The sequence below is a fragment of the Amphiura filiformis genome, chromosome 8 (assembly GCF_039555335.1).
Source record: "Amphiura filiformis chromosome 8, Afil_fr2py, whole genome shotgun sequence".
NCBI lineage: Eukaryota > Metazoa > Echinodermata > Ophiuroidea > Amphilepidida > Amphiuridae > Amphiura > Amphiura filiformis.
Genome location: NC_092635.1, coordinates 57829330 through 57935940, shown reverse-complemented (window position 1 = coordinate 57935940; position 106611 = coordinate 57829330). Strand labels below are relative to the sequence as shown.

At 35.1% G+C, this 106611-nt stretch overlaps 5 protein-coding genes across 7 annotated transcripts in view; 1 reads left to right on the top strand and 4 right to left on the bottom strand.

The window, feature by feature from the left end:
• Nucleotides 1–787: 787 nt before the first annotated feature.
• On the bottom strand, nt 788–26476 carry LOC140159623 (lysosomal alpha-mannosidase-like). The gene is made up of 24 exons (XM_072183118.1): nt 26464–26476; nt 25364–25522; nt 23561–23740; nt 22357–22550; nt 21521–21727; nt 21149–21220; nt 20468–20584; nt 16122–16322; nt 15785–15851; nt 14667–14706; nt 14398–14467; nt 13641–13775; nt 12904–13020; nt 11938–12067; nt 11184–11284; nt 10299–10490; nt 8932–9050; nt 7845–7946; nt 6982–7069; nt 6090–6185; nt 4493–4720; nt 2611–2763; nt 1782–1899; nt 788–990 (listed from the first exon to the last, which is right to left on the bottom strand). The coding sequence occupies exons 1-24, from the start codon at nt 26474–26476 to the stop codon at nt 896–898; spliced, it is 2994 nt and encodes a 997-aa protein (XP_072039219.1). The 3' UTR covers nt 788–895.
• A 2890-nt stretch (nt 26477–29366) lies between these two features.
• LOC140159278 (sugar transporter SWEET1-like) lies at nt 29367–42093 on the top strand. 2 transcript variants are annotated; one of them, XR_011859865.1, is made up of 8 exons: nt 29367–29718; nt 30736–30813; nt 32004–32127; nt 32479–32640; nt 34248–34367; nt 35895–35995; nt 37758–37809; nt 41901–42093. XR_011859865.1 is itself a non-coding variant. In XM_072182693.1 (7 exons), the coding sequence occupies exons 1-6, from the start codon at nt 29648–29650 to the stop codon at nt 35985–35987; spliced, it is 648 nt and encodes a 215-aa protein (XP_072038794.1). In that variant the 5' UTR covers nt 29367–29647; the 3' UTR covers nt 35988–35995; nt 37758–39449. The 2 variants fall into 2 exon arrangements, 1 of the variants encoding a protein (XP_072038794.1); XM_072182693.1 differs by lacking the exon at nt 41901–42093 and having other exon boundaries at nt 37758–39449.
• LOC140159279 (stAR-related lipid transfer protein 5-like) lies at nt 41589–43875 on the bottom strand. The gene is made up of 3 exons (XM_072182694.1): nt 43757–43875; nt 42964–43181; nt 41589–42007 (listed from the first exon to the last, which is right to left on the bottom strand). The coding sequence occupies exons 1-3, from the start codon at nt 43865–43867 to the stop codon at nt 41725–41727; spliced, it is 612 nt and encodes a 203-aa protein (XP_072038795.1). The 5' UTR covers nt 43868–43875; the 3' UTR covers nt 41589–41724.
• An 8781-nt stretch (nt 43876–52656) lies between these two features.
• On the bottom strand, nt 52657–77452 carry LOC140159277 (stAR-related lipid transfer protein 5-like). Its single transcript, XM_072182692.1, has 6 exons — nt 76823–77452; nt 72681–73233; nt 69084–69130; nt 65380–65503; nt 63184–63401; nt 52657–54606 (listed from the first exon to the last, which is right to left on the bottom strand). The coding sequence occupies exons 2-6, from the start codon at nt 72891–72893 to the stop codon at nt 54453–54455; spliced, it is 756 nt and encodes a 251-aa protein (XP_072038793.1). The 5' UTR covers nt 72894–73233; nt 76823–77452; the 3' UTR covers nt 52657–54452.
• Nucleotides 77453–85837: 8385 nt separating this feature from the next.
• LOC140159276 (uncharacterized) overlaps nt 85838–106611 on the bottom strand; it is a 31711-nt gene continuing 10937 nt past the window's right edge. Inside the window, exons 2-10 of one of the 2 annotated variants that reach the window (XM_072182690.1) lie at nt 95497–96064; nt 93870–94001; nt 93111–93295; nt 92598–92755; nt 91815–91889; nt 91019–91162; nt 90436–90511; nt 88651–89936; nt 85838–88460 (exon numbers count right to left, since the gene is read on the bottom strand). In XM_072182690.1, coding sequence (XP_072038791.1) covers nt 88342–88460; nt 88651–89936; nt 90436–90511; nt 91019–91162; nt 91815–91889; nt 92598–92755; nt 93111–93295; nt 93870–94001; nt 95497–95568 — 2247 coding nt within the window. In that variant the 5' untranslated portion in view covers nt 95569–96064 and the 3' untranslated portion in view covers nt 85838–88341. The remainder of the gene's footprint in view (nt 88461–88650; nt 89937–90435; nt 90512–91018; nt 91163–91814; nt 91890–92597; nt 92756–93110; nt 93296–93869; nt 94002–95496; nt 96065–106611) is intronic. The other variant, XM_072182691.1, reaches the window with a different exon arrangement.

The window sequence follows — 106611 nt, the reverse complement described above, 5'->3', positions numbered from 1 at the left end:
ACCTTTTACAACTGGAGTGAGCATTTTAAAAGGAAGTTACCATTTGTCTATTCTACTTGAAACTTATATCCCCAGTGTGGGAGACTTTAGCTAAATATTCCACAGTGGTAGTGTGGATTTCAACTGGAATAGCCCAATCGGGTCACCCACCATTAACTTAAATCGGTCGCAATGAAAACAAAAATCATAGTGTGTGAAAAATGGAAACAATAAAATAAAAATTCATTCTATTCTATTCTATTCCATTTAGAGAAATTAAAATGCATACCAAAACCTCTAGGTAAGTGTTTTAGTATCACAATATTTTACGGTACGGTTCATCACAAGGACGTCGGTAAGAGTTTATGCTCCTGTTCCGCCTATAAAATTCTTTAGCATCAACCATCGAGTATGCAATGCAATATGCAATATAATTATGTACACTACGAATAATAACACATAAATTGCATATGTACATTATTAAACGCGCATGCATTGAATATCCATTTCGTTTGAAGCGAATCAATTTATTTAATGCCTGATGTCCCCGTGGGCTGTAAGGTTCAGTTTTTTTTACTATTTCAAGTTCAATAATAATGAAGTTGCTTGTACCCAAAGTGCATTAATAACATGTTTCGGTAACATGAATAAAATAATATTATGTATTGTAGCCATCCTCAACATCCAATACATTATGGTATTCACGAATGCAGAAATACTATTCTGATGTACAAAAGAGGTACAATTTGAAGAAGTTTTTTAAAGAACAAGAAACTAAATTTTGATTCCAATATTTGGTTGATGACTGGAAGTAAGTATCAAGACAACTATTATATTTACGACTCAAGTATAATACAGCAAATTCACAAAAACATAGAAATTGTTATAAATTACTGACACCACTCTTTCATATTTCCTAATGTCGCTTTATGGTTGCAATGAAGGTCCTTATTTGAAAGGGTGACAAGATAACTTCAAGACTGTCTTTCTTCTTTTTGTCCAATTTAGTATCTGTTGATGAGATGAAAATAGAAAACATTGAAAAGTGAAAAGAAGAAACCAGTTGGTTAAAAAGTAAAATGTAATAGGCGTCGTCTAATTATTGCAATATTTTTGGCATGGTTCTAATTCAGTACAATTGCCAAAATGTAATTTTTTCCTTTGCTTATGATGATAATAGTATGATTATAATGTATTTATTTATTTATTTATTTATTATTTGTTTATTTATTTATTTATTTATTTATTTATTTATTTATTTATTTATTATATTAAATTCATTAAATAGAGTGTACATGATACAAAATATTGTAACATTTTACATCTGAAAGGGATTCAACATAATCCGATCGGATTACAACATACATTTTGTAATGTTTGTTTTTGGTAATCATATTTATGGAAAAGATAAACATTAAACAAATTGGTTGGATGTCATCAGGTCAGTAGACAGGGTTATTATTATTATTATTATTATTAGGGGGTAAGATTCTGGATTTAAAAAAGTGGAATTTGTTTGATGTTCGGAAAGCAATTGATTTGCATAATGTGTATATAGTGTGCAGTGTGTGTACATTGACATTCTCATAAAATCTAACAAAGTAGCAAACCCCTTGTAGCGCAGACTGTAAAAGCTAAAAAACTGAAAATGTACCAACTTAAAACATTTTACCTAATAAAGAAAGGGATCCAAGGCGATAGATTCTCAAACATTGTGATTTTTTAAGTCATATAGTTAGCAAATTTGGATATTTGGTGTTGAGGGTCCCCCTGGGTACGGGACTGCGTGTCACTATACCAACCATTAGCAATGTTATCAGAATGAGTCTTCCAATTTAGACGTTGAGATTTGGATAGTTCCTGATTAGCTGTGAGTGTCATTTCCTTTGCTGCTGTTATCTCGAAGCCAGTGAATATATTCTGGAAAAAAATATTACAAGAAAATATTGCCATTTAACAAGACACAAAGTAATTGGATTAACATGGGTCTGATAAATATCATGCCTTTAGGAGCTTTATCTCATTTCTTAGCCTACGCACCGTAATATGAAAAAGTGTTACAGCTTGCTGTGCTTTATTTATAACCACGATAACGGGAAGCACATACGTGATTGAATTAACCCCCCTGAGCACTACCTGCCGATCTAACATTGCCTCTGATTGGTCAATTACATGATATCTTCATTTTGATCTCCAATCAGAATGGAGTTGTGCAAATAATTCATCCCAAATATTTTGCATGTTGAAATTATTCTAACAATGTTGCTGATTGGTCCAATTGATAATGAAAACTTCTTTTTGACCAATAGGCTGGTAGTTCTCATAGGAAGCAGCAATGGATATTCCATTTGAAATCTGCCCTACCACTTTGGAAGATTTCCAAATGGAATTGAATACGATTATTTATTTTAAAACATTTGCCCCCCTATTATAGTTTTATATAGTACATGATGACCTTTATTTTTTTCATGTAAATTGCATGCACTTTCCTTTCCAACGCCACAGTGAAAATTAAACATGTACAAGTATACTCACCAAACACTATATTTCAAAATATGGTGGTGTTATAACTTGAGTATAAAAGGAAAATACCATTACATTTAGTTTCAACACATTCCTTTCCTTTCTCACCTTAAGCGATAAAGTGACATTTGACGATAATTCCGAATCCTCTCCTTTTTCATATTGATGTTCAAGACGCAATAAGATTGTATCAGTACCGTTCCATGCTTCCAAGGTCAGAAGATGGATGTTCCTGGGTAAGGGATGCGTCATTAGAGAAGCCTTGAAGTGAACAAATAGACCAAAACCAAAATAAAATCATACAAATCTACATATTCATATTTTATAGTAATACAAACAAATGACGCGTAAGGCCCAAAACAGTTGTTTATTTTATTTTTATTTCATTTTTCAAATTCATTTAAAATACATTAAAAAGCAAAGTAAAATATTCGAATGTAAGTTCATACGTGCTGGTGATAAACAATTTCTAAAAGTTTAAACGGACTTTCAGCAAAAAAATCCAACTAACCTCGAATTTTCGATGTGTGACACACATTTTCATCAGAGAAGTCGCCAATGGTCAACCAAAGGGCAAGTCCATCACAACATCCTAGGACTTCTTCTGATGAAGTTGTGTGTCACACATCGAAAATTCAAGGTTAGTTGGATTTTTGTGCTGAAAGTCAGTTTAAACTTTTAGAAAAGTAAAATATAATTACACAATACATTTGCCAAAGGAAACAAAGTAGATCCAATGGGCTAGCTTAGAAAATTTTGACAAACAATTCCTTCACCTGTGGGTAACATGGGTAAGGAGTATGTGTGTCTAGTGTCTTAAGTGCAATAATAGATCAAACCAAAATAAAATCATGAAAACTGATATATGTAATCTAATCTTTTTCCAATGCATTATCTCTTATCTTTGTTACTTAATGTCAATTATAGTTTTAATAGTACTATAGTAAAAAACAAACAAATAAAGAGTCGCAATTAATTTTGGGGAAAATTTATTTATAATTGCACATTATAGAAACCTGAAGATGTATGTTTGTGGGTAAGGAGTGTGTCATTTGAGAGTCCTTAAAGTGAACTGATAGATCAAGACCAAAATAACAATATGAAACTGACACTGTAATTTTTTTATCAGATGCATTGTCTCATATGTTAATATGGTTATATATAATACTCTAGTGAAAAACAAATAAACAAACGCAGCGTCGCAATTAAATATAGGGAACAGTTATATAAATTGCACATAGGAGCTAGAAGATGTATGTTCGTGTGTAAGGACTGTGTCATTGGAGAGCCATTAAAGGGGACAATATATCAACACCTTAATAAAACCACGAACAACGAGAAATATTTATCTACAAAATGCCATTGCCTTGAAAAATACATCTACGATTATATATGAGAATCAGAGTCCCATACGAGATTTTGATATACTTTATGACTAAGTGCAGAGCTAACTCAATAGCAAAATAAATCTCCCGAAGTACTATAGGTCTATACAGGTCTGAAAACCAACCAACAACAATGTTGATGTACCATTTCTGCTACATCATACGTTAAACGTTTTCAAAACATGTCAGCACAACAGCTTGATCAATTTAGGAAGTCATTCAAATAACAAGTACTTTGTCCATTGCACATCTTACGACTGCAGCTAACAAGTTCCAATTTTTTTTCAAAATTCAAAAATTTCAGAATTTTAAATTTTCATGACCATATGTGGAATCAGCATGAAAAATGCATAAAAATGAGTACAAACAAGCCACGTATTGGTTCAGTGGTTCTTAAGATGGCTCTTGCTATTTTGAGAAAATATCTCACAACTTAATCTTTTTATGTTGAAGCTTATGGCTATCACGCAGAGCATTAAGGCAGGTGTTACATCCGAACAGGTGTAGAAAGGTTAAAATCCGTAAATTACTTTATCGTCTCAACCTTTCGTTTTCTCTATGCAGTGTAAAATTTTCAATTACATTTACGTCCGAAGTTCACTCACGTTCAATATGTAATTACTCTTCCAAGCATCCATGTCCACCTCCTTAGCAATGGCAATATATGGAGCCATAAAAAGTCTTTCAGCGTAATCTCTATGGAGCCTTGCAGTAGATTTAACCGGAGATACAAAAATGTAATGTGAACCTCTGACTATAAGTCCATCTCCAAATTGTCCTGTTTCATTTAAGGCCTCATTTTTGACTCCTCCGTGAACTGATCGTCGATGAACCTAGACAGTAGCAATTACGCATATATTTTAAAATCACTGAATTAATCTTCAGAATACATTCCATTAGCACCCACCCAGCCCAATATCCCAGTGGAGTAGTCCCGTTCATTATGGACCGTCGGTACACGATGAAAATAAATTGGGGTCAACAATAGACAATTTTGTGTGCACTTCTTGTGCCCGGTGAAGAATTACATGTTGCCCCAACTTGCTTGTTTATGTCGCCACATAAATTAATTGCATATAAACACGGTAAAAGTGCGTTGATGATTTCCTTTTAATTTTGCTCTGCCAACCCACCTATCAACCCACTCTTTTAGATTCTTGAGCGTACTGGTAAAAGTTGATTAGGATCAACAATTCATAAAAATATTTCCGTCGGTACATTAACAAGTTTGTGCCCCCAATCCATCCCCACCCGTTCCTAAATCCTGGCATACCCACCCCGCGCAAGCATTAGAGAGATTGCGATGTTCCAAACGCAGCACGTGGAACGTACGTTTTCACGTACGTTTTTACGTACGTTAATACGGTGTTAAATATTGCTAGTCTCGGTTCCAAACTGGATTGTGCTCATTCGTCACGAAGGAGAACAAGTCAGCTGGAATGAAGACTATAATATTTGATCTAATCTAATCTAGGTCGATAGAGGGCATAGTGATTGAAAAAATAACAGTAAGCTGAGTCTCTGCCTAATTTGCTCCCCAAATATTATAGTTGCCCAAAAACATATATTTTGGTAGAATAAAGATCGCTACATCCATACATCATGACTTTGCTTTCAAAATGAGACTTTTTCGTCCTGAAAATTGGGCGCGTTGCATGGACTTAGACATGAGGTAAAATCAGCATATTTCAACGTAGCATCTGCGTTTTATTCTACGTTGGAATCCAAAATGGGAAATCGCAATGTCATTTTTTGTACGCAAAGTATCAAACACATTTCAATGGGCAATCTCTGCGTATCAATATTGCGTTTCAATTTAGTTCATTTTAACACATCGCTGTACCTTTATTATAATGATTTGTTACAAACAAAAAAGATCATAATAATAACAAGTTAGACTTTCCTTCGTATGTTCATTATCTTTGACTATCTTTAACATATTGTGAAATGGACAAATTTTTTGCATTTTTCAACGATGTATCTACGTCGATTTCGCACCTGGAATATTTTCAAAAATAGCTAAATACGTGACCTCGCTTCGATACAGGAGAGTGGTTTTGAATAGATCAACGTACGTCCGATGTCTACGTTTGGAAATCGCAATGTCTCTATTATCTTTTAAATAATGTCGCACCAAGTTAAGAACCACTCAAACAAGCGGGATCTAATATTGTGAGATATTTATGCAAAATAGAAGCTCACCATAAGTTCCACTGAGCCGTCTCTGATTGAAGATCCTCCTTGCGACCTGTCGGCCCGCCTGTCGGTTAGGACTGTAAATTGACGTTCCGTTGCATCCTTGATGAAATAAATAGCAGTTAAATAGCCATTAAGAATGATCATCAAATCATTTGTTTTCCACTCTCTTCAGAACTTCAATTAACTCTATTGGAACAATCGAGTTGACCTTTTCGGTAAATCCCATAAGCCTTTGCGAGTACACCTGAGAACTCGTCATTTTACGTCACGCCGACTTGCAATGCGCAGTAACGATGTTCTATAAACGATGTGCGCATCGCAGATCGGCGTGGCGTAAAATGACGAGTTCTCGGATGTACTCGCAAAGGCTTATGGGATTTACCGAAAAGGTCGATTATATAAAGCTGCATTTTTGTCCTCATGTCAAATAAATAATTCAATTAAGGGGTCACATGGCCACCTTAATACAGTTTTTAGGGGGGCCTGAGAGCACATCTGAATTCGCGATGTACGTAATTATTTAGTAGCTTAGTTAGTCATCGGTTTATTTATCCATTTATTCTTGATTGATTGATTGATTGCTCTTTTGATTGGTCGATTGATTGATTGATGCCTGAAAAAATGCCTGCATAAGGCGAGATCAACTTACAAAGAAAACTTACATTCCAGCAGTTGAAATCCATACACCTTTGTGGGTGGAAGACATTACCTAAATCTTCCACACAGGAGTGTGAATTTCAAATGGGTGACTGAACGGGTGACTCCATTTGAAATCTACTCCCATGTGTTAGAGATTAATGTCATGTCTTCCATAGGGAATGTATAAATTTCAACTGGTATAGCTCACTTCTGCAAAGTTCATATCTAGCTAAGAAGTTATATCAAACGTTTTTACCTTGATGAATATTCGACTGTTTACGGGGTAATAATTTCCAGAAACAGGTTGAACAGGAATATAATCCCATGTGTCCCGGTGATCACGGCTGTAGAGAAGATAATGGTAACAAGTTGAATATATTTTCATTTCAAAAGAGCGTGTGCCAATTTCAGCATGTAATATATCTATCATGGTTGAAAAACATTAAGGGGGTACTACACCCCTTGATAAATTTGTGTCTATTTTTGCATTTTTCTCAAAAACTAATAACACAGTGGTAACAAAAGTTATATATATTATAGGAGCAAGGAATCCCAATTACTATACTGGAATTTCAGTGACCCAAGACAAGCGGTTTGTTATTTATGATAAGAAATAAGGTACCGCTAAGATGTACCTCATTTCCTATCATATATACTGAACCGCTTGTCTTGAGTAACTGAAATTTCAGTGTAGTAATTGGATTCCTTGCCCCAATATTATACATAACTTTTGTTATCAGTGTGTTATTATTTTTTGAGCCAATGCAAAAATAGTCACAAATTTACCACAGGGGTGTAGTACCCCCTTAACCCCACTCCCACATAATAGAGAGATCGCGATTTCCAAACGTACGTATCGAACGTACGTGGAATCTGTTGAAAATCACTCTTGTCATGGGATTTTGAATAGATTCCACGTTCGTTCGTCGATGCTACGTTTGGAAAGCGCAATCTCTCTAATAGCCTATATCAGAAAGCTTTTTATTTAACCGTCTCCGTCGATCGTTACCCTGTATTAGGCAATGACGATGTGCGACGAAGACGTACTTTTCAGCGAATTCTGAGAAATCTCAAAAAGGTGAATAATTTGAAATCTGCTATCACTTTATGGGGTCTTACATTCTCTTAATTATTTGTCGTCCGTTTGAGTCTGTGTAGAAAGTCTTGTTCGTATCTAAATCCGTATCAAACCGCGTGATTATGTCCTTGTCTTTACCATCTCTGAAAGGAAACCAAAACAAACACTGATGAAAAGATGAATGACTTTACGTTACATTTTAATGTCGAGTGAAATGGATCAATCCATCTTTCACCGAGTGATTATATTTTACCATCACGCGAACTTTTAATATTTGTTTTATATCACTCATATATAAGTTATGTAACTTTTCAACCTCATTAATATTTTATAATCGTTTATCGGGCACAGCATTACGTTCGACGAATCTGATAGGTTTCTACAAGTGTTGTTAGAATAAAATAAAATACCACTAATTTAATGCACAGGCCAAGGAAGCCTGATTACCTTTGAGAAATAGCCGAGTAGGAGGAATTTCAATCAATTATTTGTGTAAACACTGTAACATCCGATGTATAAAAGAATATATGAATATTAACTTTACATCATCAAATTATAAAACGACTCGTAATACCCAATGGCACGTGCATTGTTTCTTAGATTCCCCTATTAAGTTGAGGGTAAATAAATTGGAAATGTGAAAGTATGCAATGGCAAAACTTGCGTGGTGTTGGCAAATGAGTTGAAGCTGTTCTTGAATAGTTTTTAAATTCTAGTATGAGTGATATGATAAAAGCAACTATTTAGAATAGTATTAAATTCATGTGAAGGTCGAAGCATAAACACTCTGTGTAAGATGTATTGTTCAATTCCACGAGCCGGAATGACGAGTGGAATTGAACAAATTATATTTCGATAATTTATAAACTAAAGGCGATAGTTGATGGTAAAATACTGTAATCAACCAATGAACTGTCTACAGTATGGATGGGTGACTTAAAACAAATACTGTCTCAAATAATATAATTCTTGTAATGGTAGAAATAACTATAATCACTTGGTGATGGATAGATTGTTTAATTTCACTCACCTACACGTAAAATGGTACAATCCATCTGACACATGTTAACAACCATTACACTCGACAGTTAATATTTTGTATTATTTTCCGGAATTGGGAATACGTACTTAAATGGAATAGGTCCAACAGTCCACTCAAACTCAACATACGGTGCATCCCAATACAGTCTTATCACTTGACTCAGCCATGGTGTGAATTGCTGACGTGCCTCTTGAGCAAATTCTGTCTATAATTTGATTGAAATTAGTAACGCTGTAACAATATTAAAAGCGTTTGAAACATAGTTTTATGTTAGAAAAAAAAATCGTTTTACTAGATAAAGATTGCGGACACAGCAGGAAGTGGATCTGCTGTGTCCAGTAGATCCACATTCTTTCGAAGAATCATGGATGGTTCCCAAGATTATCAACTTTCTATTACAATCCCATTTATATTTATATTCATATTTATATTTAAGTGCTGCAATATTATACCGGAAGTTGTGGCTAACGCTATAAGTGCACTGTGCCACAATTCAAAAAGTGGAGTAATGATAGATGAAAATATTTCCGATCACGTTGATGTCATTACTGGAGTTCTACATGGGGATGTTTTGGCGCCATTCCTGTTTATAGTGTCAGTAGAAGAATACCACATCAGATCTCGACGGGGAAGTTAAAACACATCCTCCCGCAGTGTTAAAGTACCTGGATTTTACTGATGACATTGTTCTTTTGGAATCCACTATATATTCCTTTGGCACGGCCGCAGCTGACCAGTGCGGTAATAGCAGCAGAACAAGATCTCGGCCTCATAATTAGCTTATATAAGGCAGAGTATAATGACTGATAAATGTCATCCCCATCCAAGACTTCAAGCCTATGGTGAACCAATCAACCACGTGAAAGATTTCAAATATGTTGGCTCTAAAATGGCATTTGCTGCAAGTGACCTTACTAGACGCTAGGCATTAACATGATGTGCCTTTTGGAAGCTGCAACATGTGCAATGTCTGTGGAGAAGCTCACAATTATCCATCTCGGCAAAGGTCAAACTATTCCACACTATACCTGAGTCGCCATTCATCTATATGGCTGTGAATCATGGGTGCTATACATGGAAAGCAATATCAATTCTACAGGATTATGCAAAATATAAGACGGACAAATCATGTCTCAAACACCATGGTACGATTATGTCATGCTTCAAGCAGAGCAGGAAGTCACACTTGCCAAAGATCGCTGTGCATGGAGAAATGTTGTGCTCGCAAAGGATGGTGATGATATATCGAGAAACAATGGACTATTACAATTGAAATCTATATCCCCAACGCAACGGAAGATATGACCTTCATCTCCAACACAGAGGGGGGAGGGGTTGAATATTCCAAATGGAATCACCGATTCAGGTATATCCCCATTTAGAATTCACACTCCCTGTACGTGCGTCCTCCTAAGGGGTGTATGGATTTCAACTGCAATTGCCCAATACTAACCTGGAAGATGTCAAGGTTGACTGTCTTATTCAGAAGTGGTATCGGTTCTGAAGAATGAGGACTGAAACTGTAAGCACTACCAGATGACGGGTACCAATAAAACGACTGTGTCACGTTGACGGTCATATTAGATGCTTGATCTCGAATGGATTTGAGTAATCCCGTGGTGCCATCAAATATCAAATCAGTATGCTGAAACAGAAAGTTACATGTTTATTCGATGTTCATTCGTTGTGTATTCTGTATAGCTACGAATAACCATACACGAATTTACTGAAAGTGTTGGTAGTTTGGCCCTCTAGCCATGCTAGCGGTGGTACTACCAGGGTGTCGTCACCAAAATGGATTCAAGCGGGGTGCATGATTGCCGCACACAATCCGTGGATTTCTAATCAGGATAATGAATATTATATGTATAATGTTTATGAATCGGACCCTCAACCTTGTGATGTGGTGACACCGCAATTCACCTTTTCGGTAAATCCCATAACCCTTTGCGAGTACACCTGAGAACTCGTCATACTGCGTCGCGCCGATGCGCACATCGTTTATCGAACATCGTTACTGCGCATTACAAGTCGGCGTGACGTCAAATGACGAGTTCTCAGGTGTACTCGCAAAGGGTTATGGGATTTACCGAAAAGGTGAATGTGTCACCAGGTGAGATAACCCATTTAACTCATGATTCAAACAGTATTCGATGGGATTTCAAATTCACATTAATTGTTGGATCCTATATCAGAAGAGATTGAAATACCAGCAAGAAAATCGCCATATAAGTCAATGTCATTAAACCGAGGAGACAGCAGCATATGTGATGAATCTGACTATCCTTCTTTTTAAGGTTTGAAGAAATTGTCCTTTCAGCTGCAAAGCCATTCTTACCTTGTTGAAGATTTTAATGTCAGAGTCTGGCAAAGTTTCTGGTCGCTTTATATGCTGCCGAACATCCATAAAAGAACTTTTGTCACTTTTTGCGCTCTTTTCTGAAGAAATCAAACAAGGATTAATCATCATAAAATGTGCTCGTCTTGATCAAGTTAATGACCTTGAAGTATTTAGCGGACTAGTTTGAAACACAAAAAGATTTTAGTGTGAGGGGCAAAGCCAAACTTTCGTCAACATTTTGTCCCAATTTTAGTCATTTTAAGGACATTTTACTCTTTGCCGCCGGGCTTTTTTTTGCCGTCCCCATCTTCCCTGAAAAATTTATGGGAGGGGGAAATGCTGCCCGCCTCCCCAATGGCTACGCCTCTGTTGGTGATACCTAATGATTTGCGTATGGTATTAGCTGTAGGAACTATTTAGTTACGCAAAGGAGCATTTTTTCAACTTCTGGGAAATAATCACATTCTTTCGTTTGGTAGAATTTGGTGCTTCTTATACATTAACAGAAATGGACAGGAAGTAGGAATGTCTAAGCACGTCAACAGATTAGAGTATAACTTAAGGAAAATGACGCGCATCTTGCTTTGGTGAGGTCGTTTTGAGCCTCTATTTTTTCTTTATTTTGAAATCAGATATCAGAAAACAATCACTAATAATTTGAGGCGCATTGCGTATCCTTAGTGCAAACTTAGTGGAGATAATTAATAGTGGTAGAGTCCAACATCATGGTCCATGTTATTTTTCATATTACCTGGTGGACTATAGTAGACGAATATAGTATTGAATCCAAGAGGTGGCGCCTCGGCAAGGAATGATGCGGTGTAATTTGCCTCTCCGCGATTTCCACGAACACGACGAGTTTCATTTGTAACATCCAAAATCTAAAATGGCATAGATATCCACGTACAAACAACTACATTCTTTAATGACATTGACAACAGAAACTGTAATGGGCTTTTCCATTTAAAATTCACACTACCCGTGTGGAAGATTGTGGAAATAAAGCCACAATGATCCAAATCCCAAAAAAGATGCAAATTCAAAGGTTGCAGTTTTGCTCCATTACATGCCCTATTTATACACAAAGCGGTCTCGAACAAGAGAACTAGCGCCGCGCTTTCCATTGACTAGGTTATTAAAATAGTGCCGTGTTTACATTGATTAGAACATTAGTTTCAGTTTCTGTTCAATGTTTGGCCTTTTAACTACTTATTTAATATCTGTACACCCCTTCCGGGTATGAGAGATTATCAACATACATTATACAGATAGATGGCGCTAACATGAAAGTGCAACTTCTGATTACGTTACTTGCTTGGGTTTTAGATCACCGCTTGTTTAATTCTCAAACAATTTCAACAAGTAAGGTTTTAAATCAGAGCTAAAAGGTTCAAGTATTGGCTGCTGGTTTTAGTTTTGACATATTTATCTTTGTTAAGGATATACAGGGATGAACATAACTGGTACCTTAATTCTGTATTTATGCTCATGCTATTAAATTATTGGATATATGACCAGGCCTTTTGCTTTCCGTTATTTTGGTTACTTATCACTTCAAAAATATCCTTTTTAGTTTGTTTATTGTGGTACACATTTTCACTTGTTAAAACATGATAAAGACTATATGAAAATGTCATACCGTTAAAACTCGATAGTTAGCATTATGTGCTAAAAGTAGGCTATATATTTTCCGTTAAACTCCAAAAGTTGAACTCACCCTGAAGTAGGATATATTACCATAATAAGTCTCAGCCAGGTAATTCTTGTGTAGCACCGGTACGCTGACAGGAAAAGATGCAGTTCTACTCAGTGGATTGTATACAATAACAGCAAACTGCTCAAATAAAGAATATGATTTTAACCGTTAACAAAAGAGATTCTCTTCAAATGTTTCTTCGTAGTTCGTTGCAAGGCAGTGGCGGCGCTACGCACCCCATTATTTCTATTTCCCCCAGTTTGCCCACCCCCACCACACTTTTGAGACAAAACACCAACAATTACGTCAATTTCCGCTTCTTGCGGCACTTTTGCGGATAATTGGTCGATTTTGCCCCCCTTCGAAATTCACTTGCCCCCCCAATCCCCATTCCGAAAAAATTCTTGGTGCCGCCACTGTTACAAGGGCAGATCTAGGCTTGTCAGTGGAGAGGTGAGAGTGTGGTTCGCAGAGGCTAGAATTCGCTGAAATTAGGATGATTTGATTTTAACTTGATTCCTAAGGTTTTGGAGGATTTTAGGAGAGGGTGAGCCCCGGATTTTCTCCTATATTAATCCGCCCATGGTTGCGGTATCAAAATACAAGTTTAGCTACATGCCTTTTATACATCGCCATCCCGGTACTATATTGGTCTATCAAGAATTTGTCTAAAATCTAAAATCGACATAAACTTTTTTGTTCTCAGCCCATCCCTTTAGTAACAAATAGGGTCGGTATCATTTTACATGAAAACATACCGATGACTTTGGAGACATAGAAGGGTTTTCCGATGCTGCACATAAACTGATGTTAAGATAGTTGCAGAAAGCAAATGCTGGAGGCTGCTTGCTATTCTGTGACATGAGTTTTTGAAGAGCGCTGCTTACTAAATTCTGAAAAAAGACACAATTTAATTCATTATGATGTTGTTATCAATGTTTGGATGAACATTGCAGGGTACCGATTGCAGAGTAACGAGCAAGTACTGATGATCAGTACTGAACCCTCAATTGATCTAAAAGATAGAGAGCAAAATGACAGTATAGTGTTATTAGTGAACTATAGAGGGCGATATACTATAAAGCGTTTAATTGACATTGCCGGATGGTCCCTGATCTCTTATTCAAGTGTAGCTTTGATTTTCACAAACGAATAACATTTCGTCAGTATGCAGAGTTCACGACGATAATGACAAAAACTGTTAACAAGTAGAGCAGGAATGCGGTCAAAACGAAGGACATTATGTGACTTTCATGCGTGAGTGTACCCCGAACAGATAACATACTAAACCTCGTAACATATATAAAAAACCACGTACTGACGAATAGCATTTAAATATAAACCGTAACCACACCACATTGCATTAAATAACGATTAGAGGGCGAAGCTACCAAAACGGTGCATTAAGACTAATCACATGCATAATCCACAACACGATGAATTACGAAATTATATGCATACGAAGTTCCATAATCTAGTCACGTGACATTATTGTGCACTGATAACATTTCCTACCTGACATTTGCTATTTCCTATGGCAATTCGCATAGTATAGTCATCAGCCACATGTTGCAGTTCAGTACCACTTGGAAAAACAAAAACACGAGTGACTGAATGTCAACTCTAAAAGAATAATACTCATTTATCATATTAATTGCTGCATTTAAGCAAATAAACAAGCTTAATGCACTTGGCACATTTTGTTGACAGACACACTTACTTCATTTGTCAATGTATTTGTTTGTCTTTAAAATATTTTTGATTAAGCTGTAAAAAACACTTACGAAATTCCATCGTGGTGTTGAATGACCCCGAGTGCTCGTTCTGTCGGAGACAAAACAATCATAACCATGATTACCTCAATACACACCATCAAACATTGATCGTAAAGCAACAGTTGAAGTTTATCTAGACCTATTTAAAGCCTTTGGTACAATAGATTACAATATTTTATTTTATAAGATGGAGCACTATGGATTAAAGAGTTACGTAAGTTATATTATGTGGTGTCCCACAAGGCTCAATTTTAGGCCCTCAAATGGGGATGGTCAATGCTGGACTTATTGACCTTTTGACCCTCCATAATTATTTGGTTTAATCCTTATTTGAAATATAAAATACATAGGGTATTTTATTATGGAAATAAAGGTGAATAAATGAGATGAATGAATTAAAGGGGCATTTCGTGATCCACAGCCTCATCCCCCCACTTTTCCCAAAAAAAGTTGAGATTTTTACACCACTGGATACCTCTGGCTACATAATGTTTATGTACCAAATATTTCTTGCAGATTAATTCGTTTAGCAAAAATATCGCCAAATTTGAATTTCGTTCTGGTGCACCAGAACGAAATTACAACACATTGTCTATGGAGCAGTGTAATACACATAATCATGCATAACTCGCAAACGCAAAATCGGAATCAACTGAAATTTTGGAAATAAGCTTTTTTCGTGGATATCTACTGAAAAATGTCATAAAAAGAGGATGCTAGGATCACGCAATCCTCCTTTAAGTTTGAACACGGAAATTTCAAATGCAAACTATATCAAAATCAATGGTACCCATCAGTTTTCATTGATAATGGATGAGTCTGTCACACCAAAATTCAACATTAGATCAAATATTATGTAGATTAATTGTAAAACAAGTCATAAAATTAAACAATACATTCTGAACACTTCAAGAGTATTGGAAGAGGCATGGTTTTCAATAAACATTCAAATTAATGTGTACCAATCTTTTTGATACAGCATGTACATTTTACAAATGCTTGCTGCGCTATTATCAATAATGACGCAGCTAAATACAATTCGATGTTAATTAGTAATTAATTAATGCAATTCTTAAATATACACATCGAAGTATTTTACAGATATATTCTATAATAGGTAAGCATACTTAATGTATCGGATTCAGCATCAGTTGAGAAGTTACCAGCACTCAACACCTCTAATTGCTTGCAAACCTACAAATAATTATAGTTCATGACAAATGTTGAAGACATACAGTTTTATAAAAAAAAATACAAGTTTCGTTTAAATAATCTTCAACATCACTCAAACTGCCAACTTAACGTTAGAAATATGAGAATATGAGAAAAATTTTTGCTGCAGTTCAAACATTAATAACAGTTTAACTTTCAACATGATTTTTTGAACCAACAAAGATGTGAGAACTTGGTCAAATGAAAAAAGTTTTGTTAAAATGAATATTTTTGAAGGTATTTCCATCTTACCTGCAAAATGTTATTACTTTTTCGAACAAATCCTTTTAATCCTGGTCGACTAGAGAAGTATCCAGACCAAAAATTGTTTCCTCCTTGTTGTATGGGCATAAAGTCATCTGACTTGGTATCCCATTCTAAGTTGGCTTCATTTACAGATTTCAGATAACATGATGGAGTGGAGTACAAGGCGTGTATTCCCGTCTTGTTTTCCTGTAAATAGAATGGAGACATTTGTGGACATCACATATAGAACAAGATATATTTTTTAGTTTGGTTTAAAGCATCATAAAACGTTTAAAAAACTTAAAAGGGAATTTCGTGATCCACAGCATCATCCTCCACTTTTTTCAAAAAAAGTTGAGATTTTTTTATCACTGGAAACCTCTGGCTACATAATGTTTATGTACAAAAAATCTTGTTTTGCAAAGATATCGTATACCAGAACGAAATTACATCATAGTATCTATGGAGCAGTCTAATACACATATCATGCATAACTCGCAAACGCAAAATCGGAATCAACTGAAATTTTGGGAATAAGCTTTTTTCGTGGATATCTACTAAAAATGAGGATGCTAGGATCACGAAATCCTCCTTTAAGGATTATAGTAGGGTCATATTTGGACCTCCAGTGACCATCATTTCTGAACAGCAATTTTTTAATGGATTCTTGTACTTTGGGGTATTTTAAACAAAATAAGCTCCTATGTCCCTCACCAAAGTGTGGGCATTAGCTGGGAGAGGCCAAAATCCAAAATGGCCGCCGGCGGCCATTTTGAAAAAGTGAATTTTCGGTATCTTCTGAACGCTTTGGTCGTTTGAAGTCATTAAGGTGTCATTTTTGACTAATTTTGTGGTGAGAAATCCATTAAAGGCATTATTTTACCCATTTTGGCCATCTTCGTCATCAAATCCAAGATGGCCGCCTTTGGCTGTACTAGAAATACATTAAATTATACAGTACATTGAGAAACAACTCATAAAAATGTATTACAAGTGCACTTAATTCATCGTTTGTATTATAAATTGAACACCGATGCAATGTTTGTGACATTTATTCACAAATGAAATCGTCTGTTACGAAAACAATCCAAAATGGCCGCCCATAGCAACCAAAATCCTCATAGCAACGCATCAAAATAACAAAAAAATCAACGTTTTTTGACATATATGTGCATTTATTATACCTATTCTCAGTAAATCAAGGTTGACTGATTGTAAGAAAGTGAAAGAATGGTCATAGGGGGTTGAGGTAAACAAAAAATTTCAAAATGGCTGCCCTTAGCAACCAAAAACATCACAGTAATGCAGTAAAACTACTATAAAATAAGTGATTTTTGACCTTAGCAAATCGAGGCCTATTAATTGTATGAAGATACCAGTTTGATCAAAGGAGGTCAAACAAGTCCAAAATGTTCAAAATGGCCGACCAAAGGAGACCATAGCAACCACATTTTACCTAGCAACGCAATAAAATGTCTATCATGCACTTTTTGACCTGGTTGAGTATTAAATGTGACTTTTTCTAAGTAAATCATATCCTATTGATGGAATGAAGATAACCATTTGGTCAAAGGTGGTCAAACTACTGAAAAAATATCCAAAATGTTTAAAATGGCCGACCAAAGGAGACCCATAGCAACCACATTTTACCTAGCAACGCAATAATGTCTATAAATCATGCACTTTTTGACCTGGTTGAGTATTCAATGTGTCTTTTTCTAAGTAAATCATATCCTATTGATAGAATGAAGATAACAATTTGGTCAAAGGTGGTCAAACTACTGAAAAGATATCCAAAATGGCTGACTAAAGACAGCCATAGCAACCAAATTCCACATAGCAATGCAGTAAAATTACTATAAATCATGTACTTTTTGACCTGGTTGAGTATCAAATGTGTCTTTCCTAATACATGAAAGCACATTGATGGAATGAAGATAGAATCTTCATAACGGGCTACAAGATTTACTTCTTAATTAGAATTTTTAAAATTTGGTAAAACTAATTTTGGGACAATTGTCTGGGCGTTCAAAAGATACAAAATTAGTTACAAATTTCAAAATTGCCGCCGGCAGCCATTTTGGTTGAGGTAGCAGACGATCTTATTTGTGGATAAATATTGCAAGAATTGAATAGCTTTTGAATTAATAGTGAAAACAGTGAATAAGATGCACTCAAAACATGGTTTTATCGGTTTCATTTAAATAAATGCATATTGCAAAATTCAGTGGATTTTTAGTAGTGCAGCCGATGGCGGCCATCTTGGATTTAATGATGAAGATGGCCAGAAAACCTAACGATAGTACCTGGAATGGATTTTTATCACTAAATTAGTCAGAAACAACCCCTTATGGTTCAAAACGGCTAATGACTTTTAAAATATAAAAAATATATACATTTTCTAAATTTTACGAGGTATAGCAGACAATCTCAATAATTAATTTTACAGCGTTGCTATTTGAATTTTGGTTGCTATGGTCACCTTTATTCAACCATTTTGAATATTTTGGATATGTTTGGCCTTCTTTGATCAAATTGCTATCTTCATTCCATCAATGTGCTTTCATGTATTAGGAAAGACACATTTGATACTCAACCAGGTCAAAAAGTACATGATTTACAGTAATTTTACTGCGTTGCTATGTGGAATTTGGTTGCTATGGCCGTCTTTAGTCAGCCATTTTGGATATTTTTTCAGTAGTTTGACCACCTTTGACCAAATTGTTATCTTCATTCCATCAATAGGATATGATTTACTTAGAAAAAGACACATTGAATACTCAACCAGGTCAAAAGTGCATTGATTTATAGACATTTTATTGCGTTGCTAGGTAAAATGTGGTTGCTATGGTCTCCTTTGGTCGGCCATTTTGAACATTTTGGACTTGTTTGACCTCCTTTGATCAAACTGGTATCTTCATACAATTAATAGGCCTCGATTTGCTAGGATAAGACTAATTATATACACATTAAGGTCAAAAATCACTTATTTTATAGTAGTTTTACTGCATTACTGTGATGTTTTTGGTTGCTAAGGGCAGCCATTTTGAAACTTTTTGTTTACCTCAACCCCCTATGACCATTCTTTCACTTTCTTACAATCAGTCAACCTTGATTTACTGAGAATAGGTACAATAAATGCACATATATGTCAAAAAAACGTTGACTTTTTTGTTATTTTGATGCGTTGCTATGAGGATTTTGGTTGCTATGGGCGGCCATTTTGGATTGTTTTCGTAACAGACGATCTCATTTGTGAATGAATGTCACAAACATTGAATCGGTGTTCAATTTATAATACAAACGATGAATTAAGTGCACTTGTAATACATTTTTATGAGTTGTTTCTCAATGTACTGTATAATTTAATGTATTTCTAGTACAGTCAAAGGCGGCCATCTTGGATTTGATGACGAAGATGGCCAAAAATGGGTAAAATAATGCCTTTAATGGATTTCTCACCACAAAATTAGTCAAAAATGACACCTTAATGACTTCAAACGACCAAAGCGTTCAGAAGGTACCGAAAATTCACTTTTTCAAAATGGCCGCCGGCGGCCATTTTGGATTTAACCTCTCCCAGCTAATGCCCACACTTTGGTGAGGGACATAGGAGCTTATTTTGTTTAAAAATACCCCAAAGTACAAGAATCCATCAAAAAATTGCTGTTTAGAAATGATGGTCACTGGAGGTCCAAATATGACCCTACTATTACTAACACATTTTAAAACAGATTATTCCAAAAATGCTTTTAAAATGCTTTTAAAATGCTGTCAAAATGTTAATATTCTTTCTTTTTTAAACATTTACATTTAAGTGTTTTCTGACAACCTTTGAAAACGTGTATACAGGACTAGTGAAATATATTTTAAATCATCAGTTTCATTTTTAAATGGTGTTGTTGTTATTTAAAGGAGTATTTCGTGATCCTAGCATCCTCTTTTTATGACATTTTTCAGTACATATCCACGAAAAAAGCATATTCCCAAAATTTCAGTTGATTCCGATATTGCGTTTGCGAGTTATGCATGATTATGTGTATTACACTGCTCCATAGACAATACGTTGTAATTTCGTTCTGGTGCATCAGAACGAAATTAAAATGTCACGATATCTTTGCTAAACGAATTAATCTGCAAGAAATATTTTGTACATAAACATTATGTAGCCAGAGGTTTCCAGTGATATAAAAATCTCAACTTTTTTGAGAAAAGTGGGGGATGAGGCTGTGGATCACGAAATGCCCCTTTAAAAAATAACAACAACACCATGTTCTTTTTTATTTTAATATGTCATTTTTACACATTCTCAATATTTTTGAAGTTTTATTGAACAAAATAAATCAACATACCTTGTCATTGACATATTTGATGAGTTTATCCAGGTTCTTGTACCATCCCATAGCATTCTCCCAGTTAAAATCACCACCCATTGTAAACATCACATGGTTTGTCCTATAAAATGCTGCCTGTTTTAATGATTGAGAACATAGCGATATAAAATTATGAAAATGTAAGGTTTTACAAAGAAAGAAATGCATACCATTATTTTGCTAATTCTCGTCTCACTATTAAAGACGGCGGGGTTGTCACCCCCTAAGGTTATTCATCCGACATACAAAAACGCGTGTGTACACACCCAAATGACTTAAGCTAATCGTAGATTCATCCTGTGCGCTCATTTTAATGAGGCAGACCATTATTCTATTAAGTGGAACAAGAGGATGAAGACCACCTTACTTGCTTACAATAAAAAACATGATTTTCGTTTTCTTGGATATGTACTTTAAACTTCGTAGTAGGTTAAAATAGACATTTCCTTTCAATAGCAGAAAATGTGGTGAAAATAGCTGGATCGCTGGATTTTTTGTAAAAAATCAATTTTTCCTATACTTTTGTATAGAATTTTGTATATACGTTTGCTTTGTGATTCTGCTGTAATACTGTTCTTTTAATACAGTATGTATTGTAATTGAAATTGACCATTATAATACTCAATACCTAATTATTACTATTTATAGTATCATATTTACCTGTAACGTTGCCCATAGATTGAAATTAAACACCCGGTTATCTACGTTAACATTCTCCAAGGTTGGGTCATCCTAAATGGTCAGTATAAAAATATTAAAAGCAAGGATTAAAAAAAATGATTCTCAGTATTGTATTCGAAAACATTATTTATTGCCTGACAGAGCCAGTCTCCTTTGCTATGGGCATGCAGTACCTAAGATGACACTACTAACACATTCTTTTTATCTGTATGTACCTGGTGTACATTTAAAAGAAGACACATGAAGTAGCAGAATCTTGACTACATAGCTAACTATGGTTATGCATTATAAATCACTGATTGAATGCACTGAAGAGAAAAAGCGGCGACTGAAATCAATCACTAAACATACCTGAATTGGTGGTCCCCAATTGTTGATATCGTTAGAAAGACCCGGAGGAGCTTGGTAACTTATTAAGAGAACACCGAAGAAGATGTCTGCAGCCTTTCCTAAATTGTCGGCGTCTCCGTGCCATATGCCTTCCATTGTCTTACTCAGGTATCGAGTTGATCTATCATTATAATCGATGCGGCCGAAGAAAAACCCATCCATACCCATCTGAATATCGGGATGGTACAGAAAATATTCTTAGATCAAGATCATGATATTTCGACAGAGTGATATATTTTGAAATAATTCGCCATTTTTAGTAATTCCCACAAGGCTTTGCTAATAAAAAAAAAAAAAAAAGAAAAAAAGAAGAGAAATCGCTGGTTCCTTGCGACGTTGGTCTCTCGTGTGCTCTCATCTCAGGAGGGACTTGATTGGTCTGAGCACCAAGGTAAAGCACCCAGATTGCAGGTACTAGCATCCCAAGACGGAACGTCATCGTCGATAGGCAGATACTGCAAACGTTGCACTAGCCAAGCGTTAGCAGTAACAATGTAATGTATCAATGATGACGTATGACGTAGTTTCGGTTACATTTGCAAAGGCTTTCGGGACATACCAAAAATAGATAATTGTTGCCACAGCCTATTGGAATTTCTTTAAAACAGAGGCTTTAAAGATGACCCACGTAAAGAGTAAGTGTTTACGTAAGAAAAGAAGAAAACACTAAAGCAGTATTTTCTTATCAAAGCATTTCAAGATATACTGTATGTTAATATTCAAGAATTAAAATCAAATCACGTGAATTGTTGAAATATATATTATTCTTTTTACAAGCAGATACAGTTGTCCAATACCTGAGCGTAGAGTGAAGCTTGTTCTCTTGAGTGACCAAACGTATCAACCTGCCAAGCTATTCGTGGTCGCCCACAGTCACCGAAATTGTCTTCTAGAAATTTGTGACCAATTGTCATTTGATCGATTATGGCGCTGTAATGAGTGGCGCCCTCGTCGTTTGAACACCATCCGCCATTGATAAATTCAAGACGTCCTGCGTGAAAATACACATGCAATATAAATTAAACCTCATTTTTAACGTTTTACTTGAAATGTTTACTCTGTAACGCCATCATATGCTAACTCAGAGCACAGGGAGTTTACATTGCATTAATGAATAAGTAACAATTCTACAAATTGGTTGTATTTACAAGATTTTAGGGATGAAATCAAAACTCGGCCGCCGGTTGACCGGCGGTTGAACCGCGTTCCATTGTTTAGAACAATATAAACCGGCTCCAACCAGATGTATTCGCCCGGTACCGGTTGTCGACAGCCGGTCGAGTTTTGATTTCATCTCTCACATAGACTTGTTAAAAACTGTTGACAACGTCAACATCAAAAATGTGGGTTTAACGATACCAAACAACCAACGTTTCGGGAGTAACTACTGTAGGCAATGTTGACGTATCCCATCATGTACCTGGCTATAATACACCAGGCACAAAAAGAAACTCGTCAGTTATAGTCATCCTTGCTGTTCAACAACCTGATAATTTTGGATTATTCTGAAATATACATCTTGTTTATTCGACTTCACTTTCTCATTTGACACCGTGTTCGTGAAAATCACACAAGGATTGACCAAGCTATCTGCCTCCAAACCCTCAAACACCAAAATCAAAAGTTCCAATTTCAACGATTTTCAATGGGAACGCATCGTTGTATTGTACACAAGCACCACGGGCTAATCAATAAAGCACAATGTAACAGGCACACTTGAATCGTTAAAATTGCAACTTTTGATGTTGGGGTTTGAGGGTTTGGAGCGCATATCGTGGTCTATTCTTGCTCAATTTAAACAAAGTCCAATTAACAAAATGTTTATTTCAGAATAATCCAATATTATCAGGTTGTTGAACAGCAAGGATGATTAACTGCCGAGTTTCTTTTTGTGCCTGGTGTATGATAATGTGTAATAAAAAATGTGAAAAAGAATTTTCAACATGACATCTCAAGTATTTTAATACAAGAACTTTTTTTTATAAATTAAAGTGTCAATACCTTCACTAACTAGTTTCCGCACTCTTGATTTCATATTTTCAGTCTGTTGATTCCACCATCGCCAGAAAAAAGCTATTTCCACGTAAATAAACCGCCTACTTGGATTCTTTTCAAGTTCTGGGATAACTGAATCAAGGATATACTGCACAGTGTGATGCGCGTCTGGGATGTTGTTTCGCCCTAAAAATGAATTCAATCAGAACAATAATTTTATTTCAAACCTTTTGTGTACGATTATAAACGTACAAGCCATCTGATGATGAAGTGTTAACTTATTATTTTACAATATTTTACATTCCTGGAAAGAGTCACTCCATGCTTTGAGCTCGCGGCCACATTTGGGGACGGTACACATACAGACATAGAGTCTGCTCCGATAGGGTCCCGGGATGTCGATTTTTATCTAAATTCGTCTCCACAAGTTAAAGGAGTATTTCGTGATCCTAGCAGCCTCTTTTTATGACATTTTTCAGTACATATCCACGAAAAAAGCATATTCCCAAAATTTCAGTTGATTCCGATATTGCGTTTGCGAGTTATGCATGATGTGTATTACACTGCTCCATAGACAATACGTTGTAATTTCGTTCTGGTATACCAGAACGAAATTCAAATTTCACGATATCTTTGCTAAACGAATTAATCTGCAAGAAATATTTTGTACATAAACATTATGTAGCCAGAGGTTTCCAGTGATATAAAAATCTCAAGTTTTTTTGAGAAAAGTGGGGGGATGAGGCTGTGGATCACGAAATGCCCTATTAATAGGCATGTTGCATAACAATAGATATATATATATATATATACAGCAGTTCAGAGGTTAATCCATCTCCTTTGTTATGCAATACGCACATGGTATTGTGGAAAGGAATTTCGGTACCAATCGACATCCAGTAGAGAAACCCTATTATATACGTATTAGCCCAACATAAACTTTTATTCAAGATTTAAGATTATGTTGGGCTTATTGGAGCACAAACACATCAGTCATGATGTAACTGTTATGAAACTCTCTAGTCCGAATATATAGAATAAAGGTTAGGGTTAGGGTTGTGGTAAGGGTTAGCGAGCCTTATTCTATATTCGGACTAGAGAACATTAATTATTATTCGAATACGAACTAATGAACCCTCGGAGAAAACCCGATATTCGGACTAGCGAGCCTTTTTAAGAATTCGGACTAGCGAATGGTAAATTACGTGTTCGGACTAGCGAACCTTCGGCCTAAGGAGCCTTCGGAATATGGAACCTTTGGACTAGAGAGTTGTCGCCCTCATGTTGGCCCTAAAAACGAATAAAAACAGCCGGTTCTCAACACGCGATATTCAAAATTCCCGCGCCGAAATTGCCTGTGGTAATGACCCGGGGTAATGACGATGCCCAGAAATTTGAATATCGCGTGGTGAGAGACTGCTGTTTTTATTCGTTTTAAGGTCAATATGAGTTTATTAAATATAAAGCCACGTGATTCGTACTTGATAATTGTTTTTCTAACATATAAAGCACAATGTTGTGATTGCCGGTGTGTTCTGGTTGGTCACGTTATTAACGAGCTTGGGTCATTTACCAAATCTTCCCCGTCGTTTTTCACAGGACCAATCAGATGCCTGATGAAGTCCATTTTCTTTATTTTCCACCCGACTTACCCGGTTGGAAAACCTAATAAAATAATTAAATGTCCATAGCTAACGTTAAATAGGGCGCATCCGCCAAATTGTATAATTTTTATTGTTACAGTCTGTAAAGTTGTAATTATTTCCAGTATTTGAGTGAACCCATATAATCAAAAGTAATAATAATTACCTCCATAATAGTACTGGTCCACTGTCTTCAGCCATCCTACATCATCATGAGTATGAGGCACAACATGGACATTTATCTTTCCTGGCACTGTTTGTGGACATGACTGTACCGCAATAGACGGCGGCGTGACAAAATGCGAACAAATGCAAATAAGGAGAACTTTAAAAAAAATGATAAGGTTAAACGAGCAAAGGGCAAAAGCAAATTATCATCATTAATTTGTTAAACAATATCAGCAGTTGGACAACACAGGGAGTTAAGCTATAATGGGCTATTCCAGAAAATATACACACCCCTGAGAGTTTGGATTTCTGGACTTTTGTTTAGTCATGAATGTTGGAAACATAGAGTTTTAAAATGGTCAACGACTAAGGGGTGGTGCAATAATTATGTGTACCCCCAGTCTGGTGAATTATAGGAGGGGCGGCAAAGATTTTTTGGCAGGCCAAACATGCCATCAGGGGGGGGGGGGCAAGCATTTTTTGGCAGGTCGAAAGGGGGAGTCAAGCGATTTTTGGCAGGTCAAAAGGGGGGTGGGCAAGCGATGTTTGGCACAGATATTTTGGGCACCATTTCTTTATTACGCCCTAAAAAGGTGTAGGAAAACGTTAGGAACACATTCTAATATGCAACATTTCCTGTTCGCTGCGCTCGCATTATATGATAAGACTATTTTATTTAAGGTTTTAAATTCGGGTTCCCCAAAATCTTGCATGTGTGTAGGGGGGGGGCAAAGAATTTTTGGCACGTCAAAAAGGGGGGGGGGAAGTTTTTTACACATCAAAAAAGGGGGGCCAAAGGGGGTGGTGGAAGCGATTTTTGGCAGACCATTTTGAAAATTCACAACCCCGGTGGTACACATAATTATTGCACAGCCCCTAATCAGTTTTGTACACAGGGAGTGTGAATTTCAAATGAGTTAATATGAATGGGCATTTAAAATTTACACCCCCTGTGTGGGAGATTAAGGTTCCGTCTATTATAGTCCCATAGGAAAAAAATGGTAAAGGCAAATATTCAAATTTAATTACCACGTATAAAAAACTGTGACATGATAGTTATAGAAAATAATTAAACCAAAATACTGAGATAAAACTTACCTGGTATCCGCATTCTTCACAAGAGACATCCACCACATATATCAGAATAATCACGAAAAATACAAAAGCTTGAAGCATATACATTTTAATTAATTTGTTAAGTATATTGATGATTGCTCTGGGCACTGATAATTTGCGAACCTATAATATTGACATTAAATAATACACTTTGAACTTGCTACAGGTACAAGTCCAACCGATATAGGCAAGCTGAATGCGGCAAAGACATACAAAGGTTGTTCTTAAAATCACTGCGGCGTTGGAAGTGATCAACGTGGAAACAAAATAGTTTAGTTACAGAAGGTGCTATCGTGCACCGTAGACTTCTATATAATCAGAAAAATGGGTAGAAAACAATAAGCTATGTTAAAAAGTTCCAAATATGTCCCAAAAAATCAACAGGGGTCAAATTTCGTACTACAGGGTTCAAATTTTAAAATTGCTCCGATTGTGTCAACCTCACCAAAAGTAGGGCCTTTTCATCAGGTCATAAACGACTAGAGTTTGACCTGCGGCATATCGTTCTTGACTTCTAAAAAGTCGGGGGTGGTCATGGTTATTTGGGGCTACATGGGTCAAACACTAAAGTGCTCCGATAATTGTTCGTTATGTAAAGTGAAGTCAATAAGGAATAGTTTTGCAGTGACAAAATCTGAGCAATTTTGAAATCTGAACTATTCCAAATACTGTCAAACGCGCTAGACAAAGACGAACTACACATTATGAAAATACTCATAAAGGATGTCGAACTTTAGGTCAAGATAGGAAGCAATACTGGACCTGCCATCAACACGAATGTCGGAGTGCCACAAGGTGATTGCCTTAGCCCAGTTTTATTCACCCTTTATATCTTGCCGCAGCACTTGATGACAACAGTAAACCAGCTACGGGAGAAGAATTACTTCCTTTAAAACACCTGAAAGATCATATTAACTAGGCCTTATATATACAGTAAATCGTGACATCTACCTCAACACAAATCTGCAGTATGCAGACGATATCAGCTGGATCACAAATGCTGAACACATAATAGAAAACGTAAAAGAAACCACCCCCAACAGTTGAAGAACTATAACCTGAATGTAAATGAAACAAAAACGGAAGAACATAAGGTCAAACGGAATGGTGTTGACAGTTGGAAATCCTGCAAATATCTCGGATCACTTCTCTGGACACAGAATCCGATATCACAAGAAGGAAGCGTTTTGCCATAGCAGCTTAACATAAACTAAATCAAGTTTTCAAAAACAGGAATGTAACGCTCAAAAGCAAACTGAGAATTTTCAACACATAGGCCTACGTTGAAAGTATCTTCTTGTACAACTTCAGCGAACTCTGAACAATAAAAAAGTCAACCGAGGAAGAAATTGACACTTTCCAAAGATCTCTCCGGAGAAGGCTATTAAACATCAAATGGCCAAAGAAAATCTCAAATCAAGAACTTTACGAGAAAACCAAGGAAACAAAATGGAGTAATAAAATCAAGAAAAGGCGGCTCCTTTGGTTAGTACACCTCCTGAGACTACCTGATGATACCCCAGCAAAGCAAGCTCTACAAGAATACGAACGACACGTAAAACGATCAAGAGGGAAACCAAAAACTACGTGGCTATCAGGAATTCAAAAAGAGCTGAAAGAAATCAAAGAAGGCTTAACCACAAAGAAAGCGACTGAACTTTCGAGAGAGAGACCGGGGAGAGAGACCGACCTGGAGGCCCCAGTAGGCTAACTTTATTGATGGCGCTATGTCAAACTGCTGCTTTGCCGTAGTTGTTCGGCTCAAAAATAAAAGGGGATATATCTGACAATAAAAGCTAACATTTTATGGCAAAGAAAAGCTAATCTATTTTGTTTGAAAATGTTATAATGGCTTTAATTAGGTATCAGCACCCGAAAGGTTTCTGATGACCACCGAATGGTCATCGCTGGCCATCGGGAAACTCGTTTCTTCAATTGCTATGATGATGAGCCACTTGGGGCTTTAAAAAAAAAAAATTTCAACATAGCATAGTGCTGCACTTACGTCCACGGCGAATTCACCGTGACCTTTCCAGCCATAAACCCTCTTATTGAAGATTAAACCGATACCGTATATGCAGTACTTAACCATTATATAGTAATCTATTGTCCAATGCAAATTTATTACCACCTGATAATATTGATCCAATGAGCGCGACCAAATTGTCCGCTACGGACGACTAATCCAATCGATAATGACTCTATTGACATGTAGGCCTACGAGCGTAGGCTCCACTGACCGAGTTTTGGGATATTTTTCACTGGTTTGCAGCTGTTTGCTATCATTTACTCATCAAGGCGGACGACCGTTGTTATAAGGACTATCCCAATTATTTAAAGATTGACATGTAGAGAATAAGCCATAATTGATTGACAGAAAGTACTAAATTTGTACCTATGACGGTTTTATGACACCAATCTTCAAAATACGATCCAAAAATGGCTGCCCGGTGAAAAATGTGCACTGGAATATAACACGGCGAGTTTGGATAGATGGTAGGATTTCTTTTTAATAAAAATATATGTTCCCCCGTTATTAAAGCTTGTACCGGGTTGAAGATTCAGATATTTGGAAGAGAATAAGTAATTGAAACATAGAGAAAGTACTAAAATCATAGCTTTTATACTTTTTGATATATGCTACTAACTAGTTCAACCCGTATAGCTACAACACAGCGCTACCAGTAGGGTTCAATTGCCTATTGTGAGTGCCCCTGTGTTGTGTGCATACATGTAGGCCTATATACAATAACTGCATGATGGCTTATCGTATTATTGCACAGTCCCTTCCAAAACTTGTTGTGAGAGGATTTACCTTTTAACAGAAATTCTTGTCGAAGCAATTTCCTGTTGATAGAGCAAGGGCAAAGGTCAGATATTATGACATGTGTACATAAAATAAAATTGTATCAGCTGTGATCAATTGGTGAATGGTGATGTGTTACTATCATGACTGCGCAATTTCTCAATGATATATCAATTCGACGAGAACCTTTGCCTATAGTAGTAATATGTCTGCTGAGTCAGTGTGCTGTGTGTACTAGTTAGTTTTTAATAAGCTTAAACTTTACTAAGTTTGACGCCGTACAGCACACTGCACTCGGCACTGCACTGAGTCTGATGAGTGAATAGTATTTTTTATCAAAGTAACACAACTTCCAAGACGATGGGTGATCTTGTACAGCTGGTGTCACCAGTAGCTTTGACATTGACTCTGTGCATGTTTCTGGCTGGAATGTAAATATTTTGATTTCTTTACTTTGTCGTCATCCTATTCCAATCCGGCATTCGGGTTTTTTATTTTAATTTTGGCATTTAATTCTGTCGATCGGACATCCGGGCATGAACCGGCTGACAATAGCATGATAGCACTGGAGTGAAAACAACATTCGCATTCACTGAACTCTGGAGTGTATCACAAGCTATCACACTATTGTGCCAGGTTCGACTCTCTGCAAATAAAAATATATGCGATATTTGTTTTCACTCCAATGCATGAATGGATGTGACGTGGCCCCGACCGAGAGAATAGAGCTGCCTTAGGGAAGGGTTCTAAGGGTTAGGGTTATAACACTGTACTTCCACAAGGCAGCTAAACATGTAAGAATAAAAACCCCTAAATGTAAAGAAATGCCTCCAATCCAATGAAACTGAAAGTTATGTTTTGTTTTTTTGTTTGTTTATGTTTGCATTGTGGCCAAGATGATTAATATGCATATTTTCATGTTTTCAAACGATAGGCATAAACAATTTTTTAGTCATAATGTATGTATGTAAGTATATCATGAATGACCCTTGGTGACAAAGATGTTGCTCAATTTGTATTTTAAGTTAGAGGCAACGCCCCAACGGCCCTGCAAAATAAGCGTAAGCAAGTTTGTAAATTCAGAACAGAGTGCATTGTGGGTAAAAATCTGGTAGGATATCACAGCCGGACTCGCATAGAATTTCAGTGACAATGGTGACATAGTTTGCACTTTTAAATGAACCTTTTTAATTTTTTCCCCAATTTTTATATTGGGGCTGATTGATCCCTAAGAACTTAGTCTTAATTTGAACAGGGAAGTAACTGTTTTGTAAATGAAAAATAACATCACAGGAATTTCCAATCAGTCAATTCCCACAGTTGACTATGTGCGACTGTGGATTGGGAAACGTCACAATCGGCAATGCCCGCTCCCAAGATTATTTCATCATACATTTCACTTTGCAACATACAGTGTTTAAAAATATGTGATTATTTGCTTTATCCAGGCCATCATGCATACAGATTGCAAAGCTGAGGAGCGTAGGAAATGTACCATTTCTTCCATTCATCATGACTGAGGTCAAGTAAGTATCTATAGAGTCTGTGAAAAAGTTTATATTATTATGCCAAGCTACACATGTAGTGGCTACGGCAATTTGACTGCAGCAAGAGCTTCATAGGCCTAAACTTTTAAACATCCATTTTCTAAAATGTGGGTGCATTTTATAAGAACACTGCTTGGAAAAATAAATTGCTGAGTGCTGACTTCTGCTAGCAGATTAATAATCATGATTGGTTGCTCTTGAAATGCGCTTGATTCTTAAGGTGGTACTACACCCCTTGATAAATTTGTGACTATATTTGCATTTTTCTCAAAAAATAATAACATTTTATGAATAAAAAAATTAGTGACAAAATTTATCAGGGGGTGTATATAGTACTACCTTAATTGTTCATAAAAGAGGGTATGCAAAATAAAAGACTGCTGTGATTGCCCATGCATGCAGCCCAATTGTTAGCATGTGTTGGTGGCTAAACTACGACCTCGCTACTCACTAGTAAGGTCTGTTTACAGGACATTTAACAACTACAATGCAAATTGACTGACCTAGCAACGACCTTGAAAATCTTTATTCATAGATCTGTAAATTAAAAAAGTTCAATGAAATAAGAAAGCCAATAAATCAAGTGGACAATTTTGAACAAGAAATTTGAAGAAAGATTTTTGAAATATTGCAACAAATAGTGAACAGGTCCTGAATGGAAATATACACTTTGCTATTGCAAGGACTTACTTGGCTGTACTTAGGGGGCAGTAAGGAGTAAAAAGACTACTCTATAAACTCTCTGCAAGTTTGCAATTTAAACTATAGTCCGTATACCTTCCTCGAATCAGTTTTAAAGTAAAATCTAAGTTTGAGATTTTCTCAAAAACTGTTAATTTTTCCAGGAATGTGTTATGCTAGTTGAATTCCTTGTACCATTTGTATTCTGAATATACTTTTATATACTTCTCATCATTACATTTAGAGATACAATAAAAAGAAATATCTAAATTACTGACTTGAGGAAGGTATGTGACTATAACTGGAACGGTACAGATATTCTGTTTTGTAAGTTTGGGAAATTGGGATGCAGAATACATCATGGTCAAATTTCAACAATGTTGTAACAAGGTTTGTTAAGCTGTAGATCTTGTCTTTTCGCAGAAATTTGACATTTTAATATTGAAATGTATGTCTGATATTATGAATGTAATTATTCATTGTTACAGCTCTCTACTATGGTTCTCATATGGTTTATTGACATCTAATTGGACCCTTATAATATGTAATGCTGTTGGGTTCAGCCTCCAAGCTTTATACATCGTTATTTACATCACATTTGCCAAACCAAAGGTAGGTACATAAAGTGTTATAAACATGGCAGGTCCTAGATGGGGTCAAAAGCATGTTAAATTGAAGAGGATCTGTATTTTATTTTCAGACCTGAGGACCTGAATGGCCCTAAAATCTAAAATAAACATTGGCTTATGCTGAGAAAGCACTTTGCTTAGATGCTAATTTTTGACTAACTAGGAGACTCCCGACGGACACAAATTTTTAATATGGAATATGTGGTGTATGACAGTATGAGTATGACAGTATACTCAGGAGAGGGACACATTTACATGTAATTCTTGTCATCTTATCATATTATTTTTACTTTCCATAACAAAGACTTCATATACATTGTTGTCTAATTTGCAGACAAAGACTTTGCAGCAAACTTGGGCAGCATTCATCTTTCTTCTAGGAGCCTATGTATATCTCACAAGATTTGTGGATTCTAGCGAGACTATGATAAGTCATCTTGGATTACTAGGATCATCACTTACTTTAATGATGTATGGATCACCACTATTAGAAGTGGTAAGAGTTCATAAGCCCATGAAAACTACCTGCCGATTGGCTAAAAAGAAGTTTCTATTATCAATTGGACCAATCAGCAACATTGTTAGAATAATTTCACTACGCAAAAAAATTGGGGTGAATTATTCGCAAAGTTCCATTCGGATTGGTGATTAAAGTGAAGATATCATGTAATTAACCAATCAGAGGCAATGCTAGATCGGCAGGTAGTGCTCAGGGGGTTAACCTGGAAATGCCTCACACAATGGGCTATTCCGGTTGAAATCCATGCACCCCTATGGAAGTCATGACCTTAATCTTCCACACAGGGGTGTAGATTTCAAATGGAGTCACCCCACATTTGAAATTCACACTCACCTGTGTGGAAGATTAAGGAATGTCTTCCATTGGGGGTTTATGGATTTCAACTAGAATAGCACAATTAATTGAGTTATTTGAGTGTACATAGCAACCATGGCATAAGAGCTGTGCACTGTCACTGCATAATATTTATGTTATGACCCACACAAGTCAATTAAATACAAAGGGACAGTTTAGATTTAACTGATGTTTGTCAGTATGTAGGAATCACAAAGATATGAAAAAGAATATAAGAAACCACATTCGAAGAAAATAAAATATGAGGAGTGTGTGAAAAAAAGCCAATTCTGTGTAAAATTATTTGCAATGCCCATTTTATCTCATTCAGTACCATTTGTTGAGAGCAGCAAATGAAATTTTGTGAACAACAGATTTCTCATTATCATGATCATGTCACATATATACTTTATAACTTAACATAGACTATTAAGGCCAAACTTCCCTTCATATCATAGTCTAAACTAGTGCAAAAATTTCAGAATTCTACAGGCACAGCTATTCATTGATAAAAACGGGCCTTGCCGTCTTCAGCGGTCAACCACTCTCTAGATGATGATTGATGATGCTAGACGAGTGGTCAAATCACTCTCCAGTACTAGTATAGTGGTCAAATCACTCTCTAGGTCTGAAAGATCATCATACCAATATGCACTGTTGACCATGTTGACACCACACTCTTTCGTTTCAGTGATATAAAAGGCTAATTTATTATGTTAAATCAAATACTTTCAAAGTGCTGAAAATTGAATGTAAATTGGATTCACATTTGGGTTATTCACAGCAAGCGATATTTAGCGTCTATGGCGAGTGGAAAATTGCTCACTAGAAATTGAGTTTGTTGAGCGGTGGCGAGCGAGAGTGATCGCTCTCCTCAAATGGCAAGGCCTGACAAAACATATGAAAATGGATATATATTAAAGGGACCACTTATTCAAGAGACCTGGGGATTCAACATCAGTAAGTGACAGAGTATAGGTACTGAGCAAGTTAGGAATGGCAGTAACTCAATTTTCAAAATTTCCAACTTTGGCCTGAGTGGAACAGATCGGGTCACATATATATAATAGAACCTGTGTCCAGAGTTCCTTGTGGGACTCTTCAAGTGTAAGCATGGACCATGGCAAACTGCATTACATTGTCAAAACATTTTTTAGTATGGTGGCAGTTCTATAGTCAAGGTTATAGATACCTGATGCAGTACATAAGAATGATTAAACTAATGTGAGTTTGTAATGTTTTTGTTTTAGATGGAGGTTGTGAGAACTGGTGATACCAGTTGTATTTCCTTAATTATGACCACTGCTCAGATGATGTCAGCATCAGCATGGTTCTTACTTGGCGTACTCCTCAATGATGGCTTTATATTTGTGAGTATCATTTGGTTGATGATGTTTTATATTTTTCACCCTTCCCAGCCCCTTTAAGTCTTCCTTTGATTTTCTAAATATATCTGATGATATCTGTATAGTATAGGTATCTGTGTGGCAAAATTGCAGAATCTAGTCCACCTTACCCATATCAAAAAATTCAGGTTAGGGTTAAGTGTACATTATATTTTGCAAATATGCCATATATTTATGTGTTTTTTGTCTCTGTCTCTGCCCTGTCTTTGTCTCAGCTCTGTCTCATACTGCCTGAGGGAGAGTATGATGAAATAGTTAGGTTATGTTACTCACCTGTTGTAGATGAGGTCCTGAGTTCAATTAGAGAATAAGCGATAGGAATTTTTATTTTGCCTATCCTCTACCGTGTGATAGGCGACAGGCAGGTCCAATATTTTGAGTAGTGGATGCCGGCGCAGCCGGTATCCACTACGATAAAAATATTGGACCTGCCTGTCGTCTATCATAGGTAGAGGATAGGCAAAATAAAAATTCCTATCGTTTATTCTCATTCTTAGTCAGTTAAATATTATTTTAATAACTGTAAACAATTTTTTAAAGCAAAAACTAAGTTACCGTCATAAAAACTCCCCTCGTTATAAAATGAACGAAACTTGTTTACAACTTCACGTATTCTGTTGCGGCGTATTGCTAGCGGCGTCGCGTATTCCGCACTAGTCTACGCATTACAGCGCAATACATAAGCTTACATACGCGCACCTCTACAAGCGTGTAAGGCAATATCAAGACGCATGATGGCGTGGGGTCGTCTACGGCCTGATAAGCGGCACCGAAATCTTGCGATTGTCCAATCAAAAATGTGTCTACGAACTAGACCACTCCCACTGACTAAGAATCCCTAGTAGTAGTGGCTTCTCATTAGTTACATCTAGTGGGTGAATGATCCATGAGACTATTGTACAGTGGATCATTGTTTCTCGCTTCCATTTTGACTTACTTACTTTCTTTCTTTCTTTCTTTCTTTCTTTCTTTCTTTCTCTGTTTCTTTCTTCAATATTTCTTCCCTGTCTTCCTTTCTTTCTTCCTTTTGCCTTATCTTTCTTTTCTTTCTTTCTTTCTTTCTTTTTTTTTTTTTTCTTTTCTTTTCTTTTCTTTTCTTTTCTTTTCTTTTCTTTTCTTTTCTTTTCTTTTCTTTTCTTTTCTTTTCTTTTCTTTTCTTTTCTTTTCTTTTCTTTCTTTTCTTTTCTTTTCTTTCTTTCTTTCTTTCTTTCTTTCTTTTCTTTTCCTTCCTTTCTTTCTTTCTTTCTTTCTTTCTTTCTTTCTTTCTTTCTTTCTTTCTTTCTTTCTTTCTTTCTTTCTTTCTTTCTTTCTTTCTTTCTTTCTTTCTTTCTTTCCAAAGTTTCTTTCTTTCTTTCTTTCTTTCCAAAGTTTCTTTCTTTCTTTCTTTCCAAAGTTTCTTTCCTTCTTTCTGTCTAAGTTTCTTTCCATTCCACTTTGTATGTCTTTGAAATCTACAGTGATTAATATCTGGTTACATTCCCTCTATTACAGGGGCCTAACATACCAGGAATTATAAGTGGCCTTGCAAGATTCCTGTGCCTGTACATATATCGTGGTGCTAAATCAGATATCAAAGTTGATTAACACAAAAGGTAAGATTTTTTTTATAGATGTCCAGCTGCCATATTTTAAGATCATACAAGGCAAGACTTGTTTAAAAGCATGTACATGTATTCGTCACTTTGGCTAAATAAATATCATGAATAGGGTATCTAAAACTTGAAATTTAAAAAAGGGTATACCTTGCACAGTGTTTTAGGGTCCTTTGAGTAAAATATAGCATGACATAAAGGATAAAAGTTATGACCCTTTGAATTTGTGTTTTCTCAGTTAAAGCCATATTATAACATTTGCTGAGAAGAACGCCCTCAAAAAATTTTTAAATTCTGTTTTTTACACGATTGTAATGTACTTTAGTCAATAAAGATTAGCTGGTGTAGTTTTGTCAAAATCCGAGATTTTGAATAAAACGATGCAACCGGCGTTTTATTATTACGATGGAAATATTAGTCGAACACGTATGCACAGTATGTACACGGCGTGCGTGATACGCATACACACAGAGGATTGTACCGTATTACAACCGCGGGAGTAACATGCATGGGCGCTAGTAGTAAATTCCAATTTTCTATGCTTAACCTCACTTGTTCGGCTCAAAATTAGAAGGGGACATATCTGACAGTAAAAGCTAACATTTTATGGAAAATAAATGTTATAATAATGGCTTTAAGTAGGGTGGTCACATGAAAATGTCAAACCCACCCCTGGAATTACTTTTTCTGTCAGGATTGTTCCTGCAGCAAAATGATTTTAAAAACCTCTTGTATCAACTCAATCGGACAATCCGTTGCGAAGATACAGCCTTTTAAAGATTCACAAAATTGGCCATTTTTAGGAAAATCCTGATTTTGTCATAAATTTGCATATTCACGGAGGCGATAATTGTGGGAATAAAGCCAAAGAAGGCACGAGATGTATTGTTTTTGTTTATTTAATGTTCATTTATGCAAATATTAAAAATCCAGGGTCATAATTGCTATATTTGCTTCTTTACAACATTTTTAAAATGGCTGAAATCACAAAATAACTCTTGCCAGGACTTTTAAGGTAAATATATGTGATTTTCACCGTTGAGGGCGCTATTATTTCCAATTTTGACCTTCAAAGGCCTGTATTTCCTAAACTACACAACCAAATTGTCTGATTTTTGCACAGGATTTTGCTCTGAGGGTCTAGATTGTAGAACTGAATTTAGCATAATTGTACATCTTTTTAAAATAGTTTTATTTGATGACAAAAAATTATTTTGTGCGTAACTTTTTTATGTGTGACCATACAAAAATGCTATATTCACCTTCATTACGAGCAGAATATTTTCTATCTAATTAGGTAGTCAGGTTTGCACAGAAGTTACTAGGAGACAAATTATATGGAATTCAAAATGCCCAAAAGTTTTCCAACTGCTGCAGAATCTGTTACATTTTCACCATACATTTGTGTATGTAGGCAGGGATACACACAATAGCTAGCATTGTGGTCACCCTACTTTAAGTAAATTAATGATTTACTTGCTTAAGAAATTGAATTATTTACTTGCTTCTAATGGGGATAAAAATAATGCCAATACTTATTGATGAAATTTATAACCAATTCTAACAACAAAAATGCTTAGAGTGCTTTATGAGACTTCATGGCCATGCATATGTACATGATACCCCTCTGGTGTTCACACCAGGCTCTACAAAGGAGCCCTATGTGTTTATTAAATATTTGTTTCTTGTGATAGGTTACATGTACTCTACCTATCCTTGTATTGCTGTTCAGATTAATTGTGATGGTTTTATTTTCTTTCAGAAACCAAGTGACCTAGAAGGTGAATACACAACAATTCAAGTGACAGTAGAAGGTATTCAGATATATTTTTATATATTGCAATCTACTTGTATATAATATTTTATACAACGTGTCTTAATGCACACATATTAAATTTATTGTAAATGTAATTTTAATTCTATGGGTTGTTAAGTATATAGAAGATTTCTATTTTTATTCAAATATTGCAGTGTATGTACTTTTTATAGAATAAAGGTATTGATTTAATACCCAGCCATATAACATGATGGATACCAGTATTTTAAGTGGAACATTATGAAAATAATGGTATCTACCGTGTTACATGTATATCAGGCGACAGATACATGGCTGAGTTCACTTCTGTGACCATTTTTATCAAGTTCACTCTCAAGCATTAAGTTGGCAAATCCAACCAGTGAGCTAGAATATTTATTATTTCATTTAAACAATGCACAATTTAGTTTTTAACCTTGTTTATTTAAAAAGTCAATATATCAAACTTCAAAGGCATACATGTACTAGTATTTACAGATTTTGGGAAGGTGTTCAACAGAATTGGTTGGAAACTGGACAATTTTAATACTGAAATGGGTCAAAATTAGGTCAATTGGGACCTAAAACAAATGAAAAATGCACATGAACAAATTGGTACAAAATTTTTCTTTAATGTTGTTTTTAGTGCCTCAAAGCATATCCCTGCTCAAAGTAAGATGTGTCAGCTGACGACCAAATGTGCCAAATATATTTTCTGCTTTTGCCAATATAAGTTGTAAAGTGAATGAAAGTGATGATGCTAATGTATATATTACAGACCTAATTATGCCTGCAAGTAATACCATTTACTGAAGATTTGTTGGTGATCTAATGAAGGTGACAACATTTTTTTTTCTGTTCTTGTAAAAATTTGAGTGTTCCTTTTTTAAAAGTGATAAAAACTATGAACTTTATATCACATACCACTTGAAGTGCCTTATGCCAGGCTCCTGGCAGTGCAAGTAGCAAATATGGCAAAAACCACTTTGTATCTAGCAAAAGGTTGATGTTACCTACATTGATCAGTATAATAAAAAGGGCAGTTACCGGTAACAGTAGGCATGTCACAGTGGCTGGTCATGAAACTCTATTGATTTGTACATGGCTTGCAGTTCTAGTCAATTTTCTTGGTATAGAAAATACCAAATGCCTTTTCTTTTTTAATTTCATAGTGGAAGTTGATTGCCTTGATAAGAAATTGAACTTTTCACCAAATGTTATACATGTATATGTTTTATGCGTTCACCCATTGAGTGAAACATTAAGCTTCCCCTGCTTGTCAGAGGGCACGAGATGTAATAGCCAAAAACAACCAATGAGATGACGCGATCTATCTAATCGTGAGTGACATCATGCAGACAAGACCGAATCTGGATGTGTATACATACACTGAATGAACAATTGTCATTTTAGAATAGTTTGAATAATGTCAGGTATGAGATGGTGCTTTTAATCTCAGAGGTCTATAAGTTTATAAAGATTTTATATCAGTACAGAAGTGTTTTACATTATTGGACTGGAAATAAGGTTAAATTATGAATAGTATAAGGGTAAAAAAAATTCATGAGAGTATAATATATGAAATATTGCATGATATTCATGCACATACATTATATAGCACGATATAGGTAAATAAAATGCCAAGTGCAATTCAAGTGAAATTTATTTTAACATGTGTGACTTATGTAGTGTGTCCATGACATGTAGTCTGCTGTAATCTAGATTTGAAACATTGGGTCTCGTAGTCAGTCCAAATTTTTAGGGTTAGCATTAGGGTTAGGGCAATTATCATTCATGGCAGGTAGTGATAAATTTGAATTTGAGAGTTCAATCTGATACTGGACTTACTTTTTATTAGTCCGACGAGTACATGTAGGACCTGGTTTTTTTTCTTAGTATACCAACCGATACTCTGACTCTGACCGGGCAGCGCGGTCACTGGACTTTTGCGATTCGCCTTTCTTGCGCCATGTGAGATAGTGATCATAGTCTGAACTAAGTATAGTCTGGTAACTTAGATAAAAAGGTCCTACTCGTCGGACTACTTTTTATGGGTGCCAAACTGCCAATCCTATCCTGGACGTATCATCAGGGCACCTGATTTTCTGGTGGCTGCCGGGGAAAGTTTGTTGACATGTGATTGTGAATTAAAGCAGATGTTCCATCACAGTTGAGTGTTAAACCTCTGAGGTATATTCTTCGTCATAACTATAGGCGGGGGAGGGGGGCCTACAGTTCAACGATTAAGATCTGTAGTCTGTCATTATCCTGATTATTGCTATTTACCTATTTCTCTGCACCTTTGTGCTACATTGTGTTATGCTATGCTCTCATCGCAATAATCACACTTTCACATTAATTGCAATCAAATGCAGGGGCAGGAAAAAAAGCAGGGGCAGCGGATGAAGAAGGGGCGGCAATTAGAATTATTAAAGACAAATTTTGGGGCAGAAGGGGCGACAAGAAGAATTTTAAATGAAAAAAGGATGCAAAAAATGTAAATGGTATAGAATATTTTTATTTTAGTCTTAGCAGTAAAACTTGCAGTGAATAAATAAAGAAATAAATAAAGAAGCAAACTAACTATCTTTAACTGCAGGGGTAAATTAAATTGTTCTTTTCTTAATGCCGGGCCACTTTAAGTACGAAAAAAGTAATGACAAAGTAATATTAAATAATGATAGTGATGACAATAACAATTAATAATAGTAAAAAATAATATTAATAAAAACGATAATAATAATATTATAATAATGATGATAATAACCAAAAAACAAAAAACGTTTTCGACATCATTCGCAAAAGGTTGCCAGAAAACATTTTAATGTCGGGTTGTTTAAAGGGCATATAAATAGTATAAAACGTTTTCATAACATTCAAAAACATTTTTGATAACTTACTGCAAATATTCTAACATAATGTTATTTAGGTGTTGACAAAATATTTGGCAAGTAATGTTTGCAAAAATATTTTACAATAAAATTTTGAAAACATTTAAAAATATTTTTTGTAGTGTTTTCATACAAAATGTTTTAAAACGTTCATGACCTTTATATAGCCCGACATTATGTTATTAAAATGTTTTTACCAAAACAAAACCCAAAATATAACCTGTTTAAAAAGTTTTAAAAACGTTTTGTGTTTGCTAGGAATAGTCTATATTGAAGTGAAAATCGGAAGCACCTATATAATATCCCTAGTATAGCGTAACTGTAAACGTTCAAAACTTGTGGACGTAAGTCACATTTTGTCAATAGAAATTCATATTTGTAAAAGTTAGCCATGCTGTGTTCATACTTCCAATTTCATAAAAATACCAGACAGTTAATAAATACAAAGATAGTGCCTAAAGGCTCAAATAGGATGAAATGTATTTGAAACGGAATGAGCAAATTAAGGATTCTTCAGAAATTGTACCGGTGGGAAGAGCTCACATATAGATGGTAATGACATGACACAACAACTTCTACTATAACTGATTCCACAGGATTTATGAACTTTAGTGAGCAATCCATTTTTTTTAATCGGACTAAGACTTGAATTTGAATCAAATCTGATGTATTCAAATAGTATTTGTTATCATATTGCTCACTAACATTTTAATAGAGTGCTACGGCAAGTTCTTGACAATACTTTTTATGTTTTTTGATTTTTCGTCGTAATTTGTTCATACTGACGAACCCACAATAACTTTAAACGGTCCATTTGTATTATACCGACTGTAGGGGGCGACATTACTGAATATGTAGAGTCGCCGGAAATAAAGACAATACTATAGCTTTAGAGAAGAATGGGCCGCTCTTGCTCTAATCGACGGGACTTGGTGTGTTCCCTTGATATAGCACCGCAATGCGCTGAACGAAGCATTGGCGCATAAGCGGCCAATCAGATTACCGGTCTGTTGTTACGGTTTTGGGATGATTGAATCAACCAATCAGAACCCCACTTTCGTGTTCACGCTGTGTAGGCATACCGCAGACAAGGGAGGTCCGTTCTTCTCCGAAGCTAATGAAAGTATGTATTCGGTAACGATTTTTATGTTTGTCCTTTTTTGTTGTAATTGCATTTCTTCGTCATTCTCGTTCTTTAATTGCTTTTTCATTTCATCAGCCATTTCAAATCCATGCCGACATGCTGTCATGCGCATTATTCGGTGAGGGATGAATATCTTAACATCACTCTGATAGAAGAATACGACGTCGGTTTTGCTGCTATCTCTGTGAACAGAACAAATGTTGAAAAATAATATGTTGTTAATGAGTCTTAATTAAAGCGATGTTGTAACATTTGCTGAGTAGGAGCCACTCGATGTTGTTGTGTTTTTTTCTAAAAATTCTGACTTTTCAACATGTGCCATCGGTTTATTGATATCATACGTTCGAAATTATGTTACGCGGGAACGCGGTTACGTTCGTTCATACATGCATATATACCACTATTTTTTAATACTTTTTTCGGGGAATTAGTCGCGTTTGCATGAAGTGCGTGACGCAGTGTAAAATTGGCAATTGCAACGTCCGTCCGTGCGTTACACATGGAAGTTTATAAAAGATGCAAATCGCAATCTCTTTCTGTAACTTATACGGCTGATCACAGACGCATATCAATTGATAATCTGAGCGTGTCACGTTCTGGAAGAATGAAGTCAAATTTTTACACCTCACCGTTGCTTCATTATGGCGATTTCTTACAAACAAAATGGCTCGTAGACTTTCCTTCGTATGTTTAATATGCTTGACTCTCTTTAATATAATATAGTCCGATGAGTAGGACCTTTTTTCTAAGTTACCAGACTATACTCAGCTCAGACTATGATCACTATCTCACATGGCGCAAGAAAGGCGAATCGCGAAAGTCCAGTGACCGCGTGTTCGGGAGGGGCGGTTAGTGGGTTTTTGTGGTTAATCTTTCTTGAGCGATCACAGTCAAAGTATAGTTGGTAACTAAGAAAAAAAAACAGGTCCTACTCGTCAGACTAATATAATATTGTAAAAACGGACCAATTTTGTGCATTTGTTACGTTGTCCACGCGTTTATTTCGTACGTGCAGAATAAGACCTGAAACAATTATCAGTGGTTCAAATGGGGTAGGGCAATATAATGGGCTAAAATGCTGATATATAAATACAATTCTTTCTAAAACAAATGGTATCAAATTGAATATGCTTCTTACTCTAAGTTTCGTTTGCAGTACACTCCCGATGTGTATATAACTCCCCGTACAAATCCCTTCAACTTTTGGCATCCTGGGTGGTTTGCTTGACTATAGGCCATACTGTAAAAGTCATCCGAGTGCTTGTTGAGGTACTCTACTCGACAGAAATCACGCGGTGAAGCTAATTTGGCAACAAATCCACTGGGTATGTAAGTTGCATGCAAAACTGTTGTATGCTGTAAAGATGGTAGAATATAAAAAACAAAGTAATAATGGATTCAAGTTTATATGTTTAGACATAATAATGTTTAGACATTAGAAGCATGAATCCTGAAATTACATCAATATTCCATGAAGTTAATATATAGAAGTCAGCTATTCCCATCCCTTCGGCTTTCGCCTTTTAATCAGGGTAATTGTTTTGAACGTGTACGTCACCTTCGTCAGGCACCACTTATAACAATGTTCCACTGCCACAGATACATCAGAATCCCTACGCTTCAACAAAGGCACTACCGAAACACTTATATTGCAATCACCCCTTAACAGCTCCCCATTACACGTGGGTGGAGTGTGGCAAGTGAGGTAAAGCGCCTCGCCCAAGTGCACAGGAAGTTTGTGCTGCAGGGATTCGAACTCACATCTTGAGCTACCCCGCGATTATAAGTCTTTACTGCTGCGCCACCATGCCCTCATTATTATTAATATTCTTTTCAATATTTATAAGAAACATTTCGACTTATAAATAAATAAAATAAATAATAAAATAAATAAAATTAATCAAAACTTATCAAAGCGTAGCAATAATTACCTCATCTAGTTCTTCGATGATGTAATCTTGCACATCGGGATCCCATTCAGTTCTTCCATTGAAGGGCAGGATAACAGAAATCACTTTATCGAGAGGTGCGTCCACGGTCATATCTACTCGATAGCTGTACAGGATGAATAAATTAGTCAAGAGAGATAGCCAAATCTTGTCATATAACGGCAAATCACACCAATTACAGAATCCGGATTAGAATTAAGTCCACATTCGTTAGTTTATAGCATTGTCCTGCACTAGACACACGCTGCAACTCTGCATCGCACCTTTGATTACCAAAGAATTGGCATAAAAACCTGGATCGTAATTCTATGGAGATTTTTCATTATGCCAAGTTCATGTACGTACGTTTCATTCGTACCTGTACGACTATTGTCTTTGAAAAGATCAGTATTTTATTCAATCTGTGATTGCACACATACACAGACATGAGAGTTGATGAGTGCAGCCTACTTATAGTGTAGGGCAATATATTCAAATTGTTTTCCCCTATCGTGATTGTAACTAATCCTGTTACATGACATCTACGGTGGATTATCTCAAAAAGTGTTTCAAAACATAAAGGATGTCCTATTTTCCAGAAAATGCTTCATTACTAGTATTCCAGCTTAAATAATTTTACTAAGACCTAAAAGGGGTCAAAGGGTGACGTACTAGGGGGTCCATTGTTTTACATTTACTGTGTTAAACCATCTCGATGGTTCAACGCCTCAATAGACTGGTCAAATTAAGATATTACCTACCACTTATTGCAACAGAAACAATTTCACATGCGCGAATCTCTTAAATCTGACACAAAAACATGTCCCCGAAAATCCAAGCAGTGGAACAGTGCCTAATTTGCATCAATCCAAAATGGCCGCTTATGCAAGTGTGAAATTTTAAAGTTGGTCAAATTTTGTTTTAAAAACCATACTATTGTATTCCTCACGTCATAAGAATACAGAAAAGGTAGTTTGACCGATCTCCGATGTACAGTTCATGAGATATAGGGGAAAAGTCAAATCTCCAAATGCAGATTCTACAGGGAACAAAGATGTAAAACTTCTCAGATTTTGATCAAAATGGTCGCAGATTGTTCCGCTTCCAAAAACATTAAAAAAAAGAATAGTTTGCCATATCTGAAGTGGTTTGTTATCTTGGTAACATGGCAAAAGATCACAATCTATTGAGCCCCGTTGACATTTACATATTTTGTAACATTAAGGGGGTACTACACAATTTGTGTCTATTTTTGCATTTTCTCAAAAACTAATAACACAGTGGTAACAAAAGTTATGTATATTATAGGGGCAAGGAATCAATTACTACACTGGAATTTCAGTGACCCAAGACAAGCGGTTCGTTATTTATGATAAGAAATAAGGTACCGCTAGGATGTACCTCATTTCCGATCATATATACTGAACCGCTTGTCTTGAGTCACTGAAATGTCAGTGTAGTAATTAGATTCCTTGCCCCAATAATATACATTTACTTTTGTTACCAGTGTATTTTTATTTTTTGAGAAAAATGCAAAAATAGACACAAATTTATCGAGGGGTGTAGTACCCCCTTAAAAAGGGAGCATTTTAAAATTGGAAACAGCAGTGGGCCACAAAATTGACCTTTTGCTTATAATTCGAGAACTGCGTCAGATACAGAAACTATAATTATGTAAAGCTTAACTGTACTTTTGTCTAAGAGCAATGCATTGGTATGGGTTTTAACAAGATACAGGGTGAGTCAAAAAAAGTGCAATAGAGAAAAGAATCCATTTTTATATAAGAACCGAGTTGAACCTTTTAGGTTTTAAAACATTTTATATATGATATATCCATCAGTAACCTTGTGTGAAAAAAGCGCAAATTGAAGTGGTGTGAATAAGAAAATATCCAGTAAGTGGACATATTGGGATTAAAAAACTGGAGTTGGAGTCGATGGAGGTACAAAGGACTTAAACATGTTAAAGTAATGTAAGAAAGTTTGTTTGAACAGAAAAAAGAAATTAAAATAACGCAAAAATCAACCTTATTTAAGTTAAAGTCCGTTTCAGAGCTGGTGCCTTTACCGTGCATTGTGTGCTCTCATTCAAAGACATGGTACCTCGTGGACAAATAACGAAATTGGATATCGCAGCAAAAGGACTCATAAAAAGTAAACGGTAGTCGCGATTAACTTCATATTTTCACAGAAGGTGACTATTGAGTGTGTCATTTATAGAAGTGTTCAATAATGGGAAAGTTCGACTTAGTTCTTGCATAAATATCGATTATTTGCTCTATTGCACTTTTTTTGACTCACCCTGTATGATAAACTTTGAAATTTCACCCCCTGCATGATCGACCATTTTTGACCTTAATTTTTAGGGACTTTTGAAGTGTTATTTAATATGCTTTTCTGAAATGAATGGTGATTAAATGGATGCTGTTGTCATTGTGGTGGTATTACGGTATTATTATTAATTTGACTAGCCTACAATGTCAAGGGCTCTGGTATGAGCGTTTGGACAGTATTTGTTGTGGCACATGATAGCACATCAGACATATCGAATTGCATTCTGAATACGAGGAATGTCCTTCTGATATCCAATAATTTAGATTTTTTACAAAAATGTTAAATATCCAAAATATTAATTTTTAATATCAAAAGGACATTTTTCATATTCAGAATGCAATTCGATATGTCTCAGATGCTCTCGTGTCCCATAAAATACAGTCCCAACGCTCATACCAGAGCCCTTAATATTATTTATCTACACTTACATTTCCCCGCTGTATTCTGGTGACTTCTTATGATACACTCTAACCCCCTGTATCAGAATAAAACAGTTGTATCACACTATGATGATTATTAATCATTGTGAATACCGCGTACTGACGAATCGCAAATAACTATAAACCGTCTCTATTATGTCCAGTGGTGTTAAACGATTCGCTCAGCGCGGGTAGCGATCAATTTAAGAACAACTCGATAACGTCTCCCTCTATAATCACTATCAAACAAAGGGATATGAAGGAGGACTGTTTTGGCCGTCTGTCATTCGTCACTATATGGTGATCATGATATATGTGACCGTACAGCACGAATGAGCCGTAAATTCCCTAAACTGTATTCTGAGTTACAGTGTAAATGTGCATGAAGGTCGTATTCATCGGTATCTCTAGCTGGCACGACATCTATCTCATTTTGATAGTCAAAAACCAATCAATAATCCTATTGTTGAAGAGGATAATAAGCTTCTACCTTAGATGACTATAGAATATTTAATAGCTCTGGTCTTTCTTTGCTTTGGCTAAATCCTGTTCCAGTGGTGGGTTACTAGGCATTGTATTTTGTATAGGTATGTATAACCAACAATTAACAATAAGAGAACTTTCTTGAACCTCGTTGACTTGAGGATGATTTGAAATGACCGCCAATTATGACTGTTTGATATTTATTGCCAGCAATGTGGAAAAAGAGACACATGTAGAAACGAAAAATCTAATCTGGATATTGTTTGAAGTCAAATAATTTACCATTTTAAAACTTATGATGTATATTTTCAGAACACGAAATAAAACAAAATTGACCGGGGGAGGAATTCGGTCACATACAATGAGGTAGAAAGGATAGAGTGCCCTGCTTGCCGAATCTGTGAAGCAGGTTTGGGTCCCGGTTTGGGTGCTGTATAGATCACAAAGTTGAACAAATCATGTATTAAAACGCATTAAATTTCCCAGTATACCATTGTCTTTATCAAAAATTGCTGAATTATAAAGGCAAACACGCCTGAATCTGGTATTTCATCAGTGTTGCCACGCTAAACAACTCTACCACTTTACGAAATTTCGCCTTCAGTCGCCGTTCCTGTAGCGCTGCATGGCAACCGGCGAATGAACTAGATTTAGGAGCGTGCTTGCCTTTATTATTCAGCAATTTTTCGATAAAAAAATGGTACACAGTAAAGTTGAATATGCTAAAACAAGTAATTTATTTAATTTTTTTAATCCATACATGCTAGAGTAAATTCAGTTTCCATTTTAGTTGTATTTGATGCTGATTTTGTTAGGTCCCTTCATTTCATAATGGCTTAAGTGTGTGATTGTCAATGAAACGGCAACGTACCAGCTCGAGCTCAGCGATCTATGTTTTTCTACGTCATTGGTCACATATAGCATTAACCATAGAACAGCGAAGGGGTGGGGGGTCACCCGTCATAAAAATGCGAGTCTTTACGCCCAAATGACTGCAGCTAATCGTAGATCCATGCTTTCAGGCATGCGAATTTCAGTGCTTTTTTTGTAGTTAACATTTCCGCAACTTTATTTCATTTCAGCCTGTTTTGGGTACTTTTGCCCGATTTCATGCGCATTTTTTTAGGAAAGTACAGTCTCATGCCTGTCCTTTGCGCTCATTTTAGTGATAATTTTCCCCCCAGCAGTATTTTTTGAAACGCATGGCGATCTTTATCTTAAAAGAGCGCTTTATACAGAACTCCCAATCTGATGAATTGTCAGTACTTTAAAGTGGTTAAGTACAGCTCTAAACTAAACCAGAACGACAAAATAAATTAAGAAAAGAATGTGACAAAAATGTCACGGTTGACAAAACAAATTGAAATGAAATAAACTCTCAGATATGCACTTTATTTCTGTAAATGATGGTTTCTGCTGTAGTGCCAACATGTCGCAGAAATCCCGAAGAAACTTTTCTTTATTGTTATGGAGAAATGTCATAATTATGGTAAAGTCTTCTCTTTGGTCAGAATACTTGAAGAAATAATATGCCCGTATTTTTTTTTTATCTATAGACGAATCCAACGAGCCAAGTCATGGTCAGGATTTGGTCGGCCATCTTTGGGTCCCCGCAACACCAAAAAGCCGCTTAAAATCGATGTTAGATTCTTTTGTGTTGTAAACTGTCATCATTCTTTTGTCTACGTGTAACACGGGTGATAGAATGCAGTTTAAAATACCCTCAAGGCCGCATTATTTCACAATTTAGGTGAGATTGAGCCGACGGGGACCCAACTTTGACAGCCATTGAGGTATAGGAATGCGTGAAATAGGATTCGTCTATATGATTTGAAATTGGACTATTTACCTTTTTGGTGTCATATTTGTGCCAGTCATTGTCTTGATACAGTTGATATGCACGGCTATCTGCAGCAACTGCATCTGCCTTAAATTTGGCTTGTTGGTCGGGTGTGCTGCTCTGCCGTTGAAACTTGTCCAGTGGAGTTGCGGCAATACACACGGCGAGTGCGACTAAGGCGCAGATCGTCAGCGTCAAACATCTAAGAAACATGGTTGGTTAATGCTGAAATCTCTCACCAAATCATGTGTGGTCAGAATCATGTCCGTGGTGGTAAAAGGACGTCTGGCCAGGTGATATTGCACTAGCCCAAATCCTGTTTGACGGAACAGCCTATTGTTCCGTGTTGTCAGTACTGTGGACTTTGATTCATTGATCTCATGCCCTCTCCTGATGAAATGGTGAGGTAGTCTGCGCCCTTCGGTCCGCAAGTAAAATCGCGGTATTTGCTTTGGTAATCACCAGTGGATACTTTGTTTTAGTTTAGGAGCAGTTGGATTTAAGAACTACTTAACACAAGTAAAAGGCATAGGAAACCATGCAAGAACTTGTGTTTCTATGTTTGATTAGTAGATAAGACGTTTTGATTTGCGAAGATTGAGGTCCTTGACTGATAAATCAAGATAGATAGCATTGTCTATTGTTTGCATTATATTGGAAGTCTTTACATTTGTTTTTGTGTCCAAGGACTATAACCATTGCAAAATTTAAGATCAATTTGAATAGCTATTCCTGGTATATATTGACATGGCAAATATGTTGCATTTTTGATTAGGTTATCTCTTATTGTTTAAAAAAATATTTTGTTGTTACTCTGTATAAGTGCTATGCTACTTTCAAAGAGGTGTTGCAAGCGTATACACGCACACATCCCGGGTGGGTGCGTGTATACGCTGGCCACCCCTACATTATTGATACCCCACTCATGTGCGCACCACCACCATCATCACCACCACCAATACCAATATATTAAATTTGTTTCTTCATTTTCATAAACGTTTTTTTTTCTCAAAACTTCAAAAGGCAAGAAATAATACGAAAGGTATCAATTTATTTATCCTTTGCGAACAGGCTTTTTCTTCTTCAACATTTTTACTTAAAAAATGAAAAAGTGGCAATATATGATTACTCATTTTAATAGTCAATAGTCAAACACCTTTTAAACCTATCAATAATCCTATTGTTGAAGAGCTTCTACCTTAGATGTCTATAGAATTCTTAATAGCTCTGGTCTTTGTTTGCTGTGGCTAAATCCTGTTCAAGTGGTGGGTTACAAAGCATTGTATTTTGTCTAGGTATGTATAACCAACAATTAACAATGAGAACAATGAACCTCGTTGACTTGGGGATGATTTGAAATGACCGCCAAATATGGCTGTTTGATATTTATTACCAGCAATGTGGAAAAAGAGATATACATGTAGAAACGAAAAAAGCTACCATTTTGTTGAAGGAGCAAAGTTCAACAAAACATAACCCAGCTTCGGGTTATTGTTTGAAGTCAAATGATATACCATTTTAAAGCTTATGATATTTTCTAAACACGAAATAAAACAAAATTGACCGGTGGAGAAATTTACGGCTCATTCGTCGTGTTCGGCCACATAAATTTATGTTAAAAAATCGATACATCTTCCATATTTTTCACAAAGCTTATCGTGTGAATAAAATGAAACTTGATCATCTAATATATCTTTAAGGGATCGGATAGCAACGTTTGCACAGTATTTTTGTGGGACATGAGAGCACATCAGACACGTCAAATTGCATTCTGAATACGAGGAATGTCCCTCTAATATCAAATAATTTTGATATTTTTTTGAAATTTGCAATATAATGCAAATTTTATGGCAAATTATTAAAAATTGATATTTTTAACACTTCTCAAAGTAAACTTTATAAATCTTATGATATATATTTGAAGATAAACATATTTTCCCAAAAACAACAAAACATTTGAGGTCTTTTTTGGGGGAAATATAAATCTTCAATATGAAGGGCACAATTTTCAAATGATGGACGGCTTTTCCTCCCAGCTACATATACTTTAAGTTCATATTATTAGATTTATAAAGTTTACTTCGAGGACTATAATATCAAAAATATCAGTTTTTAATAATTCGCCATAAAATTTATATTATATGCCAAATTTCAATAATCTAAATTATTTGATATCAGAAGGATATTCCTCGTATTCAAAATTCAGAATGCAATTTGTTGTGTCTGGTGTGCTCTCAGGTTCCACAAAAATACTGTGCACACGTTATCCGATTCCTTAACCCTAGAACTACCCTCATTTATTTACGCCCAAACGACCTAAGCTAATCGTAGATACATCCTTTGCGCTCATTTTGGTGATAATATTTTCACCCAGCACCTTACCCGGGGATCGAACCGGCAATCAAAGATGACCATTAGAGGGGGGGTGAGGCCCCAATGATTTTCATGTTGCTCTTGTGAAATTATTTCAAAAGCTACTGACTTTTTTTACTTGTTCGTTAGGTGAAAATAGTCATTTCCGAAAATCAATTTTGCCTATACTTTTGTACATAGCCAGAATTTCCCAAATTTGCATGGGCGCCCTAACATTATTATGACGTTTATAATTGGAAATTAAAGGAAGTGTCCGGCAATCACAAAATTATGTCTTATATGTTAGAAAAATAATTATCAAGCACGGTTATTTAAAACAAACTCATATTAACCATAAAAACGAATAAAAACAGCAATCTCTCAACACGCGATATTCAAAATTCCCGCGCCTAAATGTTCTAGAGCAATGACGTCGTCATCGACATGGTTATCTGTGCTCATTTGTTGTCAAGCTTCATTGAATTATTGGGACGTGTCATTGCTCTCGACAATTTCGGCGCGGAAATTTTGAATATCGTGTGTTGAGAGATGGCTGTTTTATTCGTTTTTATGGTTAATATGAATTTGTTTTTAATAAAACCATGTGATTCGTGCTTGATAATTATTTTTCTAACATATAAGACATAATGTTGTGATTGCCGGACACTTCCTTTAAGGGGGGTCGGTTAATCTTTGTCATACTTAGTCTTACACGAGCTCTATCAAGATACTTGTTTACATCATTTAGAAAACAACTGATTATAACTAAGTGGCATATACAATATATCTTCCAATTTAATTGTTTCTTTGTTATTACATTCTTTAAAACTTTGCCAGCTTAAACATTGTTAAAATGACCTATATAATTATAAATCTGAGGGAAATTGGCAGGAAAAACATGTAACAGAAACTCCAGGCCTCCCATTTTATCGAAGAAATAATGTGGGACATATTCCTACGGAAGCGTCTAAGTGCCACGACTTGGCAAGATAATACGCTGTCGATGTGATGTAATTTAACCATAGCAATATGGTAGAACAATTTTTGAATATATTGCGCTGCACTACAAGCAGGTTGCACTCATCCACTGTGTATGTCTACAATCATAGAATGAATACAATATCTTTTCAAATATACTTATCTTACAGGTGCGAGTGATTAGCATGATGTGGTTCAATGCAGAGATATCGCGTGAACGTACTAGTGAAGTGCGATATATTCAAAAATTGTTTTACCCTATTGCTATGGTAGTTATTCCGATTATTACATCTCTTCGACGGCGAATTATCTTGCCATGATCTTTTTAGCCACATCATCTTTAATGCCTTGTCTGTATTGAATACATTCACCCCCTCTATTCCTCAGTGCCTAATCTTGTTAATGGGAAACAGAAACTGTGAAATATGTGAAATCAGTAAAGAATAGGCCTAAATTTTTATTTGTTTTGCACAAATGTTAGTTTTCACTGATCACAGTGTGCACCCTTTTAATTTTGAGCCAACAATTTCGAGACGCGTCAGCCATCACTCGATCGGTGAGCTTGGAATAAAACCGGACATCTCCGGGCTTATTGTAAAAAACTGTAATTAAAGTACTTCAGGCTTGGTCTTTCACATGATATTTTGTATATTAGCCAAATTAGTGTTGCACAAAACAATGACATAAAACATAAGCGTATTATATGCTCGCAAACATTTACATAGGCAACTACAGCTTGTAAACAATGCTGTTTCAACAATAAAAATAAACAATATTTCAGTATATACGACTCAGTAATAATTATTCGCCGCAATAGCCACATACATGTACAGACGAATAGTAGACCCCTATTCTGTAAATCCCACTGGCCTTTGCTGGTAGACCTGAGATATCGACCTTCGTTTAGCGTACATCATTACTGCGCATTATAAAGCCATGAAATGTGCAGTAACGATGTGCGCATCGGCGTCACGACTGGTTTCATACTTTCCTGCCGCTTGCCGCTTTGAAGATGATTTTACATACTGCGCAGTTACACTAGAAACGCTAGCGGTGACCAGCGGCAAGCCGATATATCGATTACTTCACCGCTTTGCCGCGGCGGCAGCACCACTGGGAGTTGAATTCAAATCAACTCGGACACGTCGGAGCGGTGCCGCTCTGATGTATGGAGAACAAAATACGATTTTGGAGCGGTGCTGAGCGGCAAGGGTGGCTTTCAGAGTCATGCCGCTGCCGCTCAGCGGTGTGCCGCTCCGCTTGCAGACAAGTGCAAGCAGAGAATGTTTAAGCGGCATGATGAAGCGTCACGCCGCTCAGTGGCAAGCGGCACACACCGACATCGCCTGGTTAATAATTACATTATACAGCAGAGACACTAAAATTAATACCCGGGATCGATACACGTGATTTGATATTCAGACGATAAATCTTTGGATGCCGGGGTAGAAAATGATGAATATCTCCCGTAATGTTTTTATTCTAAAGAAGCCATATTTCGATGCTTGCACTTGAATATATGTGTTGAAAGGATATGATAGTCGTTAGTTTGCGTATTGAGAAAGAACCGTGCGTATTGAGCTCAAAAGCTGACAAAAATTCTGATTTTATATGTGCCGAACTATAGCGCAGCGTAGGCCACTCGTGGAGGCAGTATAAAAGCAGATGACATGGCGTATACCATGCTCACTCACACACACAGAGGTCAGTCACCAGGCTATTGTCAATAGCCTTGGTCGGATGTCCCTCGGCCCATTATGCGTCTCAAAACTATGAAACAGGTCGGAACAAAATGGCCATGCGTGGCTGTGGATTCAACCTACCATGTCGATTTCTGCCATGAAGATATCGGGGCGATGACACTGTGCGCCGCTTAGCGGCAAGCGGCTGGAAGTGAACCAGCATTAGGTCTACCCTCAAAGGCTTATGGGATTTACCGAAAAAGGTCAATTAACTTTTGGTATTGTATTGACTACAGAGAGCGGCGTTTTCTGATATAAGCTAATTGAAATTGTATGCACCTTATTGGGTTTTTTGCCATCGTCGCTAGCAAGGCGAATCACTTGTCCTCGATGGGTGTAGGTCCCGGGTGTAGGTGGTAGTGTGTGTATTATGTCAGTATTTCGGAAATGGTGACGATTGTTAAGATTACAGTAAACATCCGATAATTACTTTAGACCTCCGTTGTAATCGGAAAATGTCGATAAAAACCTTTATTTACAAAGTTAAAAACATTACTTTCCTCTATTCCCGTTTTACTCAACATTGAGCATTTTTACCATTTTGTATTAGTTCATTCTTGTTTTTTGTCCTTTTCTATAGCCTCCTTAATTTCATCAGCCATTTCAAATCCTCGTCGGCAGGTTGTCCAATGAACCAAATACGCGGGAACATATACTTTGGCGTCACTCTGGTAGATAAAGATGACGTGAGTTTTCTTTGGGTCGCTGATAAAAAAGAAAAAGAAAAAAGAAAGAAATACTTTCATGATTTCCAGAATAAGTAACAGTCATATTAAGGGGTACTACACCCCTGTGGTAAATTTATGACTATTTTTGCAATTTTCTCAAAAAATAATGAGACACTGGTAACATTATTATTGGGGCAAGGATTTCAATTACTACACTGAAATTTCAGTGCCTCAAGACAAGCGGTTCAGTATATATGATAAGAAATGAGGTACATCCTAGTGGTACCTTATTTCTTATCATAAATAACGAACCGCTTGTCTTGGGTCACTGAAATTCCAGTGTAGTAATTGATTCCTTGCCCTATAATATACATAACTTTTGTTACCACTGTGTTATTAGTTTTGAGAAAAATGCAAAAATAAACACACATTATCGAGGGTGTAGTACCCCTTAACTTAAACAAGAAACCCGTGTATAGGCATGCTTTTGCTGTTTGTATTAGATTGAAGGATTCTGTTTCACGATGCCTTCGTATGAAAGCTGCATTTATACTCGATCGCTTTTGCAGAAAAGCGATTCTCACGCATGCTTAGTGTTTACTTCCGTTTTCAGAGCGTCAAGCCGATCAATCGATACCAATCGCCAATCGTTGCTGAGGCAAAAACGACGGTCGCTTTTGCAAGTTGAAGAAATCTCAACTTCCGAGCGATATCGCTTGACACGTGACGCTGTCGTGAATGCATTAACCAAACATTTCCAACTAACTGGATCTTTTATTTTGCTAATTTACCTTTCTCGATTATTAACTTTCGGTGATGAATTAATTCAATAATATTGATAGTAATCATGTTCGAGTATAATAGGCATTGGTTTGATTCAAGCGTTTGATTTAATAGATTTCGTTTCAAATGAATTTTTCTTTGGTTTTGGTAATTTCTAATTGGTAATGCAATTGAATGCGCTTTGCAGGTGATATTACCTAAGACTTGATCACTCATTTTGTGTCTCCTGTTCAGAATAACAAAACATTATTTTGGACAATTTTTTTTTTATCTTTTATTTTATTTGCTTCGTTGATTTCATCACATTATATATTTACATAACTCATTTGTTCTCACTTAACTAATTTCTGACTTTGCTAATTTCTACAATTTTTACTACATAAGCTTTCTGATTCTTAATTCAGAATGTAATAGACTGATCAAATCGGGATATTTCCCGTAACGATATTTACTAATTGACAGTTTACTAACACTTATTATTTTATTGATTGTAGTATTACATTTTCCTGCATGGTAGTAACCAAAGATAACATCTGCTTGTGTGGTTTTAATTTTAACATTGTAGTGTTGCAAAATTATTTTGTCCACTTCGCTCCATATCTTTTTATTTTTTTGCAACCAAAAAAAAGTGTTCAATATAATCTACTTCGTTACAAATTTCACATACATTACTTTGTTCTTTTCCTATTTTGTTAAGAAAGACTTTTGTTGCATAAATATTACTGGTTATTTTCCAATTCAATGTCATTAGCCTAGGTTCTTTTGTTGCCAGAATATTTTTCCAAATTTTGCTCAATTGAATTTCATATTTTTGAATTTATTTTCCCAAAAGGTTTGACATATTGGTTTAGTCGAAATCTTTGATAACATAGCTTTCCTATATAATTGTGTGGTGCAATTCATTAATGCAACAAAAGTTTTCCATCATAAAAGTATATGTCCTTGTTAATAGCATTCTGCTGTTTATTTTTGCATGTCTTTAAAATTGCTTGTTTTAGAGCTAAATATTGTATACAAACACTGGCTGGCTGTGGAAACCTACTTTTGATTTCGTCTAGTGAATGAAAGACACCGTTTTGATCATACAAGTCTGAAATACATATTATACCTCTTTTAGCCCATTCCTTGTAATAAAATGTCTTACCTCTGCTAATTATACAAATATTGTTCCAAATAACTTCATCTCCCCAGTTTTGCACTTGGTTTTTTTGTCTTGAGTACTTTTTGTTGACAACCATACCTTGATTAGATTTCGGTAAAACATGGGCATCTCATTTATTATATATCTTACAACTGCATTGATATTTTCAAAATTACAGTTGCACTTAAAAATATGTACGCCTAACTGGGTTTTATTAATAATATATAAAGGAATATTTTTCCACGTGCTGATTTCTGACGATGCCAACTTTTTTATCCATAACAACTTCAATGAGTCCAGAAATATTTTAAAATTAAACATTTTAGGCCACCGTTGTCGTACTCGTTTACTAGTGTTGTTCTTTTAACCTTTTCCGAACCTCCCCATACAAACTTAAAAACATACTATTTACTTTATTTACAAAACATTGTGGTAAGTCTATTATTGAACCTATATATGAAAATTTTGATGCCATCAAATTTTTTACTATGAGTATTTTACCAACCATTGATAGGTTTCTCATTGTCCAAGCTCTTATGGACTTTTCTACTGAGACCATTTTCGGTTCCCAATTTGCAGACAACTCTTCAATATTAATTGATGGGTTAACTACTACTCCTAATAATTTGACACTGTTATTTGGTTCGAATTTCCAATTGATGTCACCGACCTTCTTTTTCAAACTTTTGCTTGCGCCAATCCAAACTGCGTCACTTTTGGTTTTATTAAGATGTAGACCTGAAATTTCTGTAAAACGGTCAAGGATTTCTATAACTCTATGTATTGACTTTTCATCCCTCACAAAGATTGTAGTGTCGTCGGCAAATTGAGTTATTTTAACTTCACCTTCCCCATAGTCTTTAAGGGGTAATTCAATACCCCGTATATCATTTGTTTGTCTTATCTTACTAGACATAATTTCTGACGCTATAAGAAATAATAAAGGAGATAAATTACAACCTTGTCTTAAACCTTCTTCTTGAAAGAAGAAATTTGACAAATGACCATTGTGTAATATACAACTTACAGTGTTCTTAAACATAGTGGTTATCCATTTTTCAATTGCATACCAAAATTTAATTTCTCAAGTGCAAATAAAATCAAATCTCTGTTTATCGTATCGAATGCTTTTCGAAAATCAATGCAAATCATAGCCCTTTTACATTTTCCTTTTCTGTATATCTCAAAACATCTTCAACAAGGCGTATGTTTAAAGCTGCACCACGTTTTCTTAAAAAGCCATTTTGGTCTGTGTTAATTACGTTGGGTAAAACCTGATTTATTCTTGAGGCGAGCACTTTTGCTGCAATCTTGTAATCTATATTCAGTAATGTTATCGGTCTCCAATTATCCAATTTGTTTCTATTAAGTCCCTTCCCTTTGTGAATTAATATAATAATACCTCTTTTATGAGATGCTGCGAGTTCGCCAGCTTCATGTGCTTCATTAAACGAATTTACAATCAATTGTCCTACCACTCTCCAGTGACATTTAAAAATTCTGAAGTTAATCCATCAATCCCTGGGCTCTTACAATTGGCCATTGTTTTAAGAGCCTTTTCACATTCATCATTAGTAAGTAAACTCTCACATGACTCTTTATCTTCCTCAGATAACTGTTCAGAGTTCATATTTTCAACGAAATTATCAAACATAAGTTTTGTCGTTTGACCCCTTTTTTTGAACAATTCTTTGTAATAATCAACTTGCACTTTAATAATGTCTTCCTGATTACTTACATCATTTCCACCTGTATCAGTCAGATAAGTGATAGTTTTATTACTTACATTTCTTTTTTCAAGATTCATAAAATATTTTGTACATCTTTCCCCTTCTTCTGTCCATTTTGCTTTGCTTCTTATGATAAGTCCCTTCATGTGATGGTGATACAGTAATTCATATTCTAGTTTTACCTTGTCATATTCATGTACAAAACAATCATTATTTGGATCATCAGTTATCTTTTCAAATAACAGTTTCATTTTCTTCTCCAAATTTCTCATTTTAACTTCTTTATCTTTTTACTACCTTTTGCAAAGTTAATAGAAAAAGTTCTTATTCTATTTTGCAAAGATCCCCAATTGTCTGGCATTCAATATATTTTGACATTCCTGTGTAGTACCATTAACAAGTTTTTCTATACCCTCATTATATTCTTGGTCTTGCAGTAGGCTATTATTTAGCTTCCAGTAACCAAGCCCTCTTTCTTGTTTTTGTAAAAGTAATTCCATTTCTACCGCCATATGGTCCGACCCAAAGCCCGGTATAATATCAATTTTTTTCTGCATAGCTTTCAAAAGTACACGGTATCAACCAATAATCTAAAGTTGATTTAACCTTTGATGATTTTCTGCTCCATGTAAACCTTTTTTATTTCCGTTTTTTCTTCTCCATATATCGATGAGATTTAAAGTTTCAAAAATCTCTTTAATTTTGTTTACACACTCGGATTTATAATATGAGTTGCTTCCAGTACCTAACATATCAAGATCTGGGTCAAATACAGTATTAAAATCCCGCCTAATACATTGTGCTCGTTTAGGCCCACTCCATGCTTCAAAATACTTTGCTTAAGAAACTCAAAGAACCTCTTTCTGTCTTGCAGCTCATTTGGAGCATATATATTCCATATATTAAGATTAACATTATCCATTTCAACTTTAACTCCGAGAAGTCTTCCCTCATTATCGGCAAAAAACTGATTTGCCTCAATATTACTTTGTGGATTTATGAGAGTAAGTACACCTTTACTTCTATTAGTTCCATAGTTACCAAATATTTGACCTTCCCACTCTTTTGACCATTCAGAAATGTCATTTGTATTACAGTATACTTCTTGTAATATGGCAATATCATATTTATTACGCTTTAACCAGTCAAAGACAATAGCACGCTTTTTCTTGTTCCGAAGTCCCGATACATTAAAGCTAATTAAGAAAAGACGCTCCATGATCATTGGTGGTTATTCGTCTCGCACATAATGTCTTCATTTGAAGATATGACACATATACATAATACAATTCTTTTTTTTATTTATTTTTTATTTTACATCAGTCTAACTGTTTTATGGAGGGTCCTCATATGGTGTTTCATCCGAGGATGCCGACTTCATGGATTCATACTCTGACATACTGGCATACGGCGATGCATGTTCTTTTACATTTGGTGACGCTTGGCGTCCTTTCTTCTTTTCTTTTTGATCTCTTGGTGAAGTTGATATTTTCTCTTCTTCTTCTTGTCTTTCTTCTTTTGGCTGCTTCTGCTTTCCGCGTGACTAGTATCTTGGGCGAGATTGGAGCCGGCTCCTTGCAAATGCGACCTAATGTCCGTTTGTTTTGTCAGCGTTTTGCTTTGTTTCTCAGTTTCAGGTACCGGGTCTCTCTGATCAGTTTTTTCTTCATTGCGATTTTGTCTAGGTTCAGATTGACTTTTCTGCGGTGATGCGGCTGATATTAACAAATCTTCTACTTTTTTAAGGATCTCTGGTGATGTGGGGCCTGATGCTGGTTGAATGCATTTGTCCAACAGTTCATGCAGGATTACAATCGATGGGTTTGGCGGCGGAGATTGAGGTGCCATATGTTGTGTCTTCTGATCATGTGTTTGGTGAACTGCAACTGGATGGATTAAAAGTGCAGCTTGATCTACAACAGGACGGGCAGATGCAAGAGGTACTAGAGGCGCAGGAGCTTGGTCACAGTTGCTCTTGGTGTGCCCTCGCTCATTACATCTGAAACATGTCGGGCCAAGGTCCGCTGTTGGGCAGTTGTGCTTAGTATGTCCATTGTTATTACAAAGAAAGCATTTTAGTTGCGGTTTGTCTGGGCATTCTCTTGCTGGGTGGTTCAAATAACAGTGATGGCAATTTATAGGTGGCTGTCCGTTGTAGTAGACAACTACCTGCGCATCAATTAGTTTGTTCTGGTTTCTTGGGTCGGGGATTTGTATGTCCGAGTAACGTAACTTATGTTCATATATCTCCGACACCATACATACTCTATGACCTGTATATAGGTGTTTAAAGCGCTTTGTAATGTCGTTTTCTTCTCTTCTACTCCGATCCTCTTCCTTATGTCTAGATACCATGGTTTCACGCTTGGCCCATGTATCGACCCACTGCTCAACGTATTCGTCCGATATGGACTGTGGTAGTTCATGAATACTCAGTCTTATTCCTCTCTTTTTTCGCATTCCGTGTATCAAACTGTAATCTTCTAGGGACAGGTTTTGTCTTTTAACGTGATCACATCATTTGCCAATACACGAACCTTTGCCTGCAGAGTTGATACTGTGACAATCCATATACTGTAATCAGAATGGTATTGGGCTGATAATATATCGTTCGGTGTAATGGCGTCTTTATCATTTGTAACTGTATTCTCGTATATCGCCTGTGCCATCTCTATATTTGTTAGTCTGATATTGCGCGGTACTTTTACTCTGATCCACAGATCCGGATCTTTCAATCGCTTTACTGCTAGTTCCTCCTCATTTGTAATCGTGTTTTCTGCATTATCCAAGCTTACCGTTTCGTCCTTGTCCGCCATGACTACACACCGCGGTAGGTTTGAATGGTGATCAGTGAAGTGTGGATGTGCATATAGCATACAGTGAACACGACACGTACAGCTATGCACAAGCTACGCTGTTATAGCAAGTGCTCGATGATTGTTTTAAAGTTGTTTAAGTTGTAATTTCTCTTCAATTTTGCGACAGTTTTTATCAGAATTTACCTCAAGTGGATCCTGGTGCTACAAGTAAAGGACAGATATATTGTAGTCCTTATATCTCAGCCAAATTTCTTGAAGAAAATTAGGTTTTACTCGCACACGATGTGAACCACGTCCGACGTTGATGACTGCATCAACAGAATATATATTTTGGACAATTGGATGTCGAGTTACTAATCTAGTCAACGATTTGACCCACTCCAAACAATAGCTCGGAGTTTCATTCGCGGATGAAAATTTTCACATAACCTCAAAAACCTTGTGCTAGTACATTGCCTCATTTCAAATATATAGTTTTAGTTTTGGTTTTGGTTTTGGTCACGTGGTTTCCTATTGTCCTGCCTAACCACTTGAATCATAAGATATCGAACTCATTGTTTCTACCTTTTGTTTAAAACCGAACATTTGTGTCAGTAAGTTTCGGTTTTGGTTTCAGTTTCTTATAAGTGGTGTGGATCGTAAAATTATTTGATTTGAAGTTACCTACTCTAAGTATACAAAAGAAATGTTTAAATTTCGCAGTGCAATATTCACGAGGAGAGAAATCGAGCATGGTAATCTACATTGAAAGACGTGGTTTACAAAACCGAATAAGTCTAGGCTAATTCACCCGTGAAAAAATATAGTCCATCGAAATATTTGCATTCGACATTACAAAAGGGGTCACTATTGTAATTGTATAGGTGCTATAAACAAAATCGATTCATGTCCTTAATCCCATGTACCAGAATCGATGGAAGGCCATTATATGACCTCTAATAACCTAATGACTTTGACTGAAGCAATTTTTACTGCAAAAGTAGAAGATAGAGGGAAAAGAGATTGTGTGGGGTGGTGTGTGTGTGTGTGGTGGTGGTGGGGGTGGTGGTTGGAGGGCAAGGGGGATATGGGCCGGGAGAGAGAGAAACAGATGAGAGAGAGCATTGGAAGTAAAAGAGAAGGGGAGGAGAGCTCGAGATGAAGATATCGAATGTAGGGGAGGAGGAGGGGAAAGGGGTAATTTAGGGAAGAGGTGGTTATATAGGGAGGGGAGGCCCTCTTAAAGAGGTATGGGTTGTGCTTCCCGGGGATAATAAACTAACTCATAATCAAATCATCTCCATGCATCGTTTATGTTTCATACAAACAAACAAATCCCCCACCCCGCCCCATCCTTCAATATACTCGCATGTATATGATTTCTAGGCCTAGAACTCTTGAGTGTAATATGCCACCTACCTTCGACAGAGAGCATCAACTGTCGTCCGCGGGATAGATTTCCGATATCAATCATGATAATAATTACCGTATGTTAGCACAATAGGCTATTGTATACTTCTGGTTATATACCCTATACTGTGTCCTTCCAGCATAATAGTGTTATGATTGCAAACCAGATCAGCTCTACTTTTTAATCCCTTGATTTTTGGTTTCTGAACAATAGAGAAACCAAAACTATATATTTGAAATGAGGGACTGAACAAAAACAAGATAACGGGATTAGGTTTGTTTGTTTGCTTTGTAACTTGTGTTGAAAATATACATGAATTAAAAATTGAATATACAAGCATATTTTCCATCTTTACTGTTATACATGTATCAGAGGATGATTTAAGTACTACCCACCACACCACTGGGTTTATTGTGCAGCAGGCGAGCAGTGTGAGTAACATGACACCACTGCTTTGCTATGCTGCATAGAAGTGCATGGTTAAATTTGAATTTGTACAGTTATATTTACATAAAAACGCTGTGAAGATGAAGGTGTGAATTATCCTTTAAACACACATCACTTTTGTTCTGAAATCGACCAAGTAATAATGACACACGCACAATTCTAAAACAACATCTTTTGCACAGAGTTCAATGGGATTTGAAAAGTAAAGTGGCAGTTGAAACTCTAGTGATAACACTTTCGCAGTGCATGATGGGGCTTCCTTAAATCATCCTCTGCTGTTATATAATCAGTATGATATTCTTACTCTTTGTAAGGCTCAATGAACATTCCGGATGTAAACATCTGACCTCTGACGAATCCATTCAGCGGTTGACATCCTGGATGTTCAATGTTATCATAGGCCATGCTAATTAGGCCGTTGTCGTGTCTGTCAATCAGTTCAATTCGACAAAAATCACGTGGTGACATTATTTTGGCAGCAAGACCGCTGACTTCGTATGTTGCGTGTAAAATGGTAATACCCTGTGAACATGAAAAAAAAACCAAAATAAAGTGACACATACTGCAGTTACTGTCCGTTTTCCTATTCAAAGTGCTCTCACCATTGACGCGTGACCTCTACAAATAGTGTATGTCAGAAGTATAGGCAATTGCCTAGTTAACGTCACTGTGTGAAAAATAACCGGCCAATATTTAAAGTATTCTCTGAAATTCTGGAAAATATAGTTTTGTAACATGTCCTAAATTTTTAGCTAATTTAGGTGTTTGGAAATATTCGCACTTTTGTGTTTTAGGAAGGATATGTAAACGACAGATAACACCAAAAATATGAAGAAATTATTTCCAAACCGCGTGAAGTCTGCAACCATTATGCTTCTCATTATCAAGAATGCTGGTTAACAATAAGCAGACTATTGTCTCATTTCGTAAACAAAAGCCCACACAGTATTGTTACCTTGCGTTTGCTTTATAATCGTTCACCCAACTGAAACTATAATACCAGCTCATTGCTCATTGCACAGGTAAAACAGAAACATGAGTAGTGTGGATTTAACCAGAGAAGATCTGATTTAATCAGTTGAGCTGTTTTCAATTAGTGTTATCTTGGTTTAATAGCTTTTAATGGGGTTTAAGTCCTGCAAAGGTCGTGGTGAATTCTACTGTAGACATGACTGCATCATGAAAACATCGAACATCAATTATGTCAAGAGAGAAGACGAGTCATACTATGCGGCAATCGACTTATTCAATCTAAACGGTTTTTGTTCACGGGGTGAACTTTAATGTCACATCGCATATGCACAGTTTATTCCTTACATAACATGAGTCTTGAATAGCTAATATTGTAGCTCACCAAATGAACAGAAAATTTGAAGAAAAAAAATTTCTCATTCAAAAGATGACTTCTCTGTGCGACTAATTTTTGTATAAATATAACAATAGTAGAAAACAGTTATACATGTATTTTAATCACGGGTTCAATTATTTTCCAGGGTGACTCCCGTTTTAATGTTTGGTGACTAGGCAACAGAATTGCCAAAAAACACTTCCACACAATTTCCACGTTTAGTATTTGTTGGCAATATCAACATGTTTATAGAGAGAAAAACCGTATGTTTGTTAAAAATAACACATTATTTGACCACGCATAAACTAAAACCTTTCCAACCGAACAAAGATGGTTTTGTTGAAATATTCCAAAAAGCAGCACTATCCGTGCTTTAATTTCCGAGAAAATTTAAAATAAACAACAATGCCTCATATTTCCAGCCTCTTATTTCCCTTAACAATTTAAACGACTCATTTTCAGCCATTGACTGTAGACCATTGTTTTTATGCTAATGCTGTTACGTAATCAAGTGTGTGATATAAGTTTTACATGTGTCGTGACAAAGACAAAACTACAGTGTTTATGTGATCATAGAGAAATGTCATGAAAAGAATCCATGGGGTCACAAGTCAACTTTCATTACTTACTGACCACACCCTAGTATAACTACAAAGTGGAGGAAGAATGGAAGGAACGGAATAATGAGGGACTGTGCAATAATTATGAGCCATGGGGAGAGGGAAAATGGGGGCAAGAAATTTTGGCGAGCCAAAAGGGTGGGGGGGCAAGCAATTTTGGCAAGCCGAGAGGGGGGGGCAAGCAATTTTGGCACACATTCTTGGGCGCCTTTTTAAAACTTCTGAAAAAGGCTTAGGAAAACCGTACCGAAACGCTTAAATACGCAAATTTTCCTGCTCGCTACGCTCGCAACATGTATATAGACCATTAAAGGTTTGCAAATTGGGATCCCAAAAGTTTGCCATGTGCAAGGGAGGGGGGGGGGAGATTTTTTGGCGGGCCGAGAGGGGGGCAAGCGATTTTTGGCGGGCCGTTCAGGGGCTGATAATTATTGCACAGCCCCTGACTGAAAGAAGAAAACAAAAAATTGTGAAGGAGGGAAAGGGATATAGATTGAATGAAAAACGTGAAAAGAGACACAAGAAAACCTACCTCACCAAGCTCCTCAATGATGTGATTCTTTACATCGGGATCCCAATCAACTCGTTTATTTAATGCAACAAGAACATCGTCAACTCTGTCTACAGGGTAGTCTACGATTAAATCAACACGATAGCTATGGATAAAAAAGAACAAACCATGTTAAGGGGCCATAGACGTAGATCCCGGGGGATGGGGGTATAAATCCCTCCAATATTTGGCTAGGGGATGGTCCATACATTCCATACAATCACCCCCACCCCCCCATGTTGACACCTGTATGTGGGTTTCTGACCAAAATAGGCTCATATTTGGCAATTTTAGCTCCAAAAGTGCACATTTTTGCGCGCTTCGCGCACGAATTTATCACGCTTTTACACCAGTTTAATCAGTTTAGTTTCAACATGGCAAAATTTTTCGCGCGCATTGGTAGCATCAACTTATTCTGTTGCCAAAAGGTGTTGGATTCACTATACTTCAAGAATTTTTCTAACCACCCCCCCCCCCCTCCATGTCAAAAAGAAATCTACGCCACGGTTACGGGAGCTTATTCAATACCCGGAGAAGGTATTTTTTCCCATCCATTTTAAATCGACAATAGTTTATTTTCATGTGAAAATGTATACATTCCACTGGGAAATATATTTCGTGCACATATTTTTTTTTCTATAACGGGGCCAATACGCTGGCGAAGTTACGTAATAATCGGATTAACTACCATAGCAATAGGTGAAAACAATTTTAGAATATACCGCGCTGCACTGATACGTTCACGCGGTACCTCTTCATTGAACCATATCATGCTGATTACTTGCACCTGTAAGATTAGTATCTTTGAAAAGACCAGTATTGTATTCAATCTAGGCCTATGATTGCAGACATACACAGGTGATGAGTATAACCTGCTTGTAGTGCAGCGCGATATGTTCAGAATTGTTTTCACCTATTGCTATGGTAATTAAGGGGTATAATCCACGCGTCTAGTACGCACTCGTTTCTAACTGAAATTTCTGTGAAATCTTGTCCGCGCAGTTCTTGCCGCCACGCGCGCGTCAAACTAAAAACTGCGTGGAGTGTGCGCCTGACGCTGGTAAGAAGTTCAGCTACGCGAGAGTACCGTGTTTTCATCGCCATTTACCAATGATTTTTGTAAAAGAAAGAAAGATAAACAAAGAATAAAAGAAGGAAAGAAAGAAATAAAGAAATAAATAAAGAAAGAAAAAGTTCAGGAGTGAAAGAAAGAAAGAAAAAAAGACAGAAAGAAAACTAATAAAAGGAAGAAAGAAAGAAAAGAGAAGGAATAAAAGGAAGATAAAAAAAGAAAGAAAGTGAAATAACAGAAAATTTAAGAATAAAGGAAACAGAAAAAATGAATGTAAGTAATCAAATAAATAACAACGACAGAAAGAAGTGAGAAAGAATAATAAGAAGAAAGGAAACGAAAACAAAACAAAGACAGAAGAAGGAAAGGTAAGAAAGAAGGAAGACAGAATTAAATAATGAGGGAAAAGAAAGATAAAATAATAACCAAGATAACAAAATATATAGACCTAGGCCTAATTAGACTAGGGCGAGCCCATTTCAGAAATCCAAAAAATTGATTATTTCATGGCAAAGAAAACTATGTTGCAATTAAATGGTATTAGCGTTACACGTATCTCATTTGGTTACCTATAAAGTGAAACTTCGTAATGTAATGTAACACAATTTAACTCAATTTTGGTAAAGGTTGGGCAAAAGGAAATCAATAATACGTAAAAATAATATAGGCTATAGGTATATATATTATATAAATAAAAATAGGTCTATATTTTGTTTCTTAGGCATACTGTCCATTTAAACACAGTAGGCCTACGAAAAAATATATAAAAAGGGGTGATATCAAACGGCCTTTTTTATTTGTCTTATTAACTAGTATTATGTTATTTATTATAAAGTAGTTTCCTATTTTACTGATAATTAATATCATGAAATTATTTCAATAGTATTTTAAGGTAAAATTCTGTAATTTGAAATATATATCACATGAAGTCAATTTTATTTTTTAATAAAATGTCTATTTTCACATCTGACTTACTTAGCGTGCAACTGACTTTATAACTTAATGATAAAACGAGAATGAGATCGAACCAAGTTGTCCCAGCAAACACACAAAACGTTAAAACGTTTTAAATATTTGGGTTTTGATTTAAGTAAATTAAATGTCGGGTTATATAAAGGTTATGAAAACGTTTTAATACGTTTTGTATGAAAACACACTACAATAATATTTCTAAAATGTTTTCAAAGTGTTATTGTAAAAAATATGTTTTGCAAATAGTTTTTGCCAAATATTTTGTCAACACTGAAATAACATTATGTTAGAATATTTGCAGTATAACTTTTTTGTGTGTTTTGAAAACGTTTTATACCCTTTATAACCCTTTAAATAACCCGACATTTAAACGTTTGCAACCTTTTAACCTTTTCTATAACCTTTGCGAATGATGTCGAAAATGTTTTGTGTTTGCTGGGGACATGCCTAAAATGAGATGATATTTGAGTAATATTAATATCATTCTAAACATGATAAATAACGGGATCCGCTAATATTTAAGTTAATAATTAAAGACCTATTCAGTGATAGCCTGCAAAAAAATAACATTGTTTATAAATTGCATAGGAGTGAAGGATAAGTCATTAAAGTTGTCATATAGGTAGGCCTACAAGTATTTTTGCTATATGCAAAACAGCGAGAAAAAAACGGCAGTATTGACAAAGTTCAAATTCAATTCAATTTCAAATGTAAAATATCTCATGTTGTTTGTTAGCTTAACCACTTTTGGTTTTCGATTTTTGAAGAACTTTATATTGGGTGAAACTATATAACCTAATGGATACTTTGGAATCAAGAGGGTTAATAAAACCGAAGAAAATCACCCCTGTCATGTTGCAGATGTTTGCGATATCACCTGCATACGCGGACAATTTAGCGCGTATGAGCTGCGACAAGTTTTTGCGAGTGACGCGCTATGATATCGCACTGGTATTTTGAACCAAAAAATATGCCATTTCTGCTCAAATTGTGAAAAAAAGTAACTCGGTGACCCCCATTTTTTATTAGCTTTAATGAAACATCCTATCAGTGCGCATATTATATCAAAAAATCAGCAAAATTGTTGGGGTAGATTTTTTGTTATAATCGAAAATATGTCTGAAATTTTCATTTTCCCATAGACGCCTGTACTAATTTTTCCCCAAAACAGCCTTTTTAAAATGGTTATTTCTCGAAAACGAGCTCGGTGACCCCTCTTTTTATTTTAGATATTGGAAGTATATCGATGAAAGTTAATTGGTACGAAGTTTAAGAAAAATTGTTGGACGGGATCTTGTATGGACTATACCCCTTAATCCGATTAATTACGTAACTTCGCCAGCGTATAGAGCCAAAAATGCACCTCGGCTCTATAGAAATATCTTGTAACAACATCCATGCAGTGTTGCCATCACATTGTCGATTGTCTGTTTTGCTTTATACGATATTGGCTGTTGCCGCATTAAACTGACGTCGCCACCATCGTCTGGGCGGCGACGGCACTACGGGGTTGCGCCATCTCGTGAGGACTCAGCAATTGAAAATTTTCTCGACCAAATTTATTGGGCTGGCGCTTTATTCCATCGGGTGCATTATACGTTTCTTATTTTGGTATAATATCACGCCAAGTCTACATACTTACACTTCACCGCTATGATCTGGTGATTTTTTGTGAGAAACTTTGACATCCTGAAAACAACAACAACAAAAAACATATATTAATTGATGAGTGTCAATTTTGTTTTTAATTGAAGCCCATACTCACCAACGTCATACCCCTCAATAATTTTTGTGCGGGGCTGGAATACCTTTCAGCCCCCCCTAATAATCCTAGGTGAAGTTAAAAATTGTGATAAAATACAGGGAAATGGGTGTTTGTGACCTATATTTTGCAAAATTTTCTGACTCCGATGGGGAAACCCCCTCGGCCACCTCCAGAGTGGCCCATCAAAATATTTCAAGTTTCAGCCCCCCTCCCCCCCCCATGTTAAAATCTTCCTAAGCCAATGAATGTTTTAAGTGACTAACATTGTTTGTATAGTTAGGCCTATATGAAATAAAAAATGTTATATAATTTGTCATAAATTTCGCGTATGTGATTGTCGTATATGTGATTGTTTGTAATTTTATAGGAGAAGCGTTTTGCGTTTGCTTTTACTTATTGACTTGCTTTTAACATTTTCTTATTTATTTACTTAAACGTTTATTTAATTGCTTAATTAAAAGATGTGTGAAATATCTTAATAATCCCAAAATATCGCCCTGAGGCCACGAAAACAACCTGTATTACGGGCTTTTCGACTTTTTAAGTTAAGGGATCTGGAATGAGCGTTTTGAGCGTTTCGACAGTGGGACATGAGAGCACATCAGAAATATCGAATTGCATTCTGAATACGAAGAATGTCTTTCTGATATCAAATAATTTTCATTTTTTGAAATTCACGATATAATACAAATTGTATGACAAATTATTAAAATTTGATATTTTGTACATTTTTGATATATAACATATTAACAGTCCTCGAAGTAAATTTTATAAATCTAATGACATATTCTTAAAGTGTATGTAGCTGGGAAGAAAAGCCGACGATTAATTGAAAATTTTGACCTTTCATATTGAAGATATGGATTTTGTTCCCCAAAAGACCTAAGAAAAAAATCCATATCTTCAATACGAAAGGTCAAAATTTTCAATTGATCGTCGGCTTTTCATCCCACCTACATACACGTTAAGTATAAATCATCAGATTTATAAAGTTTACTTCGAGTACTGTTAAATATCAAAAATATCAAATTTTAATCATTTGCCATAAAATTTGTATTACATTGCGAATTTCAAAAAAATCAAAATTATTTGATATCCGAAGGACATTCTTCGTATTCAGAATGCAATTCGATATGTCTGATGTGCTTTAATGTCCCACAATAAATACTGTCCAAACGTTCATACCCCACCCCTTAAGTAGAGTCTTTTTTTCAGTCAAAATCAATTTTGGCCCAAAAGAGCTGTTTTTACATGATTTTAGCAAAAAGTAAAAAAAAAATTATCCAAAACGAAAAATCTGGGTCGGTCGGGCAAAGTAATACCCTAAACAGGGTCTAAGCGTAAAGTTTGGTACATGATTATCATATTTTTGTTTTATATGATAGTTTCAGATCCCAGATAAATGACAGGATTCAAAATGCTCCGATTTCATTCAATCTGGTGTCAATTATTCTTCTTCTCATCAAGGGGAATAAGGGCATGGTTTGTACTTGCAACCTCTAATCATTATACTGAAAACATGGGTCGAAGGTTCATATTTGTCTTTAGCTTAGTAAATAAAGACCAAGTAAAATAAAAAACACGTTTCACGTTCGTGTTTTTGAAAAAAAAGGAGGAAGAGGAGGCTTTTTATTTTTTATCGCAATATCGGTGTAACCATAACCATAATTAGAGCTGTTTAGCGTATACAATAATGCCTGGAAAAAGGAGGAGGAGGAGGAGGCCTCTTTTTATTTGTTGTTCTGAGAGATAGGCCCCTGGCCCCTCTACTATCACAAAACCTTACATAAAAGAGTTTATTGTATATTAGCAAGGCTATAGAAAGCATCCTAGACATATTTTTTGAAAATTTATAACTGAATTTCAAAAAATAAAAATAAAATTGAAGAAACCTCAAAGAAGCGGGAGGGGCCCAGCAAACACAAAACGTTTTCGACATCATTCGCAAAAGGTTATAAAAGGTTGCAGAAAACGTTTAAATGTCGGGTTATATAAAGGGTATATTAAGAGTATAAAACGTTTTCATAAGCTTAAAAAACATTTTTTGATAATCTACTGCTCAGCAAAGAAAAATGTTTTACAGAAAACGTTTAAATGTCGGGTTATATAAAGGGTATAAAAACGTTTTAATAACATTCCAAAAACATTCTTGAAAACTTGATACAAAACATTCTAAACAGAATGTAATTTTGGGGTTGAACAAATATTTTGCGAAAAATGTTTGCCCAAAATATTTTCAATAACGTTTTAAAAACGTTTTCATGACCTTTATATAACCTGACATTTAAATGTTATTAAAAGGTTTTGAAAAAAAAAAAACATTTTAAGAACATTTCTGTGTTTGCTGGGTTCAAATATTTTAACATAATGTTATTTAAGTATTGACACAATATTTGGCAAAAATGTTTGCAAAAATAGTTTACAATAACATTTTTTGAAAACATTTAAAAATATTGTTGTAGTGTGTTTTCATACAAAACGTTTTTAAACGTTATCATGACCTTTATATAACCCGACATTTTAATGTTATTAAAACGTTTTTACCTAAACCAAAAGCCAAAATATAACTTATTTAAAACGTTTTTAAAACGTTTTTGTGTTTGCTGGGGGACGTGAAACATGTTTATTTTTTATTTGGCCTAATACCGGAATTATACAATAAACGTTTGTTTGAAATTCCTCTATGTTGAGAGGAACACCAGTGTTCATGAAATTCAGTCGTTTTTGACATTTGACTTACGTTTATCATATTTTTGACATTTGACCTACATGACTTTATAACCCTTTATATCAGTACGACAATGTGATAATTGATTAATTTTTATTCCTACTGATATTGCAACATATATATTGCAAGCATTTGAAAGTTTTGTCCCAAATACCGTACAAGTCCACATTAATATTCTATTTGCAATTGCCTCTATTACTTTTGACTTCCATCCTCTTATAAATATCACGTGTTTTTTTTTTTTTAAGGACAGTTTTTGTTTGGATTAACATTGAGTTATGGTGGCTATAATGATATAGTCCAAAATCAGACCCAGCTAAATTAGCTGATATATTACGAGATTTTAGTCTTGGAGAATTCCGATTTTAGAATTAGAAACATTTTTTTGGACAAACCCTTATTAATTACAAGTGAATCCATGGTGTTTGTTGTTTGCTGTGGTGTATATTTTAATGACCTAAATGGATATCAAATGAAGCGGAATCAGAAAGTACAAAATATACCAAAATTCAGACACACACTAAAATTCCATCTAAACGTTTCGAGGTAGGAATAATTGTTTGTGTTTGGATCAAAAGTTTTAAACTTTAATCATACTCTAAAACACCCTTTCAGTTTCTGCAAAAATGCAACGGGGTCATCAACAACATCCCTTCCCAAAAATGAAATAACCATCACTTTATCAACAAATTGGGCGCCAATTTCGAATAACTTTAGATATCAGGCCTATATAATAAAGAAAATACCTTTGATGTCTGGTAGAGCTTCCAATCATCATCAGAGAGAAGCTTTTGAGCACGACCACTGACTTCAGATGCAAACGACCGAAATTTGACTTGCTGTGCAGGCGAGCTGTTTTGTCGTTGAAATTTAGATTGTGAAGTAGGCCTATTCGTGTCGGCACAAAAAGCTACTGCGGCTACGGCACCCGCTGTCTGGGCTAAACGTCTTAAAAACATGGTTCCAAATAAATTCACAGTAGCACTTTAAACCAGGTACATGCAAATGATGAGAATTGGAGTATTATCACATGGTACGTATATATGCAGCTTTTAATAAAGCAAATTTAATGTGTACCGTTCACTCGAGAACTTGGACTTTGGATCCAAACATCCGGGCCAAACATCTTAAAATATCCCATTTTTGTTGAAACAAAGATAAAATAGCTTAAAATAATCTCCATGCTCATTGGATGTCATTGTAATCAGCTGAGATGTAAAGTAAATTTCACGTTATTCTGGTTGTTCAGCTTCAGCTCCAAATACCGTCCGCCGAAAAGTTACCATTGTCGGGTAGAATCTGCTGAATCAATGTTAAATGTGAGCTGTTATGTAAAAACACCAATATCATAAAGCAAATTCGATCCAATATTCTGTCTGGAGTTAGGTTTCAAAGTCCATCCCTAGCTTTATTTGGCAAGACAAACTTTGAAAGAGCGTAAGGATAAGGTCCACATATGAAAATCCTTTAATTCCACAAAGTTTTACGCATTACATAAAAAGCAACCACACAACTACAATCCTACAGTTTTTATAAACCTGTGCGTATGTATACATTTCTCATTTGAGCCACAAATTTTAAAGTTTGTTGCCCTTCACATAAGAAAAGTTTGTTCACCGAACAATATTATTACATGTACATGTACGAACCTTAAAAATACTATTAAATAAAGCAATGAAAATTCTACGGGGCAACTTGAACTTAACTTCACGTGACTGGATATATACTATAGACAATCGAAACCATGGAAACACAGACAAGACCGGGTCGGAGTCAGCATTATTTAAAACCAGAAGTTCAGTTAAAGTTTGATTTCATAATATTGAATTAGATCAGTTTCAAAGCTTGAATGTTTAGTTACTATAATTTACTATAATGTTAATGTTTTATGATATGATGTAAGCTTACTTTTGAACTAATAATATTTTGATTGCGCTAAAATCTGAAAATAATTCAACTTTTATAACAAAACTGAAGTGACTTGATCAAAACATCAGGGTATCACATGTAGCTAAATGCCTACAGGTGGCGCTACATGGATGCAATTATACAGGTAGAGTTAAATGATTTGTTGAATTGGATTAGTTAGTGACATTATTGGTATCCTTTTAAAACAAAATTGAAAAATTATAAACATCATCAAAATTCAATTCAAGTACGGGTTTAGGGCACATTTTTGGTTCTACAAAAAGGTTCTTGTATTTTCACGAACCACCTTCTGAATTTTAAGGTTCTCCCCACTCAAAGGTTCTTAAAAATTAGAACCTTAGGAGAACCAAATAAGGTTCTAAATGACTTTCAGAGATCTTTCAATCTGCGAGTGGTTGACCGAAAGTATAGCGACCGCACATTTTGTTTATCTTCAATACGAAAGGTCAAAATTTTCAAATGATGGTCGGCTTTTCCTCCCAATTTTATACACTTTAAGTACATATCATTTATAGATTTATAAAGTTTACGTCGAGGACTATTAAATGTCAAAAATATCAGTTTATAATAATATGCCATAAAATTTGTATTATATCGTGAATTAAAAATTCTAATTTTACGAGAATTTATGTGTTAATATCACAAAACCACACAGTACAAGATGTTGACAATTTGATTAAATTAAAACACAATTTAACACAAGTTCATAGTTTTATACATGTACTTTATTTCAGTATCATTTATCCAACTCGCACAGCTATCAGATTTCAACTGCTTTTGTGAAATACAAAGCATGTACATACAGTATAACAAACTAAATAAGGGTTTAAAAGACAAAGTATAAAGTATTAACAACGACACACAGTTTTAAACATTGTTTTCTTAAATAAACATATTCGGGATCGATAAAATTTTCAATCACTATTATTACCCATTCGGATTTTCCGTAATAAAATAATTATGTTTTGCATCCATGATTATTTTCCGAAATGGAAAAATGGTTAGTGTGATATCAAAAGGCTGTATAAAATTATTTTTTTGTTTCTCGTCTCTCCCGCCACAATTCTGGGAATAGTGAGATTTTTTTTAAAAGTCTTTTTGTGGTATTCTAGGGGGTTTATCCCTCAGCATCTCACATTTGGAAAAAAGAAAAGGAAAAGGCCTCATCGTTTTCCTCGAGTAGTCTACTGTACTAAAGACCAAAACCTACTAACAATGCTATTTTTACCTCTCTCATCAATTCATAAAAACCCTCTAAAAGACGGGAACCAAAAGATCATCTTTCTATGGCCTAATTTTTAACCAGAACCAGCCGTATTTCAATAAACAAAATGCGCATTTATATTTTCATTAAGGGGTACTACACCCCTGGCCAATTTTGTGCCTATTTTTGGATTTTTCTCAAAAATTATAGCGCATTGGTGACAAGTAAGATATGTATATTATAGGGACAAGGACTACAACTACTGCACTGAAAATTCAGCAACTCAAGGCAAGTAGTTATTGATTTATTGATCAAATATTGGGTTTCCCTCATTTTTGACTCTAACTCCACAACTGTTGTCTGTGTTGAAATAAAATTTCCAGTGCAGTAGTTGTAGTCCTTGCCCCTATAATATATACATATCTTACTTGTCACCAATGCGCTACAATTTTTTAGAAAAATGCAAAAATAGGCACAAATTTGGGGAGGGGTGTAGTACCCCCTTAATTACATTAAGTTCTGAGTAATTTGTGAAAAACAAAAATGCATGCAAACATAAAGTAAAAATGTAGAAAAATTAGAGTACGCATAAACTGTATACGCATAAATTTACTTGAAAACCCCATGCATTATTTTGATTAGTGATACGAGATCACATATTATTATTAGGCCTATATAGCCTCACTAGTTAAACCAATAAATCTACCATAAAGACAAAACTAGGCATTAACATTCAAGTAAGACTGTCAAATTCGGCAGAGACAGAGATGGAAAGACAGACAGAGATGGAAAGATTAGTTCGCGTCTAAAATTCTGACAACTAGAGACAGAAACCGCCTGGCGTACTGCGCAGGTCGGCAACCAATCACGGCGCGCCTTTGCCCTGGCATCAGACGCGATGCAGTCGTTTTATCTACCGTATGTCTTTCATTAGATATCAAAACATCTTACAGAACGATTTATTTACAATTTTTAATAAATTAAGCATGCAGTCTACACAGTTTGATGCATGCATGGGTTATTATGATTATAAATTTTAAGAATGTTAAGGGCTGGGGTATGAACGTTTGGACAGTATTTATTTTGGGACATCAGAGCACATCAGACATATCGAATTGCATTCTAAATACGAAGAATGTCATTCTGATATCAAATAATTTTGATTTTTGAAATTCGCAATTTAATACACATTTTATGGCAAATCATTAAAATTGATATTTTTGATATTTAACAGTACTTGAAGTAAACTTTATAAATCTGATGATTTATACTTAAAGTGTATGTAGGTGGGATGAAAAGCCGACGATAAATTGAAAATTTTGACCTTTCGTATTGAAGATATGGATTTTTTTCCCAAAACACCAAAAAAAATTAGGTCTTTTTGGGAAAAAATCCATATCTTCAATATGAAAGGTCAAAATTTTCAATTGACTGTCGGCTTTTTTCTCCCTGCTACATACACTTTAAGAATATATCATTAGATTTATATAATTTACTTCGAGGACTGTTATATATCAAACATTTGAAAAATATCAAATTTTTATAATTTGTCATAAAATTTGTATTATATTGTGATTTTCAAAAATGAAAATTATTTGATATCAGAAAGACATGCTTCGTATTCAGAATGCAATTCGATAGGTCGAGGTGCTCTCATGTCCCACAAAAAATACTGTCGAAACGCAATAAACGCTCATTTTAGATCCCTTAATCATTTAGTGGGACAATTAAAATACAACGACATAATAGTCTTACCTTCTTGAATAAAACACAATCTACTTCTGGATTTTGTACATGTAGTACACGATATAGACGTCAACAGTGTACTTTGATTAAAATCAGTATCAATAATAATACCAACACTCACATGGAAAGTAGCAATAGTTTAGGTCTAGTCAAGCAAAAGTTCGATTTCACCATTATTAGATCAGATACAATATGACTTTTTCACAAAATTTTATCCGCTTTGGTTTTAAAAATAAAACATTTTTTACACCCGAAAATTTAAGTATTTTGGCAAAGTGACGTTGTCTTTTACGTATGTAATTATATCGGCATTTTCACTTTCCTTGTCAATAATTGCCATAATTATGAAAATTAAAAGTGGTGAACATTTCTCGAAGTTGCTGTTATGAATGCTTAATGAACCTGCCAGAAGAGTGAATAAATACAATTGATTTGAGGTCAAAAGCAAAACTTTATTTACTGGAAGTCAAAACTGCAACAACTTCAAGGAAACTTTCAACACTAAATATCAGGTTGCTTTTTCGCAGTGGTTGTACAATAGTAAACGTATTACCCGACGTATTACAAATTACTGGTTCCACCCCATTTTTAGGTAAAACAGTTTCAAAATTGCGGTGGGGTTAGGTATATACTTGAATTGATTTATGTATGTAACCCCTGAAATATTGCCCTCTATAGTTCAGTTGTTATTTTTTGGAAACTTGATCTTGAACTTTTGAACTGCTTAGAACTTTGCTACGTGGCTAGGATACTTTTCCTCCACTGTCCACTTTGGCACTACCTGGCAGCCAGGCAGCATCACATAAGATCATATCAGGAAATTTGGATTTATAAGTTTTAACCATGAGATGCAAGCAAGCACTGAAATGACAAAAAAGTACCAACCCATATATATTGTTTTGATAACTCATGATGGAATGTGTCATCATGCTGAAAATTATCTTCTTGTCTCATCTGTGACATGACTTCAGAATGAAACTGGCTCTTTATAGGTGAGTTTAGTAGAATTATATGATTTTCTCTATTTTTCTAAGTAATTGTATTTAGGAAATTGGGACGTACTCCCATGTAGGTGCGTCGAATGAATTTTGTTATGATTTGATATGCTTTATGTAAGTGAAGCCGATAAACATATGATTACACATACGATGTAAGAACATGTTAGATTTTTTGATGTATGGTACGTAACATGCAAAGATTATTGTAGTATTTGAGCCTCAAGATATGGCTTGACGAAGTTACTCTTGGTGTAGGTATAATCTTCCACCCAAATGGAAGATAGATTATAATTATTCTTCTCATGTCATCTCGAATTTGACTTGAGTATCCCTATGCAATGGCTCAATATTACGGAAATTGATGATACTGTGATTATGTGGATCCTACTGAATTCTACATATACACTTGATGTAGGGCATAGTTCCCTGACTAGACTTGTTCTAGATTTTGTGTTGAAATGCAAAAGAGTTATTATTTTTCACACTTTGTTCAGATCTCATTGTTTAGCATTTTTGTTTTAAATTATCTAATTAATGTATCTAATTAATGATGAGATTTAATTTGGATTATATCGAAAGTCTGCTTTTTATAAAAGATCATTGTTATATTGGTATGCATAGTATTTTTCACTATTCTTGTACAAATAAGTGAGTGCAAGGTTTTCTGCTGATGAGTACAATTTTGTGTGGGAATAGGTGCTCTCACCTGTTTTGGCCATCTGGTTATAGTGATCTTTGAACTTGGCCATGGTCATTTTGATTAACTTACAGGGTGACTCTAAATCCTCAGCATAAGTAGATGTTATATGTTTGCATAGTAAATAAATATGTCAACTTGTTTTCAAGTTTACCTTGGTTCACCCTAGGCTTCATAAATTTAGAACAGGAATGCAATTGTTTCTTATGTTTTTGTGATTGACCTTAAAAGTTTTGTTTCAAAATACTTTAGCAGTTAAAAGTTTGTGTTTACATGAAAAATAGTAAATATTGTTATGAAATTAAATTGGTTACATAAATAATCTTTGTTAAAATAACTTAGTGATTGGTGATTTAAGATAATATTGGTTTTATGATATTTTCATTTAATGAATTAATTGTGGTAAATTAAGAACTTGAGATAATTAATGTCAGTAAGGATAATTATAATGAGATATGGTTCGAATATGAGTAAATAATAATAGGTTTAACTTTTCCAGTGAACCTGGTAGATCTATGTTACTAGATCTTTTCAATGATTAGTTTATGTGCATGTTAGAATAGATAACTTTTCTGTTTTGCAGTCTATTATTTTGATTTTGTGATTGTTGTAATGTGAAGAAGTTATTTAATTGCGCAAGTGGCGAAATGGCCAATCTGGCATGTTTTACTTTTGGAAATTACTTTGTGAGATATATTGGGCTGCAGAATGGAACTGTTACTTGAATAGTGTAAAACTGATAATGTATTTTGTATTATTATGTAGTTGTGCTTCTTTTCTCTTTATAGATACCGGCAACACCCAAGACAACATGACTCTTTAATTTACCCCTCTGCTTATTATTCTGTAATGCTGTGAATCGTGGAGCTACTATAGTTGGATCTTCTTCCCCAAGCGCAGTTCTTGGTATGCAGCTATGAAGCTGTCTCTAACAGTTGATCCATGGATGTGGTTACATTATGATGCAGTGATACATTGGATAACATTACTAGTTTCTGGATATTCGCTAAATCGGAATTCCGTAGCACGCGGTTACTTAAACAACAAGGCTCACATATTGTTTGACTGTTTACTCGCGAATCGCATCTTAGTAAAGCTAACGGACTTCTCCAGGCAGGGTTATTGGTATTCCGTTAATCGGACAGTCCTGAATGTTAAAGAGCGTTTCTACAAGTCAATATTCAAGTAATAAATGTGTCATGACGATTTTTATGTCCAGATTACATACCGTTTGATTCAACTACCTTATTTTACTTCCATTAATCCATAATTATGTGTTCTTTCCCTTTTTCTAGGTTTCAAATAAATAAGTAGCAAATATAACCTATTGTCAAGTTGTGCTGTTCTATTATTAAGTTTTATGTACCTTTGTCACGGGTAAACCTGGGCTACAAATTGGGGGCTCGTCCGGGATTTTTATTTGTTTGTTGTTGTTTGGGTAAAAAAAAATTTTGTCCTGTGACTTTGTTGTTTTTTTTGGTTTTAAGTGCTAAGTATTAGTTTGCCGTTTTATTTGAAACAGCTTGACACCTGGTTAGTTTTGCAGATTATTGTAATGTACTATTTGACATACATTGAAATGTTAATGTGATTGATGTAAAATGTTAAGTAGACACTGTAATGCCATGTATAACTGATGCCGTGTAACATCTGGGGAGCCAGTTTCATCATGTGGGAAGTATTGGATTAAAATTACTTCAAACCTCTGCTGAGAATTCTAGAAAGGGGAGCCCAATCAGATTTTCCCCTGTCTTATTAAAAAAATTGTTTTCCTTTCCTTTTGACCCTATTTCTTTTGGATATTATTTTGTAATTGATATTTAAAATGTGTTTAGCGCCGGGGTCGTCGCATTCTAGAAAGGGGAGAATGTAACCCCCTGAAATATTGCCCTCTATAGTTCAGTTGTTATTTTTTGGAAACTTGATCTTGAACTTTTGAACTGCTTAGAACTTTGCTACGTGGCTAGGATACTTTTCCTCCACTGTCCACTTTGGCACTACCTGGCAGCCAGGCAGCATCACATAAGATCATATCAGGAAATTTGGATTTATAAGTTTTAACCATGAGATGCAAGCAAGCACTGAAATGACAAAAAAGTACCAACCCATATATATTGTTTTGATAACTCATGATGGAATGTGTCATCATGCTGAAAATTATCTTCTTGTCTCATCTGTGACATGACTTCAGAATGAAACTGGCTCTTTATAGGTGAGTTTAGTAGAATTATATGATTTTCTCTATTTTCTAAGTAATTGTATTTAGGAAATTGGGACGTACTCCCATGTAGGTGCGTCGAATGAATTTTGTTATGATTTGATATGCTTTATGTAAGTGAAGCCGATAAACATATGATTACACATACGATGTAAGAACATGTTAGATTTTTTGATGTATGGTACGTAACATGCAAAGATTATTGTAGTATTTGAGCCTCAAGATATGGCTTGACGAAGTTACTCTTGGTGTAGGTATAATCTTCCACCCAAATGGAAGATAGATTATAATTATTCTTCTCTTGTCATCTCGAATTTGACTTGAGTATCCCCTATGCAATGGCTCAATATTACGGAAATTGATGATACTGTGATTATGTGGATCCTACTGAATTCTACATATACACTTGATGTAGGGCATAGTTCCCTGACTAGACTTGTTCTAGATTTTGTGTTGAAATGCAAAAGAGTTATTATTTTTCACACTTTGTTCAGATCTCATTGTTTAGCATTTTTGTTTTAAATTATCTAATTAATGTATCTAATTAATGATGAGATTTAATTTGGATTATATCGAAAGTCTGCTTTTTATAAAAGATCATTGTTATATTGGTATGCATAGTATTTTTCACTATTCTTGTACAAATAAGTGAGTGCAAGGTTTTCTGCTGATGAGTACAATTTTGTGTGGGAATAGGTGCTCTCACCTGTTTTGGCCATCTGGTTATAGTGATCTTTGAACTTGGCCATGGTCATTTTGATTAACTTACAGGGTGACTCTAAATCCTCAGCATAAGTAGATGTTATATGTTTGCATAGTAAATAAATATGTCAACTTGTTTTCAAGTTTACCTTGGTTCACCCTAGGCTTCATAAATTTAGAACAGGAATGCAATTGTTTCTTATGTTTTTTGTGATTGACCTTAAAAGTTTTGTTTCAAAATACTTTAGCAGTTAAAAAGTTTGTGTTTACATGAAAAATAGTAAATATTGTTATGAAATTAAATTGGTTACATAAATAATCTTTGTTAAAATAACTTAGTGATTGGTGATTTAAGATAATATTGGTTTTATGATATTTTCATTTAATGAATTAATTGTGGTAAATTAAGAACTTGAGATAATTAATGTCAGTAAGGATAATTATAATGAGATATGGTTCGAATATGAGTAAATAATAATAGGTTTAACTTTTCCAGTGAACCTGGTAGATCTATGTTACTAGATCTTTTCAATGATTAGTTTATGTGCATGTTAGAATAGATAACTTTTCTGTTTTGCAGTCTATTATTTTGATTTTGTGATTGTTGTAATGTGAAGAAGTTATTTAATTGCGCAAGTGGCGAAATGGCCAATCTGGCATGTTTTACTTTTGGAAATTACTTTGTGAGATATATTGGGCTGCAGAATGGAACTGTTACTTGAATAGTGTAAAACTGATAATGTATTTTGTATTATTATGTAGTTGTGCTTTTTTCTCTTTATAGATACCGGCAACACCCAAGACAACATGACTCTTTAATTTACCCCTCTGCTTATTATTCTGTAATGCTGTGAATCGTGGAGCTACTATAGTTGGATCTTCTTCCCCAAGCGCAGTTCTTGGTATGCAGCTATGAAGCTGTCTCTAACAGTTGATCCATGGATGTGGTTACATTATGATGCAGTGATACATTGGATAACATTACTAGTTTCTGGATATTCGCTAAATCGGAATTCCGTAGCACGCGGTTACTTAAACAACAAGGCTCACATATTGTTTGACTGTTTACTCGCGAATCGCATCTTAGTAAAGCTAACGGACTTCTCCAGGCAGGGTTATTGGTATTCCGTTAATCGGACAGTCCTGAATGTTAAAGAGCGTTTCTACAAGTCAATATTCAAGTAATAAATGTGTCATGACGATTTTTATGTCCAGATTACATACCGTTTGATTCAACTACCTTATTTTACTTCCATTAATCCATAATTATGTGTTCTTTCCCTTTTTCTAGGTTTCAAATAAATAAGTAGCAAATATAACCTATTGTCAAGTTGTGCTGTTCTATTATTAAGTTTTATGTACCTTTGTCACGGGTAAACCTGGGCTACATGTATCTTTTTTTTTTTGGTTTTAGAGTGTCCCTGGACCGAGAGCTAAATGCTAGGATCATTCATTGTTGACTTAAAAAAAAACCTGTTTGTGTTTATGTAGGCAAATTCAATGCATTTTGAAATCATTAATAAAATATGACATGAACACAAATGATCACTTTGCATATTAAAAAGACACACAATTTTTAAGTCAACCATGAATTTAGCTCTAGGAACACTCCAAACAGAAATAAATAATTACATTTTTTTTTTATTAATTTCTTAAATTTTTCGAAAAATGGGGGGGGGGACTTTACTCGAAGGTGGGACTATACTCATGTCAGTACGGTACATGCAATACTACATTTAAATAAAAATCAAAGGTATGTAATGAAATAATATACTTTTATGATCTTTTACAGCCAGACATTAAAAAAAATGTTATTTAAGGATTTCAATTTATTTTTTTGAAAAGAAGTTAAAAGTATTACCCCCACCCCAAATAAATAAATAAATAAATAACATGTGAATACGATATGTATTACTGACATAGGAAAACAGAATACGGTTTTGTCGTATATCAGCTTTCTTTGGTCATTTCCATAATTGTATACAATACAACATCAAAATGAGAAGCATTATCACGCATATAATGTGGCATGCAGTAATCCTATATCATGATATAATAATAGTAAGTATCAATGCCAGTAATTGCAAGAGTATTTTGAATACACATATCGGTAAATTATGATAGTGAAATTTTCAGGTATTAATACATGTACGTGTTTCATAATCATAATAAAAAAGGATAAACATTGTCCTGAGTAAAGTTTTTTTTATGACGTTGTAGAAAACGTCATAAAAGTTTCGCGCTTTCCCGCGTTCACCCTTAATTATACATTAATAGTAGTATACTAAAGAAGCAGTATTTATATGAAAAACAACTTTCATTCACACAAAATTGCTCTGTTGTCCTATATACAACGATTTTGGCTGATTCCAATCACGTGAAAGTTGGTACATGTTTAAACATACATATTATGCCACAAAATTAGGTTTGAAAACATATTAACCAAATTGATTTGAAAAGAACGTACAATACATTTTGGTTTAACATATTAACATCTTCTTAACATGACCTTTTTCCAACTCAACATTTAAAATGTTATTAAAACAATTGATTTTTTTTTTGAAAAAGAAGTTTTAAAAATGATTTTAAAACATACCAACCAGAATACTTGTGTATATCAGCCTTCTTTGGTCCATTTCCATATTATTTACATTAGAACATCAAAATGAAATAAAAAGCAAAAACAAAACAAATACAAAAAGCAACAAAAAAACACCCAAAACAACAACAACAACACATTTTGTTTGGCAGTACTAAGTATCAGTAACTAGTAACTATACCTGCAAGATTATATTTTGCATACAGTAATTATAGCGAACTATTCAGGTATTAATCTGTGTTTATCTATTGTATTTAATAAAGCAGGAGGCATAATTTCAAAATGGTAGAGACGAATCCATTTTCACGCATTCCTACACCTCAATGGCAGCCATAGCTGGGACCCCCTTAGGTCTATCCCACCTAAAATGTGACATGATGTGCCCTTGGCGGGGATATTAAACTGCATTCCATCACCCGTGTTACACGTAGACAAAAGAAAGATGAAAGTGTACTACACAATACAATTCAACATCGATTTTTAAGCGGATTTAATCCACCCATTTGTGCAGTAACAACACCAGTTTGGTGCAGACGGGTCCCAGTAATGGCTGACTGAATTCTGACTTGGCTCGATGGATTCGTCTATAAATGCAGAAATTTCGCAACCGAAATTGTTTTACAACATCAGTCTGACATAACACTTCAAAACTCTGAGCTGGTTATAATCTGTCTACATTGTTCTGAGTAAAGTTAACACATAGTTTCTACAGGGTGTTCCAAAAAAAAGAGGCCCCTCATTGCGCCCTCTTTTTCTCCTATTTCTGGAAAGTTGATCAAATATATTTTGGTATGTAAAGAAACCTTGAGTCGTTAGCTTTAATAAACCAAAACAATTATATCAATCGGCTCACAATTTTTGAAGATATGCTCTTTTAAAGAAATGTACCCGTTTTTCACTCTGTCCACGGAGAAGGTTTGGCTACTTCAAAGATTAAACAGGAGTATACCATGCATGAATATCAAACATTCCTCAATGGTAACTTTATAAAATAACTTTATTTATGGAATGGGCTTTACCAGTGGGTTTATGGGCGATGGATTTTGTTAATAGTGTCATTAATTTGTGGGTAAAATGGATGCCGAATGGGAATTCTTTTGCTTTACTTGCAATTACTTATTTTTATTATGTGTCTTACTTTCTTACTTTTTTTTTTTGGTTTTTTTTTTAATTTACAATATAACCCAGCAAACACAAAACGTTTTCGACATCATTCGCAAAAGGTTATAAAAGGTTGTCAGAAAACGTTTAAATGTCGGGTTATATAAAGGGTACATTAATGGTATAAAACGTTTTCATAACATTAGTTGGTAATTTACTGCACAGCAAACACAAATGTTTTACAGAAAACATTTAAATGTCGGGTTATATAAAGGGTATAAAAACGTTTTAATAACATTCCAAAAACATTTGTGAAAACTTGGTACAAATCATTCTAAACAGAATGTTATTTTGGGGTTGAAAAAATATTTTGCAAAGAATGTTTGCCCAGAATATTTACAATAACGTTTTAAAATGTTTTCACGACCTTTATATAACCCGACATTTAAATGTTATTAAAACGTTTTGTAAAAACATTTTAAGAACATTTCTGTGTTTGCTGGGTGCAGATATTTTAACATAATGTTATTTAAGTGTTGACAAAATATTTGGCCAAAAATGTTTGCAAAAATAGTTTACAATGACATTTCGAAAACATTTAAAAAATATTGTTGTAGTGTGTTTTCATACAAAACGTTTTAAAACCATGACTAGACCATATCATACATGTTTCATGACAATCAATTTTCAAAATCATTCTTCAACGAAATTTCTATCTCAAGTTATGTTAACTTTATTGTTTGTTTTTTAAAGATAAACACAAACTTTGATATTCTTTACCATTATGAAATACCAGGGTGCAAAAGTGAGTTAACAACATTAATGGCGATTACACATAGACATACGTCGTATTTACATATTGTTAACACTCATGACATTGAAACAAGGTTTCAAAATTTAAAAAAAAACAAAAAAAACAACAACAACTTTATAACAAGTTGTGTTATTCTCCGTCTTACAATATTTGTTTCATTATGGTTATGTAGATTTCATCACATAACTATTTACATAAGGTGCTGGCAAGCTTCTGAAACAACTTCTTCATGTTCTTTATGTTCTTTAAGTTCAATGTTTTGATTAAAACCTACTGTACCATATGGTTACATTAGTCCTATCATATCCTATCCTATCCTATCATCAAGTACTTAAAATATATAATTATGCTCTCTGTTATACTCTTAGCTTGTGTATCTTGATATCATACACTTAAAAAGAATGTCCCACAAGGAACTTTTTTACCCTTGGAGGTTCTTAGGATAAACCAGAAAAGGAGCTTAGGACACTCTGAGGAACTTTTTTTATTTTCTGATAGTTGTTTAGAACTTTTTTTGGTTCTTCAAAGGGCAAAGGGTTCTAAGTTTTTAAGAACCTTACGGTGTTAATAAGGAGGTTCCCATTAGAACCTTCATGAAATCTATGACCCCTTTGTAGAACCAATAAAGGTTCTACATGAGTTTCAAAGAACTGTAACAGTTCTTCAGAACGCATATAAGATCCTTTTATAGTTCTTCTAACATTTATTTCTAAGTGTTATATTGGCCCTGTTGCTGATATCCTGTACCAGCCCTGCTAATGTAGCATATCAGCCCTGATGTCATGCATCAGCCTGCTAATATATACATGTATTATATCCCTGTACCAGCCCTGCTGATGTCACGTATCAGCCTGCTAATATTATATCCCTGTACCAGCCCTGCTGATGTCACGTATCAGCCCTGCTGATATCCAGTGTCAGCCCTGCTGAGTTTATCATACCAGTCCTGCTGATTCCTACTACCAGTCCGGCTGGAATGATCTAAACCAGCAACGTAATGCTGACACTTTAAAATAAGTGTTACTTTATTTAACTCTTAACTAGAGATTATTTAGTTACATGTTCATGGTAAAAGAGAAAGAAGGTAACCTATGTAGCCTCACCTGTAGTTTGAGGAAGTTTAGGCCCGCGATATTATGTCCTGAGTTGGTTATTTCATTTTTTCCTCCTAGAGGAGGTCACCTTCTTTCCGAATCACACCATTTACTTGATTTAAAACATAATGCATACAATGCATACATGGTCATAGTAAGATAATACATCTCATATGCTCTTATCTTAGACACAAATGACCAGCAATCGGTGTCTAAATGTTTAAAATGATCGATTTCAGTTCAAACTGGCAGCTAAACAGCTGCTTTAATAATAAAGTACTATATTTACAATGAATACAACTGTTTGAAAATGCATCTTGGTTATTGACTTTGAATATTTTAAACAAAAACGAGCCACATGTCATCCTCTAATGATGACACTACTGAAACGAATGGCAGATTTCCTCAAACATCAGTGTTTCAACATTAATGGCACTAAAGTGGAAAACTAAGGGCTAATTTGTAAAATATAATAACTTATATACAATAATCCATAATTACAATTCAACATCTACATTAACAATAAATAACCTATTGAATACTCAACATGAACTGAATCAGTTTTGTTCATGTATTCAGTTTTATACTGGCTTATGATCATTTTATAAGCAGATCAATTGGCATTTCATTATAAACTACCAGACTCTTTGTAGCTCATACTAACATTCATTTTGCAATGATTGTGTGGCCATGGAGGGTGCGACCTATTACCACGAAACCATGGCATAGAACATTTTGCCTATTGCTTGGCATAAAGATTACGTCCCATAATTACTTCTTTGATGCTGTTGGCAAACCAGAAATGCAAACTATCACCCTAAGATCTCAATGTTGCTAATTTGTCGGTAGTTTTGTAACCCCGCTATGTTTGCGCCGTCATAGAATGACCTTGTAATGTGCTGGGTACATCTCATATTCCGCAACTTGAGGTCAGATTTTGAGATCTATTTGTTGAATGGGCATTATTGAACTTTGGGAATGCGACCATTCTGGCTCGAATTGCATTATGTCCATCAAGGCACATTACAACAGTTGTTCTAGTTACATCGCATGGATCCTTGCGAGGGGTCCGACTGCACACATCTCAATGAATGTAATGCCTCACAAGTGGCTCCCATTTATCTAGTCATAATCATACCTCTGTTTTTTGCATATCCGCGGGGATTATTACTTACAGAGGATTTATAGTTTGCCAATCTCTCGACTATTTTAAATAAAAAAAGATCAAAATCACAAATGACACATTCTTCCGCGTGCTTGTTGGCAGTGGGTAAATCTTTCTTAAGTTACTCCCTACAAACCATTTCACAATTTTGCCTCGGCTTCAGGTGTTGGAAAACTCGCAGCAGCATCAGTGCACTCTACGCAGTTTTGAGTATGAGATACGTCAGCAGGTCTTGAACGACTTTCACTTGTGTCCCGACCTGTGTCAAGAAAGAATATTTCAATATTTCATTTAACAATACATTCAACAGCAATTACACACATTTCAACACATACAGTCCATGATATGGGTTGGTACCCTGGGTTTCACGTAATTACATAGGATGAGAGTTGAAAAAAGACAGAGTAGCAGACAGAGAGAAAAAGAAAGAAACATTCACGTGAACTCACCTGGTATTCCTTGTTGAATTCGGTTATTGCTATCCCCCACTGCCAATTGGATGTTTGTACCATTAGGTGCATGAATAACTGGCCCATGGTAAATGTTTGTAACTGTTCCTGCTGGTGAAGACTGAACTATACTAGGCATACTGGTATTCTGGAGTCTACGTAATTGGCTTATGGAGGAGGAAGATGGAATGGATGGCGTTAGCATGCTAGAGAAGTCACTAATAATTGTAGGAGCTGGTTCGGGACTCCGATTTGTAGAGGGATCAGATAAAGATGGCGAACCATATTGGTTGGCAAATCCTGGGGCATCAGCTCTACCACCATACTGTTCGATCAAGGGATGATATGTTATGAGAGCTGGGACACCAACACTATCCTGTTCTGGTTGTGCAACAGGACCTTTTGGTGATTCTTGACTCTTGGCTAAAAGTGAGTCAGTTTCATTTGGTTCATCTTCAGGACTTTGTTCATGAACAGTCAGAGGGTTGTCGTAACTTTGTTGTCTTGTAATCTCACGTCTTTTTCTCTGTGGAGTTTTACTTGGATGTGAAGTCAGTGATTGCAAGTTTCTCTGTGACTGCGATTGAATGCTGGGGTTGTTCATCGAAGTTGTACTTTGAGCTTGAGAATCAAGTGCAAACTCATCCTTTGTGCTTCCAGAGCTAAATGCACCCCCTGCAGAGCAAAGTGGCCCTATGGAGGTCAATGATGATCTTCTGCTGCGAGATTTCCTTACTGTTGGAACCGCCAGCGATGTAGAACCCTTTGATAATTTTGGATTATACTTGTGGAGCAAATATTTTGCTTCTTCTGGTACACCCGTTGATCCTCGATCACTCTCATCTCCGCTACTGGCATCGCTGATCCGTTGCAGATCCCTTTGGATAGATTTATCTTGAATCCTGTCAAGAGGATTCACGGTAAGGCCAATGAAAGGCAAAGATAGTGATCTACCACGTGTAACTGTCTTGGGTCTTCCACAAAAACCTTCCGCAACCTTTGGAAGCAGCTCAGGTGGACTAGTGGGTGACATCGAAGACGTCTTTAATGGCACAACATCACTTTTAACTTGGCATGTTTGGGTTTCCTCCCTTGAAGGATTCGTTTGAAATTGTTTAATAAACGATTTCATTACAATAGGGCCATTTAGGTTGGCCGCAATGACAGGGTCAGCTTGATCACTGGTTCGGGCGTCAGATAGCGAGGGCGTGTCTGATGACAAGGATGTTTCTTCATTGTCAGGTGACGAAGGTGTTTCTTCATTTTGTTCATGGGTATCCGTCGACCTTTAAAAATACAAAACAATGGCGTGATCACTTAATGGTATTATTTGCATGAAGCACATAGTCTAAATCCACGTATTGTGGAGGATAAAAGAACAAAAATTTAATTGGAAATAGAAATGGACATTCAATATATAGAGTAAAACTGATGTGTCGTATGAACAAGTACATTAGAGAAACACGTTTCAGCTACTTGTATATTAGTTTTCTGTGGCTGTTGACACCATGGAATGTGAATTCTGCCATTCCTAGGAGATGATTGTCCAGCCAAACTTTCTCCACCGTGTCGTCTGACGATCGCCTTCTAAACTTTGAATTTTTATACGCTCCCCCTTCTTGGGATTGAGCATTCTATTCAAAAGGTAGTCTAACTAGTAATATATGTTGTTAGTTTTCTGTTACATATCTGAATCATATTATTTTTCATACAAACTAAGATTAATATAAACCGGCCATTTGTATAATTTGTCATGTGTTTATTTTCCTATAGACTACTGCTTACCTGTTATCACTCTCGACACTTGCTGAGCGAGACGTTTCTGTCGAACCTACAGTAGACAATATACCAGAATGGATTTCTGTTAGTAAAAAGTAAACTCTTGACTTAGTATCTAATATTGTGAGGTACTCTAACTTAACAGATATGGTAGATGTGTGGCACGTGACATTACCAGAAGGGGGATGGGCTTGAACTTCCTCAAGCCCATTAGAGCCGAGGCCCCTCCAGCGAACCGTCAGTTTATATGTGTATGGAGATGGTTAGATTTCGCCCCTTTTGACACTACCTCTGCTCCTGCCCGTACAAAAGTCTAGTTTCGCCACTGATATTAAGGTTTAAATCTGGTTTTAATCTAAATATATTTTTTACTTTTAAAACAAGTTTTGCCTCTAATGGTTTATTGCTTAGTATCATCCGTAACATCGGTAATAATAGCAGATTTCTCCTTTTCACTGATATTGTTCTTTACACTGTCCTGCACGTTAAAATGAAATTTTTATTTTCCGTTTCTTTTGGGGCTTATTTTTAATAACAGTAACTTTCTTTAAGCTACAAATATATATTTTAGTTCATAGAGTTAACTTACCGGCATATTTCACCCTGTCATTGTAAACATAGTGGACACAACAGCATGTAATCATTGCAAAAACTACAATGCCACCTCCGACAAGTGCTAGCCGAAAGATGAGGTCGCTTGTCGAAATTTCACTGCTTACGTGTGTACGGAAAACTGCAAGAAATTGAATTTCAAATAAGAGAAAAAATGATTCAATGTATTTTGGGTGCAGTATGCAAGGGTGATCTGAAACCTAAGACAACGTTCCCACAATGATGGTTCCAACCAATTCTTCTTTGAGTGCATGCGTGTTAAATCTGTATCCAGGTACGGTATTGACCTATTTACATCTTTATTGTATTAAGGGGCTACTACACCCCTCGTTAAATTTGTGTCTATTTTTGCATTTTTCTCAACAACTAATAACACAGTGGTAAAAAAAGTTATGTATATTATAGGGACAAGGAATCCAATTACTACACTGGAATTTCAGTGACCCAAGACAAGCGGTTCGTTATTTATGATAAGAAATGAGGTACCGCTAGGATGTACCTCATTTCTTATCATATATACTGAACCGCTTGTCTTGAGTCACTGAAATTTCAGTGTAGTAATTGCTTTCCTTGCCCCAATAATATACATAACTTTTGTTACCAATGTGTTATTATTTTTTGAGAAAAATGCAAAAATAGTCACAAATTTACCACAGGGGTGTAGTACCCCCTTAAGGTAGATGCAAAACATGTAAACTATTATAGTAATTACATAGATAGCATAAAGTTAATTATTAGTAATATTTTGCTTGTAAAACGTAAAATCAAATTACCTGGATCTTGTCGAGATATTGCTGTCCATATTTCTGGTTTTGAATGAACAGCTTTAGTTGTAGATATTTCGTGGCCTGTATTAAAAATAATAAATGTCAGGAATGTACTTTAAAAACAAAATTATACGTTTGACATTACATACACAATGTAACATTAGATTATTAACATGATTAAGTTTGCCAAAAAAGGAAAAGAAAATTCGATTATGTCCTGATGGTACAGTTCTTTTAGAGACACACTTAAATTCACATCGCCGTAATGATAGAAAACATCAACATGTCATGATTAAATACAAAAGAAACGAAATTGCATTGTTGCATGTGTCGGTATTTTCTGAGAAGTATTGCGTACATTCATTTATACATTCCGTATTTCAGTATCGTATTCAATTTCAATGGATCCCACAGAGCATGAAATACATGGCTAAAAGTTAACAATATCCGTTTAGACGGTGTTATTGAATACATTTCTTATTTCGACATTTAACATTTTTCACCAATCCTCTGACAAAACTTTGGTGTCTATCTTTCACGCAATTGCAGTTGTTTTCCGATCCAATTTGTTGACCGTGGCAAATCGTCAAGGCTGCAAAAAATGTAATATTTCCCGGCAACATCATCAAAATTTCTCTCCAAGTTTATAAATTTCCCTCCAGTATTGAAAATGTTCCCATTATTTCTTATGTATTTCTTTGTTTAGAAGACCAAAATTTCCCTCCAAATAGCAAAATTTCCTGAATCGTAAGACAAAATTCCTTTACCCGCAAACTTTATGTAACTTACTTGTTGTCATGGCTGCCTTTGACGTTCTCATCTGTGTTGTCGTTTCACCAATGGCTGTGGGGCTGGATGCAGGTGTAGTTGACATAAGACACTCTTTCTTATGTCTATCGCTTGCACGGCAAGGCCAACATTGGTCTTCATCATAAGATGAAATAAATCTATAATGAAGGTTTGAATATATGAATCAAAATGAATACTAAAGTACGCTAAGGAACATAAAATATGCATTCTTTGGTATAAGATGTCATAATAATATAGGATGTTGGTTTTTGCCTTGCTTTTTTAAGGTCTTCGACAGGACAATCGCCTCCAATTGTGTTACTGGAGTTTGACTAGAGTAAATGATTAGAACCAATTGAGATTTGTTGCATTTTTTTTACCATTTGTTCATCCGTGTCTCCGTCTTTAATCAGCTCCTTCACGAAGAGCCATGCAAGGGTCTAGAACAACATGTAAAGTGCCTATGTTGATGGCCATATGAAGATAGCCATTCAATTTAGAAATTATGCTTACCCTGGTTTACATTTTCCGCATTCTCTGTCTGTAGTAGTACTGCATTCAACATCGGTTTCTCTTTCAAAGAAGTCACATATAATATGACACGGCTTGCAACGAGCTTGGTCATATGCAAAAGAGAATGTCCCAGCAGCACACGGTCTGCACTTAACTTCTACGCCATTTGCCTGTGCAGCACAAGCCTGAAACATACAAATACATTCAGAAAGAATATATAATCAGTCAGACAAAGTTAAAGTTAAAGTTAGATAGAAAAAGTGGGGTATCTCTATCGACTAGTGATATTTGATCCATAGATTTACTTCACGATTTAAATCAAATGATTTTGTAAGTCACTTATTTAAATCAACTTTGTCTATTTTTACCATTTTTGATCAATGGTCAATTTGATCATTTAATTAATTTCTTTCTTAAGTTGACTGTTTTATACTTCATTTCTAATGCATCTACATCTTTTGGATACAGTTAAAATACTTCTATGATGTCATTTTTATCTATTGCTATAAAATCATCAATAAGGTACAGAATTCAACAAGTTTTCCCCATGATTTATCAAATATCAAATTTTTTCTTTTACATTTTCACAAGTAAAAGCACGTTTTGATTTGTTTTTGTAAAAGCATTCCACAGGTCTGTTTTGACTTTATGATGGGGTATAAACAGTTATTAGAATCACGAAAAAAATCATTTCAAAAAAATTAGATTTAAATCAAATAAATCATTAAAAAATCGTCAACACTGGATAACATAACTTACATCAACATGATCAGGTTCTTCTCCAGAAGGGCAATATAAGCACTGTTCGCATTTCTCGCTTTTTTGGGAATGGTAGTATAATTTATTGCAGACATCTCTATCACATCGAGGAGGCTGTGGAGGCGTACATGTCTGCAAGAGAACAAACCAAATATTTCATTATTAACAAAGTGTATGAGAGTTTTGGAATTAAATCAAATACTGGAACTTACTTTCTGTTACTTTTACAACTTTCCCAGCAAACACAAAACGTTTTCGACATCATTCGCCAAAGGTTATGAAAGGTTGTCAGAAAACGTTTCGGGTTATATAAAGGGCATATTAAGAGAATAAAACGTTTTCATAACCTTAAAAAACATTTTTTGATAATCTACTGCTCAGCAAACAAATATGTTTTGCAGAAAACGTTTAAATGTCGGGGTATATAAAGGGTATAAGAACGTTTTTTAAAACGTTCTTATTAAAATAACATTCCAAAAACATTCCTGAAATCTTAATACAAAACATTCTAAACAGAATGTTATTTTGGGATTGAAAAATATTTTCCCAAAAATGTTTGCACAAAATATTTTCAATAACGTTTTAAAAATGTTTTCATGACATTTAAATAACACGACATTTAAATGTTATTTAAAGGTTTTGAAAAAAACATTTTAAGAACATTTCTGTGTTTGCTGGGTTCAAATATTTTAACATAATGTTATTTTAGCATTGACACAATATTTGGCAAAAATGTTTGCAAAAATAGTTTACAATAACATTTTTTGAAATCATTTAAAAATATTGTTGTAGTGTGTTTTCACACAAAACGTTTTAAAATGTTATCATGACCTTTATATAACCCGACATTTTAATGTTATTAAAACGTTTTTACCTAAACCAAAAGCCAAAATATAACTTATTTAAAATGTTTTTAAAACGTTTTTGTGTTTGCTGGGTTGCTATACGTTACGTCTGGAACCACCAGACTTCTTCAGGCAACTGACCCGCTGGACTGGTCACGTGATAGATGGCTATAGGTATCGTCTTGATGGCACATTCCCATTCATAAGATAAGTTAAAGGGGAGTCACCCTTTCTTGTTTAGTGATGGTTGCTCAATACGCTCCCAAATGGCTTCTTTTATGCCTCCTATGCCATTGTCCATCGATACCTAGCCGTCTATCACGTGATCAGTCCAGCGGGTCAGTTGCCTGATGAAGTCTGGTGATTCCAGACGCACCGTAGCAATGTTGCAAAAAGTAAGTTCCAGTTCCAAAACTCTCTTAAAAACTATTAAAGAACACTTACTCATTTAACAAAGTGTATGCTTTTGGATGACTAAGAACACTCACTCATTTAACAAAGTGTATGCTTTTGATGGAAATCACATCGAGGCGTACTCAAATAAGGTCATTGACTTGTAATATGTATGTACATTACACTAAAAGGGGTAACTGTGGAATGTATGTAAGAGTAACTTTGGCAGTTTTTTAAACTTTTTACAATTAAGTTCAATTCTATCAATCAAAAATTTATTATCTTTCAAAAATCTCATGTAAAACCGCAATGGATATTGCGTGATCTAATATTGCGTGATCTATACGCCGAACAAAGTATCGTAATGTTCAATACAGAAATAAATTTACCCCTCTAATGCTTCTGGCTTCTGATGACGTCACAAACAGTATCCATAAAGTCAGTACTATCTTCAGACACATCTTGATTGTTTACTTCTTGGCTTTCTTTTCGTGCTCGCTATGATTCCTTTTGCTGCTCTGATGAACTGATGAAATTTATGTCAGACAAATGTTAAAGGTGTGCTGGTACTCATCTTCATCTTCGATGAATCTGTCACAATACGCCGTATGCCATGCAAGATCGTAAATTCGGTGTCCAAAATGACTAAATTTAGATGATTGCCTGAAGTTGACTGAGTCTGAATCAATTATATTATTTCAATTAGTTACTAGGATGTTTTCACGTGTTTTGCTTCGTTGCCATAAATACTATATGCAATGAATACAGTTCGAGTTTAAGTTCGAGTTTGTTGTGTGATATCAGAATCGCTGAAGAAGAACAACAAGTACACTCGTTCAATACGCAGATTTCGTTGGAATAGCAGGTCAATCGATCACTGGTAGATAAAATGTATCAACGGATGACTCATACAAAATCATGTTCAGGTCATTTACGCCAGTTCTGACGTATATTGATCTGTAAACAAAATACATCATAGATATTAATAAAGACAATCATATTGGGCACATTTACGTATGTCAAAGCTATCAAATACGTGAATTAATAAAAAAAAATCTGGGGTTTAAAAATCATTTACTGATTCTTTCTTTGCAGTTGATATAAATCATATTAATATTGCTATTATATAGGCCCTATCCAATATTTTTCCTTCCAGCAGCTGTAACAGCAACCCGAAACAAAGCTTTATTTCGGTTACTAAATATCCCTAATAGCTCACTTAATTTTTTAATCCTCATCGCGTCCCATGAGGCAAATATAGGTGATGAGTGTGACCAACTTTACCTATACGCAAATTATTCCACCTTGTTTTGTGAGACTACATCTAGGGACAACCCTGAAGTCATTACTGCCAGCCTGAACGTAAACCTGGAGAAAATGAGGATCTGGACAAACAGATGGAATGTGACCTTCGAGCCATCGAAATGTAAGGCAATGACAATTGACAAATTCAACCAAGCTAGATCTTCTGGCGGAGGGTTGCAACCCCCTATTTTGTCTGCATTAAAATGTGATACTGTATACTATTATATTTGCTATCAATGAATAGCTATTGGTCTCCTTCAGAGGTTGGTTCAATGTAATCCCACTATCCCAGCATGCAGTATGGCATTATGTGCAATGTAATAAAGGAGCCATTTTAACACCAATTCACATTCAAATTTATATACAAAATAAGAACCAGTGGTTTTGATGGAATATTCATTGAGACTTTTATGTTTTGAATTGATAATTGGTTGTGGTTTGTGGTTACATTGGCACCAAGAAAGTTAAAAAGTATCCTGTTTTATAAACAATGTTAGACATTTTAAATGTTTGGGAAATGAAGATGAAACCAGCAAAGTTTTGTTGTCTGGGTCTCCTCTAACAATGATACCAGAATAAGTACAAACATTCCCCACATATGGCGCTATGAAGTCATAATGTGAGCAAACTCTCACAATTATGGGAAAATTGCAAACTCTTGTACAAACCCCGAGGTACAAAAGTAACCGAAATCGATTTTCTCAAAAAATTAACACGAACATGTGATTTTCACCGGATCCTCTACTAAATATGAAAGCAAATGTCTATTTAAACCTGATTATCAGCTATTATCAAGTTTAAAACCCATTCCTTAATTAATTCAGCAGAGCAAAATTGATGGATTTTATTGCAGAAACCTTCACCAAACCCTTCCCACGGTCGATTACCCCCATGCAGGTAAGGTTGCGGGTTAACATTTTTATTACTACAATGAGCTAGAAGCATCATGGATCTTCGATTAGCTCAAGCCATTTGGGTGTAAACGCACGCGTTTAGTATGCTGGATGAAGACCCTAATAGGGTGGTGTGGTACAATCAATTCCCTTCGTATACTAGTATTAAAATTGGCCTATGGCACAAGACATTGGGTTTTTTTGTTTCCTCATAGGCCTAATAAGGTTTTTTTTTTGTTAATTAATGTTCATGCACAATAATAATTACATTTTCACGATATAGTTATCAGGTATATACAAGTTTGGAGCAGACCAGGATGTGCACTCAATGCTAAATGGATCACAAAGAAAAAAGACTACATGTGATCAGACTAAACGGCCCATTCAGTGATTTGCTCATCCGGACGATTGTAAAAATTATCAAAATTCAGATTTTGGAACTTTTGTCATTGTCACAGATGTGCTAACATAGCCCTGCTAGTGGTTCAGCAGAAAGCCGTATATTAAAGACAAAATAAGGTATTTACATGAATCTGTATTTTATATTTAGCTACATGTATTTGAATGGGGCTTCAGATTCGTCAATACTGACGGTTTTTTTCCCGGTTTTTTTTTGCCAGACTTATCCTTCACTTTTAAGCAATTTATAAACAATTTTTTGTTTTTTACACTTTCGCTGGGATCACTGAATGGGGACTTTAAGCGATGGACACACGGTCCCTGCTACCTGTATAAACATTTATATAATATGTAAAATGTTATCATCTTCAAAGTGCATTAAAAACATCTTTTATAAAAAATAACCCAAAATTATTATTACATACGTACATTTATTTAGTTTATAATGATTTTCAAATTCTTTTTTGAAAATAGTGATCGAAGGGTTATTTTCTTTCATTTTCATTTTATACACAGGTAGGCCTATATAAAATTTGCATAGAATTAGAATTAAATCCAACACAATGCAATTAGGTCCTACGGCGAAAAGCAAATTTTCTTTTTTCCAAGAAAAATTAATGTTAACTTTGTTCTCGATCCACTTTTTCACTTCATCCCACAATTACCACATGACAGTTGCAGAATATATGAATCAAACTTTCGCTTTCATCCAGGCAAAAAGTACATAGACTGGAATCTTACCATGTGTCTTTGGGAGCATATACTGATTTACCCAGCAAACACAAAAATGTTCTTAAAACGTTTATTCAAATCGTTTTAATAATATTTAAATGTCGGGTTATATAAAGGTCATGAAAACGGTTTTAAAACGTTATTGTAAAACATTTTGGGCAAACATTTTTGAAAAATACTTTGTCAACACTTAAATAATATTTTGTTTAGAATGTTTTGCAGCAAGTTTTGGAAAATGTTTTTGAATGTTTTTTTTATACGCTTTATATAACCCGACATTTAAACGTTTTCTGTAAAATGTTTTGTGTTTGCTAGGAAAGCATTCAAATACATTTGCCTACCAAGTAATATCTACAATACAAAATCCGCTCCATGTATAGTATTCGAGAAAGCCAATTTCTAAGTTTTCAAGTTTGCTTTTTCAAAATGACTGCTGCCAATGTGACTGGAAAAAGCTTAGACATGAATAAAAAATTACGAAAATGTCCGAAATGAGCTCTCACATTGAGGATTACCAATTTTGAACTAATTTTCTGCTGGATTTTTTCGCCGTTGGACAATTTAAAATCCGAATGCGGAACGTTATTTTACAGGAGAAATAATTATCATACAGCATTCTTTCATTGCTTTTTTACTTGCACGTTTGTAATTATTCAAGCTTCACAACCAAATAAAAGATTTCCACGAGTTACCAACCTTTTTCATTATACACATTATACAACTTGTTCAGTTAATTATCATATAAAATATTTACGCTTCCTCTCTTCCGGGTGAAACACCTTTTTCTTTTACAAATATTATTGAATACCACAGTCCACAAGTAAAACCATACAGGTAAACCACATGTACTAATACTATAGATTGATCTTAGAATAATACTTGTTTGTATATGCTTGGATCTGTAATTTATTTGCTCAAACTCCACAATCGCGCCTGGATTAACGTAGCTTACATCAGAAGCACTCTATATGGTTGTAGACGAGGTTTTACGGTATATGAGAGAAAACTGAGATACAATTAAATTTCTGATTAACACCGCACCGCCTTCAAAATCAAAGACAGTGAAGTTTGTTTTGTGGGACTCGGTTATCATAGGAATGTTTGTCAAGTTTGAATTTGCATCAATTTTATCAATATTCTCAAGTGGGAATTTAACAATTAGGCTAACGATTTTTGTGTTTTATTTTTATAGTTATTATTATTTGTGTTTGGTCTGCATTAAGGTGGTACTACACCCCCTGATAAATTTTGTGACTAATTTTGCATTTTTCTCAAAAAATAACTACACACTGGTAACAAAAGTTATGTATATTAAAGGGGCAAGAAATTCAATTAATTCACTGACATTTCAGTGATTCGAGACAAGTGGTTCATATATATGTTAAGAAATGAGGTACATTCTAGCGGTACCTCTTTTCTTATCATAAATAACATACCGCTTGTCTTGAGTCACTGACATTCCGGTGTAGTAACTGGATTCCTTACCCCTATAATATACATAACTTTTGTTGCAGTGTGTTATTATTTTTTGAGAAAAATGCAAAAATAGCACACATTTATCAAGGGGTGTAGTACCACCTTAAAGCAATATTTTAATAAAAAGTGGGTAATGGTGAATCCAACGGACGAGGACACAAAACACATCAAGGATCAATAAATGATACAAGAGGATACCTTGAATATGAATAACAGGAAAGAAAACGAGCAAGGTACACCAACTTGATATGGGGGAACAAGTAAAATACAGACTAAACAATATGCAGGAAGGGTGGGGGTGCAAAAACAGCAAACGTAGGCATTAGAAGTAAAGTAGGTAATGAGTATACGCATCCTGTACACTGCAAATAAACAAAATGGGGAACGATTGCTCGCTACAAGAGGAAACTGAATATATTTAATAAGAAAGAATGAACAGTTTACCAACCCAATGTGTTACAATTAAACATGACAACGAATAAACACAAATCCCGACCGGCACACAACTCAACTTGAAAAAAAGCAAGGGAATGTGCCGGCAATAAATACTAGTAATAGTTGAACTATGACAATCCCTATTCAATCCTGTGTAAGGCAGGAAACTAATTGGCCCGTTACTCAGAATAGCAATTTGGCAAAAATATCAAGGTATCATTTACAAATTTATCCATATATTGATGCTATTTATATAATTTTGATATCATTTTAAAGCTTATTGTCTAGTTAATTAATTATTATTATTATTATTATTATCTACACACCTGCTGAATCTATTTAGTGACTTATTGTCTGGTGTTTACCACCCCCCCCCCCAAAAAAGAAAAGAAAAGCACATTCGAAAACAGGTAACATTTTACAAAACAAAACAAAAATGCCGACCTGATTTTGTGACCTCTTCACTCTGGGAGGGAAAAGTTCTAAAATATGTCCTTTGTATAGAACCCTCAGCGGTTCTGTAGCGAACAAAACAAGTTATATAAATGTCAAAAAAGGGTTCTCCAAAGGGTTAAGTAACGCTTTTTAGAACCTAAATGGTTCTTTCAATTGTGGTTTCATATACTGATAGTTCAAAAAAGTTCTGTAATGCCTTTTAGAACTTTTATTTCCGTGAGTGTTCGGTAAGAATTAAAATCCATCATCTTTAAAAAAAATACAACCAAAATCTTTTGCTTAGGCCTATTTCAACATCAGCCGTACCAATTAGGCAAAAACATTGTTGTTTTGCCATCAGCGACCGGCCGAATTTTGAACATTGCAAATGTTTTTTACTCTACAAAATGGATACCGAACCGATTTTTTGATTTTCAGGAAGGTTTATTTTTGCACTTGTCATATTGAAAAATCTATAATGCTTTTAAGGTGGTCAAACACGCCTTGATGAATTTGTGACTATTTTTGCATTTTTCTCACCATCATTGTACACCTATTAAACTACAAATATAACCAGATTAGTCAAATTTTAGTTTCATTAAGGTGATACTACACCCCTTGATAAATATGTGACTATTTTTCTCAAAACCTAATAACACACTGGTAACAAAAGTTATGTTTAGTATAGGGGCAAGGAATCCAGTTACCACACTGGAATTTCAGTGACTCAAGACAAGCGGTACGATATTTATGATAAGAAAAGAGGTACCCCAAGAATGTACCTCATTTCTAAACAGGTATAATGAACCACTTGACTTGTCTTGAATCACTGAAATTTCAGTGAAGTAATTGGATTCTTTGCCCCTCTAATATACATAACTTTTGTTTCCAGTGTGTAGTTATTTTGTGAGAAAAATGCAAAATTAGTAACAACATTTATCAGGGGGTGTAGTATCACCGTAAAGGCAAATTAATGTTTACATTGACAATTAATACTGCCTCATTTGGTCTTTTAACCTCTTCATTTGATCTAAATTCGTATCAAACCTCCCTCAATGGTTTTGCCAATAGTATTATATGCCTTTGTATTCAAAACAATATAGGTGCGGGGTCATACTTTCACTTCTAGGAACCCCTTTTCAGCCTAGATTCAATGCAATGCGAATTCACTTTCACATTTTTGCAAATACAATGAACCTATATATGAAGAGCTTTGTTGCAAAACCCCTTACATCCACTTTTGACTTTTTGAGAAAAACAGCTTTTTTTAATTGTGCAAGTATTACTGGTTCGATTTGATTCAATTTGGGTTTGGATAAAGTGTTGATGAATAGAAACTAAAAGAATAGGTTTGGTACAATTTTGAAGCCTTCCTATTTATTTTATTATATCTTTTATATCGTGCCTTTTGTGGATGTAAGGGCTTTTGCCACAAAACAAATTTACCCCTTTTCTAGAAACCACCTTTGCAATTATATTTGAGCCCATTTGTTTGCACTACTTTATGTAACTTGACTAATGCTTTCAAAATCAAAAAGAAAAATCGAGATATCTCATTTACTTTTTTAATTATGAATTTTTAATTAAATTTGGGAAAATGGCATTTTTTGAGTATTTCCGAAGCTACACCTTTTGTTAATTAAAATGATTTTTTCAAAAATAGTGACCCAAAAACAGTTCCCTTTGGTTTTAATAGGTAAAGATCATTCCATGCTACTAGCATACATCAAAAAATTAAAACAAAACAATTCTATATTCATTTTATGTTCAGATTTCCGGAAATTCCCTAAGATTTCCCAAACGGGAAATATACCATATCTCCGGAAGGGAAAGTGGTATGAAGGTCAAACAACCACCAAAATGTGTATTTTTACCCACACTATAATGTCATGTCAATAAATCAATTTCAGCCAAAAGTGGATGTAAGGGGTTTTGAAACAAAGCTCTTCATATAAACAAATTCTGCATGCGAGACTTTTCAAGTCAAAAACGACCCTTGTATTACCGGGAATCTCAAGTTAAAACAGAAAGAGATATTTGGTAATTCGTCTTTATTATTGCTTATTGAATAAAAAATATAGTACACTATTCAACAACTGAATATATTCGTATCGTATAAAGCAAATAATTACCTGCCTATGTTTGTGCAATTGTTTAAATATTATTACTCAGAATATTATTTTCCATTTTACGAGGCGAAAAGTCAAAATTTGACATCGTGCTATTGTTTTTATAATACATTGCCTGCTCAGACTTTTAAAATTGTATTTTATTGTATATTGTATTCTATTCTATCGCATTCTTGCGTTCTATTCTATTCCATTTCATTCCATTCTTAGACTATTCTATTCTTTTCTATTCTACTCTATTCTATTCTATTCTATTCTACTCTATTCTACTCTATTCTATTCTATTCTATTCTTCTATTCTTTTCTATTCTACTCTATTCTATTCTATTCTACTCTATTCTACTCTATGCTATGCTATTCTATTCTATTCTATTCTTTTCTATTCTACTATTCTATTCTATTCTATTCTTTTCTATTCTACTCTATTCTACTCTATTCTATTCTATTCTATTCTATTCTATTCTTCTATTCTATTCTATTCCAAAATTTCCATTCCATTCTATTTTATTATTTTCCATTTTACTCTATTCTACTCTACTCTATTCTATTCAAATCTATTCTATTTTATTTTATTTTATTTTATTCTATTCTATTACATCACTTATACAAAAGCAAAAGTTACCTGTGATTGTGAACCGTATTCAGACAATGCTCCAAAATATTTGAAGTTTGTTGCGTCATTAAAGTGCTGTGTCCAATGCACTTGAAATGAAATCAGTTTACAATATAGAATAATAATTCTTGTCCGTCATACGACAATTAATTCCACATATCAAGCAGAGACAATGTTAACCAACTTGTACCTTATTTGAGGCACATTTGTCTGGTTGCTGGTACGATTTCTTTTATTTGCATAACAACAGACCTGCATTTTCAACCAGGATGTTACCGTAACCTTCCATGCCTATAGTCTGGCCCTTGAATGACACCCACCATAGACCCTAGAAAAAAAGGTCTATGCACCCACCCACACAAAATATTTAATTTGTGGTTGCTTAAATTATTGACTTATACAATATATCCTTGTTATTTCATAAATTGATCTGGTTTATTTTATGAGAAGCCACAAGTAAACAAAATATTGCTTCAAAAGTTGGTCTTAGGTATACAAAACAATAATTATGGTGTATTTACTTTGTGGTTTAGAAATTTTGCTAAACTAACATTTGTGGGCAAACTTTTTCCAACAATCATAATTTTCAGGGGACAAACGAAAAGTGTGCTAGGGGTTTTACTGTAAAATATTAAATATTATATTAATGTTCATGCTTAAGGTAGTAACTATTTTAAACTGTTGCGATTTGGATGTTCACAGCATCTTGTGAATGGTAGTGAGCTGTGGCAAAAATTGCATTAATCATTAAGTGTGTAGAAGAATTCAAATATGCTTTTGTAGGTCCCGTGGTTCTTGAGTTATGTTGTAAAGAGGGTTGAAACAACATGATCTTTGTAAAGTGTACAAAGTTTATTAACAACAATAAATCAAGTAAGTTTTTAAAGTATATGATTATTTTGTAGACTGTACTTCTGCAAAATATAAGGTGTTATTTTTCAACAATATAATGATTTAGACAATGAAAATCGATCTTTTTGGCTGCCTCGAACAACAATACCTAGTCAACCCTTAAGCTGTAAATTCGGTGATCATTCAAACTTTGTACCAATCTTTGAAAAATGTTCCTGTGACGTAGGGCCTACATTCTTCATACTGAATAAGAGAATTATTAAGCGACAGCCACATTTTATGAAGACTGTTAAGGGATCTGGAATGAGCGTTTTGAGCGTTTCGACAGTATTTTTGTGGGACATGAGAGCACATCAGACATATCGAATTGCATTCTGAATACGAAGAATGTCTTTCTGATATCAAATAATTTTCATTTTTGAAATTCACGATATAATACAAATTTTATGACAAAACTTGATATTTTTCACATTTTTGATATATAACAGTCCTCGAAGTAAATTTTATAAATCTAATGATATATTCTTAAAGTGTGTGTACCTGAGAGGAAAAGCCGACGGTCAATTGAAAAGTACTCGAGTAATTCGAGTACTGTTAAATATTAAAAATAACATTTTTAATCATTTGCCATAAAATGTGTATTACATTGCGAATTTCAAAAAATCAAAATTATTTGATATCAGAGGACATTGTTCGTATTCAGAATGCAATTCGATATGTCTGATGTGCTCTAATGTCCCACAATAAATACTGTCCAAACGTTCATACACCATCCCTTAAACTTTGTACAAATTCTACGGTGACAAATAAATTACGAAATGTTCTGAGCATTTAACATAATGTGTGTAAGATTTTAAACTTCCAATAAGGAACAGCACAAACTTGCACAAAAGTAACGTGAAATTATATGCGTTCAACTTCATATTTTCATGGTTTATGCATGGTATGAGCTAATTCTATATTTTTGGTACGGTTTGTATTGGCAGGTACCTGGTACTGATGTGATCAATCATTATATTGATTGAAAGCCTTCCCAGAATTCAATTCATTGTATACATTTTTACGAATTAACATCGAAGACCTTTCTAATGTTGCTTTCTTTATTTGTTTTACTATTTTTTGTATTTATGCTGCAAAAAGGTATTTAATATAATCATATAGACATAGACTTACCCTTTAAAGTATAAGCTTCTCTAACAAGTCTAACAAATTTCCAAATTTTTTCATGTTCTCGGGGATCCGGGCAGAATCACTGAAATTCCCTTTAAGTTTTTCGTATATTATTTTCGTATAATTACTTGGTAATTAACGCTTTAACGGAAATGCATCTTGGGATATGTTTTTTCTTTCTCTGGTATATAAGAAATAATTATTGTGTGCTTGGTTGGATTGACGCACGTAGCTACAACTTACAAGGTCCACTGCTTAAACAAATAATAGAAATAAGTACTATAAGAATTGAGCTAACTTTTCACAACAAATTGTATTGGTAAACATAATTTATCCGGGTACGTATGTGTCTATGTATTTAATGTGTTTCGATGAAATTTTAAAATTGGAATTACTACATTCTAGTACTAGTAGGCTACCTATTTATACCTAGAAGCACATTTTAACCATGGTATAAAACAAAATACTAAAACATTCGGAAAATTTGACCAAATATCAATGCACTCATTGATAGCGAGAACCAATCAGAGCAAATGTTAGAAAAATGCAAACCATGCATTAACTGTGCATAATAAAATGCACGGGCGATACTAATGAGCGAGCGCTCCGCGTACTAACCGCACTCGCGCAGTGCCGTCGGACGCGTTCATTTTTCTTGCAGGTTGATGCATTTACATTTGCTTCAATTTCCCAACATTTGTAGTGACAATTTTGTTATAATAATAGCAAAAATCATGGACTTCGTGTATGAAATAGGTTAAATGCGTGTCACTAATTGTGTTGCTCGAGAAATTGTACAAAATGATACACGGTTACTGATATGTTGATGCGTCTAATGCACGAGCCCCGCAGGGCAGAGTAACCAACACACCCATACGCCAGTTTATGAGAAATGCATGTACCTGGCAGATGAGCAGGTTTGGGATCATATAGGTGTAGACAAAATATCGGGTCTAAACAATAGACAAATGATTAATTGCAAACTTCGCAATTGTATTAGTTATAACTAATGGGTTGGGGATTGTACAAAAAAGTCCAACTTCCCTGGATGGAGGGTGGCGACTG

Excerpts from the sequence above, each read along its gene's own strand:
- LOC140159279 (XM_072182694.1), bottom strand. The coding sequence starts at position 43,867 with ATGACCGTGGACGCACCTCTCGATAAAGTGATTTCTGTTATCCTGCCC. Across the intron at positions 43,182-43,756 it reads TCATCGAAGAACTAGATGAG|CATACAACAGTTTTGCATGC; the intron begins GTAATTATTGCT and ends CCATCTTTACAG. Across the intron at positions 42,008-42,963 it reads TACTGCAAACGAAACTTAGA|AGATAGCAGCAAAACCGACG; the intron begins GTAAGAAGCATA and ends TTCTGTTCACAG.
- LOC140159278 (XM_072182693.1), top strand. The coding sequence starts at position 29,648 with ATGGGTGATCTTGTACAGCTGGTGTCACCAGTAGCTTTGACATTGACT. Across the intron at positions 30,814-32,003 it reads TTCATCATGACTGAGGTCAA|CTCTCTACTATGGTTCTCAT; the intron begins GTAAGTATCTAT and ends TCATTGTTACAG. Across the intron at positions 34,368-35,894 it reads TCAATGATGGCTTTATATTT|GGGCCTAACATACCAGGAAT; the intron begins GTGAGTATCATT and ends CCTCTATTACAG.
- LOC140159277 (XM_072182692.1), bottom strand. The coding sequence starts at position 72,893 with ATGTTTTTAAGACGTTTAGCCCAGACAGCGGGTGCCGTAGCCGCAGTA. Across the intron at positions 63,402-65,379 it reads TCATTGAGGAGCTTGGTGAG|GGTATTACCATTTTACACGC; the intron begins GTAGGTTTTCTT and ends TCATGTTCACAG. Across the intron at positions 54,607-63,183 it reads TTCATTGAGCCTTACAAAGA|CGACCCAAAGAAAACTCACG; the intron begins GTAAGAATATCA and ends CTTTTTTATCAG.
- LOC140159623 (XM_072183118.1), bottom strand. Across the intron at positions 20,585-21,148 it reads ATCTATGGGCAACGTTACAG|GCAGCATTTTATAGGACAAA; the intron begins GTAAATATGATA and ends TCATTAAAACAG. Across the intron at positions 1,900-2,610 it reads ATGTCACTTTATCGCTTAAG|AATATATTCACTGGCTTCGA; the intron begins GTGAGAAAGGAA and ends ATTTTTTTCCAG.